The sequence below is a fragment of the Musa acuminata genome, chromosome BXJ2-4 (assembly GCF_036884655.1).
Source record: "Musa acuminata AAA Group cultivar baxijiao chromosome BXJ2-4, Cavendish_Baxijiao_AAA, whole genome shotgun sequence".
In the NCBI taxonomy this organism is placed as follows: Eukaryota; Viridiplantae; Streptophyta; class Magnoliopsida; order Zingiberales; family Musaceae; genus Musa; species Musa acuminata.
Window position 1 is genome coordinate 39,342,273 of NC_088341.1, and position 118,027 is coordinate 39,460,299.

The window sequence follows — 118,027 nt, forward strand, 5'->3', positions numbered from 1 at the left end:
ACACTGAAGAGAAGTTTGTGAAAGATATGACTTTTGGGCCAAAGAAATGTAACGATCTGAAACTGGCCTGGATCGATCTTGTGCGATCGTCTGGCCTGACAAATTCGAGACAACCAAGATGGTAAGATCTACGAGAAGAAATCTTCGGCAGATTCTTCTTCTCGCTGGCCACTCCCGTTTTCCTGCTAATGGGACGCACTTCAACTAAACGAGACAAATAAGAAAACAGTAAAAATCCCAACTTTAACACAGAAAGGGGAATCGGAGCAGAACTCGTACCTCTTCTATTGCGTTGATCCCAACTTCGTGCATCGTCGCGTGCTTGCCTGCCGTCCACCAAGACTGTGCCGCCGCCGGCTTGTTCGTGACCCCGCCGTGAGCATCCGGCCGGAGGAGACTACATCGGCGAAGGATTCGATCGAAGAGGGCGATGGAATTGGGAGGAGAGATGAAACACCAGGAGAGGAAAGCGGGCCGTGTCACGGCGGGAAGAAATCGAACTTTGGCTCGAGGCGAGTGTACTTTTTTTCTTCTACCCGTCTGTTTACCGGTTACATTTATCTCCTTGCGCTCCACGACAAACTGGCCGATGTATCCAATCATAAGGCTGGTACTCTGAGACGAAGTATAAACGAGTAACAATGCAATTTCTTTTTTTGGTACTGCGACCTATACGTTTCCAATTGGTGGCGACACCTGTGACTCGACAGATGAAGCTTCTCCAATAAGGAGGCTGATAAATCAGCGGGTAACGAGCGAGCGCTGTAATGCAATATTTCGGCATACACCGTAATTCTAAGTATGTTAGAGAAAAGGACATATATGTTATCTATGTTGCAAAAAAGTTATTGTAGCTTAATATTATGGATTCAGTTTATCGAGCTATTTAGATGAATGCAGATCACAAAAAATCCAGGCTGATGAAGCATCATCCACTTGGCAGACACTGATTGGCCGCAGAAGGATAAGGAAATCTATCCACCCCATCTTCCCCATCCAATAGCCTTTCCCTCGTTCTTGTGGTGCATGGCCGTCTTCTACTCCCTTAAACGACACCATAATACCCTCACAAGTACCACAGAGAACCTCCACCCCCGAGGGAGAAGGCGGAAATAATGGCTACCATTGGTACCACAGCACCAACCTCAGCCTTCGTCCGCACCGCCGTTCCCAGGCGGCCGACCGCCGTCTCCTCGCCAGCGATCGGTAGCGCTCTACGCAGCCTTAGATCCCGGTGCTGATACCTGCGTCGATCGTCAGCTAACAGTGGTGGTGTACTTGTGTCGAACAGGTTTGCCTCGGCTGGGAGGCAGGGGCGGGAGGGTGAAGTGCTCGACGGAGGCGAAGCCGTCGGCCGGAGCGGGGGCGTCGATGCTTGCGGCGGCGAGCGTGATGGCGGTTTCGAACCCGGTCCTGGCGCTGGTGGACGACAGGATGAGCACGGAGGGGACGGGGCTGAGCTTGGGGATCAGCAACAACCTGCTGGGATGGATATTAGTGGGTGTGTTTGCCCTCATCTGGGCTCTCTTCTTTGTGTACACTTCCACCCTGGAGGAAGATGATGACTCTGCACTCTCCCTTTAAGCTCTCACGTATATATAGGCTTTTCCATGGAAATCATTGGAAGCATGCATGCTCGGTTGAGGACCGGTGTATGATCTGAATGCTTGTATGGAAACACTTCATGCTGTTCCCTAATTTGAAGTTCTATTAATCGTATCGTATGTGGCTGATGGTAGAATTAATCGACTATCGAGAACTTGTTGTGTTTAAAGCACTCTATTACTTGCTCAACAAAATTTTCTTGCATTTCATCTTCTGAAATCAAAAGAACAAAAAGGATGTTATAAAACTGAACAAACATTCAAAAGTTTTGGAAATCTCATACATATTATGGTGTCATATTTAGTCATTTTAACAAAACTAGAGGAACAAACTCGCATATATTATCCTATCCCCTGTAATTAAAATATTTAATATTTCAATATTTATATTTTTAAAAATTATATTGAGGTCCTTATACTTACGAAAATAAAATATATAATCCATTACTTCAACAAAACCATTTATTTTCAACCTATATAGGGATGTCAATATTTCACTTTCGTAGGTATAAAGATCTCAATGTAATTTTAAAAATATTGTAATCAAGATGCTACAGATAACTAATTATAGGATCAAGATTGTTCGATCAAATCTCATCTTCACCACACTTATTTTTGTAAAAAGAAAATTATTATAAGTGTACATGATAAAATCATATATCGGTACTTAATTTTTATTCCTCATCAAGCAAATGCAAAGAACAATGAAAAAAAAGGGGTTCGTGCATGTCATAGAAAAGTGGCCGATTTAGATCATGGCTATTTTTCGAAAGAAAATTAGATTGAATTTTTCAATTGCTAGACTGTACTAAAATATGACCAGATTGGTGGCAATAATGTCATGATCGACAGTGATTAGGACATATTTTTTGTGGCAGAAATATAAATCAATACCTAATAAGATCGATTTTGATTATCAATTTGACAGGCAAAAACCGATTTATTGTGATAACAACAGCAAGAAAAGAAGTTTAATTGATCAAAGAAAATTTTGATCAAACTATATCAAGGCTAGTTGATTGATTGCGGGTATGATATGCCTATGATCACATTAAGATGTCTAAGTATGGTAGATACTTTATATAATATCAAATTTACAAGGAATACTTTTTATCTCGATTATCGTTACCTGTGTTAAAAATGAGAAGTAGTGCTTTGGCCATAGGTGAATGCATCATGTCGAAAGTGGATTATCTATTCATGTCAAGTCCATTCTATTCTACGTGGTTCTTTTTGTTTCTTGATAGATTCATCGCATAAGGGGATGCTCCGATCTGATCGAACGCATTAGCTGCCTTTTTGCCTAGGTTGGATGCATCACACTCGGGGAGACGTTTTCATTGCAATGAACACACCTTCAATGTTTTTTTTGTCCATAGTAAATAAATATATTACATGCAATGAGAATATTTTGATCACGTTGAATGTTTCGGATATCATTTTATCTTAAATGAACGCATCACCAATTATACACTCCTTCAAATACCCTTTTGTACCAAGTGAATTCATCTTGTGCAAATGAGAAGAGTCATAGATGATATTTGTTTCAATGAGTTTTTATTCATGATTAAGAATTGTATCGAATTAATTTAATGTTAGATTGTATGTCATAGATTTTTAGTAATTTAAAAGAAAAAGAAAAGTTATAGTTAAGATAAATGAATAAGATCAATCAAACTGTAGGATAATTAAGAAACAATCAATAAATAATGAAAATAGAGGGAACATATAAGATTACTCCATTTGCAAAACAATAAAATGGAAAAAGATCATTTAAGATAAATAGATACATTCACGAGAAAGCTTTAAGTAACGCGACTATATAAGATTAATATTAGAAGAAGAGACAAACTCCAAATCAACGATTATAATACGCCTAAACAAAGCTCAATGTCGAATTAGTGCGGATCTTGTAGTCACATTTGACAAGGCGTATATAATTGTGGTGTTGAACCGAAATGTCCGATCCAAATTTGAGAAATTATCGGATCCGGATCCACAATTCAAACATTCGATTCGATTCGACCCGAGTCTGGCTCGACGAAACCATATCTAGCTGTTCACTCACGTGCATACCACGTGAGAAATATTCCCACAGGCGTTCGATACGACCCTGCCGTTAAAAAGGGAAGATTCGTGCACGTGACGAGGTGCATTATGGTAAATTCGAGCCGTTTTCCCCCGTTCATCGTATCACGCACATGACAAAAATGGCGCGAAGTTGTCTCTGATCTCCCGCCCCTTTCCGACAACGCTCCCTTCCTCTCTCCTACCCTAACGCCACGCACACACACACACACACTCTCTCTCTCTCTCTCGCTTCTGAGCCACCCGAAGTCCGATCCTTGGATCAGCATGCTCCACCATCCGTCAGTCGACAGCGCCACCGCTGCGCCCAAGCGGGCGGCGCTACCCAAGAAGAGGGGCAGCTACAACTGTGGCCGCTGTGGCCTCCCCAAGAAGGGGCACACCTGCCCCTCCGCCGACGGCGGCCCCGCCCCGCTCCTCCCCCGATCCGGCCACGGCCTCCGCCGCGCTCTTTTTTCCGACGAGGACCGGGCCTCCTCCGCCCTCGTTCCGGCGCTGGGGGACGAGGAGGTGGCCGGGACGCCGGTGCCGGAGGTGGTTGAGGAGGAAGAGAAGGAGGACGACGAGGTGGACTGGACAGAGGAGGCGATGATCCTGCCGACGTCGTGCATGGTGGAGGTCCTGAAGCGGCTGTCACCCATGGAGCTGATGCGGGTGGCTGCGGTGTGTCGGGGGTGGAGGGGTTGCGTGAGGAGGATGTGGCGCTCCGCGGAGGAGCTCAGGCTTAGCGTTTCGCCTCGATCGCAGATCGGATTCGTCGGATCGCTGCTCCAAAAGTGCGCCGGATTGTCGCGGCTTACGCTGAGAATGGAAAGGTCAGGGCTTTCTCTGTGGGAAGGAAGATAATTGTGGATTCCGCCACTGCAGCAATAGAAATTAAAATAGACTAATTTATGGTGATAAAAAATTCTAACTTTTGTCCGAAGATTGCTAATAGATGAACTACATTAGGGTTTGCCTTAGGTCGTTGTTTTTTGGGTCAGATCTAAGCTTCCAGAGCTTGGATGAATGATCGATATGCGGCAAGTTATGATAAGAGTGAAAGTCCTCTACATAGATGGCTTTCTAAATGAATTTTTGATCAGAAATCATTGATCGTAGCTTTCATTTTGTTTTCTTCAGATCAATCCACGGAGGTAAGTCGGGCACTGTGTTCTAGATTGCTATTTCACATGTTATGATTAAATTTGAGGGAGCTGTGAGAAGAAAATGGTCGAGATATGGGTTTTACTTAACGAAGGAGTGGATGTATTCCTTTTATCCTGCAAGACTCACTCTCTCATTTCAATTTGTCTGTGAGATCTGCAGATCCTATGGCTTTTACGTTGATGTGTATATGTGTTTTAAATCGGGAGGGACGAACATGCATCAGCATCTGTGATAGATCAGGAAGGCCCTGTCGATATGCCTTTGCTGATCTATTAACTTGGCTGTATAATTGACCAAAGGTAGGACATTGTTGATCTGCATCGTGCTGGGAGTATGTAGACCTTAATACCATTGGCATACTACATTTTGCAACTTATGTTTCTTTCAATTATGTTTCCTCGTTTCTTTCTTTCAGTCTTTTGTTTGTGTCGGATCTGGGATCTACAGATCTGTGCTGAATGATTGATAAGTACTTAAGATAAATGTTGACTTCTTACTATCCTTCTATTCTTTTTCGTATTGGCTTTTACATTTGCCTTTTTTTATAATATGTATAAGTGAAACACAAAGAATGCTGTGATAGCTAATTGCCTATGACAAATATATATCTTTGAAGGTGCTTGATGGGGCTAGATTATAAATGATATCTAATTGTTTGCGTTGCTATTTTGTAGCAGTATACGTGTGACAGTTAAGTAGGACGTTGCCTGATGGAATACTCTTTTTTTCTCTTATTTTGCAGTGATGTTGATGCAACAATGCTAGCCTGTGTTGTGTTCTCACTGCCTAATCTAGAAGCTTTTGAGATAAACATGACCAAGAACACGGTCAACCGGATAACTGGGTAAGCCACTGACTTTTAAGCACATTCTGTCATATGATTTCTTCATCTAGCTGTGTTGGACTTTGAATATTCATTTTTTTGTAGTTTCTAACGTGTCTCATCCGTATCTTACTACTCTTACCTGTTCGATCTTTTAGATGTCTCATCACTGTGATGTTACTGATCTAATACATTGGCTTGGGGACTCAATGCCCATTTTTCTTCAGAATGACATGTTCTAATTTGATTTGGATGCATTTATCATCTTGGATCTGGATTTGTGCACAATCTGCATATAAGATTGTGCAACACTGCTATATATATTTTAATAAAGGTCATGGCATGTGTTTCACAAACACACACACACACACCTATCTGTGTACAATTTTTTGATTTGCTTTCCAATATATTTTAATAAATTCAACCAAATTGAGGTCCATTATTTGATTTACTTTCCAATTTCATATGCAATGGCGTACAATTTTTCTTCCGAATGTTTATATGCCACCTATCTGTCCTGCTGTAGGAATGAGTTGAGTCGTTTTGTTTCTGAGAAACGATGCCTCACGACTCTTAAAGTTGAAGGTTGCACCAACATTGGATTTCTCAATATCTCTTCATCAAGTCTATCGACACTTTGGCTATCAAATCTTTATTGCATTTCAAAAATGGTATGCACTTCTTTGTTTTCTGCAACAGTTAATCTGGGTTTTATTTATGTCTTTTTGCATGTGTTCACTAACGTTCATTCTTGATAGGTCTTTAAATGCCCTAATCTGAGAGAGATTTCTCTTGATTTTACTCGACAAGAAAATGATTCGACAGATCTTGTTACAATGATGGAAAATTTGGGGAGCAGCTGTCCAAGGCTAACAAATATCCATATTGCATCAATACAACTTTGCAATGAAGCTGTTCTTGCTCTTACAAGTGCAAACCTGAGGTAAGTAATATGCTCTAGAAAAGTTACTTAAGATGCTTGATACATGACACTGGTGCTAATGTCAAATGTAGCAGATGTTAAGGCTCAAGTATAAGGAAATTTAATTTATACAGATTCATTCATCTGGACCAGATGAAATGGCATTCCAACAGCATTTTTTGTTCTACTGCTCTTCAATTTCAGTAGATTGATGTGTAAGTTTTATTTTCTCAGGTGTTTGCGTATGCTATCATTGGTTCTTGGTTCCAGAATCACAGATGCTGCTGTGACTTCTATAGTTTCGTGTTACACAAGTCTAGAGTTGCTTGATTTGAGTGGGTATGCTTCATTCTGTTATCAAAGAGTGCTTAAATGTAGCTATGATCTTTAATGCGCTGGAATAAAGTTAACTGTAGAATCAATTTTTGTATGCTAATTGAACTCATGCTGCTTTAAAGCTTCATAAACTCATGTGTTGCTGTTTTCTTGCTTTTACATGTTGATCTGTAATTTTTCCAGGTCAAGCATCAGCGACAGTGGGATTCGCATGATATGCAAAGTGCTTCCTGAGACTCTATCCAGACTCCTGCTTGCACTTTGCCCAAATATTACTTCGAGTAAGCATTTGTTCTTCCATTATCACTTTGCTGCTTGTATACTCTGTACTGCGAGCATTATCCTATCATGTTAGTTGGCTATAATCGTACCTGTTGCTTTTTGTCCGTGTCCATACCTTTTCAGGTGGGATCCAGTTTGCTGCAGTTCAGTTACCTCTTCTTCAGCTTATCGACTGCGGGATGAGCATAAGTGATACTGGTTATCATTATGAAAGTTCCCAAGAAAAACTATGTCCTAATATTGAAAGGAGTGGAGAATATACCATGTGTCAGAAATTATCCACCATGAAGTCACAACGGATCTACCAAAAACTGATTATAAAACATGCAAATTTGAGGAAGCTCAGTTTATGGGGTTGCTCGGGTTTGGATGTAAGTTAAAATTCAAAATAATCTAGTAGAGGCAACTCTAGATTCTGTATATTTTTTCTTTCTTGTCATACCTTTTGAACTGTCTGCAATATCGTAGGCTCTATACTTGAATTGCCCAGAGCTTAATGATCTGAATCTTAACTCATGTACAAACTTGCATCCAGGTATTATGCTGTCATTGACCTTTTTGAAATGTTATAATGACACTTGGTTGCTAACAAGTTTTGTAAAATTTATCAGAGAGATTGTTGCTTCGATGCCCTAATTTGAAAGATATACATGCTTCTGGATGTCAGGATATGCTAATTGGAGCAATACGAAATCAGGTACCGAATTTGTAAGCTACAATTAATTCATTTGTGACTGACAAAGAGGGCATTGTATTGGGTGGATTGGAAACAAAATTTCAACTGAACTACCCTACACAGTTGGTGCAAATATAAAATGTACCAGCAGCTGAGTGTATTGTGTGTTGTCAGAAAGCCTGGAATTGCATTGGTTATAGAAATCACTGAACTACATATGACCCAATAAATAGTTAGTTGAAAAGGAAAATTCTGTTGCATAAACCTTCAAGAGATAATATTGTGAAGCCAAAAGATTTGAGTCTCAAACTGGCCGACATTCTATAACAATGTTATGATGCAGAAGAAAACTGAACAAGCCTTCCACAATAACTGAGGACCTTCTCAATTTGAGGTGTTCATTAGCAGGTGTAAACTAATGTTGTACACCTAGTACATAGATAGCTTGTCTTCATGATTGTTTTCCTGTGATGGAGTTTGATAAACTTATCAGGCTTTAACATCTTCTTTGAACTTAACTGAGAAAAACAGGGTTGTTCTGATTCTGCATGTTGTATCTTCTTTTTGTTTGTCGTGTCTGAAAAATTCAGACAAACTCCTGTTTTCTTTCTTCAGTTGTGTTTAGTAGATGTGTTTTTTTTTTTCAGTTCAAATTTTTGTATCGAAAGGGTATTGGGGATCTCACTCCTTTCTTTTACATGCATTTTATCTGAAAAACTTGCTGTGGTCACTTTGCTTTAATCCATCCCCCTGCTGCATTGTTTAGCACTTAAAATTAAAAAAAAATCCTCTGCATTTCTCTTTTCACTTATTTCCGGTACTTGTAGGTACTGAATGAGTTTGTTGCTGTTGAAAACCATTTACCATGTAAGAGACTAGCTGATGGATCAAAAAGGGTCCAGGTACCACTTTTCATTCAGCAGGTGAGTGATTAGTATTTCTAGAGCTACACTCGCTTCTCAACTGTCTGGTGTTCTTTTTAATGTATCTCCAATAGACTGTCTAATGTTTGATGCTGCTTGCAGATATCTGATGGCAAGAAGCAGAAGAGAAGACAGATGACGCAATGCATTGTTCATCATGTCTAATCAGCAACTAGTATATGTATCTGTTAGCCAATAATAGCATACAAAATCAATTAGTTTCTTTTTGTTAAGCCTTAATCCTTTTTGCTGTATCAGCCATACAATTGGGCTGCTCTAATCAGTATATGTCTGCCTTTTTAGAATAGACTCTTGGAGTTTGGGGGGGTTGAAAAGGAATAAGAATGCTTACGATATCTTACATTTCACTTGAAAATAAATGTTGATTCAATTAAACATGACAATAGCCTCCAAAGGTTTTAGCATCAGGCAAGTTTAACTTACCACTATGATTTTTCAGCTTTAGATTTGGTTTTTTGGTTTTTCATCCAGTGTAGGTAATGTATAAATGTTGAATGGAAGCTTCTACCCTTGAAAGCCAAACAAACTTACTGTACCTGTACGGTTTATAATTAATTCACTTTCTCAGTTTATCATAGATTGGCTATCTTTTATTTCAGTTGTATCAATGTCATGATTGTTCATTGTTTGATGATATCACATTGTTATGACAGAGCAGAAAACTCGATCAGCTTCTACCTTTGCAGAATCATCATCTCCACCCACTGATGGAGTAAGAGCATGATGTGTCATTTAAGATACGTTTTTCAGAACACACTATTTCTTGCCCCTTGAGTTTCACTAATGCCACTGAATCTGTACTTTCGTTCCCATCGAATCAATATGCATTGGTATATGTTCAATCTTTTCAAATAAGATAGATCTTTGGTGTTACGTTGTGCCACTTATATTCTGATGAGGCTTATGATAATGTATCTTCAACTTTATACAATCTGCATTATTGGGAAAACAATGATCCTCATTGTTGTTGCTCATTCTGATACTGATTGAAGTAATTCTTTTGGTCATCACAAAGCCAATATGTAAACTGTGAGCTCAAAGTTTGGTTTTCTAGCTGAATATGTGCTAGATTTGTTGACTTCATGAAGTCAGTCATGCTTATGAAAGCCAAATTTGGCAACTTGGTGACCAATTTTTTGAGGATTTCTTTAAGGGAATTGTTGATAAACAACAATCTTCTTTTTGTTTAGCAACTGGTCATCTTCAAGTAATTTCGATAAGTGCTTTTGGTCATTAGTTATGGCTTTGTACTTTCATTATTGACACAGTTTCCATCCCTCTTTCTCGAAACACCCACTATCAAATATCCTAATTTTTTTTTTTTTGTATTTTAAAGAATAAGCAGTGAAAAGGAGATTAGATTGAAGAATCTTAGTTAGCCCTGCATTTGTTATTCTTTTTCAATCTTTCTTGATCCAAATTGAGTTGTCTATTTATCAACATTTATATGTTTGTTATGTTAAGAGAAAAAATGATTCTGGATCTCCTTTAGCAAGCAATTAGCTAATCACATATGAGCAACTTCATGTTTCAATCTTCAACAAAATTACTTGCTTGTAAGAAGCTTTTGCAAGAGCAGAATCAACTCCAAACATGCCATACAAACTATATAAAACCAACAACAGAGCTCAGCAGTCACAGTTAATAATTCTTGCATGACTATAATCAAAGAAATAAATTTCCCATTATCACAATATTCGAAGTTGGTAGAATGTCTAAAGAACACTAGCAATTAATTCTCCAAGCACCTAATTCAAAGCCAATTACCCACAGGATTCGCTCAACCTATTTGCTTCCTAATTCAATGAATCAATAATATTTCTAACCACAACCCATCCCTGTCAGCTTTAGATCTGTTCCTCCACAGGACCACATGAAGGTGGCAGACTTCTTTCTCGTTGACCCATTCATCCCCCATAAGAGATGTTGAAATGGTAGCAAGGTTGGGGAACACTCTCCTTGCCTTGATCAAATCATCGCACTGTGCATGTTCCCCATCGACAGCTCTCAGCCTTAAATTACACCTCCATCACTGGCAACATGGCTTTGCTAACGCCAAGAACAAATCAAGGGTGGGGGGGAGGGGATTCGCTGGGAAGGTTTGCATTATAATTGCAGGAATAAAAGCACACACTGCACACCAACAGCACTAACACGTAGAAGAGTTTATTGGACCTGCACACACACCGGTAATAAACAATGCAGACAGATTGAGATCATAGCCAACAAGCTAACACCGCTTCATGTCCTTGGCACATAAGAAAACCCTCTCACACAGACAACTGCACGTAACATGTACTGCGACCACGATATAGAAAACACAGCAGACAGCATGGATATGCTCGTCCCAGATCCGGCGACCACGCCTCGTGTTGGCGTTTTGACTGTGATCAAGAACCAGCTGTTATCACGGCTTTTGATTCCTCAGCTTCTACTCTTGCACTTCTCCATTGCTCTTGGTGCTGCGGTAAGAAGAAGCACGGTCGACTCAGAAGCAATCCACAAAGAGAGAGAGAGAGAGAGAGAGAGAGAGAGAGAGAGCACTGACCGAGTCCTATGGCTTCCGATCCTTTCATTATGCGTAAACGCTTGCAGGAATCCACAAACATCCTGGATTATTGATTTGACGAGAGTAAATGATCCAGATCTATAGCAGTATCGATGGGAAGAAGATGAAGCGAGTCTTACTCCCATGGAACATCTCCGACGAGCATCCAGTCGCCATCCTTGTCTTCATAAGTTGGCACGTACTCAGAACCATTGATGAGATCCATCAGCTTCCCTTCATTCGTGAAGTCCCTCCCGTTCATTCCTTGAGAGCCACAGTTTGCTGTGATTGGAAGAAACATGCAACATAAGATGATGATTTCTCTTTACTCTCGTCTTTCCTTTTTCCAGCTTAAACAAACAGCAGATGATGAGAGCTGCAGAGACAAAACTCTATTTTGATCTACCGAGCATGAGAATTTTATTGTGGCATGGGATACAGTAATGGCCTCCATGACCGAGTGGGTCACCAACCCATGTGGGGTGCAAAGCTCTGCAACTCACATGGGCACTGTCTCTCATACACGTTATGATTCCCCGATAGACATGATCGGGACGTATCCACCGGGGTAATTTGTACGCTACGACGCATGGTGTCAAGGCTGCAGCCACACTTACCACTGGTGAAGGAGCTAAACATCTTCTCCAAGGCCATGGAGAGCTCTTGATAGCTCCTGTACATTTTGAGGTCAACCTTACGTAGGTATGGTGCCCCATCCATGCAAACCTTGACAAAGGCAGCCGTGTTGCCCGGCTTCTCTCCTTCCTCCTTGCTCGCCTTCTCGGATTGGACAGCCAGTATGTTCTTCCTGTATGATCTAACTGGTGGCCAACCCACAACCTGTGCCCTGAGAATAAATACGATTGCAACATATGATCAGTGATTAGTAGCAGATAATTCCTCATCTTGTGAAAATATCTCGAAGGTCTCAACTATTTCTATATCTTCTGTTGTCTCTTTTTTTTGGTATCTTCATATTGACAGTGAAGTTTCCTGAGATGTACCTTTTTTCTTTTTTTTTTGGTTGACAAGAAGATGATAACATTGGAACATGTTATGCATGTGTCCGGCGGCCTTAGAATCTCCAGTATATGTTTGTCACTTCATTCAAAAGCTGAATGCTTTTCTCTCGTGGCAAGCTTAAAAAGTTTGAGTAGAACTTCCAAAGCAAGACTCTCATGGAGAGAGAGAGAGAGAGAGAGAAAGAGAGAGAGAGAGAGAGAGAGAGAGAGAGAGAGAGAGAGAGAGAGAGAGAGAGAGAGAGAGAGCATATTCACAGAAAGGAGGTGCTCTCATCCTTGGTTCCACGAATGGAATATTTATCATGCTTGTCTTTGCTAAGAAAGAAATGAAGAACAGCAAGGCATGGATTCCCATCATATCATGGAAAAGACAAGACCTACACACACCATACTTCTGTTCATCCGTTCCAACAATAAAAGAAAAAAAAATCAAAACCATTAAATCTCAGAATAATTTTATGAACATGGAAATATCCTATGAACTTATATCAACAAACCCCCCACCCCCCCCAAAAAAAAACAAAAACAAAACAAAACCAAAGAGAGAATATTGAGAGACTTACTTCGGAGCACGAGGCCTCTCGGGGTCAGTGGCAGACGCAGCAACGTTCTTATGGCTCGGCGACCTCTTCATCTTCTCCGCCGCCACCTCCTCCACGTCCACCGTGGTCTGAAGCTTGAGCTTCAGATCGACAGTCTCCTCAAACGCCCTCTTGCCTGAATTCTTCGTCGCATCGCCTTCTCCTCCTCCTCCGCCGGCACCACCGCCTGGCAGTCCCAGGCGCAGCTCCGTCTCCTCCAACCCCAAGCTGTAATCTTCCATTACAGCCTCCTTCATTCTCCCAAGCTTCACCTTAGACTCCTTTCGAGACTACTCTATATTTAGAGCCCGAAACAGATAGAGAGAGAGAGAGCAGCGGAGGCAGCACTGCGGCTAATTATGTGGGAACTTTTACCATGGTCGGTCGTACGACCGAACCCGGCATGGGACCGACACGTGTCCGACGGATCCGGTTGCCGCCGGGTGACGCACGATGACGTCGCCAGCTGCTTCCCGTCGTGGAAGTGCGCGCCGCCGACTAAATCGCCGATCCCGACGGCGCGGAGAAAGGTAGTGCAGTCGGGGACCCGCATGTCACACGGCGCCGTGTCGGCTGGCGATTCGGGACCACATATCCGACGGCCGAGATGGCATCTCCCTCCGCGGGTAAAGTTCCCGGGTCCCAGACCTTGCGGGGCCGTTAAAACGGTGGCACACCCAGGGGGCATGTGCCGAGATTCGTGCAAAAAGACAGAAATAAATGAGAACCGTCCATATGAAGTTGGATTTTAATTCCTTTAATGCTCATTTAAGCTTATAAATCTTAGATCAAAATGGCCTTAATGCTGAATACTGCACGAAATGTAGAGATTTAGTTCTCAATTAACCGAGGACGGTGGATGGAATAGAGTTGCAATCAGAGTAATCATCTCTTGGAGAGGAATATTTCAAGTTGGGTACAAGGAATATGATAGCTAGATTTTAGCTCAAAAGGTGAAGGTTTGAGCTGTTTGAATTGAAGGTTCTCTAAGTCCACTCCAAAGGCACTGATTCTCCAAAATATTGATGGATAAAACTTATGTAAGATTGTATTCATTTTATAAATTTCCAGAAATCTATTTTGAACTCAATTTTGTGTTTTTCTCAAAATTAATTGGGAATCAATTGTTGTACAAATCTTTTGTTTGTTTATATCATATTGCATGTAGTACTCTACTTTGCATGCTTCATGTGGCTAATAAAGTCTAGCATTGTTGGGTTTACAAGTGTATTAATATTTTTAGATATGTGATTGGGAATGCTAGTATGAGAATGAGTCCTTGTAAGTTTTAGTACATGAGAGCAAGATGTAAAAAATAATTTGGGTGCTTTTGGGTTTCTCTTTAGGTGTTTAAAAAATGTGCTCTCTAAGATTTCTAAAGAGGATATTCTCTAGGGTTTTTAGAAAGCATGAGAAAAAGGTATAAATCCTTTAGAGTTTATGCAAAATGATATAGAAGAGGGGTTATGCTTGAGTAAAGATAACTTAACGATCTTATAATTGATCTCACATGATAAAGAATTTAATTTTCTTAGTTGAAAAGTGTCGAACTAGGTTAATCTTGTGTTGGCCTTATAGTATGTTCTTTGATTATTCATCTATACATTTTTATTTTGGTTTTGGAAGTATTCTTCCCCTCCCAACAAGTGGTATCAATATTCAAAAGTTTTGATAATTAAATATTCAATAAAATAAATGATGAAAATTGAAAAAGTGTGGATCATAAGTATTTTCTCGACAAAAAATCCTAAAGCTAATGTAGATAAAATAATTATCAAAGGAGAGATTATTGGGATTGACAAGTATTTTGAGATTCTTGGAACTAGTGTCCTAAGAGACAATGAATCATAATACAAGAAAGAGTTCTCGTGAAGGAAGAAAACCCTAACAATTAAGGTTTAATTTTTCTATAAATATCTCATGTATTCTTAGATTTTGGTTAGAGATGATAAGATGTAAGGAATACCTCTTAAGTTTTTCTTTAGGGTGTCTAGAGAAAATGCTTTATAGCGTATCTAGAGAAGGTGAGAGAAAGGTCAATTTTTTTTAAGATTTATATGAAAAAATATACAAGGAAATTAAATGGTCCTCTAATTGATCTCACATGATAAAAAATTAAATGTTTTTCATAGATATAAATTGAAAGTATCAATCCATATTAATCTTACATCGATTTATTATTATTATTATTATTATTATTATTATTATTATTATTATTATTATTATTATTATTATTATTATTATGCTTCTTCTTCTTCTTCTTCTTCTTTGATAGTTCCATATTGTTATATTTGTGTAACACATTAATTACCTTTTCAACTAAGTCTAATGCAACACAACTCTTTCATTTGACTTTATCTTTGATGCAAAGCATTTCCAAAAATAGTATGAAGAAGCGAAACTTGTGAAGAACCATATATTATACCCAAAATTAAAGACAAAAGCATGTGCACATACTTATCACAAAACCAATTAACTTCGAGACAAAGGTAAACATGTGGGTTGGACGATATATATATGAAAGCCTAAAGTCACTGACCTCATATATATATATATATATATATATATATATATATATATAATATTTTTATAATTTGACTTGAACAATGATATGGAAGATTGTTGAGTATTCACAATGCCTTACTATATTTATGATTTTCCATACAAAAAAAATTCTTTTATAGTCTAACAAGGGACCTCTCACCCAATTAGCTTATATGCTACCTAAAAACTATTAAGGTCCCGACACGATAAAAATGACCTCTCGATCGATCGGTTCATCGGCTATAATACCACTGTATATGAAAAATATTCCCTAACGATTGATGATGTCAATCTAACCTCATAAGATTGGCATTATAAGAAGAGATTGAACCTTCCAAAAGTTTGGGCCTCTACTTTTATTTTACGTATTAACTATCGCATGTTTACATTCTTTAATTGGCTGACCAAATCTTTGACTTAATGTTTGATAAGACTCACCTCGATCTGACCTCATCAGATTAGCATTAGCATTAGAAAGAGGGAGTTTGAGATGAATTCTCGCATGTTTCCGTTGGCTACGTGACCAAATCTTGGACTTGATAAGACTTTGGAATCTAATTGACAGACAAATGCTTCATCTTCTTCCGTATGTCTTACTAAATATGCTGCTCGGCCACGCTGCATATGTTAGAAGACCAAACAAACACCACGCTTTTGTCTACTTCTGGTGCCGACAGGGGAAGAAGATTATGCATGAGCTGGTCAATGAATTTACTGGCATAAGATTAACGAGACTAAACTTGATCATGGAAGGAGAAGAAATCACCGAGAGTTTAGTGTAAGAAGAGTCACAAAAGTTCGGGACTGTGGACTTCTCTCCCACTCGAAGCAATGTTCGAGGAAGAAGGTCCAAGGACAGCTCACGTGCATGTTGACACGAAGTTGCATGCCTCCGCTTAATTGCTTCTCGTCCGTCTTCCTGTCCACATTGGCTGGTCAGCGAGACAGCAGAGCGTGTTTGTAGCCCTCTTGGCTACACGTTGCATGCTTTGTTCACATCGACGTAGCCACAGAAACACGCAGCGAAGCTCACCGTCGTGGTAGCAGGCATGGATCTTGCTGCATCGTCACAAGTGACAACCCCGAGAAATATCTGGGGACCAGGAGTCGATGATTCGGTGGCATGGGCTGGTGCAGCCGTGTGAGGTGTTCCTGTGACCTACAGCAATAATGTGGAGAACAGCCTTGCTGCGGTTGTAAGGTGTGCAATTTGTAGATACGTACCAGCCGTACTCGTCTGTTCTACTCCCCATCGAATCTGAAAAGAGAGAAGATGAAGCCAAACGCATCTGTGGGGTTATTAGTTTTGAGAGTATTAATGTGGTTAGCAGATACATGAGCTTAGGGTTTTTCTCGCGGTCAGAAGACAGCGGTGCTGATGAACAGAAAGTAAACAGTTGGTTTCTGATTATGAGATTGAGAGGACGGAATAGGGTTTTCGGGTCCGCCAGCCACCCGTGTGGCTCGTCGACCTCCTGATCTCTCTCCTTGATTATGGACAGCGTGCGTGCATGTGGGTGTGTTAGCGCAGGATGACAAGGACCTTCAAGGCAGACAAGGAAAGGCATTTAACTGCTGCTGTGCCCGACGATTTGTGAAGGCAGGCAACACTTCAATGAGACGTTGCCTCTGTCTTCAGCATTATATGTGTGTGTGTGTGTGTGAGAGAGAGAGAGAGAGAGAATCATATGTCATATACATCTCTTTCGGACGAGCTGGAGGATAATTACCTATTGAAATTGCTGTAGCTTCCACGAAAGAGCATGATGTTTCCAGCATCTGGGGCAAACCTATTGGTGGTATGAGGCAATGATACCAAGGAAATCTCCGTTGGTTTCCATCTACCATGCATGCGTATCCACTCGATGCAAGAGAAACTGAGTGCAGAGATGGATCAGTGGCAATCAACAACGCTGCACACGGGGGAAATGAACACGGAGGAAGATAGCAAATGGTTGGCATTCAATGAAGGTCTCATGTCACACATTAGTGCTGTTGGTTGCACATCGCTGCCTCCCATGCTTGCCGATCCTTCCCAACATCTGCATTACTTTCGTGTTGTAGGTGCACTGTTAACTCACCCGAGTTGATTGGTGGTCCAAGTTTTGGATAAGGAAGAGATGAACGAAGATGGATTACCCACTAATCGCTTCTCTGTAGAAGATTTGTGTTGATGATAACACAGCCTTGAGAATAACTTCCGACGACCTGCAACTACTATCTCTATCAGCTTTCGGCACTAATTATGAGTCCTCACCGAGATGACATGAAATGCTTCATCTCACCTAACTTCTCTCCATGCAGGGCAGGGCTAGCGCGAGAGTTTTCGGACTTTGTGCTTGTCTGATTGATCTCCCATGCGGTTCAGTAAACAAAAAGGAAATTGATCAAGCAACAACTATTCAGAACAAAAAAAATCTTCTATCCTGATCCAAGAACAAGACCGAGCAAAAATTTACAGTGTTCTTGGTGCTGAACCAAATAGATGGTCCTCATCACGCTTGTTGTTCCTGTAAACTATGCCTATGTCGAGACAAAATCTACGGTATTTGTACAAGAATCATAATATCCTTTGTCTCTTTACTGCATGGTTTTCTCTCTCCTTTGAAACAAGCCGAGCTCCAAATGCAGAGTTTGGCATGATTCGGAGAGTAAACTACATCCTCAGTATATTTGGTAAGAGGATAGGATTTGGTGTCACTGCTCCTATTATTACTTTCAGTTTTTGACGAGTGTTGGCAGCCCCACTCCTGCAATTTTTTGGCAGCTCCTCCTAACAAGGAGAATATTATTAGGCCCCCCAAGCTCATCGGTGCTGGGGGGACTCATGAACTTCCCAATAATTGCATGTAGAGAACATGAAAACATCACCAGACTGTGATTGTCTTCGCAAGAGAACAAACTTGGATGATCTCCCCCCGTTCCATTTCAGTGAAATGAAACTTACTGTTTCTGAGAATTAGCAAGATGCTCTCAATAATCATATCTAATCATATTAATTAGCATGATTCATGGATAACCATGACTGACATGTCAAGAAGATGATATGTCATCAAGTCCTTGACTGGTAGTTGATAGATAATTCGACATCAGCATTCATTGCTACGACTTGATTGTGTCCATCATCGAGCTTCATTTGTTGCATGATATTAAAAGTGATATTATTATAGATTTTTAAGACAGGTTTAGGAAAATAAAATAAGGGTAAAAAAAAAGAAAAACACGCATAGAATCGACATTGTCTTCTCCACATATCCCACACGACTCATCAAATGTAATAATGTTTAATGTATCATGATAATTAGGTGGTGTTTGGCCTACCGACCATGCACTAACAGCTCATGTGCTCCTCCATTATGATATGGTCCAAGGAAGGCCGCGATGGTTGCCTCCACCACATGGCCACACATGGGCTGCCGGACAAATCGACGGCAGTGATCTATCCGGCACCGCCATACGGCAAATCTCGGTCGCACGATCCCGACCGGGCCGGCCTCAGTCTGCCCTAAACTCGACCGGCATCGTCCTCGTGGCTGTCCTCCTTCCAACCGACCGCCCTAGTTGTCATTGCCCTCGGTTTCCCATGCATTAAAGCCTGGGAACAGTTTGCCTTCTTCTTCTACTCTCCCTCTCATATTAGTCTATAAATCTTTATCGTTCCCAAAGACTTCCCTGTGAAGTCATCGACAAGCTCGTTTGAATCCTCTTCTTTGGGTGCAAAGACGCAGAGGTCGCACAAGTTTACGTACATGGAAGCTGCGGGAGAGAGCCTGAGAGACACCGAGCTGAGGCTCGGATTGCCAGGCACCGACGCTCCTGAGAAGCCGGCGTCGACGGTGACAAGGGGCGGCAAGCGAGCCCTCCCGGAGGACGACGAGGAGGGTTACGCCAAGAGCAACAAGTCGTCGTCGGAGGAGGAGCAGGGGGAGGGCGACCTGTGCTGCCAAGAACCCCCGGCGGCGAAGTAAGTTCGCGAGAATGAGTGCTCTCGAGGTGGAAGAGACTATGTGTGTTGTGTTGTTGTTGATGGCTGTTCATCGACGTGCATGGCAGGGCGCAGGTGGTTGGCTGGCCGCCCATCCGGTCGTACAGGAAGAACAGCCTTCACGCTAGGAAGGTGGAGGGGGAGGCCGCCGGCTTGTACGTGAAGGTTAGCATGGACGGGGCTCCCTACTTGAGGAAGATCGATCTCAAGGTCTACAAGGGTTACAAAGAGCTCAGAGAAGCCTTAGACGACATGTTCAAGTGCTTCTCTCTAGGTAAGGAAACATGCAGGCCTACATGCATGATACCACTGAGAACAGCAGCCAACATATGACCACAGCAATGATCTAAATCTTCGTTGATCTATTGCAGGAGAATTTCCAAGGAAAGAAGGGTGCAGTGGATCAGAATACGCCATCACTTATGAGGACAAAGATGGAGACTTGATGTTGGTCGGAGATGTTCCATGGGAGTAAGCATCTCATCTCCTTTCTTTGATATGCTGCTTGTTTCTCCCTTCACTTAACTGACAGGCATCTCTTCTTCCATTTGGTGTGTGCAGCATGTTCATCTCTTCTTGCAGAAGACTGAGGATAATGAAGGGATCTGAAGCCAGAGGATTAGGATCGAGACATTAACAACACATCATCTCATAAGAATGAGCTCTTTTTTGCTTGGATTGTTCCAAGTTCATGAGACTGCCCAAAGAAGGAAGAAGTGAGAGAATGTCTGGAAATAATGGATATCTGCCAAATGGATGATAATATACTTGTTCTCCATGCAATTGTACAGAAGAAGTTTGCTTGCTTTTAGTTTCATGTCGAGAGAAGATTGTGTTTTCAAGTTGTTGTTAGCAATCAAAGGCTTGTTGTTTATGAATTCCTATATTATGTATAATAACCTGAAACTGAGGAAAAGAAAAAGGAAAATTCGCCTTTCTCTCTCTCTCTCTCTCTCTCTCTCTCTCTCTCGTGTTGTTATGACATCTCCATCTTTTTTATATGAATCTTGGATCCAGAAGAAGCCATACATATATATATTTTCCTTCCAAACCAAAATGACATGCAAAATTATGTATCACTTGAGGAAATTTTTATCACCTTCAATGTTATTGCAAGTAGGATGATGGGTGAGAGAGTGATGAGGTGAAGCTAAAGAGACTTGGTGGGTGACAAGATCTGATAAGACTAGTCCGAATTCCATGAATCAAAGGCGCAAGGAATAAGATTTCCGACAACCCGCATGTGATACACATGGCTGAGATGTTGGGAGCTCCCACTTATGGCAAAATTTTCCCAATTTTAGAGGGAACAATTTTTAGAGCCAATATAAATATATGGAAACATTATGCTGGATTTATTGATTATTATGATAAAATTTGTTGATTGTCTATCATAAAGAATTCTATTAGATTTATGTCTTAAAAGCTTAAAGGCAAGTCTTATCATTTCCTCTTGATAAAAAAATTGATTGGGTTATTATAATGTCACGAACGGTCATCGCACACATGCAACAATTTCGTTTAACGAATCGTTCATCGCTCTCATCTACATGTACACTTGGTAGCATGTTTTGTCTTGGTTTTGAGTCATTTTGCTTGTAAAAATGTAAATTCGAATAAGTTATAGAGCTATAAAGTGACCGCTCACCGAACCGAACAAAATAGTCCCAAAACAACCCAAAACAGCTCCGTTTTCATGTGTCATAGGTTGTTTTCTACATTCCGCTTTCGCTCACCAAAACATCAGCCATCTCAGCCTCTTGGAACCCCCCGGGTGGCACAAGACTGGATGGGGCTATGGTATAGTATCGGGTGTTGAACAACCTTTCGCAAGTTCACACGTTATCTTGACGGGAACTTGTTGCCGCGCCCGGCACCCGATGAGTAGCTGTTTGTGGACTTGCAGCTGTTCATTCAATCTTTTAAAGTCCTTGTTTTCACTCTTTCCCTCTTTTCTCTTGTGCACACAAGGTGCTCGCTGAATTGCTTGTAAAGCTTCCCCTTTTCGCGAGACGTCGGGACTTGTTCGTCGCTCATTCTTCGAACTAATCAACTTTCTCTTTTACAGGTCCTTCGAGACCTGCGAGAGGTTACAAGTGGGCTGATCTTTGTAGACGCAAATTGCAAGGGCGAAGTGTGACTTAGACAATGTAAGTTAAGTTGGCGTCTTTGCTGCAAGGGTGCCTCGCGACTTAGGCAATGCAAGCTAAGTTCGCGTCTTGACCGCAATGGTGCCTTATGCCTTAGGCAATTCCAGCTAAAGCCGTGATAATAAGTTCCAAAATTTGAAGTTGTTAGAAAAGGGCTATATATATATATATATATGTCTTAAATTCTTCCCTTCTAGATTTGCATTCAATATGAGCATTCAATAAATATTTCTAAGCAAGCAAAACTAAAGAGAGGATTCGATTAGAATTTGTCTTAAAAACAAATTCTATCATATATATATATATATATATATATATATATATATATATATATATATATATATATATATATATATATATATATATATAGGTTGTAGCAAGTAAAATCATTTGAAAAGGCAAAGCCATCTTCTTGTGCTTGGTGAATCCTAGCATTACTTCTCCATGAACTCATAAGACTAAAAGCTCTTGTTTTATTACTCCATGATGTATCTAAATGCCCTACATGCTGACATGTTGTTCCTTTATCCAAATGTTTTATTCACTTAACATCATTGTAATTTATTTGATCAATCAAAGTAGTTTTCTGATGCTGCATTTTCACCCATGAGAACTTGGGAATATCTACAGATCTTGAAGAGGGAAGAATGGTCCCATAAAACAAGACCAGGAGTGATACAAATACAAAGCTGCCCAACCATCCATAACCATGTCTCTCTTACCACCAATTCAACATACTAGACTGGCAGCATGGGCATGTACCTAACACACAGGAAAAGTAGGCAGACCCAACTCAAACTGCATAAATAAAATAGTATCAAGTGCTTCAGACAAGAGGAAGGAAACTTCTGCTCAAGACCTCACTCATCTCTTTCCACACCATATTCATTGGTATGTGAATGAGAAGAAAACTAGGGAGATTCCAGGCAACAACCAACCATGTTGCTAAAACATGCCAGCTTTCTGACTCCCTTCTTGTCTCCAGCAGATGGAAGATTGATTGCCTTTGATCCACATTCAATGAACTTAGGAGCTTTAGCAAAAATAGAAAAGACAGTTCCATGCCTAAGATTGCTTCATATGACATCACTTTAGTTTAGAAGAAGTCAAGGAAGATGTAAATATATTGCCAGAGAAGGATGGTCTGGTAGCATTAGGCAGGTACCTACCTAATGAGAGTCCCCAATATCTTAGAAACTTCACTCATGTCTTCCTTGCTTAGACAAAAAAAGATTGCTTTGGTACTTCTTCTTTCATGCGTAGCAGTTCTTTCTAAATGTCAGAAATATGAAGTCCCAAAAATTGATCTCATTTGAGAGAACACAACTTATAAGTTGGGAAAATGAGAGTGCATTTGACCATGACTAGACACTGACCCTTTAGAGATTAATTCCATGCTTAAGAACAAGATTCACTAAGAACCTTTGTCAAGAAGCTCAAGTACAGCATCAGAACCATTGAAAGATCAGATTTTGGCACTTGGTCAGGGAAATACACAATCAAGAAAGATTAGTAATAGGCTTGCTAAGTGTTGTCTAAAAATCACAAGCAATTTGGTATATATATATATATATATATATATATATATACTAATTTGCTACTTAATGATTCTTATTCAATTGCAAATGTAATTTAGCCGAGAAGTTTCCAGCACATTTCAATAAATGGCTCAAGCAAACATAAGTTTGCTATGGTAGACAGACATATATTAAAAAAGATATATTGGGCACAGATTTAAACAAAAGCAATTACAACATCAACTAAACCAGAAAATTTGTGCTTTACAAAAATATGTGATGCATAATACCTAATATTTGTATAACAAACAACAAGTGTTAAACCAGTGTAGAATCAACTTCATAAACTCCCTGTATTTTCATAGTATATAGACAAACTACAAAGCTAGAAATTAACAGTATCCTATGCAAACCATAGGCACCAGTATAATGAGACAAGGAGCCCTTGATATCAAGAGGTAATGAAAGAAGTGATCTTATATCCTTAACATCCAAATGAATCTAATGAACCAACATATTATTCCTTTCTTAGTCGTACAAACATATCATAATGCTGGCCTAAAGTAAAATTTATCCTTATTTTACAATTTGATCATACAAAATGCATCTGCTAAAATTTAAGTTTCAACTACAATTTAAATTAGTGGCTCTGGTCCCCTGTTTTGTTGCCCGTTTTGTCAGAGTATATCTCATCACTGTGGAGTTGATGTCAGATCATTGCTTGTGGAACAAGTTGGTAAGCCATAATTTATCAGCAAAGATGCTAAATTCTCAACAATCATTCAGAAACTCATCTCAGCCGATTTCTTGTAAGAATCCTGAAAACTCAATCCTTCATCTGGTCTTCACTCGCAAAGCAAGAAACCATCTGGTGTGGAATTTGCCTAAACAAATCTCATATCAGCTGGTATCCTCAACTGGATGGGTGCCTTGATTACCATCATTTTCATCTTTATTATCTGAAAGATGAATTACTTTCAAGTCCTCACTGAGTTCCTGAGTGTTATTGCTACCATCGTCACTTCCTACTGGTTTCAAGCTTGGATTAGTAACAACAACATCATGCCTCTGAGGTTGACTAGCATCACTGCTGTAAGTATTTTCTTCATCTTCACTATATGATATGCCAAACTTCTGCCCGTGGGTCAATCCTTGACAATGTCCCTGTAGACGCAAAAAAGCTAATAACAACGATAGCAGGAAGTATAAAGCAAGGTAATCTGCACCATCTTGTAGCCATTAAATGACAATTGCTCCAAGTCATTCTGTGCAAGGATATCAGGAATAGAACATGGTTTCAATGGAGATTTAAAATGCCTGATATGATAATTGGTAGAGCTACATAATTCAAGGGCAAATAAGTGGATGCTCATGACTAGTTGAGTGAAGTAAAATGGGTTGGTTCCTAAGTGTATATGGCCTGGATGTCAGAGTCACACTTCTTTCAGCTAGTGAGGTACTTGAATGTTCTTGAACAAGGAATTCTTTGTAGATGTTAAGAGTGCCCTAGAAGTCACAATAGGTGGCCAAGTAATGTTCACCAAATCCATTGTGAAGGATTCATAGTTTTCGTTGAAATCTGTAAATGCAATCTCTCAAGCCCCATTATCTATTTCCTTGCCCCCGTACAAACCCACTCCGCTCTCCCCTCAAATGCCTCACCAAAACAATTCACCACCATTGCAGTCCCTCTCCGTCTTTGTTCCTCAGATTTGAACAATCCTTGGTCAGTCACTGAGACGGTCCCTTGCCTCACTCTTTCTTCTCTTGCCCAGGTATGTCCTCTCTCCTCCTCCCCACTTAATACTACAGCCACCAACTCCCTTGGCAGCCCCTTGTATATATCTCCCTCCTTTGCTCCTCTCCTCTTCATCTCGTCTCGCTCTTCCTACTCCATTCACCTCTCTTCCATCTATAATCAAACATGTGATAAGAATTTGATTTAAAGGGTTTCCTTTCCTGTACAGGCACTTACACTCCATCAGGTGCAATTTTAATCACAATGGAAAGAAACCAAACAAATCCTGAGAGAACCACATTGCATTGTCAGTTAATATAGTTTTTTTTGTCATTATTTTAACACACTATGTAATACAGAAAAACTCAATTTCTTAGACATGCCATTGCCATGACAGATAACATTGTGATATGTCATGTCATACCAACACAAGGCCATGCTAGAATGGGAATTTGTGGGTATGGCACCATCCCATGCCGAAGATATTGGCATGCCATATGTTATGAAACAACTGTTATTGCTATATGCCATGTAACAGTAACAAAACTTCTATGACATTAAGAATCTTAAGCTTTCACCACGGATCTACCATATATATCACTTTAAGAGGACTGGAATTAATGTGACAACTTATTTAAAGATCAAAACCCTCTTTCTACCCTAGCTTCTAGATTATAGTCTTCATACCTTGACGAAACCTGAAGCTGAAAAAGAATCCTGGATTTTGGGCTGGGCAACTGAGGAACTAAAAAATCCATGAGAATGAGTGTCATTTGTTTTCTGATGATTAAATGATGTCTCAAAGACGCCATATCTATTGTTTGCACTATCTTTGCAAAATGCTCCAAAATATGAGCAGTGTTCATTGACCAAAGATATTTCTGGAGTTGCAGGCAAGAAGTGACCTTCTGTACTAAATATGTACCTGCACTTCAGAAAACAATATTTGTTAACAAGCTAAGCTTTGATTTCAATTACAATATGAAAGCTGCAGATAATGGTCCTTACTTATATGGCCCATTCTCAACAATGTTGTCCGGACCCACAGATAAATCAAAAAGCAGCCAAAGATATTTAACCTGGAATTTATTACTGTCAGAAATGATGTAAAGGGGCAACTCTCTACATAGAGATTAAGTTGAGCAAATCAATGAAATGGCTGTAATGCACACTAAGGTTGGTTTGAAGTGTAGATCCATGAAGCAAATATTCATTGGAGATGCCGATTAAGGTTAGACAAAAAATTAAGCACAGAAGGCTATTCTTAAACCACAAGACCCAATTTGGCTTCTGCCATGATATTCCAATATTTCACCAGCACCATCATCCTTTATGCTAAAAATAATAAGTGAGCCGATCTTTACTGTTTCAGCAAGGAAAAAACTCTCCATATGATCATCCTGCTTGTGAGACTCTACATCAGCTATATGACAATATCCACAAGGACACCTGGCACCATACTGAAGACTTGCCACAATGTCCCGTCCAACATCAAGATACCTGCATTAATATCTGAAATTTTAAACATAGCTAAATTGTAGAAAATAAATCAACACTAGTTACAAGGAAATGTAATGTCAGTTTCATTTTGAGGCAATAACTGCACAGCTACCATTTAATTCACTGTGACATATGTCATGCTTTTTGTAGAAAAACTTACCATCTGGCATCTACAGAACTCTTAAATTTATTAGTGTAGGCCCCATAAGATGAAAGATATGCACCTTTAAATAACCCTTAGATTTCTTAGTTTAGGCATGAAGGATGAACAGGTTGCAAAATTAAAAAAAGGCAAAGAATGGATAGTTCTGGCTACAAGAAACAGTGTATAGTGACAAGACATATCTTAACAATGGAGATGGTTCTGCCTCCTTAGTCTATCTTCTACCTCAGTAAATGCCAGTTATCATTGTCAGTACACACAATAATTCGAGATGAATAATTTTCATAAATCTATAAGCTTGAGAGTTGAGATAACAAAAGGCATATTGAAGAAAGACATAAAAGACAACCAACAAATGATGAATTCTTTTTAATCTTCATTTATCTATTTCTAATAACTCACAAGGTTACACATTCAACTGGGTTATGTCAGGTTGCCAGGCATGGGCTTCTGAAATGTGCAGTGTTTTTGCTTTGTGGTGGATGGAATATTACTGCAACACAAACACAATCAGAACATATATTCTGTGTCTTCTCACTTTCTTCCTCTTATCTCTACAGCTATCCTTGCCTTTCTCCTTTTCTTATCTTTGTATCTTCTTTTTCAGTCCTCTTTCATCCTCCTTTTTCTTCAGTTTGGACCCTATCCATTTACTGTTCATCATGGATTATAATCATAATCACCCATGTGAAACGATGTATGAAGACTTTTCGATAACAATGCAAGATACCTTAAGCTATTTTGTTGTATTTTAAGCAAGCATTGTCCCTAACAAGATTTTTGAGTTTTAATTTTGGTCCAACAGTAGTTTTAACTTTTAACCCGTAACTACTAAATCTGCAAATTTAAAATAATCCATGCCCCATCAATTTTCATCTACGTACTTTTCATATCTTTCAATCAAAGAACCACATCAAAAACTCTGATTGGCCAAAACTATTGTAACTTGATCCAGAACAAATCTTGTCTCTAGAATAGCATTGATATTTTAACCAAAATAATGAATAAGAAACTTTCCATATAGCTGCAACACATACCTAGGATCTCTTGTAGCTTTGAAGAGCCAATATGTACTTTCAATCAATTCTGGTCGCAGAGGATAACTCTTTTGACCATGCTGAAATTTCAAACTAAGAAGGTTAACCGAACATGCTTTAACAGGAAGAAAATCAACAAAATCAATTACCTGCACACTCATGGTTGCAAGATTAAACCCCTCAGGGGTGAATCCATACTTTTTCCAGACACTGAAGAAAGCAGCATGGGTCCGAATAGCAGGATCAACATCTCCAGCTAAAACCTTATAATTAACACCATCAGCAATGGTCACAGAAATTTAAATCTATATTTTCACCATCAATGAAAATTTAAACCTGAAGCCCTGGCCAGAAAGCTTGCAGACTGTTAAATAATGGCCAAACTGTAGCAGCAGAGTTCATATTCACCTCTACATACCTATATTTTATTACAATTGGATAACAAAATTAGTCAATAGAATTCAATGCAACACTAAATAGTAAGAATGAAATAGCAGAAACATGAAAAATATAAAAAGATTACAAAATCCGTAGGAAACCATAACCAAACTTCAAATAGAACCATAAAATCATGGAAATTAAAATTACAGGTCAAAGTATATTGTTTATTCGAAAAAACTCTTAGGAAAGGGGCAACTTATAGTTCACCAAGGATCATGGTGGAGATAGCGCATAGCTGCCTTGTAAGCTTCTTGGAACATAAACAAGTATTCCTCGTCTCCAAACAACAAATATGCCTGTTAAAGGTTCCAGGGGAGTTGCAATTCAATAGTAGACCAAGAGATATTATCAAGTGAAAGAATGACTCATTTTACTACTGAGTACCGACAGTACAGAAATAATGAATTTTCAGGAGACAAAAGTAAACTCAGGTTTCCTTAAGAAAACTTGCCAGCACCTAATGGATAGTAACATGGTGAGACTACATTCTACGTTGGAATCAGAGACTTACAAAGTTATTTCATTTCAAAATCCTAAAAGAAATAAACACTCCTAACTCTTGAGGAACAAAGCTTTCTTTTCATTACAGAATTTCAGCTTTGAACATAGGCTACCGTAGAACTAGAAGTGTCCCTCCACGTAGCACTATGTTAGGCATGAAAATTATGCACCTTGGACAAGAAGGCAAACTAAGTGAGCATGATCTAGTTCTCCCGGCATGAATAGGCAACACGGACCTAACTTCAAGAAAATGAAAATGAACTGTTAAAACTATGACCTTGAATGACAAGCTTGTGCAGTTTATCTCCTTGGAAAAGGTCATCCCAACCTCACTACATCATAGTAGGATGGGATGACTGTCATAATGAGTGATAAGTCATCATTTATCTTCATTGATGTGAGCACATCGGCTCATGAGGAATTGTCCTCTTGGTGGACCCTAAAGACGCCTTTGAGGATAGAGGTGACACTAATCTTATAAGACTTTGGTTCCCATGCTTCAACTGATATATAATTATTATCAGTGCCCCACTAGGGGAGCCGAAGACTATTGGGACCCACAATAGGTGTTATAAGTCATTATTTGTGTTTATCAGTATGAGTATGAACTCATGTGAACTTGTTGGTTCTGTGTGGGCCCAATACGTCTTTGTCCTTTTAAAGTGAATCCCAAAAGACAACTATGAGGGTAGAGGGTCCTTATAAGGTTTTGCTTCCGATGTGGGACTAGATGTACTTATCAATAAGCATTTCTGACTGCGAAATGATATTCTTTATCAGAATTTATTATTTGACTTGGAAAAGTCACTATCAAGTATATTAATGTACTGAGAACAAGAAAACCAATAGTGATGGTAGCAGCACGAGAAAGCAGCTTTTGGTAACATATAATTTGTATTTTGTATAATGGATTTTGAGTTATTATTGGCCCTACTACTGCATTTACTTTGTTACCACACAAGCTTAGGTCATGGTAGTTCATAGCTGTAGTAAATTAATACCAACAACTTTTACAACTAATTTTGTGGAGGCCCTTGTTAATGAACTTCTGGTTTTCCTCACATATTGACATATTCAAGGATTTTTAAAATGAAGTTGTACAAGCATTGTCTGCTTGAAAGGAGCAATTTAAGAGAAGGGAAATTGAGAGATATAAAAACATTCTGATCTACAAATCCAAAACTTATACGAATCAAGGTTTGTCGTACGGAGACATACCGCTCGGTACGGATGGTATATACCAATCCGACAGGGGACCAGTACGGGCGATACATTGATATGCCCATTGATACCATATGTCAGTACACTTGGTACGACTCGATATGTACCATACTAACAGCTGGTCGGTAGACCGGTAAGACGAATCATGATACGAATATCATACAGATGAAAGTTGTCACTTACCTTCAGAAGGTATTCATAGAAAGAGTCGATGCTTGTTCCTATACCAGCATCCTGCAAGGGCACCACATTGTCTTCTAGAATAAATTTTAACATCATATACGGCTCACAAATGATAAATTTAAGTCCACTGTTTATTGATATTGAAAAAGTAAGAGAAATTGCCTTTTGAGTCCATTCACCAGTGAAAATATTGATATGAGCTCCAACAAGGTTAATTTTTGATCTACGAGCCCATATTCCTCGAACAGCATTCTTTGTAACTTGTTCAAAAACTGCATGGTCATAAATGAAGCAACTCCAGTGAAATAAGACACAACAGGTTAATTGAGTTAAGCAGAGACGACATCAGGAAATCCAGTATGACACAAAAGAATAAAGTTTGAATTTTTTAAAATCTAAAAAATTTAGGAACAGAGTGATGAAAAGGGAAAAACAAGTGAGTTAACCAATACAAAGCTAGAGAATGTCATCACATGAGCTTAACCAAAAGAAGTTTACAATCTGATTAAAAAAAAAATAGAAGTGAACCAGTGATGCTAATAACATGGTTTATTTGTATTGATATCAATATCAGAATAAAGAGCCATAAACTCATCGACCATCAATGGGTAATGCATTAATTGTGGTATGGGACTTTGTGTCAGTTTTATCCGGACAACACCGAAAATGAAGCAAGACCTGATTGAGTCATTTATTAATCTTCTCAAGCCTTCTTTAGATGAACATATCACCACACACATTCTCTGGAAAAATTAAAGCATGTCGTTCATTTTGATATTATCCACACAGTAGGTTGCAAGATGGCTAATCAAATTTAGCAATCAGATATATAAAAATAGGATAAACATTATTTTTATTACAGATTTAAGTCATTAACTCATAGCATCGAAATAATGAAATTTAAGAAGTCATTAAGGTTCCTGAAAGTATCATACATGTATAATTTACAAATGCAGGTTAAAGTTAAACCAGAAGTATGCAAGTGACCATCAAAACCCAGGCAGGGGTAGCATAGGTATGGAAGATCAGTGACAGTATAATATCTGCTCTATTTCTTTATTATGAAAACAGATTTTTTTCTTATTAAGGAAATAGCATAAATCCACTGACCTGGGTTATTAGTTAAACGACTCAGAACCCCGAATTCCAAGGTTAAAGTACCGCCACCAGCTGTTGATGTTATCTATAACCAGTTCCAAAATTTTAAAAACAACTTTAATGAACAACACCAAGATTAAAATGAAAATATAAAAATTATCAAATGACAACCAGATTATAGCTATGTCCTAAATTTAACTATTCCAGGATGATAACGTGTCAGTATGCCAGTACATATTGTGTGCCTGTATGCCAGTCTGTAACGGATGCATACCAGTCCAATCAGCGATTGGCATGGGCTTCAGTACCATAATTTTTCAAACCATGGCTTGACATCAGCATAGTTTCAGAGACCAAGTTTCCAAATTTTGGTGGCACCAAGAATTTAGCCAATGGCTGATATGGAAAATGCCAGTAACATAGCATGACAAACCATCGTGCTGACATATGAGTGTCATTGAGGGTAAAAAAAAGGGAACCAGTTTCATAACTCCATCCCTTGTTTGAATAAGAAGTTTTGAAGAATACAAAAGTCAACTTCCAGAACCTTGCCTGAAAAAAAACCCAAAATAAAAGAAAGCAAAAGGAGCTAACCATATATGTCTAGAAGAGACATTGGTGCAGAAACATGTCATCTACCTACCTCATCAATTTCAATCTAAATTGTACCTTCATGCTAATCATTGACATGTCATTATATCTTTTTCATATAATGCTTTTCATCAACTAAAAGAAAAACTTCATCTGAGGTAAGGCAAATGAACCTCACTAGACGCACTATGTAGCTTCCTAAAACCAGTTGTCTAGTCTCATCTACTTCTAATGTAATATTGCATATAAGAGATTATTAGATAAATAAAAGCTCTCTCTTATCAGAGGATCCCTCGGCTGATCACATACTAAAAAACTACCTTGTATAATTACGCATGAAGATTGAAGCTCACATAGTGTCATAAAATAATGATACAAACAAGATGTTCCAGTAGACAGTCGTACATGATTAGAACAAAAAAACCATGTCCATCTAGCAAAAAAGATGATGGATGCCAGTACACTTTTTCAGCTACTCACTGCTAGCCTTACCATGAATCTGAACATAATTAAGTTTGGATAATCAATCAAAATAAAATGACTTGCCTTGCTCTCATTTTCATCCACTCCATGCAACAAATTGACAGATCCAAATGGGATTCCTGCAAGAAAATTTTAAATGATCTAAAACATCAATGATCTACCCAATACAGAATGAATACTTTCAATTAAGACATTCTTTATTTTCATCAGCAGAAGAAGACAAACAATATATATAGAAGAAATAAGCAACATGCCTATGAAATGTGACACAAAAGACATGACAACCATTAATGATCAATTTTCTTTCTAGGGGATAGAGGGTCACATGGTTAGTCTAACTCTACGCATGATTTGCATGTTATAAATAAGACAGGAGCTCACTGACCAGAGAATAGGCATTTGCATCCTCAAGAACATTATGTAAATTCTAACACACTTTTGGTAGGCATCTCCATGATAGAATGATTAAGATGTCACTGCACATCAAACCATTATAGGCATGTTGTGATGTAAGCAGATAGTGTCTGTTAGGCAAACATATGTGTGGTCGATTGCACAAGACAAAAACTTGCGTATTTTATGGCTTATGCCTCAAGAATATCAGCATGCAATTACTCGAGGTCATGAATAAACTAATGCATGACAAACACAAGATTCTGTGAGAACACATGTATTGGCATGTGCTAATAAACTTGAAATTGGTCAATTCAATGGAAGTAGGACCCAAAAGAATTGAGGCAATAATCCTAGGATCACACTAGAAGAGAGCCGGTCACCATGAGACAAGGAATCCTCATGGCTTCAAGGTCAAAAAGGTGCATGAGAAACAAAGTAAAAAACAAAAACATTAAAACAGGAAAAAGGTGAGAAACCATGACAAACAAAAAAGTACAAGTAAACAAGAGAAGGGATAAAAGGGCATGCCTAATGCTCTGAGGGATCATTTAGTTAACAACTAGGGACCCCAGTAAATCTAACGCCCAAGTCTCGCTCACCTGAAGTAAGGTTCTCAGACTCTCTTTCTGGAAGGCGAAGGAAGAAAGCTTCAAGGAAGTTTTGAGGGGTCCCATCAAGCACCTTTATAGAGGTTAGACCGATACATCATGTTTCACAATGGGCATAGAACATGGATGGCACAACAGCCTAAGGATGGAATAGTCACAATTGTGATGCATGTCACACCTAGAACCGCCAATCTAGTGCTTTTTCTTCTGTAACCAGTCATTGTCTTACTCATCATAGCAACCGACACACCTTTGGACCATGTGAGGCCACATCCTCAATGTCTCTGAAAAAATATTTTACCCCTAGGCCAAAAAAAAATCTTTCAGCCCGAGTGAGGGCCACAACTGTTGAAAGACAGGTGGCACCTCAGCCCAAGATGTATTGTGAGAAGGGTGGCACCTCGGTCAAGCCCAGAGACAGCCAAGGACTTAATAGGAAGGTCTTGTTACACCAAGGTTTTAGGTAAGGCCTGAGCGCCGTTTCCCTCATGCCAAAGTCTACCACTACTCACACAAATAATCACAATCTTCCCAAATCCCATCTTAATTATGGTCTTCTATTTAATTTTTATTCCCTTCAAACTATTAGGTACATTACTTCTAGTCTCTTGTTTATATGCGATGTCCAACAGTATCATGTGATTTAGATGTATGATTTTGCTTTGAATAATTACAAGTTGAATAGGTTGAGTTAGTTCGAAGATACGTGGTTATACTTGAATTATCCTAACTCGTGGATGGTCAATCATCCCTAGTTTTTGGACATGAAAATAAACATGAACGTTCATACTCTTATTTCCCTTTTTTTCTTAATTTTGGATTATCAACATCCTCCCACAAAGTATGTGAGCAAGTGGTTTTCTTTAGCCAAATATTTTCTCCCTTTAGCATTCTATTAAAAAGAGTAGAAGTAGTTCAACATAGTATCTTTCACTAGTAATCGCAATGTGTCATGGTTGAACAAAACTGAAAGATCCTAAAAAGAATAAAGAGCCAGAATATTTAACAAACATGAATTGTCTGCTCCATGAATTTAATGCTAGTAGACATGAGCCAACGGCTAAGGAATGTGCCAAAGGTCTACCCATAGACAAGTTGTCCTACCAAGGGCATATGAGATGACACATGCTTCTGTACAACACAAGTGTGGGAGTGTACCACGAGTAAAACCATGCTTCTAACAGTGACATTCCATCTTTAAGGAACTGAAATCTAGATACCAAACACAACACAGAAGGATTTGCTACTTCCAAAAACTTCTATGAGCTTAAGTTATTTATAACACTGATGTTGTCACAAACAAACACTAAACATTTCTGGGTATAAAAGACTAAGAAGCTAATAACAAAAAAGCCTCTATGTGAAACTATCAATTGAAAGCAATCCAAAGAGAAGCACAAACAAAAGGATACCAATATTGTGAAATTCCATTTGGAAGAAAACAAATACTCATAGACAAACACTTAAAAAATTTTACAATAGTGGAATGGCAAAAGCTATGTTGAACTATCAGATAAAATCAATGTTGTTTTAAACAAGAATCCAAGCTTTCAGTAGTAGATAACTCTTCCATGGTCAAAGAGATGTAGCCATATAGCAACCATACAAGAAATTGCATAAACATAGATGGATGAGTTATAGACCTGTGGGAGTGTCAAAGGCAGGTAATAGTCTTTGGGCCAAATCCACTGATAAATGAAGCAATTGGTCATCATAGGATTGGATCTTCATCCCCTGTCAAGTAACATTTCTTACATACAGAACCATATTTCTAATAAATGGAAACCTTCTAAGCATCACATAAATGGCAACAAAAGTGAAAAACTATCTATTGTTTACTTTCAACATCCGAAACTTTTCTTTCAAGAGTTCCTATTTTAAACTTTGGAATGAGAAATGTCGAAGCAATTGGACGAACAAACAAAACAAAGTAAAGATTTACCTTTAAATATAAGTAATCAAATTCCAACCTAGCTTCTATTTATGAGTGTCCTTTCCTGGTATACTATACTGAATTGGTTTTTATCTGGAATCCTATTTTGCTGCAACAAGTCAATTCAGAAAACAAAAGGTCCATCTTCCAATATCCTGTTACTAAACCCTACAGCAATGGAACACATAAGAAGTTCAGGAGTCAAACAGATCACTGCAACAAGCAGATCCTATCTTCTGTGATGTTTTCGTCCAACTCATTCTGTTGTAATGTTTTCATCCCAACTCTCCACCATAATCCAAATTTTTTACCATATCCCAAGAGTAAATCAAAATACAGAACTTATATTGGAACTCCTATTTGCAGTTGGCACATGAGGAAAGCAGTACTGCACCCAATTTCAGATTTGCTACTGCTACAAAAAAGATATTCAGTAACTTGTGAAAATTTTTGGAAGCTATTTGACTAAAAAGATTCAAGTTTCCAGAACATATTTAACTTTAAAATCCTTCTAGATAATGATCTTCAAGTCTTAACCAATCTAAAAATGAATTGTCTAACACAGACCTATTCATGCAAATATTACATAAAGATACAAGAGCCCAGTAAGTCAAGCAGAAAAAGGAACTCTGTTAGTTCAATATTTTCTTGTTCTTGCAATATTGTGAACAAAATTAAGGATGCAAATGAATACCATATTGGAAAATAAGCATATCCATGAGAGGAAAATAAGCATATCCAGGAAAATTGAGCAAATTTCCAAATAAATTAGTAAAAAAAAGAATGAGCCTCCTACACTATGTTTGCATGTATCTTTCATATATACAGATCTTACCTACATATATATTATACTAAGATCTAAATACAAAATAAGATCGAAGGCTACACAACTTAATGATTCTATCATCTGTACTGAACCATAGTGAATCCAATCCTATGGATCCTTGGGATTTGTGGACTCTTTTAGATCTCCTAGTTTCAGGCCATAGATCAAGCCAAGGCAGGCTCCTTGTATGAATCCTAGAAAAGTTGCCAGTCTGAAAGATCTAGTACAGAAGATGCAATATGCAGATGCACAATGTATAGTTAGTTAGATAACTGGTCAATAAAAGATTTTTTTTTCAACACATAGCCATCAAGGAGACCATTGCTCATATAACACCAATAAAGTGTAACAGTGATAAACAACTTAAAAAGGCTCAGACCTTGCTGAATTTTAGAAGGGAAAGATATACCGTGGCATAGTCACTTGCAATAAGATGAGCCGAGAGCAAACCCCCAAGAATCCGGATTGTGGTCTCAAACACTGAAACTGTTTTATCCTACATTTGTAAAAGTTATTGCAGAGATTACATACTCTTAACTATCATATCTTGGAAATAAGAAGAAAACTATTTAAACACCATAATTCATAACCAAACTAATGAAATTAAGTCAAACAATATAAGGGTAACATTACACTTACAATATCAAATCGGACATTTTCAGAGACCCAATCAACAGCTGCATTAAATCTTTCACGATCCCCCAACAAAGCCAATGTATCCAAGGAGTCTATCTGCTCGATAGAACAAATAAACAAAAGAGGTGTGATGATACAATTAAAATATATTAATTACCAAATTGAACAAGATTGTCAAGGCCAATAGCTCTTACAAGTGTTAGGGCATATCCACCAAGCGAGTCTTCTCCTTTACATGTTAAGGGTCTTAGTTCGTCAAGAGGAAATGCATGTTTAATGTATCCATCAAAGGCATGATAGAACATATCACGCACCTATAAAAGAAAAATTATAATCTGATGCAATTGATAATAAACTTAAAATAAAAGGTACTTCAATAACAAGCTTCAAATTGATGCAACTTGTAGAGACCAAGTGTCACACATAGAAGTTTGTTCATGAAGAATTTTGAAGTATCTTAAAAAGAAAGTGTTTGCTCCACATTGATTGCTCACCATTAGATGTAGCACGTACTCATAATTCTTTTACTAGGATTGGAACATTATTTAAGAAAAGGGTTAATTTGTGAAAATAGTGCACATGCATCATTTAAATGCCTATGTTTCAAAGTAATCCAATATTTATTATGGTTTCAAACAGATATGGGGCCTGTTGACCTTTCCATGAGTTAACAAGCTCAGGTTTCATAACTGATGTCAAGTAATGAATTATGCTTCAATTGATTTAGTATCTAAGACTTTTGTGGAGAGCCAAGTAATACACAAGCATAACCAACTCAAGCCAAGATCCATGCACAAGCAAACTGCCGTGAACTTGATTTTTGGATCAAGATTAACCACAAGCAACCAATTCTTCCATTGTCGTCTGAGCATGAATCTTATAATTCCATCAGAAAACATTACTAAATATATATTCCACAAAGACTCAATGAGTTCCTCAATATATGACACTCTTTTATCAGGTTTAAGGCTAACACACAGTTACATTTTTAAGATACTCCAAGCCTGGCTTGGTCTTATTCTCACAAGAGATTGGTTTTGCTACAATTTTTTGCCATCCAAAGAGTGGTATCTTCAAAAAATGAGTCATGTTATTTTGTAAAATATGACAATATCCCATGCTGTTTAGTAAATTAACTATAAAGGACTCTATGTTGTTGATAAACAAAACAATAATCTCATAAAAGAGTCCAATTATCTGCTGGAGCCACTTTCTGGCCACTTCTGGCAAATTACTCTGTTTCCTTATGTACCCTTGAAACAATAATTTCTTGCTTTGAGATGTCCTGACACTAAGGCTGCAACACTTTGGAATATTAACAACCATATGCTCAATTCCACACCTCGAGACAAAAAAAAGAAAACATGCCCTTGTGAGAAATGAATAAATGAAGCATGCATGAGTCTATGCAGTTGCATCAGCAAATACAGGCAACCAAACATGCCCTAGATACATAAAATGCCATATAGCCATCTATTGTCATCCGTATATTATATTGAAACGTCCTTGTGAGAAATGACAAAGATGATGATGTTGTGAGAAAAGACAAAGATGATGATAATGCAATCTTCCTTTTATATTTAACATTCTCCATACAAGATATGCACTGAACCACTGACAATGACATGATCCAGAAAAACTGACCAGCTTCTCATGATGCAAAAACTCCTTCACTACCTTAAGACTAATTATGTGATACGGGTGCATAAATAAGATAGCCAATGTTGGATAGGAATGTTCGAGGATATCAGCACAATATTCGATAGTCCTCCACTGCAATATACTGACCAGAACTAAGTGACAATCGTCAGACAGTTCCTAACTGAACATTCGACGATCTCAATGTGGAGCCTTTAAGTGTTATTCATTTCAAGAAATTTAGTAACTCGGTATAGGCCATGCTAATAGCATGCTGTCATGAATTATGTTATGTTCCAACAGAAACAGACAGGTCAGGCATTTTGCCACCAAACATTAGGTTGGCCAATGCTCACGTTGGTGTGAAACGTATCAATCCACATTGATTGCCATGGTCAATATGCAGACATGTACGAGATAAGTATACTTAGTATAATTGTGACAATAAAGAATTAAAAAAATCAATTTAGTAGTTCTATTTGGCAATGTTCTTATTTTATCACCCATCTACTATAAAAAAAGAGATGTTGCCATTGTATTCTCAAGCAGCATTCAACCTCACATTCCCTAGTTGCAATAATCGAATCACAATCTCCATCAAAGAGAAATGATATGAATTAGCAACCGAAAGAATAAAGAAAACACATCTACTTTCACATGAACTATTCTGAATATACCTAAGTAATTTATAGTTTGGCCAAAAGAAATCTTAATTATACTTGACGGTGTAATTCCTAGCCAATTTTTATTCCTTGTTCTTCCTTTTTGTTATTAGTCAGAGAATAGAGCTTAACCTCTTATTAAATAGGGATACACTTACTGAGTTTCCTTACACTTCAATTGCCTGGTGACTAGAGAAGCATTAGGGCCAAAATGGGGCCTGTAGTTATCATAGAAGCTACGAGTTGATAGGTTTTGGATCTTTACTTAATCATTTACACAATGTGATAATTGTTATTTTCTATGAATTATCCTCTATTAAATTTCATCATTACTTTTTTTTTCATATTTGATAATTCAGCTTCATATGCTTTTATGAAATATGAAACATGAAAGAATCCTTCAGCATTATAAGAATTATATTCTATAATTTTAATCTACAGTTTCTTGTAGTAATTTGCTCTGTTCTGCAAGTTTTATATTTTTATTCTAAAAATTAGATTCTTGGTTGATTCAGATCCTGCAAATCCTTTTCAACTGATCCTGCCAATCCCAATCTTTATGTCTAGTCAATCCAAATTCTATTACAAATCCTGTGAACTATGTAATCAATAACCTAAGTTGTCTACTGCATGAGATAAGAAGTAAAAAATCCTGATTCCTTCCTGCAAATATCTACCCAAAGATATAACCTGATGACAGTCTTTCTCTTCTCTGTGATACATAAACAAGTATAACTGTCATTCTTTCCTTCCAAACCAGACGTTGATCTCAAATGGCAAACCTTAAAGTTGTTCCCCTTGCACAAAGTCGTAGATGATAATGTTATTTCCAACCGAAAGTTTTCTTCCTTTTCCTCGTCGTTGCCTCACTGCCTTACAAAAGGTTGTCTAGTTCAATTGCCCAGATAGAGACTGATGAATCTCACCACTAACCCAAAACCACATCTTTGACAGAGAAAGAACTAATGTGTTTTCCTCTTCAACTTCACATTGATCTGGGCAGCCGGATCCTCGTTCAAGACCCAAACTTACTCTACGAAGAAACGGCTACCACTTCCAGATCTAATAAAGAAGAAAAACAATATCCAGTCTTGGATCGAAACGGAAACGGCAACGACACGTACCTCGTCCCTGAGCTCTTTGGCCTCCGCAGGGGTTACACCGTCCGCAGAAACCCCAGGAGGGAAGATCGCGGAAAAGACCATCAGCTGTAGAACCCAAAGAAACAAGCTTTTCCACCTCATCCCCTCCCTATGCAAGGAGAGGCCCGAGATTTCGCCTCCTTTTGAGCGCTCTCAGCCGATTCAAACGACGACGACGAGGACAGAGCAAGGGCGAAGAGAGAGAGGGAGAGTAGATCAGGGCGAGACTAGAGCGGAGTTGTGAACCGGGGCGGAGCTGTGAACCGGATCGGGTTTTCGCTGGCATCCGCCCAAAGGATCCCCGATAAAATAAAGTGAATTTTCTGATTAAACCTTCCTTTTATATATATATATATATATATATATATATATATATATATATATATATATATATATATATATATATATATATATATATATATAATAGATAAATGTAAAATAGATTTGAGTCCGATACCTATCACATATGTAATGAATGATACATTAATCAATCGGATACCTTAACATAGATTTATGATGAAATTATACTTGCCCGAACAATCATTAATGTTTGATTGGTCATCCAAAATTATTAAATTATTAAATTTATTTCAGTGCTAGATGGAGTCGATCTATTTTTTTTTCTAAATTTAGTTATAGTGTCATAATCCAGTGATAAGGTATATGTTGGATTCCAACCACGTCACAACCCACGTCGCATCACACCCCCACCAAATCAACACGAGGGGTGTACTTCCTCGTGTTGAGCCGAAGTTCGTACCAGAGGCATCCCTCGACAAATCCCATCCCAGAAAACTTGGGACAGCACCATATGGCGTTGTTCCATGCGTCCCAAGCGACGGTCGCACAAAAGTATCGACTCGCCACTCGAGGATCGACCGTCGTGCTAAACCCGTGTACGACCGATCCTCGTGCAGCAGTATAAAAGCCCTTGACCGGCATCTAGCTAGGGGACAACAAAAAAGAGAGCGAAACAGGCAACTACTAACTTAAGCTACGATGGGCCAAAGTCAAGAATCCCCCGATGAGGGCCTTTTGTGCAGGAGCTCAATCACGCTGGGAAGACGACGTCGACATCCTGATTAAGAGACCCTCTCCCAGAAGACGGTGTCAGCGTCCCAATCGAGAGAGGCCTTCCCACTGGTGGAGTCAACATCTCGACCGAGAGACGTCTTCCTCCAACAATGTCCACATCTCGACTTCCGAATATAGTTGGCTTCAATGCTTCCTCCAACCAATCGTGAATTCCTGATATCGACCCGTGGACTAAGCCGTGCTAACTCATTGCCCACGACACATCAGTTCATTAACATCCAATATTTAGAAAAGTACTATTAAGCCCATTACAACTAAAATAAATGGGTAATTTCTTGTTTTTTGTTGTGATTTTTTTACCAATAATATTATAATATTTTCCAAAATATAGAGATATAAATTTAAGCTTAAGTAGAATAAAATAAAGATGTGTCATCTTTATTTTGATCATTTAAACTCTCATAGAAAATTAGTAAAGAACTCAAACCCGTTGACAATTAAGATAAGTATATATTTGAATCAATTAAAGCTCGATTGTAATATTTTTCAGATAGAGTTATTATGCCTTTATATGATGAAAAAGCTATTATAAATCTTTTTTAAAAACACTATCACTCGATTTGATTTTGTTTTATCATTAAATTGATTTGGTTAGAAAATCGATCGAACCTAGTTAGGTTAGAGGGAAAATTCAGCTATCAACAAGAATAATTTCATCATTATAAAAAATTCAAGCAACACGAAAAAAGGGGCTTTGTATGAGAAAAACACTAGATAAAATAAAATAAAAAAATCTCAAAATATAGAAGAGACTTTATATATTGATATAAAAAATAATATATAGTTTTAGATATAACAAAATATATTAAAAGGACAAACCATGAAATTTGATGATAAAAAATTGAAAATAATGCTAAAATTAATTATTTAGATAAAACTATTTGATTCTTTGCATTTTCATTCCGATTTAAAACCATTATCAATGATATTGGTGGAACGTTAATAAAAACGTACAAGTAAATGAAAAAACACCAGAAAATAACATGGATACGAAGGATTATAATAGAAACTACTAAGATATAATAGTTCTATCTATTTGAGGCTACACATGAAAATATTATTATCACGACGACGAGATTAAGAAGAAAAATCAAAATGCATCTACCAAAGTTTTAGGTCACAACTCACGAGTTTATGTGCAAATATTTCTAATTTCGAATTTATAATGAAATTTATTTGCACATTAACCCTCGTCTTTCCTGAAAATATCGAAACCTTGGTTTTATTTTCTCTGCGAACTCCATTATCACGCTCGCGTTTTACCTGTGCGTTGATTGGGCAGTATAGTGGGGCCCTTAAAGCGAGAGATAACTGGAAGATAAAGTTTATTTGCATACTACTCCTCGTATTTCTTAAAAATTACTTAAAAAACATATTGTTCATTAGCCCGGCTTTATACCTGTGCAATGATTGGCAGTCATGTGGGGCCTAGTAGAACTCGTCCATGGCGCCGGCCTCTCCTGACGGTAAAAACGTAAGCGGGACGTCTTTCTTCAAACCATCGAAACCATGGCGATGTTTCCGTTTTGGGAATCGATCGGCACCCTAGTCTTATACCTCTGCGTTGATTGGTGGAAGTGCGGGCAATCGTGGGACTTGCCCATGGTGCCCACGTCTGTCCCTTTGAGCGTACGAGCAGGTTGGCTTGCTGAGGTGGATAATATGTTCCTTTTTAAGACATTTCTTCGAACACCTCGCCTTTTTATCCCGTGTCTTCGTTGGGCCAATCGCTCACCTTGCCCATGTTTTCGCCGCGGCCCTGCTCGACCGAGCGTCTGCAGGAGATCGCGAAGCTTTGCCTTCGTCGCTGTCGGTAGGGGTATCTTCTTCGATTTGTTCCACATCGCGTCGTACTCCGACGATGCTGCCATCGCCAGATCCCTTTCTACGGCGCCGAAGTAGGTGAGACCTCTGAACGACCAATCTATTCGATATATAATCGCGAATATGTTTTGGATGTTTGAAGTGGTTATGTGAACGATGTACGATCAACATTGGCTAGTAGGATAGTTCGTAACGAGATGATGATTTCTGTGTGCTTTATATTTTTGCCACTGAGATAGAACAATTTTATTCAAAATGTTCTGCTTTTTTAAATTATATTTTTTATTTATTGTTTTCAATTTGTGATACCTATTCATGTGTATGAAATCGCTGCATTAAGGTATGTGAGATTATTAGTTTCTCCAAACATCCTGCCCTGCTTCAAACTGCTTGATATTTCCCTATATAACTGCAATTTAGCCATCATATTTACTTTTGCATGCTTCCTGCCTGCAGTAAAATTATTTGTGGTTCAGGTAGGCAATTATCTTCTGGTTTTGTGGAACAACACCATGATTGGTATGCTAGATTCGTGGAATTGAAAAGCCTTACTGAAGTACTTGGGAGTGAAGCACAATGGGCAGGGTTTATAATGCTACCTTTGAACTATCCTTGCTTCATAATATCTGCAAAAGTGACAAGGGGAAGAGTGTTTTCAGTTGGGAAAATGGAGTGCATAGTGATGATTCTGTTACCAGATACTTTTATATTTGATTGCTGTTGATATTCAATATCAACTGCAAGTGCTTCTGACTTGCTTCGTTTGGTAGACCACTTAAGTTGTTCTTTTAGTGATTGGCCAAGTTCATTTTTTGTTGTTTAAATCGAGAATAACCTAAACCACCATATGAAAGTTTCACAATTAATGCTCCCTTTCTCTGTCCTTGTCTATCTGATTGCAGGCTTGATTTCACCCAGGGCTGCTGTGCAAATGCTCCTATGATCTCTTTGGCTGACTGGAGCCAGCACTCAGAAGAATACTCGTAGAATTACTATGTCAGTTCTCTTTGTCCTTCCTTACCTGTAAAACTTCTAATGGATTTCTTTACTTAAAAAGAAGAATCTTGAATATATTTACAGTTTGCTGTTTGTTTTATGGTTACTGCTTAGAGCCAGCTAAGCATAAGACATAATATTATTCGTCTTCCAAAATGGTTGAGTAGCTTAGGCTACGATTTTCTTAGAGCATTTTATTCCAAATCACACAGTGAATACATGTTATAACTGACAAATTATAGTACGAACCATCTTTACTCTCATTTACAAAACACTATTAAATATCATCTACTTACAGTTGCAAATTCTCCAATTGTTTCCCATTAATGTTACTATCAGCTACCTTAGTCTCCACTGTAAACTTAGCTTTAGCGGTATGGGTAACACTATGAATAACTATCTAATCAGACTCACTCTGTTTCTGAAGATCTCAATGTTCCTTTTACCCGCGGTTAGTAGACAATACAAGCAATGACACCTCAAATCACTGATCATATATTTGCTGTTAACATTATTGTAAAACACTAAAACCAATTTATCAATTCCTCCAAGCGTGATCTTGGAATCTTGCAATAGAGCTTTACAGATATAGCTGTTGAAAGACAAGAAAATGATGGATCTGAAATATTCTTTCCATTGTATTGACACAAAACATAGCAAGCCTACTGGAGGATAGCCTCGTTTACTAACAGCTATCAAAAATTGAATGCAAGAAAACACTACCAAACACAATCTTCTTTCTTTCAGATACATTCCAATGCCTCTTTATTGTAAAACCCATTTGTTATTAGGTTATCATACATTTTTTAACTTCAGTGCTCTCACTGAAATCTACCTTAATTCTTCCCAAATAACTTCAGTTTCATGATTGATAGCTGTAGGTAAAAACCAGTGACCATTAGTGATAACGTCTGAAACGATAGCCTGCAATGGTACCTAAATATCAACATGTCACGTCAGAGCAACCTCACAGAACGATTTTTCATACACAAAACTCTTTGACCATTACCAATACATAGCCAAAGACTGTCCGAGTTTCAGCAGTTTATTCCTGGACTAATTAAGGAGATATATCACTCCGGATACTTCTATATTTAAATTTATTATTAGATTCCATTTTACCTAGAAGAAGGAGCTTCATATGAACATAACTAAAGGTTCTTCATTACAGCTGTTGTGTCCCGTGCCAGTAAAGATTTAATACATTGGCACCTTCTTTAAAAGGCTTAGACAATAAATTCCAGTCAACCACCACATGTTTTTTATCTATTCAGCACCAGAACACAAGAATTGTCTACAAACATCTTCTACTTATTTAATAATAATCTTAGGAAATATAAAGGTGCTGCATTAGTAAATCTTCATACCCAGAGGTATAAAACATAGATCACTAGTCGCAGCCTAGCTGGATAACTCAAATTATTCTGGTCCAGCATTTTGTCTTAGCTGATTTTATGAACTAAGATCTGACAATCAGTGACTCATAATCATGATGAGTGCAAGCAAGTACAGGTAAATGTCCCTTCGGTTGAAGGGCAGTTGCTGCATCTTGTGTTCTTCATCTAGGATTTCCAGTTCTTACATCTTCATTTTTGGAGTTTGTTGCCTTCATCATAAATAACACCACTATCACTCTCAAATGTAGCTTTCCTGAGACACACATCATCTGCAAAAATCAATTAACATAGTAATCGCCTCTGCCTGTGAAACTCTAAAGACATAGTGTTATTTTTTCATCTTTACCCCAGTAATGGCTCCCTTGTTGTTCCTTTCTACTACTACCCCTGTGCCTTCTTCCTCAGTTTACCTGTTTCAGGCACCATCTAGATTTAGTTTATAAAAACATTCGATGATGGAACCTTTTTAACAACCTGCAACTCTGTTGGACCAAAGTCTGTCTCTTGTTTCATATTATCCAGTTGGCCATTTTCTCCATTATACAATCTATTCTTTTCCCTCTATGCTGCCCACATTTCCAACCTCTACTTTGTGTTGTTACTCCTGTTTCAGCTTTTCTGGAACTCCTTGTATCATGGTTTGGGCTATCTCTATGGCATTGAGGCAGGATCTTAGTGCACCAATTTTCCATACTTTCTTATAGAAGTGCAAATGCAATCAAGAATTACATGCATGGTAGTATTATGATATCTGTTACACCATAAATAAGTGGATTGTATAAATCTTTCTTCACGAGATCACACCCACTAGCAAAAATTTGGTGCCAAGGGCCACAAAAGTAAAGCTTAATCTTGTTAGGCAACTAGATGTCCCAGCAATGGTACTATCTACTTCCTTTTGTAGTATTTGTAGTTTTCTTGTTATGTTTGATATGTGTGTTCATTTTTGGTAAAGGAGAGTGTATAGAAATTTTTAGTGAATGTGAGTAATGACTCCTGGGAAAGAGAAGAAAACATTATTGTCTTTATTAAAGGTCTTTGCCAATTTTGTAACTTTTAAGATCTGGTGACAATAATATTTACTTTTGGAGAATTTATTATTTACTTTCTAGGTCTGATGTATGAATTTGTTTTTGGCCTAGTGTCAAGCAATTTTGGATTATATTTGCATGAATTCTACACATCAGTCAGGAGTTTTTTTTTTTCCGAAAGATCCATGCTTACCGCTTGATAATGAATTTGTTTTCGGCATAGTGTTATGCAATAATAAACAACAGTTGGCGATAGCTATAGAGGACTACCTTGTTATAATGGTAAATTAGTCTTTTATGATCGGAGATTCAGAGAGGCCAAGGTTTTAGACGTGAAATAGTCTCTCTGCTTGTAGGACCTCGGTATATTAAGTTTGCTGCTTTGCAATATGGGTGACTACAATTTGAGTCATGAAATGACCTATTTACATAGAAGAATAAGGCTATGTATAGATCTGAATTAGCAGGGGCCTTGTGTACCGAGTTCACTCTTTTCTGACTTGTTGGAGATAACTATCCTAGGAGCTCATGTGGAAGGCCACCACCAATATGATTCCAACTATTCTTGCTATAGGAGAATGTGATCATATATTTGTGAAGCTTATATGAAATTTCCTATCTTTTTCTTCATTCTATTCCATGGAAGCATTAACAAACATGGTATATTAACGGCACTTTTCATCTTCTTGACTTTTTTTATAAACTATTGCAATTTAGGAAGTTCACTTGTATCACACAGCATTCCCAGACCTGCAAGGGATGGTATCTTGACGGTGCGGTAACTTTGGAGCATGTTTATGTTAGCAACCATAGAGAAAGTCATAAATAGGAAGATTGCTTTAAACAGAGTTACTTTAGGATGCTGAATGGTACCATTTCATCAACCTGAAATTTTCATTGAATTTAATTTGGGTACCATGAAAGTCTTTTCTGACTTTTAGCTCTTCTAGGGCTAGTAATAAGAATTCAGGTCACAGTTAAATTATGGTACTATTGATTTTTCATTGCATGCTACACAAAACTCCTTTCTTTTCTTTCCCTTTTTTTTTTTGCTTTTTTTCTTTCCTTTTTGTGTTAACTTTGCTACAGCACAATTACAAGTAGTATCAATACTGCAAATGATCTAATGATCTACATCAGATTAAGTTACAATCCCAGTGGTTTATATATTAATTTTCTGTGCATCATGTCATTGTCAGGTGAGCAAGTGAATGATATTTATGGGCGTTATTTTCACATCGTAGTTCCTGTCATGTTTCTCCAGGAAAATGTCACACCAAAATGAATTGTTGAGAGAAAGGAAGAAAAACCGCAAGTGGTCAGTGATGAAAGTAATCCTTTGCTGATCTCTGTACTTGCTTGATAATGATTTTTATTTTTATGTAGGTTGAATGCAAAATCTAAATCGGATGAGGGGACTAGCTGTGGGGAGCACTACCTTGCTCGGAGAACCCAAACCTCCCCTTTGCAAGCATCTAGATTACTGCTGAATTCCTCTGGAACTGTCATGAACATTAGGAACAATTTGGTAACTTGGCCTTGACCCAGGAGGTTCCCTGTGATCAGCGATGAGGAGTTCTGGGTATACAAGTCACTTCCATTGTTTCAAGTAAGATTTCTTGTTGCACTGCTTAGTTTTTATGCGATTGTTTCGTTTGCAGTAGCAACATTATCATCGCAAAGTGAGTTACCTTGATAGAATGAAGTGAAATTGGTGCTGACAGCTTTCCTTACACGCCTTGCCTTCTAGTTAGCTTTTTCTTACACATCATTATCAGATACAGGCTGTATTTTTTTGTGGACATTTTCTTGCCTTCTAGTTAGCTTTTTCTTACACATCATTATCAGATACAGGCTGTATTTTTTGTGGACATTTTTTCTTCAGAGGAATAAATATGATAACATTCTGACTGGAAAAAAGAAAGTTATGCTTAATTAACCGATATCAATTGCTTAGCTTGCCATGTTCACTTTCTTGTATTACATTTTGTGATTGCAAGCCAATTGTATTTATGTCTTACACTAATTACTTTGTTCGAGTAAATCATTGAGAATTTGTTATTGGTTATCTCTTTGAACTGTACATTATGGACAAATGTTTCTTCAGGAATAAGTGTTTTCCCTGGAATTTTTCTTTTCCTGGGTATCTGATCTTTCCAAGGAATTCATTTGTTTTCACTGGCATTGAGATAATTGTTCTTGGACTTCATCAAACAAACTTTGTCTCTATTTAGAAGTAGTTAGTTTAGTTGCTAGATCCTCATTTACTAGAAACTTTAATATTTTCTTAGATTCATGTTTCTAAAAGAAAGCTGTAATATAATCCTTAACAGAGAGTTCGAAAATTAGGTGAACATCACATTGGTGAAGATCTTTCTAGCTGAGTTCAATTGCCAATCTTAATTTCCTAGAAACTTTAATATGTTCCTAGATTCATGTTTTTAAGAGAAACCTGTAACAATATTTTTAATAAATAATTAGTTTTAGAAAATAAGTGAACATCAAATTGATGGTGTATTTCTTAAATGGAAGATAATCAAATACTTTTTCTCTTTTGCAAAATTGCTTCTCTACTATCTAGATGATTAATCTTTAATGTCGAGGGTTAGTGGTAATGAGTTTTAAAGTATTGGTCTAATGATGATATACTAGATCAACTTATTAAGAGTTGAAGACTCGAAATCTTATTCGATAAATTTTATACATCTAGCATTGATCTAGCGGTGTGTATTAGACCTACTTATGATGTTTTGAAACCTCATTTGATAAATTTTGAGATGTCAATCAACTTAGTTGGTAAAGTGATCAACCAATGATAGCAAATCTTAGAATTAAATTTCATCTTTATCATTTATCCTTTGAAAAAAGTATATATATATATATATATATATATATATATATATATATATATATATAAATATAATATTCTCGTAAAATCTAGAAGTAACGAAAGCCTCGTTCATCGAGCACGCGTATTGGAGGTGGTGGTCGTTCTCGAGCACCAGTAGCTGATTGGTGAACAGCCGGCAATAATTGTGAGAAGCTGCAGTTTGAGTGGTGACCGTGGAGCAATAATTGTATGCACTCACTCATCAGCTATCATGGATGGGTGGGCACCCACCACAGCAGTCACAATAGCCAGATCTGCACCTGCAGCAGTGGAGAGAAACACATCATCCATTTTGCTGGTGCAGTTGCTGAATGGAAAACACTTCGATCCACTGCGACTACTCAACGCGTTTCCGAACATTGTAATCCTATTGCCAAGAAGTCAGCAGTTTTGACACCACCAAGCACACCCAATCCTCCGCCCCCACTATTCTGTGTCAAGTGCTTGTGGGGGCCTCCAACAAGAGAAGTAAATTAGTGCGAGTGGCATCAGTGTTCACATAGCATGCCTAGCTGAGCACAGCTCAAACAAGGAATTGAATCAATGAGAGATAGAGAGATAGAGAGAGAGAGAGAGAGGTGGCAGATACCTCTGTTATCCATAATGGCAAGAGAAAATATTAGAAGTACAGGCCTAGCTGAGCTAAGCTCAAACAAGGAATTGAATCAGACAGAGAGAGAGAGAGAGAGAGTTTGGCAAAAGTCTCTGCCTTCCATAATGGCATGATCAAAACACAAAAAGTACAGGCCACTTACAGGACACACCCCCACTAGAGAGCAGATTGAGTGCATGATCATATCAGCCACCCTTTGACTAAATCTTTCTGAGTAGCACTTTGAGAGAAATAAAGCCATCACCATCACCATCACCAACATCATCAACAGACATTTCAACTTTTAATTTCTATGAGGTATCTCATAGTACCCCAAAGCTATCAATATCCCCTTTTTTATCAGTCCCACCTCCCACTACAGAAAAAGCGGTCCCCCACAACAGAGTGCATGGTCAGTGCACTACAAATATGAGCAGGAAAAGAACTTTCCCAGACTTTCTTTGATCATTCAAGAGCATATTAGTAGAAACGAGTAGAATATTTTCTGACCATAGGCTTGCAATTATACAACCCTTGACCCAAAGAGAGAGAAACGGAGGATGAAGACATCATTTGAGAGATGTGCAAACAGGGGACTTTTTGGGGTCATGATCTACATACTGTTAGGAGGATCCAAGAATGTGACTTCCTTCCTAATACAAGGATGAGACTGGTGCAGTCGATTGCTTCTGTTATGAAGGGGTGTTGGGTTCAGGCTTGACTGGTTGAGCTTCGGGCTGATGCGTGTCGTAGATTGCCATCGCGAGTGAGATCGGCATCATACAGAGCGCCTTCGACTGAAGGAACTGCATTGCTGCTCCGATATCCTCCTCCATAAGCTTTGCTACTTGCCGTTCTGTGCCATCTGTCGACCACTTCTCCCATACCTGTTGCTTGCTACCTGCCTCTCCCTGATGAAAGTTGAGCAGGAAGGCTATCAGATCAAAAAATACACCTTCATAATTACAGAAACATTAATGTACATAAACATTATGTTAACAAATGAACTGAATCAGTAAGATGTCACAGCATGCATCAACAGCATCACATAAACAAAGAAAAGAGTCACTAAGATGCACAGATGGATATATGAGAAAGAACTAAATAACATAAATAAATTACATACAAACATCATCAAGTATTCAAGATTGTTTTGTTAGCTGCTATATAAAGCAAGAGCACATACAAAACACAGAGTAACCAACTAAAAGAAGATTGCCCGTGCATGCGCAAAAGTAAAATAAGTTTTATCTTACAAGAAGTAAGGTATTGTTTCCATACCTCGACTGACAGTGGAATATCAGCTATCAGCTGTGCCACCGCACCAGCACCTCCTAGCCTGCTCATGCTTAGAACCTTTCATTAAAAAGATCAGATGAGTTTAAAAATGCACTTTGAAAAGAAAGTAGTCAATAGATCATATGGATACAACAGCATAGTTCTAATTAGCAGGTGAAGAACTATGAATTACTGGGAAATACTTCATGAATAGGACTATGACACAATTTTATCAGTGGAGCCCAGAAGCATGCCATTAGAATGAATTGCTAAAATGGTATATAAAACCCCACAGGATAATGGTGAAAAAACTCAAGTTTTGGCATACATCAAAGAGGACTAGTACCACTGGTCCATTCCATTAGAAGCCTCTTTGAGAACATCACCCATACCCTGAATGATACAAATTGAGACAACCAACCTATTTTTATTATTCAGGATTAATCCCCCGGCAACCTAAGTGGCTGCATTTGCTTTTTTTGTTGCTATTTTTTCATTAGCATTGCCTTTTGAGTATTGGCTGTATATGAGAAATATTTGACAACTTATATTCATCAATAGATTTACTATAATTACATTAATAAAGTTGGAATGAGCTGCAACTAATGCATAGTGTAATGACTCATATTGGACTTAAAGTGACATGAGAGAAAGTCAGCAAAAGTGTCAAGTCATCAGTAGATCCATTATAATTGCGTTGATAAAGTCGGTATGAGATGAGGCACCTCATGTGTACATCTTGACTCATTGGACAATGATAGGCTAATTCATATTTTATGGCAATTAAAGAGAGTTTTTTTTTTTTGCAAAGGTTAAGTGACGAGGGCAAGATTTGAACCCAGTACCTTGCGATAAATTGTCAAAATCTTTATTAGCTAAACTAGCTGATACTTTCATGAACTTCAAAAGAGAAAGTTGGTAAGGCAAAGGCTAGACAAAATATAATTCATAGAAACTAGGTGCTATCACCTATGAATATTTCAAAATTTTTCGTACCAACTTCCAAATCCACAACTTAGTAGGCCAATCATAAAGCAAGTGGAAGGAACTTCTAATGAAGAAAATTATAATTTTTGGTTCAGCTATTAGTGTCAAGGTGATGTACTTATCAGATGAACATCCAAAAGAAAGAGAGAGGAGAGTGGTAGCTATAGCTATGTGTGATAAGGATTTTTGTATATGCTAAAAAGGGAAACTCAATAAATTTTTGCATATGCAGCTAAATTGAAATAAATGGTTGCTTGAGACAACCGTGTAGGAAAGATTGCATCAAAGTATGTACAACTGATGATTATTCATTAAAACTCTTAAATTACACTAATTTAGTGAAAATAAGTTCAAGCCTCAAAGAAGCAATGACTAGTCAACTTCAATTCAAACATGAGTATCACTTTTGCTTCCAGCAAACTAAGTATTACCAAAAATATATATTTACCTTCACTTGCAGCCTCAAAAACTTAACATAGTCCAAAATCTCATCAAGCATGGCTGCTCTATCTGTCTGCAGGAAATACACAATGGACAATACTAGTTAATATCCAACAATAAAAGAGATACAGCTTTTATTTAATAATATCCCAGATTACTAAGGTAAGGAATGTTTCCAATTTATCTATATTACTAAGGTAAGGATGGTTCCAATTTTAACTTTTACTAAAGTACGGATTGTTCCAATTTTAACTATGTTACCAAACATCATCAACCATCTTTGTTTTGGAGAACAAAATCCAAGGGACACAAATGCCACAAGAAACTAGTATTTCAAACCAGAAAAGGCCCACAACCTAGAGACAAAACTTTAAGAGACAGGAATGAAAGGGAGATGTATGCTTACTTTAAGGAAGAGCATGAAATGTTATGGGGTGTATGCAAGTTGTCCAGCAATAGATAAATTGTTATATGCACTGATGATGGACCTGGAAGGAGGATTTTTAGAAGCTTAATAACTCCATAAAGTTATTCAAATATGATTTTTTAAGCATAAAAAAATCAAGTGGACTGAAGAAGAAGCTTCAGTAGTAAAAGTCACCTTTTTTGTCCTTCCCTTTGCAATATACACAAACAATAACAAAGGTCAAAATTCTTGTGTCCCATAGAAACTTAAGAATATGGAGACAGATTATGTGACCCGAATATGCAGTAACTGAACCAGATTTTGAGACTGAGAGGAACTTTAAAGAAAACAATACTTCTCAAACAATAATTTGTGAATAGGACTATAATATGGCACCAAAATAAGATGTCCATATTCTAAACTTTGTGAACAGGAAAAGTAAACAATTCTCATATTAACTACCTTGTTCGTGTTGGGTACCAATTCCTGCAATGCTCTAATTCTTTCTGCGATTCTTTCTCTACGTAGCTGCACTCAGAAAGGAAAAAATTAAATGCAGTAGGGCAGGTGTGAATATGCATATAGGAAATATCGAACAGAATAGCATCTTAAGAACAGTATTTTCCCTATGTACTGAGAAAACATTAATTCCAAACAGAGTACAAAATATAATCGACAAAAAGTTATGAACTTGATTCGGTAGTGTATAGAGAAAATAAACCAAGATTGAGTAAATTCCATAAAAAACTCAATAACTTAATGTATATAATGACCACACGAACAAACAAGTTAAACACTTAGTGTTTAGGTCTCGGTTATTCGAGTCTCACAAAGATTCATAGGATCAGATGTTGACAACGAGACATTAACGACACACTGCAGCCTTGTGTCTCAAGAATAAGGCTTCACTAGGAATGAGAACAGAAAAGTGAAACAATTTCCCACATAGGAAAGATGATTATGCTGATGGATATGGAAAAATCACATAAGTTTCAATAAATAGCAACATCTTTTCACCATCAAGTGTAAGGAAGAGTTTGGTTGATGAGATGTCAGAACTTACTCGCTCAGCAATGCTATGAGGGTCAGTGGCCTGGCCGCGCCTTGCCCGCACCTTTGGTCGTGGCGCTGGAGGTTGTGGCATCGAAGCAACTCCACCTTGCTTTGCTTGACCATGGAAAGCCTACAAGATTTGGAAATAGAACCTCAAATAAACAAAGATGACTAACATATGAATCTCCCAACGATTTCAGAAATGAAAACCACCACAGAATAAGCATCAGAGGAACAAATATCTATGCAAGCACCTGCTACAACAAGTTGCTTTCCTCAGTCCATATTCTTGCATGTTCTTTGTCACCCAAGATAACATAGGATCCAGGCTTCTTAATTATAGAAGCTTTTCTTAAGGTATCAAACATAAAGTTGACTTGCAATCAATGATTTTTCAGCTTACTGATCATTTCAAAGGTTTCAAGAGAGGGTTTTCTTTGTTTCTTGCTTAATAGAGAGCAAGAAACAAATCCAAAAAAGCTTGTAAAAGCAAAAAGGAATGCAAATTTAAAGAATTATGGGGATGAAGGGCAACTCGAACATAGTCCTGTAAAAGAACTACAGTTGGATACCTAAATAAAATAGGAGGATTACACATCAGAAAGGAAGCATTTTTGAGAATATAACGGACCTGAGGAGGAGGATTAGGTCGAATTTGATACGATTGGAGGTGCCCGAAGCCCGGAGCAAACAACCCCGCCGACGGAAACGTATCCCTCTCCTGCTTCAAATCCACGAAATTAACGAACACATGGAGCGCCAAAGCGGGAAGCGAAACAATAAGAAGAGAATCATGGGCTCACCGTCTTCCCCTCGGGGTCCTCGCGGTGGCGTTTGCCGCTGGAGGAGCCCTGCTCCAAGCTCAGCCCGAGGGAGAAGGGGCCCCCTCCGCCGGCGGCGTCGGCGGAGTTGCGGTGGAGGGGCACCCCCGCGAGGCCGCCGTCGGGTCCGGCGAGGCCCGTGTCCCCGGCCGCGACGTAGGACGAGGGCATGGAGAAGATCTGCTCGAAGAAATCGTCGACTATGCCCTCGGGCTGCTGCTGCGGCGGCGGCGGCTGGTGGTTCGCCATATGGGGGTGGGGGTGGGGGGGGGGTGTGGGGGTGTTGGCGGAATACGGCTTATGTTTGGTGACGGAGACGGAGGAATGTTGGAGATATCATTCTTATTATTATATATGGAGATAAGGAGGGGGAAAGCAAGTTTGAAAGGGAATATTATATTATATATGTATATGCATATATACACACACATATATATATATATATTGTATATATATATATATGTATGTATATGTATATATATATATATGTATATACATACATATATATATATATATATATATATATATACCCTTCCATCAAATATTATCAGGTAACTGTACGGATCTTTTGGTTATCGTTTTGTATGTAGTAAAGGTTGATATTAATTTTTATGACTCTAAATTGTGATATGAAATATCATTTTCTTAGGGGGTGCATAAATAAATCTTAGTGCTATTTCGGGGAGATAAATCACCCCTGAAAGAAATTCCAGGGGTGATTCACCCCGTCTATATATAACTTCCAATTCTGAACCAAAAAAAAAAGAAAACTATTTCCTCTCCTTTTTCTTCTTGAAAAAAAATTAAAACGTGATTAATTTTGATCTCTCAAAATGTGCAGTGTGCAATGCAGAGCATGAATCCTCCCATGGAAACAGTTAATACACATTTGATGACAAGGTCAAATGATTATCCTAATCCTACTTAACACATTTGATGTGGTCAAATCATCTTCTTAATATTCTTTAGTCAGACATTAAACCATCTATTCATCAATCAACACTTCCATCAAGGCTTTAAGCCCAATTTATGGCTTAGATATAAGAGCCTAGTAGACTACATTCCAATCTTACCTACTTGACAAGCTCATCCATGTCTCACTGCCGGCATAATTGGTCTTGCAATTTCTATCCTGGGATATGAGTCTCAGTTTTTCTCTGGAGGTCAACAGTGAGTTTTACAAGTCCAAACTTGAAATGGACAAGAACAGAAGCTAACAGAATAGCAATACATCACTAGGCACTCATAATATTGCAGGAATATAAGCAGCTAGTGAAGCACAAGAAATGCAGCAAGTAATTTTGGCTAAATCTTACTGTCCCATGTCTGTTGCATAAGAGAAGAACCCCGTTACTACTTAATGATACAGCATTGGAACAAGAATGGTCTTTGTCAACAGCTCATTATGTACTGTCCTTGGTGCCTGAGGTTTCAAGCTCCTTCTTGTCATCTTCACTGCTAACTGCTTTGGGGCTTTCCACCAAAGGCGGATTACTTGAGTCTTCAGGATCCTTCTTCAACTCGGTTTCGAATTCTTTTGCGGCCTGTACAAAAATTGAAGATAGGGTGTTTAGTATGACAGATCACAGAAGTTCAACGTCAAAAGCAATATACTCTATGCACGTGATTCTTGCATGGATAATGATCTGATGAAATCTGGCAACTGAAGAATAGCACGTGGAACATGAACAAAAGAAATGCATACCATTAATCAAGCTAGAAAAAAGAAAAAATTATGGGTAAGAAAATCACATTTTTAAATGGAAGGAATATGCTTGAGGCGTTAGCCATCGTCCCTTGTTTTAGATAGTAGGTCATCTTACTCTCCTGGTGGAATGCCTGACTTTCAATCTCCACACCGTGCAAGTTATACAGTTTCCCGCTGTTACAGTGGATGATACCCCTCCTTCATGTGTTATCAGTTTGAAAAAGTTTGATAGACTTTGAATACTACCTTCTACTAACAGGAAACTTAAGCTATTTAACCACAGAAAATGGATTTCACCTGCTTCACCTATGTTCAACAAGACTACTACTGATGAGAAGCCAGAGGTGGGCCCTCAAGGATTCATATCTTTTACCACAAAGACACAATGCTTGCGTGTAGTAACCATAGTCTCACAATAAATGGTCAGTCCATGAGCAACACACATGCTTATATTCATAGCACTCACAATAAAGATTCTCAGAAGGAAACAAACTTAAAGCCAGCTCGGATATGCTGTAATATTACAGCATCTATTATTCTATCCATGATAAATTAAAACAGACCCTAGGATTATAGTGCAAAGTTCTGCAGTTTTAGAATCCCAACCTTGTTCGAGGACCCTCTATATGCAATGTAAATAAGTCTCTGGTACAGAACCCACAAAAATTTACTATCATCATAATATATTAGTTGAAGGCAATTAAATCTAATTGGTATTTGTTTGTATTTTGTCTCTGGGTGTGACACTGATAGTCATTAAAAATTAAGAAAAAATGGATCAGAGACATTTGCGAATCAGGTCATGTTTAAATCAGAGAGAGATGGCAAAAACTGGTGGTCCATCTACCCAGTACATGCTGGGTGAATCAAGTCCTTGATCAACAAAGCCTGAGTTGCACTTACACGAATTGCATGTATACTTTCATAACTGGAACAACTGTGTTTTTGTGGAAACCAAGACAAATCACAAAAAAAAACTACACAACTTCTCCAGGAAACCAAGTAAAAACAGACTGCAGCTGAAAGGTCATGCTTCAATAATTTATAGAAAACAACACTATAAATATTGATATTGTAGACTTACGCAGCTCTGATAAGAAAGAAAGCCAAGTACTGCATTATTAGATAAGATACAACAAAATAACTCATAGTGAACCCTACACTTTTATCATCAATGTAAATTAGACAGAGGAAACATTGACAATGTTCTAAAAGGTCCATAAAGGTATTGTATTGACAAAAGTTTTAGCCTTGATGAGAGACCAACATCAATAAATTCTTAAAACCAACCCACGAAACACAATAAATTCACACTCAACTGAAATAACTAACTCATGGTCAAGATGCAGCACAAAATTAGAACTCAAGTCTAAGGTATGCACTAACTAAACCAAAAAATAAATAATTTCATTTCTGGTGCTCTTCTGGAAACAGTTGACAAGAAGTATCAAAAAAGGAATTTAAGTTTCCAAAGCAGTGATATATAGGCACTGAACTGGAGTGGTCGGGGCTCTTCTTTTAACTTTAAACTCCAGTCACCTCATTTTTTAAGACCGATTAGAACTTCACTTGGCTATGTAAAAGCCCTACTGATGCCTCTAGCACACAACCACACAGGTACCACTGAGACATCACTGAGACAGCTGCAAGGATGGGGGAGGCGGAAGAGAAGGCTGGAGAAGGGGACGAAAAATGTGTTCTTTATTTTTTTATTGTTATTGATTGTCTTTGTGCTCTTTCTTCTTCTTTGGCTTCCCTACAACCACTGTGTGACATGACAATTCTCCACCCATGCCATGAGAAGTCATGAGCCAGCCAGTGACCAAGATCCCCTGGTCTTGATAAATACTTAAATCCCTGGATGGGTGTCTCCAAGAAAAATGTTGACAAATTATTAATTATTCACCAGCCATTAAAACAAAAAAAGGAGTGTTTGACCACTTTCCCTCACGTAAACATTAAAAGTGTTGAGCTATTCTAATCCTTCAGATTCAGTTAGTTTATGTTGATGAGATTTTTGGCTACTTTGCCTCATCAAATCTTTTAATGAAAGTTCCAGATGAATTTCTTTTGCAAACTAATGAACAAACTTTGGTGCTTGATTGTTAATGTTTCTGATAAATAAAGAACTGTTTTTTACTATTTAGTCTCTTCCTATTATTAATCATAAAAGGATGTCATATCTGCATCACAATTAACCTTGATTCGAATGTTGCTGGCTCAGGCAACTCTAAAACCAGACAGATAAATACTTGCTTTCCAGGTAGAAGAAATTTTGAACAATAACATGCTTTCGCTCTGTTGGTTTCCAACTCACTTCACTTTATCCAAAAATTTTAAGCCATCGTCTGCTTCTTCTCGTGCAGTACAGTAACAACATCAGCAGTATCGAGTGTTCATTTCCAACCCACCTCACTATATTTATTTATTAAATAAGAAAATGTTCCTTCTTATACAGTACAGTTACATCATCAGCACTCATAATTAATTACAAATTCAACCAAAAGAGCAATCACCTCCAGAGAATGCTTGTTTGTTATAAGCTCATTCAAATCAATTCTGATGCCTCATATAATTTATGACCAAAAACCTGATTTCCAATCCCATATAGCTCACGAAAATTGTACCTGTGTTCTAACATTTGACAATGTTCCAACTTTGCTTCCCCTCTGATATTTTCTAAATGCTGATTCTAACAGCTGTTACCAATCTCCTTAGAGTTCCAGCTTCCAATTGGTTCCTTTATGCACAAGACGTATTTGATTGCCACGATATCATAACCACGAATAGTTTCTCTTGGCACAGGTTTGGAGTGCCAGAAAAATATCATTCTTAACCAACGTTTAGTTGTTCACATTACAACATTAGGAGTCTCTACAAAGCCCCCTTGTAAACACCTCTGATGACTTGATTACAGTCCAGGAGCCACAAGTCCAGTAGTTCATCTACACTAAAAGTAGCATTTCAGACGGTCAAGTTCAAGTAATGATCCATGACCATGTTCCAATTTCCATCAGTTTTACCAATACCATAACCACTCACTTGTAAAAGAGTACTCACAAGATTACAGTAGTGCAAAGCAATAAATTAGGTTAACCAAACAAGGTTTAAGAGATTGGCAGATATAGACTACTTTAAACTATTCCTAATTTGACTAAAAAATCAAGCTTGGTTTATGCAACTTGTATACGGGAATCGGACTCCAGTATTGATCAAGATGTCTGCTCAACTTATAAGAACAACCATATGCCCTCATCGTCAATCTTAATTGACGATTGACCATAAGGTGTGTATCGCTCATTGTAAGTCGTTCCAGCATCCCAAATCTAGTTCTAACAAATGGTCTTATCAAGATCCGGCAGATCCCAGAGTAGTTTCACTACAATATATAATGTCAGACAACATAAACTAATAAAGCTGAAATGAAGCAAATCCAGCGACCAAAATGCTCGAGAGGCGAACGAGCATAACCTGTTGAAAGCTCTTGATGGTTTTACCGAAGCTCCGCCCGATCTCGGGGAGCTTCTTCGGGCCGAAGACGAGCGCCGCGACTCCGGCGATCACGACGAGCTCGGGGACCCCGAGTCCGAACAAGCAGCGGCACCCGAGGGCGCCGCCCCCGTGCTGCCGCCGAAGAAGGGGGGCGCGGGCCGCCCTCCCTCCGCCGGAGACGAGGAACAGGGAGCTGGAGGAGGCGGGGGAGGAGGGTTTCCTCAGGACCCGAGGCGTGGATGCCATTAGAGAGGTAGAAGGAAACGCCATGGCGGCCATCTTAGGATCAGCTCGCTCGCTCCTTCCGTATCGGAGTCCACTCACGCCTTCAAGACGATTGATATTTTTCCTAGTTTTGTCTCTTACCATAGGAGTGGGTTACTGATCGAATGGACCGGCTCAACCGATTTCGTCGTAAGAAATAGATCGGACCGCTGGGTCGAACCGGAACCACCATCAACAAGACCTTGACTCGGTCCCTCGTCGTCCGGAGACTGATTGAACCGCCCATGGCCGATCTGGTTCATAGAAACCGTAAGAACCGGCCAATTCAAACCGAATAATTCTGGTTCTATCATCAAAATGACTTAAAAGCCCTCGGTTCCAAGTCATCTTATCCTTTGTCGAGGATATTATAGTCTTTTGGAAAAAGACAAAAAAAGGAGAAGATAATAGGAAAGAAAGAAGGAAATATAAAATATAAAATACTTTCATGTATAGTTCTTTAGAAATTTGTTTATCTTATCAGACACAGTTTGATCAATTTGGTCTTTATTTTCATTTTTTTTAGTTGGTCGATGCATTTCAAAAAAATTTCAAGCAAACATCATAAAATCAAAAACATGTTATGGACTGCAAATAAGAGAAAAATCTTATTTTTGCATATATAACTTCTCATCATACACATGTTTTTGCACTGCCCCTCTAACTTGATATATGCATCATAATATCAATTTATATTTAGATAAATGTCTCTCTAGTATAACACAACAATGAAAATGTTACTGTCTCAACTATTTGAAATCAAACAATAAAAACAAAAAGGGCAGACATTGACTTGGAGAAAATTATAGAAATAAACATGCAATTTCACAGATCAATATATATAAGAGAACAAACTCATAACAATTAACTTGGTTGATGTTAAAAATGCAGATTAGGTTGTCATACTGGCGATAAATAAATCCGACAAAGAAACATTTGCGCAGGTCCACCAATTGAAACAAGTTAATGTCTAAATGAAAATTAGAACTGCATTCACCAATGTACACTTTGGCATGGGTTCACATTTCCACAAAGAAAGTCGAACAATTAGAGTTGTTTCCATACAGATTGAACCTCTAACTGAAATCAGATACAGATATATGCCGAAAGAAGAGCTTCCACAGTTGACAGTTGCTGTGGACTTCCCAGGCAGCCATCGATTGGGCAGCCACCGAATGATTTAGCTAGTTTTCTTAGTCCAAATGTCAAATCATTCAGGGTTCCAGATAATGAAAATAACAATGAGAAAGATGATAGGATTTGGATACAGGGTAGCACGAAAATGGTGAATATACAGTAAACATTCATCTGTCAAGTGACCTGCAAATTGAGTAACTGAATGTTTTGAAGCTTTTCATCTGCCACCTTCTTCTGCATGCCAGAAATGATGTGAGGCCAGGCTCACCAAAAGAAAGCCTGTCTACTGTGAATGTGACACAGATTCACTAGGTTAAGAAGGCCGAGCAGTTGAGCATCATGGGGACTCAGTCTTCATTTAATCTGATCTTGGACGACTGTCACCATCTCTATGGCGGTTATTGTACAGTGGCAAGAGCCAATGAGATCCAGGCTTCCTACTACCACAACACCGCCAATACAGGAGCAGGACCAACAGCAATATACCAATTGGAATTGCCCATCTGCTCCAATAATAAAAATATTATTGAAAAAAGCTCAGTGAAAAAGGTTTGATGCACACTCGGTTGAAACAATATGAGAAAGGAATTGAGAAAATCTTGCCTGTCCAAATCAAGAAAAGGGCTGTAAACTATAGTCTCCCATGTAGATACGATTACATGCCAAGAAGGATTATAGTACATTGATTCCGATGACCAGAACATTCTTGTATATGTTTCTAAGAAAATAAACATTGCCCAGCCAGCAATCTCCAACAAAAAAAACTTGATGATAAACCGGCCCACCATAGCCACAGTAAGTGAGAAAATCACCAACCAATTTGAGAGTCTATCATTGTAGTCCTTGATGAAAAGTGATCGGGATTTCCCAAGCATCTGGAAATCAAGATCAGAAACAATTCATTAATTCACTGACAAGATTCAGAGTCATTTCAAGATTAGATTGGATGCCAGGAAGATTTATCTCATGCAAGCAAGAGAGCATGGCATTTTCTTTCCCTGACACAATCAAGTCACATTCAATATTTCGACCAAGCCTCAATGCTAGTGACACAAAATAGGAGAAAACTGATTGAAAAAACACGCAATCTAACCTTCATCATCTTCTGTTTATATAATTCTTTCGAAGGCCCAACACATTGTCTTTCAAAAGTTTCATTGCACTGAAGAAAACCAGCATTGAATTTTGCCATGGAAGGAAGTCTCATGACTTGAAGGTGATCCATTTTATCCTCACACTCTGTGTATTTGGCTTCACATAATTTTGATGACTGATATTCATTTTCCAGGAGAAACGTTCTGTAAACCTGAAAAAGTGCTCAAACAAGTAAACACAAAAACAGTATAATAAGCATGACGAACATCCAAGCCTAAAATCAAAATAAGAAAGAGATTATCCTTAAGAAACAGGTATTCATGAATATCTACAGTGGACCACTATTGAACACAGAGAAGTTCTATCTCATTTAGTACAAGTTGAAAATTTCACATGATGCAGACTAGGCAAGTCCTACTTATACCCAGATCCACTTCAGAGCATGTTCTAGCATATTTTTAGTATCACCACCAAAAGTCCAATTTCAAAACACTGATTTCTGGTCCAAGTGCTCGTCTCTTCTTTTGCTTTGAAAGATCAACTGCAGTCCCCTCAGTAAGAAAGCAGATATTAAACCTCTCAGATATAAGTTCAGTTACTTGTACCCAGTCCCTATTTAAGCAAACCATAGCATTGTCAAGAGAAATATGAAGACAACAATTACTTAAATACCTTTGACGATTTTGTTTTCAGTTTTATACTCTGTTTCCTGTCTTAAAGTTCTCTTAGTATTCTACACCTATCCATCTTCTAGAGCTTTTTATGGGATTAGAGTTGAGAACAGAGATCTAAAAAAGAGACAGGAAGACTAAAAAAAGCATAGGTTTTTTTGTGTAATAGCAGGAACTATTTTTCCAACGGAATAAAGAGAAAATTTTTGTCAATAAAGATTTCACCATGGCAAAAAAGTATTAGTATTGTGTATAGTTATGGTTATTTTAACTCAATGGACTAACATATACAATGGTTTATATATAAAAAAAGGTTTCCTATACATCAATCTAAAGTTGTTTGCACTAATATGCAGATTTCAAAGATCCTCGATATTGGCACTTCTAAATTACAGCACCTTCCAATCACATAATTTAAGGGTCAAAGATATTCCTCGCAGCTCCTCTCCTATACTGCTAAACATTAACCAGAATTCTAAAAAAATATTTGCAGTTCTAACTATTGTTTGTTGATAGATGTTTTCACCTATTTATTCTCCATGATTGTAAAGTGAAGAAGAATGCTAGTGTAGCTCTTAAAGGGTCTCAATTGGTACCACTCGTCAATGCAAAACTTTAACATCGAACACATGGTTGTACCTTTTGTATTTCATCATCAAGTTTCACAATAGATTGTTCAGCATGATGCCGACCAAAACGCTGCCGATCAAACAACTTTTTTGCTTCAGCCTTTGATTCTTCATGAACTTCTTGCAGCCTGTTTTCTTGTATTGGTAGCCGCATAATGTCCATTCGTTGACTGTATAATTTCAAGCAACGCTCAAGAATCACCTTATTGAATACTTCAACGATAGAACCTGTGGATGGAATTTCTCCTTTATTTAAGGCTTCAAGAATCTGAAAAAAAACAATGGATACAATAATCAGAATTAAGCATGATGCATATGAGCTTCTTCTGGATACTTTAAATTCAGGTTGATGTTCTCAACTTGTGCATGTAAACCATGACAAATAACCAAGGATAATGACAGTATCAAATTAATAATTTAGGGAATGAAGAGAAATTTATGCAAAAGCACCTGCTCTAGGAAAGCTACAAACTCATTTCCGTTTAGAGGTTTTCCCTGGATAATTTTTGGACGTATGATGGTTGCAACAAGTTGTTTCAACTGCTCCCTCTTTTCCACATACAATTGATCCAGCTCACTGTCCTTCATGTCACAAAGTTTTGTCCTTTGAAGATGAGGCTGTCATAAGTTCAAGGCTCTTGTAAGCACCACAAGGCAAAATTGCATGAAATGAATATCAGCACATATGTTATCTTATAAAAACTTAGAAAAATAAGTTCCAAGTGTGGGCATTGTAACACAATTATGATGCACATTACAACAATAAACTAATAGGACCTTAGCTGATATGCTACCCAGGTTATGGAGCTTTGGATCCAAATTCAGCTAACAAAATAACAACAGAAGATAAATAAAAGAGCTTGTAAGTTCCCGAATATTGAGAAAGCTAAGGCACACATGAAACATGGATAATTCAAAATGCACACCATGTCCATTGGAATAGATACTCAAATATTATATACCTCTTGACGCATGTTCAACACTTCATCAGATGCCCTTTTTAGTTAATTATTGAAAAAACACAGACATGCTTTTTGCTATCAGGGGATAGTTTCATGAAACTATTGGATTATCCCTTTTTTTAAGTGTGCTGACCTTTTAATGGTGGAACAATGGAACATACACCTTACGTAAGCATCTTGATGCGAAGAGCTGCTTTTGTAGACAAGTATTGCTGCCAGAGGCAATAAGCACTCTGCTACCTTATTTCTTGACATAAGGTACTCATCTGATTTCTTGGGCATTTACCACAGCATTGCAGTTTTATTACATTTCTATTGAGTATCAACAACCATACTGACATTTTTTCATATCTTTCCTTGCTGTTGGAGTTGTTGAGAAGATGTTTTATACAGCAGGATATTTTTCTGTGCATTAAAACATCCACATCACTGATTCCTGCTAGGATGTTCTACAGTAGAGTAATTCTTCCATTTTTAACAGCTCTGTGCAAAGTTTTATTGAACCTAAAACTCTTTAAAGCCCTCAAAGCAAACATGAAGTTCTCATGTTGTTGGGCCAAAACAAACGTTGACAAAGGCATACCAAAGAAGACTTCTCTGGAATCTCTGAATCTCCTAATATATAATTATTGACGTAAAATCAACTGTGATATTGACAAGATAAGTTAACCAAGTTTACCTGTGGTAAGCTAAAGGCAGTACTATTGTCACCCATTATTGCCAAGGAGTCTCGAATTTGGTTAACCTGATGCACCAAATGGAAAAGGATAGCAAAGGTTTTACAATAAAGATGGACGCAAAGCCCATAAACTGCTAGTCTAGAACAATATCCTAATATTGTTTATTCATGCATAAAAGTCTAACTTTACAGTTTGACCGAAGGCCGCACCTGATCAATGTTTCTGTCTCCTGAAATTGAAGAAGAATTTTCAATTTAAACTACTAGGCATTGTATAAGTTTCCTATATGTATCAAATACAGGTGAAGAGAATATCAGCTAAGACTGACCATTATTGTTAGGTACCCGCCGAAGGGCTTCATTCACCATTTCTTGAACAGACTTTCCTTCTGTGTAATCATAATAAATATATTTTGGTGAAATAGATAAATTAACGATACAGAGCATGAAAAGATTGTAAAGAAAATGCAGACATGAAAGGACAAAACAATATCACAAAGTTATGATCAACAAAAGAGTGGTGCTCAAAATTCAAGCTACATAATGTAACAAAAATGAGAAAATTAATCCCGCAGGCATTGGGAAGCAGCAACCATATTAACTGGCGTACAACCTAATGGACTGCTCCAAATAGAAAATTTGTGTCAAAACACTATATCAAGCAAAAGCTGAGATGTCAGAAAACTTGAAATAAAATCTCTTTGAGATGCCCTTTGATCTTATTATCTCAGGCTGTTTGACATGCCATTTTCTTTTCTAACTTTATGCCTTATTTTATGGCCAATACAAGTAAAACATATAATTATGATTTTACAAATGCAAACTAGTTCAGGGTGTTTCAGTTTACATAACTTGGAAGTGATTACCTACCGTGCACTGTACTCGGCAGAAGATTCCGTTGTTTCATATTCTTGGCAAAACATTTTATTGCCTCATATTCTTATTTTTTGCTGTAATTACTACTATTTCATCCTTATGGCCTATCTTTTATTGTTGCTGTTGTTGCCTACTTATTAGCCTTTTAAGACATGTTCACAATTACAAATGTGTATTATTACCGATACTTCAAACTATTTCCAAGCACATGGCAAAGAAAAACATCAGCTTACGCAGGAAATCCCGTTGGATAAGCCACAAGAGCTTAGCAGGCTCAAATGCAACATCTTGCCCCTGTATAAATACCCAACATTGTCAATAATTATAAGAAGGTCTAGTTTTCCAGAACATTAAGAACATAATATCAGTAGATTACCTTTACCCTGATCTCCAAGAAGCAGCAGATGAGCAAATACAGAAGTAGTTAGAAAGGAAAAAACCAACAAACTTATAATACAATTTTTTGTATTAACAGAACTCAAAAGACCTTCCATAAAACTCTTCTGCAATTTCAACAGCAAATGATAGCCGAGATATATCAGCCTCACGAATCTACAACATGAAGCACCAAAAACAAATCTTAGATGAATTCATAAGGGAATAAATCTAATCGAGAATATATTAAAGAAGTTACTAGTGCCAATTATAGGCTGATAAAATTTCCACCAGATAGAGAACAAACCGTCTCAGGGAGATTATAAATGAGCACAGAGCTCATAACTGTAGCCAGAGCAAATATCCTGTAGAATACGAACAGAATGAACATGAATATATCTGATGGCAAAACAAATGAATTTTAAATATTACCTATCATCGTATACATTTGATTTTCCAACGCTTTCAAATCCTTCTGTATCAAGGTACAAGATAGATACTTTTGTTCCATCAACATCTAAGTCCACTGGTGTACCCCAAACCCACATTCCTACACCAAAAGAGACTTGATTACAGAAGGATATTAAATCTTAAAAAGAATAAGAGAAATATTGTGAATTTAGTATTCATGACGACTACTATAAGGAAATAAGACAAATCTTAATAAAGACTGGAAAGACAAATATAAAAAAAATTAGTGTAATTAACCTTTGGTTTTAGTATCACGCATATGTCCAACCCCAAAACCTGCATGTAATTATTTATTTGTGTTGAAAAATTAATCTTAGCCTTCAGTCATTTATCAAAAGAGAGAAAGCAATAATAATAAGAAATGCACCTTCGTCGCATGAAAGGGAGAGAAGTTGGTTGAGAAGAAAGGATTTGCCTGAGCGATATGGTCCAATAACCTATGATAGCAATCATGGTCACGTTAACAAAAAGAAAAAGTAGATCATGATGAGACTAATTAAGATGATGACAGCTAACAATTACATGGGGAAATATTGCCGCAGCACCAAACTATTATGATGACTTCGTCTAAAAGCTTTAAGTTATATCCATCTTAATACCCATTACAAGATTACTGTCTAAGGGAGAGCATAAATTCTCCATAGGACATTTAAGGAGAAGGATCATGTGACCTTACTGAAGGAGAGTCAGCTAGCATGATATGCTAACAATAGAGAAACTTCTCGAGTTAGAAAAAACAAAGAATAAAATTAGTGTGCTAAAAAGCCATTTCTAAATAGTTATAAAAACTTTATATTATTTATTTGTTTATATAATCAATTTATGTAAACAAAAGCAAAGAATAAAATTAGTGTGCTAATAGATATCTAAACGGTAATTTTGTATATTATTTAAACAATAATTCTATCCTCTCACACATACACAGTCTTGACTCAGAAACCTCCGAACAGATGCATACTTGGTGGCAGCGGATGGTAAAAGTTGGAACATTGATAGATGATATATGATGTGATGGTGGTGGTTGATGAACACAAAGGTCCTGTTGCATAGTGATGTCAAAATCAGGCATTTTTCTGCTTTCTCTTTTGTTTGCCTCCCACTCTTAGTATTCTTCTTTCCCTCCCCAGCTTCTACAGTTATGACAAGCAGAAGGTGCCTCATCTTCCTCTAGCGGATCAACCATAGTCCAACATGTCAACCAAGATCAGATCTCTCATGGCCGACCCTGGCCTGGACCAGTCAATCTTGAACCATGGAACGAATGATCTAAATAAAGATATCACAAAGGAGTTTGCGGACACTTCAAAATTTACAAATTATTAAACACAAGTTGGTGATAGTAACTGTCAGTGTTAATCACACAACTTTTTCCACCATTAAGCTTTGCTGAATGCAATAACTAGTCAAAATAAGAACCAGCAAATCCTGTAATATTTTTCATGAAAAAATCCTTTTACATCTTGTGCCACAAATCTAAGTGCAGCTAAACAGTGCATTTAAAGGTCTTCTAGGGACATATCCAACCCATCTTAAATGGTTTTCCCCACATTTTGTCATCAGGCAAAACTAACTGTAATTGTTCACCAAAGCAAACATTTCTAACTAGCCACATCTAAAAACAATCAAGAACCGAGAATTAATTGTTCACATCTAAATGATATGAAGAAATAGATGTTTTCCGACCAAGTATTGTAGAAGTAGAGCCGAAACATTCACACAGATGAAATACATAAAGTTGGAAAATATAACCTTATCATGGCCCTTCCTACCACTCCAATAATTATAGAACATAGAGGTTAAAAAATAACAAACTCATGTAATATGAACTTGAGTGCAATAAGAATGAACATATGCAATAAGAAAAAATAAAAAGTGCATGACTCTATCTGCATACAAAGAACCATGCGACCAAGGGAAAAAACTCAAACTTCTTATAATTTGTCAGGGAGTCTAGAGATAAAGTTTCTACTTACAGCAACAACAGCTATAGGGTTTGTAATTCTTTGGATTGCCTCCAAACCCTCTCTTGCAAGACGGATTTTAGTATGTTCAGAATCTGGCTCCACAATGGGAAACCTGCAAAAACAGCTATCAAGATAGAACCAAAGGCAAAAGAAGCTTTGCAGTTTCCTTCTAACTCAACCAAAAGGGGCGTTTCAAAGTTTAACAGTATAATTTTTCTTAATGCAACAAAAATGTCTACTATTTCCCCCAAGTGTCAAGGGATATATAAAGGACCTAGCTATCAAGGTGGTCCGGCCAATGTCGCATGCTAATCAGCAGATATGACTGAAAACTGAAAGTAACCTCAAGCACCAACATTGGTACTAGAAAGATGAAAATGCATATTAGCAAAATCCGAGCTTACCTGAAAGGAAAATTCTTATGTGAATATATTGTACCATTCTGAACCATAATGGTAGTAAAGAAAGCATAAGATGGTGACTTGACTAAATATACATGTTTAAATACAGCGAATTCCAATGAAGGGAAATGGATAATAACATGGTACACAAAACTATGACATCAGTGAGTCTAAGCAAAAAATCATTCATGGATTTTAAGGGCTGCAGCATGCAACAATTTAAGCAAATTTGTTGCATTTGATATTTAATTGGACCAAGATTCACCCAAACTTAATTTCACATCCAGTGTTTGGCATACATAAGTTTGGTTATAGATGAGTTTCATGCAGAGGTTTCCATGTAACAGCAGAGTCACATGAGAATGTAATGGATCAAGAAAAGGAAAATCAACAAGATACAGTTGCACTAATCTGAAACAAATCATGTTTGTCTTGAGCTTGCACCAATTTTTAATGTTGAATTTATTTTCTAGAAAAGATCAACAGCTTCTACAGACAATATCACTGAAAAAACCCAACACTGCAACACCTGGCCATTGAAAATGTGGGGTTTAGTCCTGGTGCAGTAATATTGTTCATGAAGGGATTGAAATGTACATGGGTGGAGAAAACGAAAATGGTATATCTGAGATCATGATAGGGAGGGGTTCAGGTGGCAGAGAAGGATAGAATTCTGCTGATCACAATGTGTTCTGCGTCAAGCTAGTCTTGATAAGCTGTGACAGGAACCGCCGGAGTTCCCTCGTTTTGGCGAATTTGGTCTACAGCACGGAAACAAAAATGCGAAGAGAGATAAATTTGCAGATGGAGGCTGAGGAGGACAGTGAACACGTGCATGGTAGCATCTCTAACATTTCTCTGTCTGCGGGGCAAATAAGTAGAATGGATGAACGCCAGGCCTTGGTACTTGTTTCAAGTAGATTAGAAAAGAGAGCTAGACAATTAACAAGAGGCTTTTCTTTCCTAGTTTCATCCATTATGCATCCACTACACATATTCCTTTACCATTGTCATCAACTCACTCTCGAAAAATGCCCTTGTAGTCGAAATTACATTCGCTATAATCCACAAGCACAAACAGAAATCAGCTCCAAGATTTCATCTTTCCCCACCAAAACTATTCCTTTCCACCAAACGCACGCACACAAAGGTCAATCCTAACCAACGCAAATCGAACAACCGAGGGAGCAGATCACACTTACGCTCGGCGGAAATCGTCCGGATCAGAAGCAGCAGCGGACGCCAAGAAGAAGCCCAGGACCACCACCCAAAACGCCAAGTTTCGGAAGGACGCCCCCATCTCCTCACTTGTACCCCCCAATCTCGGGCCACGCCGACAGCGAATCCCACCGAGCTACCAGATCAGGGAAGCCGCCCCTATGAGGCGCTCCACGAGTAAAGATCTCCACCGGCTACAAGATAGGCATCGCTTTCCCTTTCCAATCCGGGAACTGCAAAGCGAGTTCGCGATCCAAGGAGAAGGAATCCTTGCGTCGGAGGGAAGAACGAGCAACGAGGACTTGGTCGAAGGGGGAGCGAGCGAGAGGTCTCGAGATTTGAACCGTTCTGATGCCACGTTAACCTTCCTCTTATTAGAACCCGGCGGCAATCCGACGGTGTTCTTGCGCTTCAAGATTCGGGTTCAAAGTGATGGACGGCTGTGGACGCACAAGGCCGAGGCTGGCTTCGTATTTAGTCCATACCTTTAATGCCTCCCAAAGCAAGCAATTATTGTACAGAAAGACTCTGTCAGAATGAAAATAACATCACATATAATTAATATTATTGTTCTGTGCATTTGATGTCATCAAGAAAAGCTGATTTGGTTTAGCCAATCGGTTTAGCAGACAAATTTGGCTAATTGTCAAACGAAACTAAATCATGTTTTAATATAATATGCATGATTTGAGTTGTTGAATGAGAATCCCACTACAGAAGACGTTATTTAGGAAAGTTGACTTTGCTCATGATTTTGATGCCACATATAACACTAAATCATTTGAGTCATAAATGGTGGGGGATCAAAAATTAGGAGTGGCAAATGATTGATTAACAAAGTAATAAACAGTCCCAAAAAAGGCATTGAAGGAAATAATGTCACAAATTTTGTACCCTTCCAATCCATGCATATTTATATAGTTTGATGCAAAATAGATGGGTATGAGCTTTATTTTACATTCATTTTGGTCTCCATAAAGATGATTATTTATGGTGAAAATATGTCACAGTATGTGGCTGCAAGATCACACAAATTAAAAATAAAAATGATGAAATTAAGAATAATAGTATGAATTACCTGAATTTTTTTGTTCTTTTTGGAGAAAAAAATCCATTAGTAAAAAAGCTTAATATGACATGTTTCCTACAAAGATGTCAAAAAGATTAAGTGCCATCAATAATATATTTAATTAGTTAGAGCATAATTTGCAAGTAGATGAGGTCTAAAGTTAGCAATTTTACTCACATGGATCAGATGATCTAAAAGAATTAGCAATAATAAAATACATGAGAGTAGCTGCAAATTATTATTTGAATATATATACATATATATATATATATATGCAAATATATATTAAATTATATATTATATTAAAAAAATAGAACGTATGAATGATAGTACAAAAACAAAATTTCAATATAACAAAAAAGATAAGCTTGAAAAAAGATATTAAGAAGATGAAAGAGTAACAAATAAAATTAAATTTTGTTTTTTTTTTCATGCCCATAATAATTTAAATAATTTTACTAAAAATAAATAAATATATAAATAAATATATTTTTAATCTTTATAAAATTCAACCACTATAATTATTGGGCTTGCCATTAGCTCATTTCTTGGTTGAGTGATTCAGAACCATTGGGATCATGACAATGCCAAAAGTCCATCTCATGCTCCAACAAAACATTTTTTTATTGTAGTCGAAGTCATAGTATAGTGATCGAGAAATCATCGATCTATCTAAATGGTTAAGCGGGTGGAAGAGACAGGATAGGATCTATTCGATTATTATCGAGATTTCTTAAGCATCTCAAGAAGTGCGATTAGTCAAGATCAAAGAATGGTCTGTTTTGATCAAGGAAAAGCTCTCGATTCATGCGAAGAAGAAGAACACAGGCCCCCAAATGCATCAAGGTTTCATGGATCTCCGAGCAACCATATTCACAGAGAAATTTGAGCGTAATAGAAACGACTGCAATGAGTTCAGACTGATTACTTACTCGTTGAAGAGAAGTTTTCTAGTAAGGCGAGATGAAAATGTTTGGATTGTGCTTGTGAAAATGAGCAGCTCCTGCCATCTTCAACATCTTGAGCTTTATGATTCAATCATGGAGCTCAGAGTCATGCATTCCACATATTCTTCGGCTAATATTGGAAGTGCAATGAATTCGGCATCTCTCATGAACACGGCATGGAAAGCTGTCATAAATTTTCTTAATCATTGATAGGAAAATTTATGGACCATCAATCTTTGTGTGTAGAAGAAGAAGAAGAAGACTTCCACAATACAACCAGCAGCTGTGATGTCAACAACAACAACAGCTGCTCGGTAAGCAACTCGAAAGAAGCCAGCAGCGTCGGTAGGAAGTTGCTTTCCGGGAAGCAAGCATGATAATTGTTGACATTATCGTGGGGCATCGGTCTCAAGAAACCACATCAGACACTTGGCAAACCGAGTGAGAGGGCCTTCCGGCAATCACCCATGCTTTCGCCTCTTCTGTCCCCAACCAAAGTGGGGATGGACCCCCACAGTTCGCCGTGCACAGAAAACCTGGAGAACTGGCACCTTTGCCACCCCAAAGTTGGGTTAGGGCAGTGGCCTCTGCTGCTGGCCACGAGTCAGTGACAGAAAAGACTCTGATCATTCATTGCTCTTCGAAGAAGAAGAAGAGCTTAGAAAGATGGTGAAACAAGAAGAAATCCCAGGTTTTTCTTCGGAGCCGGACGAAAGGTAAAGTCGAGCGAAGATTTATCTCACTTCTTCACCTTGTTGCCTGCAATCCACCTACCTCTCTGTTTCAGACAGCACCACCACCGGCCACTGCCAACTTGCACATCAAAGCGCCTACATATAATTCATATAATGAATGCTTCATATATTAAGTGTTCTTCTCGACAGTAGTAGCATAAGCTTCCTTTCCCCCAAAATCTTACAAAAAGAAAAAACCTTTAAAAGGGTTAAAGAAAAGGAGAATATATTACGCTTAGTGATGATTTGGACTCTTAAAAGACGTCATATATCACTCACTCACTCGCTCGCTTTTTTTTTTTCTTTTTTTTACTGGAAAAATAAGAAAAAAGGAACAAAAATAAGGAAGGCTTCTCAGAGGACAGCGGCTAAGCCGGCGACGACCCTGACACCTGACCTCGGCCTCGCCGGCGGTGGCTGCCACGGCTGCGCCACAGCCTCGGCCTTACCCTCCTCCCCCGCTTTGGAGTCGCCGCCGCCCGGTGCCTCCACTGCCCTCTCGAGCTCGGGAATCGGTTCCGTGGCCGAGGTCGAACGGGGATCATTTGCTGGTTCAGCCTCGGGCTTGGCGGTGGACGTGCGGTGGTAGGGGGAAAGCCACTTGGACCGCATGTACTCGGGCTTCCGCCATGGCGGCACGTGGAGGCCCTTCTTCCTCAGGCTCTGCCGCGCCGCCTCCGAGACGGCGGCGACGATCTGCTGCAGCCGCTCGCTCCGGCCCACGAAGAGCGACGGCAGGTGCTGGAGCACCGCGCGGTACGACTTGGTGGACCGGGCGATCTCGAACTCCGACCGGAAGTCGACGTCGATAAGGAGGCGCTCCCCGCCGTCGACCACCACGTCGAGGTACTCGTACTCCCCTGCCGACAACCCAACCATCAGAGGCCGTGATCGGAAGAGGGAGAGACGCAACGATGCTTAGACATTGGGCAGAGGGGAAAGCAGTGGTACCGGCGGGAAAGGAGGGATTTTTATCCCACCGAGACTTGCAGATGGCAGCGTCGTAGCCCAGCGATTGCAGTCCGTCGACCACGATCCTCCGGCATTCGCTCTTACCATTCCAATTCTTGGCCTTCTCCATGATCTTCGATGCATCGGCCAAAAGATTCCTTTCGGCGATGCTTGCGCAAAGAACCAAACCCTATGAAACCCAGGATTTTAGTTCAAATTAGAGAAAGGGGGGCCAAAGATGGAGACTTTTCGCGAGTGTTTGTCCAATTGAGCGACAACGAAGACTACCTCGATGAACTCGGCGGCGTCGCCGGCGCCTGGAGGATCGCCGCTGCCACGGAAATCGAAGTCGTCGTCGGAGCTATCATCGTAGTTAACATTAAAGCAGTTGCATCGGCTCCGCTGCGGCCGCTCATTCCCCCCATCCTCCATGAAGCTGACGACCATCTTGTCCAAGCACACGGAGCTCGGCTCCACCTCGCAGCCGTCGTCCTCCCTCTCCTTCTCCCTCCCATCCCCGGGCTTCTCTGCCGAGGAGATCCGCAGCACGCTCGGGAACTGCCGCTCGAAGAGTCGCTTCAGCCGGGACTTGGCAGCGGGCTTCGCTGCGTCGATCCTAAACGATCCTTTCGCGTCGATCGGCTGGACCTTCATCTGGAACGGCATCGCGCCGGAGATCAAAACCCCACCTTTCCTCTCCCTCCAAACCGCAAGCCAATCACCACTCATCCATCTTCCAACAACACTCAAATCCCGACCAAAAAACGCCAAATCGAGCTAGAAAAGTCCACGAAATCGAGATCAAACCCCAAAGCTACAAACCACCAAGCAAGACAACAACACAGCTGATATCGCCAAACAAAACCGACACCCAAAAATTTCCCGAATGGAAAGCAAAGGACAGTAATCGATCGCCGTCACCAAGTCATTAAAGAGTGCTGCTTTCGCTGCAATTAAAGGTGCATCAGCTCTCCCGACGGGCACAAGGGTACGCCCTTTCCCCTTTCGTTTTCCTAATTCGAAATGATCACGACGACAGCTCAAGAAAAAGGCGTCCTTGAGATCATCGCGGCGAAGAAGATCAGGTTTCCGCCGCGATTCCTGCAGCAGATGCTGCCGGTGAGGCGATTTCTGCCATCGCTCCCAGCGAGGGAGATCAGGTTCGTTGCTCTGGAGAATAGGGGAAGAAGTCGAGAAGCAGGGGACGGGGTTTAAAACGAGCGAGGAGTGTGATCGACGTGGCCCGGATAAAACCCCCCACCCAAAACCGTCACCTTTTCACGCCCAGCCGCAGTCTGTCCGGACTTCTCACCCCGTTTTTACGGATGACCTGTACGTGGGCCAAGGAGAAGTCCAATAACATTGAAGGTGAAAACCGGGTCGGGGCAGGATAAGTAGAGAAGGTTACTTTGGACCAACTGCTGCTCGGCTACGTGGCGCGGTTCATGGAGCGGTTTCTAACCCGGTCCTCGATGGCGACGCATGTGCGTCCTCCTTTGTCGTTTTGTGTGCTACATCAATGCCCATAATACCCGTATCATCAGAGATACTTTCATCTAATGCCCTGCCCTTATACGAACCGGGCATCGCATTTCGAGGACGTCGGAAGGGTAAATGTGGAAAATCAAATCCGCACGACATACGTCGCTCCCGATTCCCAAGCCACCCTCATCGAAGCCCTTATTTACAGGCACGCCACGATGGACCTGGTCGCTAAACCAAGCACTTGCATCTAAGTGGCACCATCGTAAATCAAAGACAAAATAGGAATCATACTTATATCGGGAAGCACGGGACGGAAACGCCTGTAGCGCCTTCTCCGATGCGTGCATCGGGGTTCGCCGTCCGATGAGAGGGGATCGAACCAACGAAGGAGCGGCGGTGATGGCGTGGGGCAAGGTGAGGATGAGGTGACCATGTCGACATCGCTCCGCGTCCTGATCTCGGCATCTTAATGTAATGCTACGCGGAATATTCCAACAGGGGATGATGGTGATGATGATGAGTGGGCAGGAAATGTTTGATCGACTGCCTTCTGGATTGGCTTTATCCATTAATGAATAATGTAGAACATTTTATCCATTAGAATGGTGGATCCATTCATCCCTTCATCGTTTCATCCTTGTGCAAAATTACCATCATCTGTTGGACCCAAGCTTTCGTTCTTAGCTTAACACCACATAATATTTGCCAAGTTAAACATCTAACTTAGCATAAATTAGCATATGCCTCATTCAGATCCCTACTACTACTGCATACTAAAGCCACTCTTAAAAGATGAGAGCTGTGTAGGGCCCAAGTCATATTAACATGGTCTTGACCACTCGAAGATGAGTTCCCTACCATTTGGGCCACATTACAAGCATCGATTGCAGTGGTTCAAATCACCAATGAAATTGATGTGATAGTGGACCCTCTCGCTTTAGCTATCGCTTTAGAGCACAATGGGGACACTTGACTGCCCTCGAGTAACAATATGTGGATGCAGTCTTCACTACCATCAGATTTTTAGAACTCGCATCAAAATGTGGTTTGGGAGAAAGAAGCAGTGTAGTAGTCTCCCATATTAGATCCCTCAAAGAAATTATATATATAAACATGTCATGATCTACAGTGCTTCTTAAATTAATCAATAAAGGCTAAGATGATGTTGCCACCTTATAAACTAATTTCTAAGATAAGCTTTATGCCGATCAAATAAAGGATTAGGACAGGTTACCTATATCTATTGTAGCTAAACTTAATACTTTGTCCACCGAATCCTAAACTTTATAGAAGAGATGACACAAAGGAAAATGATGCACATGTCCGACATCCAAATGAGGCTATCTGCATTCAACTTTCTCTGATGTCTATCATCTACTTTGTTTCATAGGCTTAGAGGCATATGACAACACGATCAACCCACCGTATCTGTTGTCTACTTACTTTTTTCTTGCAAGACAACTTTTGCTTGTGTAGACATCAATGGGAACAAAGTAGGCATTCCATCGATCGAGCAAAGGCTTGATAAGGACAGAGATATGATGGGATGAGGCATGATTTAATATGTTCTTGTCACCACTGATTGTGATCGTGATCTGCAGAAGATGTGTTTTCTGTAGACTAAGATTAGTGGTGCTGGTATAATGGGAAAGGAATTACACTAACATAAAATAAAATAAAAAAAATCTGTACTTCTTTTTTCATCATGTTTAAGTTGGTGGTCAGCTTTCACATACTGTTAATGTGATTTCTTTTCTATCAAGCAGTAAGTTGTCACACATGGAAAGCATCAAGCTTCCTACCCTATCCTTGTTTCTTCTGGCTTCAAAATCCCAACATGATCATGGGGCGGTGAGAGAGACGTTTTCAATATGGTGAATGCTAATTTAGAGTGTCTATCTCACTATAATGGCATTGCATGCACACTAAAGTTACCAAGTGATTCCACTCTTCAACCATGAAAAACTTTGCTATGGTTATTCATGAAGAAATCCATACATGAAAGACACAAAATTGAAGTCAGCAATTTTGATAATGTCTCTTAACTAAGCGTAAGATTTATATATACAAAACATAAGAACTCTGACTTTTGCCTATTGTTAATATTTAATTTGTCAATCAATTGATAGTCATTTGACTGTTTGTTTAACTTTGTTTGGCACTAATATATGTTGTAGTAAGAACAATAAGGATGTTTTAGATGTTTCATATTTTAAACAAGTTTTTCTCAACTGAAATCACAATTAGTAGTGATTAAGATTAAAACTTATAAGGGCATATATGCTGTTTTAAGACTATGCAAGATTAAATAAGTAAAACCCCCTGAAGATACAATATAGCTGGAAGGACCAAAATAGAATATAAATTCAAGACATGGCACTATTTTAAATTTGATATAATAAGCTTTTATGCTACAATTTTTAATGCATTAGTGGCATACTTTATAATTTGATCCCTGACAATTGAATTTCTATTTAAAACTATACATAGGAATTTTAACATTCCAAATCTTCCTATCAAATACGGTCTTAAGAGATTCTCCTAGATCAACCATATGTCATCACATAAACAGTTGTAGTCGTTTGACTTGGACTTATGTATCACTGTATTGTCCTCAACTTATTTTTTTCTTTCTCCTCACTGTTCTCAAGATTTCTGTCTTTTTCCTTGTATCATATCTAATGAATCTATTCTCAATTTGTGTTCACCCTTTTCCAAGTATCTATTCGTTTGTTCTCCCTGGATTTTCCTCTAAGAACCATGCCGGATTTATGAGAGCATCCAAAAATTGATTGCAAAAAGAAGAAAAAGAAAACATAGATCATAGGTTTAGTGTCAGATCTTACAGTGACAGCAGGTGCCAGGATGATCCTCCTTGACCACCAACAGTTCGATCCACCGCTGCCGTAGATCACTGCAGTAGCAGCTCCTTCCGACATGTAAAATTCAGAAGAAGATGTGTTACAGTCTGATTGTTGACTAAACAAGTTAAATAAAATGATTTTGAGTTCATAAACAAATAAGCTAGGATCCTAGTCCACTCACAACAGGATTAAGCAAGAAGAGTTTGACATCAACATTTGGCAAAGAAAAACACTAATTGCATACAGAAACATTAATCAGTTGCACCTCCTTACCTTACAACCAACCACCTTGGACCAGCTTGTTCTCTAGCAAGGTGACTTGCCTGTAACCTAGTGGAGCACATCATGTATTGTACACCCGGATGGGAGGAGGACCTTCCTACGGGGAAAAAGGACATGGAGGATTGATGGAGTACATGTAAGATTTAGTACAATGTAGACCATGAGCAGAAGTGGGCTTCTCTGGAGGTCTAAGCTCAATAATGAATTGACAAATAACAATAGTGCTCAATGGAATTTTGTAGAAGTGAAAAAATCCAGCTAGAACAGTAAAAAGATTAATCATGGTAAGGATGTTTACTTTGCAATGCTTGCGATGTTGGAAAAAATTTTTGATAGACATGTGATGAAAACATGGATTTGTTTAAGGTTGAATTTTAATGAAAGGTACTTTAAATTTATAACCAATCACCCTACTCCAGGAGGGTGACTTACCTACAGCAAAAATATTTTTCATGGAGTCCTTTAGGCTATGGCACACTCAAATGAACAGCATTTCATATGCTGTAGTAGACCTGCTGCATGTATCATAAGAATTAAACATGTAGTGATGCTACAGATTATGAGGAGAGGTGGGTTTGCATGGAAATAAAAGTATGCTGAAGAGTTTAGCAATAGAAGAGTGATTGCTAGAATTTTGATTTCAGACCACAATTTAGCAATACAATGAAAGTTTTGGTTGTTAGGACAGTTATGTCTGAAGCTGTATTCCAAAGAAAAAGATGAGTGGAAATGATAGATTTGGAGCCAAAAGGCTGTTGGACTGATGTGGACTTTTCCATGTGAATACAAAATAGTAATATTCCAAATATGATTCCAATGGCTTGCTGAAGAGAGCAAAAAGATAATGTATGCAGAACAAAAGATCTTTGTAGAGGTTCTACTGTCGAATAGCAAGTATTCAAAGTCAAGAAAGCATAACAATTAATTAAAAGACAAAAACAGTGCTGGTTTACTCCACTGACCTCATGCATGAAAGAGATATGTTATCACACAATACTCAATAAAGGAAGCCATATTTCACTAAGTTTTGAGAAACTTGGTTCACACTCTTTTACATCAAGAGAATTATAGCATTCATATAGGATCTACAATAGGAAAAGTGAAAAACCTATATTTTTTATGATCACAAATCATGTAAGTAATTTGAAACTTCAATTCTGGAATAATGTTCCTAATCTGACTTGCAGCAGAAGTCAAGGCTCAAAGTTCAAAATACAACTCTGGTAATGACCTTGCAAAAATTCTGTGATAGCAAGTAGAAACAAGGCTGCAAATTGATTCAAAGATTTAGAAACATAAAAGAAAAAAACATTAATCCAACTTGACTCGGAACTGTAGATAATTTAATCTAAATTCTTGAAGATGACCTCAGAGTGCATCAATCTTGGTGTCTCTTGCATCAGTTTTGAGCACAAATAATAACAAATCAGGGATATAGAAAAAAGTAATTACACAAATTGAGTAAAACATTTAGAAACAAAATCTCAGAAAAAATTGCAAGGAATTTGTTTCCCAGATCAAGGTGAAATAAAGCTCTTGATCTTCATGATATTATATTTCAACAGATCAATGTAACCAGATCATAAGCAGACGACACACAAACAGAACCTGCACAACTGACCTTATGCACTTGACGCTACTGATAAAGGCATGGTAACAGCAACTGCACAGTGGAAAGGAATAGCATGACATACAGCAAAGCAGACAACAAATCCACCAAGCTTGCCATAAGCTTAGGCAACTTTTCATAAAGCGGATACAATCAAAGGCAAACTTCCTCCTAGGGTACTTTCATCACCTGAATAGATTGCAACATATCTGACAATGCAATGACTAGATCACCAGACTTTATCATTCCTCTGGCCTTGAGCAAAGAAAAGGTGCGGTTAAGATTGCTCTCCATGTCACCAGAGAAACTAAGTCGAAAGGGTATAAGACCCCACTGAAGATTCAATCGTCTTCTCATAGATGTTGAGGATGTAAATGCAAAGATCGGACAATCAGGGCGGCAGCGTGAAAGCAGTGAGGCCATATGACCTGTCCTTGTAAAGACAAAGAGTGCATCCACTCCCAAGTTGTTAGCTGCAATTCACAATTAACTGGGTCAGGAAAAATAAACAGCAACTACTAACAAACAAGGGAAGCAAAACTAAAGCACCAAGCACTCTTGTAAAGGGCAAACTGTTGCACTTAAAATTTGGCTAAGAAAGTCAATAACATCACAATCCTTGCAAATGAGGTGTATTAACCAATTAAGGAATATCTTCCAACAAGCATCATGCCCAATAATGACTATTGAACTAAAGGAATGTCGCATGGGTTACCACAGACCAGAGTATATATAAAGGAATAACTGTCGCTGATCAAATTTCCATATGGTTTATTTCAAAAAAATAAAAAAGGTTAATATGGACTTGGACCAATGGAAAAGGGAAATAAACATGTTCTTTTTCACACAAGCTTCTTGTTTCAATTGTACTCTTTTCTAATATTTTGTTTTTCTTGATTTTTAATTATGTTCAGCCAATATGTTATTCAGGTTGTTGTGGCCTTAACTGCCCTAGATTACATCATGGCTAATCCTGAAACCTATCATGATTCTCTGAGCTGCCACGAAGAAACTAGATTCGGTACTTTCAAATATACATTTGAAATTTCTGTCATAACCATTAGTGAGGATGAACAGCTGCAAATAGGTATTTAGTAATAGGTCGCTTTTCTAAATTGTTTCCCGAAACTAAGTTCATTTTGTACTAAGATAGCAATACCAACATGATAAGATCAAATAAGACCTATAAAGCTAAAGAATTGAAGGGAAAAAAGAGGTGGTAAACCAAAAGTGAAATAGATCATTACAAATTAAGAACTAGAACTAGAAAGATCAATATAATAGCTGAAAGGAGATGTTCAGTATGAGATAGAGATCAAGGAATGATGAACAAAAAAATCATTTCATAATTTTAAAAATAGTTAGTTTCCTTCAGGTAGATATTACATCTCAAGTGGATTTATAAGTCTTATAAACGAAGACGTAGACCAAGATGTATCCATGTAGATAAGAAAAAGAATGATTTCATTTGTGAACAATTAGGTAGAGTGTCGATAAAGGATAAAATGAGAAAGAATTATTTAACATTGTTGTTTGAGAGATCATTTACAGATAGAAAAGATAAAACAATGATTGTTAATGATTCAAGGAAAGGTAGAGGTAGACCTAAAAAAGACTACTAGAAACTATAAATAAAATTTTAAATACTTTTAAGTTAAGAATATAACCTTTCATGAAGCTCAATAACACAAAAGATTCATATAGTTAATACCAAATAGTTGAAAATATTACAGCTTGTTGTTGCGGTTGTTGTGTGGAACCAAGTGCAAATAATTTTCAAAGCCAAAAAAAGTTAGCATCAATAAATTAATCCAAAATATATGCAAGATTATGTATCTAAGCACTGAAGTAAAAAGTAATAATTAGCAGCCAGAATTTTGGAAAGGTCAATAAAGCAATAACTGGATATATATTGGGGAAAAGTGAACATGAAAATGCTTACCCATTTTAGCAGCTGAATTACATATTTCCTCTGAAATTTTGTCAGAGAAAGAAGATGCAATATCTGGAAGCTCCATTGCCTCATAGCGCTTCTCCTCTCTCCACCACCTTTCAATGCGTAGGCTTACACTTCTAAGTACAGCCAATGCCTTCTCTGGATATTGACCCATAGCTGACTCACCTGAGAGCATCAGAGCATCAGCCCTCTGCCTAACTGCCTCAGAAACATCAGCAACTTCAGCTCTAGTTGGTGTAGGATACTCAATCATAGACTCCAGAAGCTGAGAAGCCACAATTACAGGCTTGTTTAGCTGCCTGCACAACTTGACAATTTTTAGCTGAGCTGAAGGCACTTCTTCCAGTGGAATTTGAGCACCCATGTCTCCTCTGGCTACCATTGCTCCATCTGATGCACGAATGATGCCTTCCAGATTTTTCAAGGAATCAACACTCTCAATCTTCGCAATCACCATAATTTCCCTGGAACATGTAGCATTAGCTATGACATAAGAATGTAACCAAGAGTGAATCTACAATCAAGTAGAAAAAGGGCGGGCCTTGGTACAATAGTAAGGTTGCTCCTTTGCAACCTGGGAAATCAGGGAAGTCATGGAAACAACCTCTTTAAATATTTAAAGGTAAGGCTGCATACATTGACTCTCCTCAGACCCGCATTGGCAGGAGCTTTGTGTACTGGGTACGCCATTTTTTTTTTATACATGTAAAATTTATTCAGAAAATGACTAGACTGCAATTTTTTTTTCATCTTTTAAAAAAAAGAAGCAACATACAACTGAACTATAGAATGTGCCAGGTTTGCTTCAGTTAAAACTGGTCTCATGCCAAGAGAGATGTTCACAAGGAGATTTTAGAAGGAAATGATAAATCTATTTTTTTAAATAAGTAAACAATATGGTTGTTGATTGTTTTCTCATAATCATTATTGTCACCTCACTATTGATGGAAAGAGGTGGGAGACAAAGTTACAGGACAGTAGCAAGGCTTGGTCGCCACTCCTATTTGGAATTTGAGGGTGCACATACGGAAAGAAAACTAAAAAAATGTAACAAAGTACTAAAAATTGTTACATTCAGTTATATCTAGTTTATATTCCTGGAAGTTGATGACAACTTAAATCAAAGTCAAGAACCCTACATAAAATCATCAACATCCAAAACATTCATAACACTTATGGTACACTATAGTTGACTTTACTAGAAAAACCAGTGATTCAAAAATTAATAATATTCTAAAATTGTCTAACAAAATATCATCAGAAGATGATGAGTTAGGAGCCCTAGTTATTCATTAGATGAGATCATCAACAAGCAGTGAAACCGACACTTTCATATTTTTCTTTTTGCAACGAGTAAGTGTCGAAGGCGATGTTTGAACCCAGGACCTTATGATAAACTTTCAAAATCTTTACTAGTTACGCTAGCTAGCACCTTCGCCTGTGATCACGACAAAGAAGAGAAGAGAAGAGAAGGAGAGCTGTCAAAGGCAAGCGATGACACAAAAAAAATCCACCACCACTTCAGTATTGTTAGAATATTTTTATCAGTGATGCTAAAGAAAAGAAGCTTATGGACCATGAAGTGGTAGGACTTGCCCATGATTTTTAACTGATCAACTTCAAAATTTGAAGACCTTAAATAGGATTTGGTTTGAGTTTAATACTAGTTTTGGTTTATCATAATAATAGTTTGATTGTGTTCAACCATTTCATATGGTCTGAGAATCTTGGATTTAAAGTTAGTCCTTAGCCCATTTCCAGAACCGACAGTCTCGGTTCAGTCAAATTTGGAGCAGGAACTGAACCGGTTCCAGTTTTGGTTTCGAAACCGATTTCGAATTGGAACCGCCTATTTTAATATTTTTATTTTTTTCGAATTTCCAATATACCCCTCTAATTTATTGAACTATTAAGAGGGTAAATTCATTTATAGGGGCAAATATAGTTTCCACAACAATGTCAATATCATTTTGCAAGAGTCAAATATAGTAGATTCAAAATAATGGATTTTATCACAATTTAAAAAGTTTAGTACAATTGTGCATATGAGCAAACAAACATGCGGAACCTGATCAAGCATGGTGTTTAAAGAATATTACTCCAATCAGCCCAAAAGTTATTAAGTATCAGATCATCTTGATAAGATAAAATGCATCTGTATATATATATTGTATCATCAGCTACACAAGTTAACTGGAAATTTCCACAGTCTGTAAAATGAAAAATATTAACCAATTTACAAAAAGGAAAAAAGAAAAGGATATTATATTACTTATCACGGCATCGTGCAGCTATATAGCTTTTGAGGTGACTAATGACTTCTGCAGACTTGACAAAGGAAACTGCTATAAAATCTACACCCTCGGAGATCCCAAAATCAATATCAAGCCAATCCTGCATATATCAAAATCATGGGCGCATTAAGTGCAGTTTAATGATAGGATTTGACAAAGCAAATTGTTCTTTCATTCCTCCGGATCAGTTGGATTATTCAGTAAACGTACACATAGCTATTCACATTCAATTAGAGTTCAATACAAATAAAAGTTCTAGCTACCCATTACCATAGATATTCCTATTTCAACATTCTAGTTGCAAGCAAGAGACTATAGACCAGCAAATCTCATCAGATATATTTTTGTGCCTAAATTAAATCGCATAATGTTCCTTGATTTAATAAATATAACTTATTATTGTATCAAAAGCAAAACTAGAAGACAACAAATACCAAGAGAACATTTATTATTAATCATTGTATATTGATATTCTATTGGAATGAGACTAGATGTTGCAATTAACATAGTATAGATCAGATACAAAACAGCATTGGGAAATAGCAATCCATCAAGGAGCATAAGGAAACTATTACTAAATTGAGATAATCTAATAATGTGCAAATTCTGCATAACAGCTGATGACATAATCATTCGAGCCCATGGCAGAGACTGGGAAATTTTCCAGAAAAAGCCTCATACAGTGAAATTTGAAAAGAAAGATTAATAAGACATTTGTCATTACAAAAAGCCCACAAAAAAAAGACATTGACTGATATAATTGACAAGAAATAGAAAAGATTTCATGTGTGCTTCCCTAGTCCCAGAAAAGGATTCGGTATCTTTAGACAAGGTTGATACCGCACATGCCTTCTAGTAATTGAGATTGTTATTCTAATTTGTACACATTACATCAAGAAGTCAAGTTTGAGTAATGACATTAACATTAAAATGAAGGAAGATAAAATTTGCAATCTGCAGCATTTGTAAAGCAAGTGATTTCAGTCAAAGTACAATTCAAAATTTAATAATAATATAAGAGAATCCTGATTATAAAGTGCATGATGGATCTACATATACTTGGATTTTGGAAGTTTTTAAAGGGTACCACATTAATTTAGTGCTTAAGGATGCACCAACCTTAGAAGAAATTGTAGGGAGCATGGCGTTCCGTTCTCGAATGAGCCTATCATTTCGCCAAAAAGTAAGATTAGCACGTGGTAACAGCAGCCCAGGATCATTGCAACGACACTTTACATCTGGCCCTATCTTCTCAATCACCTCAAATCTGACCATTCCTCCATCCACAAGAAGTTCATCACCAACTCTAACATCTACATTAGGTGAAAGAAGTCTTTAGAGAACAAATGATAACTAAAACAGTTCTTTTGCCTGACAAGAAATTTAGAGATTCCTTCAGAAAAAAAAGATATATAATGACGAGCTTTCAATCCTCAACCTTCAGCAAAGCCATCATAGTTCACACTGATGGTCCGTTCTGGAAGAGGTGAGTTGAAAGATCTCACACTAAATGTCCAAATTTCACCATCCTGGATAAGATAGTGTTAGTGAGGATACGCTTGACATGCAAGAAAGTTCAGATTGATTGCTTCATGTATCGTACAAACAGTAATCGCTCACATATTTATCAAACCTTCAAAGAGAAACAGAGGAAGAGGCGGAGTGAGGGGGAGAGTTGGTGCTCAACTATTGTGTCATTCTTCTTAAATTCATCATGCCCACAATTATCTGGAACTCTACAACTTTTAAATCATGAACTTTGCTAATTCCAAACATGCTAATCTGACTATGCAATAATGACAGAAAGAATAAAAAAGGAAAGAGAAAATATGAAAAAAGAATGACAATAGATATAAGCAACACAAGTTCTTAGTTGAATGAATAATATGAAAAAAAACTTGTGATTGACTTAACACAAACTTCTTTTAAGATTCAAGAACTTTTGCCTCATTACATAAGATAAGGAAAGGGTCAAAGTCAAAATATACAAAATGGTACTGGAAGAGTATATCATTTTTTGTATATTAAGGATTAACATTGAAATTTTATCCAATAGAGAATCACTGGTTTTAACTTTCTTATATCTATCCAAGGTCTACAAGAACCGCCCATCAAAAACCAATGCTGGAGCCCCTTCATCTTTCAGTGAACTAGCCAGACTAGGCCACAGACTCTGATAAAATCTACCAGAATTGGACATCATAACTGATCAAACTAATTCAATATGATTTTAACCATTTTTTATTGGTTCCTGCTGCTCATGATGATTTCCAACAAAACCTAGTTGATTCTTAGTGGACATTCACACAACAAAATCCAATTTGAACAATTGAAACTAATCCCATCCTTCACATAGCATTAAATCCTAATATTGCAAACTTTTTTGCTGTTTACAAGCCATCAAGAGTGAAAAAAGTTCATTTACCTTCAGCGTTAATCACTAAGGAAAATTTAGCAACAACATTTCACAATTTGGCAAGGTTGCCTATATCATTCACCATCAAAACATCCAGTTTGCAGTCACTCAAAGAGTATCTATTGGAGAACACATGCAATTACCTATATTTTGTGTATATTTTGCAGTACATATGCGCAAAAACCTGATCTTAAAGTACCCAAGAATGGTCCAACATTAGTTTCAGAGTTACACTATTTTCTTGTAAGTAGGAAAACTACAATGTAATATAAATTGCATTCAAGGTTCTAAAATGCACAACTTGTGCCGATGCTTGACTTAAGTTGGGGTATACAGAATATGATAATAAATTTGACCGTGTAGCCAAATTGCATTAATTACTTCCTCTCTACAATACTTCATCTAGTTATTTTTTGTCTTTTTAATATGAATTAAACACAAGTAAAATGCTTATTTGGAATTCATTATTAATAAATTCATACAAACATGAAGTTGGAGGAAGGTTCTCTACCAATAGGAAAGTTCAAAATTAGAAGAAAAAGAAAGAGAAAGTAAGTTATCCTATTCAGGTAAAATCAAGTGACTACATTATATTGTTTATTGCAATATTCATATAAAAGTTACACGCTAACATAAAATAAGCAAGAACTAAGAGAAGCAACGATCACTGTTGGAATATAAAATAAGCAAGAACTTAAACATAACACATTCACTCATGCTGTAGCAGAACTGCCGAGGAAACAGACGGGGAAAAGAATACGAGTTAGGTTTGCTTCAACAGAGTTCTTCACTGTCAACTTGCAAAGATGCATTTCAACTCTTTAGTTCCCAAAGCCTGCGATGCCCATAACTTAATTTCGTTCCATGCCTTGTCTAAACTCCAAAACGGGAAAAGGAAATAATCCAAATCCTATAAAAGGAAGCGGCCTCAATGTAGCTGACCCAAGAACCTCACCTCAGCCTTGGCGGAGGCGGCGCCGCCGAGGTCGCCCATGTGAATCTCGCTGCCCTGGGTGTCCATCATCACGGCCACCGCGAACCCCTTCTCCTCATTAAGCCGCCGGACCTGGCGGATGACCCCGCGGTGCCAGTCGTGGGTGCCGTGGCACATGTTGACCCGCGCCACGTTCATCCCGCTAACGGCGAGGGCCTCCAGCTGCTCCGCGGCGCAGGTGGCGGGGCCGATCGTGCACACCAGCTTCGTCCGTCTGGTGCTCCGGAACCCGTTCTCCTTGAGCTCCGCTTCGGTGACGGAGTCCACGTCGATGGAGGTGGTGGCCGGCCCGCCGGCATCGCCGTCGAAGGGGAGGAGGTCGAGATCCGGGTGAGGAGACGAGGCGGCGGCGCGGAGGGCGTAGCGGCGGGGACAGGGGAGGCAGGGAAGGGGGCGGGGTGGGAAGGGGAGAGAAGACAATTTGGTGAGAGAGGGGGAGGGCGTGGGAGGAGAGAGGAGGCGGAGAGCTTGAGCCATCTCTTCTGTCGCTTCTTCTTCTTCTTCCGTTGGGTTTACAACCTGTCCCAAGGGAGGAGGACATCGACGGAGTTCTCCAGGGGTTAGATGCAGATCAGCTGTCCAAGGTCATCTGGGGTTCGGGGTTGTTTCCGCTAGCTAACATGGCAGAAAAGCGGGTCCCACGAGAAGCGGCGGAAGCCGTGCTCACTCGAATGAAGTATAGTCGCTGTCTTGGATCGAACTCCCAAATCTTCATCGTCTCTGTGGCATCCGCCAGATATTTGGACTATCGTGTGGGCCCCTTTCCAAGCTCGACCGAATCACCCCTGAAGACCTCCGAGGGCAAACCGTGGTTACATCACTGAGGCGTGGGATCCATACACGTGTGCGTATGGAGGGGCTGACGTCATACCGAGGGTCATACAGGGGAGCAGCGCGGCCCACGTCTTCTCCACGTGGGCCCCGAACACTCAAAGGTCGAAACTAAATGCCTTTATATAATTTGGACGAATTGTCTCTTCTTTGTTTATATTTTTTCCATTTTTTTAAGGGATCGACGCTTCATTTTTATTTTGTTCTCGATCACTTTTCTTGTATATTTGATACAAACCGATCAAAAGGATTGCCATCAGTCCAATTACTCTATTCTTGAATAAAGTGATTGTACCTTTGATATCTCCACCCACAAAAAAAAAAACCTGAGGAACAAATACTCAATATAATACATATTAACATATATGTATTATGTTTATTTTGTTAATTATATATATATGTATAATAACTTTACTCAGCACATATAACTCCTAAATGATAACATGTATTGTTAATATGATTGGAATACATAACTCTATTATTAACTCATGTGGGCCAAGAGTTAAATAAAACAAACTCATTTAAATCTATCATATTTTCAAGTAATGATAATTTTTCTATATATTAATTGTTTGTAACTACATATGTATGCTATCAAATATTTATGTATTGTAATTTATGCTGTATATGTTAAGTGAAGGTAAACATGAGGCTAATTACATATGGGCCCATGTAATATCATCTTTAGCATCTTAACTCATTGGCTTAAAAAGATTACATTGACATGTAAAATATTTAATTTTATTTTCTTTACGTCATCATCGTTATCGAAAAAAAAACATATGACAGTATTATCATATGTAAAAATAACATAAAAAAGATAAATAAAAAAATAATGTTCCTAATAAAAAGGTCAAAATCGATAGATGCTTTAATAAAAAATTAAGAATGAAGGTCTTCCCTTCGACTCGACTATGACTAACCCTAGCTTTCACGATCAACCAAACTTCCTCCACCTTAAGGAGGAGGATGACGACTATTCCGGCGACACTCCAACAATCATGCATGGTCGTCACTAATGGTAAAGTTTTGATCCTTAATCTCACCCTTTTTTATCATGTCTACAACATTCACATGACCCTCGATCTCAAGGAACGCTTCCGATGGTATTACTTCAAGAATCACAAATTACAACTCATCTTTGACTTCCAAATCTCCTTCTTAACTCTATATCTCGAATTACATCATATCTTCTTCACATAGATTGTCAAATTCTTTATTTTTTAAAACATTAATCTCCATAATATTACAAACACTATCCATCTAAGTTCTTCAATAGATTCTTAGGTGTCTTGATCTATATATCTAACATAATCATGGGTCTTTTTCTTAGCGATGCTATCAAAAAATTTAATTTAAATACGATTGTGGGAATTTATATTGACTTAAAAGAGGTTTGAGACATTTGCATGTGACTATTTAGAACTTTTGACAAGAGAGGTGCAAAGTATAATTCAAATATGACTCCAAAACGATGACTAAAATTTTTTTTTTTTTTTTTGTCTTTACCTATGACAACATGTGTCGTATCTTGTATCAGTAAAGTCAACGACTTAAGAAAAAAATGAGATTAAATGTTTCAAACTATATAAATCCAATGTAATTTTTTTAAGTCTAGGGATTGAAATACTAAAGAAGACCAATTATAAGGGAAAATATATAATTAGCTCATAAATGGTATTACTTCGAGAATCTGCAACTCACCTTTGACTTCCAAGTCTTCTTGATTCTTTATCTCAAGTTGCACCATATATTTTTTCAAGACATTGATCTCTACAATATTACAAACACTACCCATCTAAGTCATTCAATGGATATTTAGGTGTCTTTATCTATATATCTAACACAATCATGGGTCTTTTCCGGTGAGAATTTATATTGACTTAGGGGGTTTGAGACATTTGCTTAATATTATTTGGATTTTTGACCGAAGTAGAGATGACTCAAAAGTGATAAGTAAAAATTATTTTTTTATCATTTTTTTTGGTGTATTTTTACCTTATGCCAACATATGTGTCATATCTTTTATCAGTATAATCAACGGCTTAAAGAAAAAAAATTGAGATTAAATGTTTCAAACTATATGGATGTCAATAGATTGAATTAATGACTAATTATAGGGAAAAATATATAATTAACCCATAAATATATAGTTTGTGATTTTTCATTTAGATTATATTTGAAAATATATTCATAGTGTTTTTAGTGCGTAGAGAATCTGAATGAACATATAGGTGTGAAATATTTTAAATATTTGATAAATAATAAATCAATATTATATTTTAAATATGTATTGATATGAGTCTTATATGATAAAACTATACTTTAAAAGATTACCAAATATTATATAATAAATTTATTTTTTTAATATTTTTAAATATTTACTGAAAAAATAAAAATAAAATAAATAGATGAATGTATACCATCTTTAAAAAGTCATAGAATCTAGATATATAATAAATTAAAAAATACAATCATATAAATATATATAATATTTTTTTAAAAAAATCATCTTATCGAAGACATAAATCATATTGATTTTTCACTAAATCATATTTATAATTTTATGATTTTAGATAATATTATAAATTATTTTAAAAATTATATTAACATTCTATAAAAATGCTGAAACACTAATGCTATCCTAAGATATCATCATAATTTAAGCATTTCTAATACAACATCATTTTTAAATTATCAAATTATCAAATTATCAAATACCAAATTATATTTGAAATATGTATGGAACCCTCAATATATATTTAAAAAATATATATTTGTAAATATATTTAATGCTCTAATATAAGATAATACGTATCATGATATCTTAGTAATATCGAGCTTGCGACTAACATTCTGGTGCATTTACAACCTCATCAATTTAATTTAATTTAATTTTAGATGAAGATAATTAGCCATTTCATATTTCATATTTTCTCTATTAGTTAGTTCCACCGATCTCACAGTTAGATAGAGTAGGGGGCCGTCCTCTTGCATCTATCGGGAGACTTCATAAAGCATAATACATCATAATTCTCTTTCTTGAAATCTCTAGTACCCACCATTCTATCCTCCACTCCATTCAACTGACAGATTACCTATGTTTGATGAAGTAACCAAATAGAGATATTTTGGTGTTTATTCATCAAAATTTAATTTTTAAATACATATCATTATAAAATATACATGTATTTCATTATCGTTCATCACATTTAAGTAATCATTTAAATGCAACTCGAAACTGTAAATGAATTATTATGATTATCACAATATTTATTTTTTTAGAAAATTTAAATAAATGTTTCATATTTCCATAATTTAAATTTAAATAGCTTTTTAAGTATGGGCTTGGCTCGATCTATGGGCCTTCACTCAAGTCTCCGCTTGCGTTCTCATCTCAAAGTATCACTCACCGATCAAAACCCAACGGACGGTCATGATTACTCGAACCCTAATACACCGCTCACGCCTTATATAATGCCAACCCGTCCCGCCGCTGGTCACCTTGAACCCTAAGTCGGGCATTCTCCAGCGCCGCATCCCGCCGCCACCGCTCTCCTCCTCCCATGGCCTCCGCCGCCGTCCGTCCCCTCGTTACCGTGCAGCCCCTCGAGGGCGACATGGCCACCGATGCGCCGGCCGCCGTCCCCTTGCCCGACGCCTTCAAGGCCCCGATCCGCCCCGACGTCGTCCGCTTCGCCCACGCAAATCTGTCCAAGAACAGCCGCCAGCCCTACGCCGTCTCCAAGCGCGCCGGCCACCAGACCTCTGCCGAGTCCTGGGGAACCGGCCGCGCCGTCTCCCGTATCCCCCGTGTACCTGGCGGCGGCACTCACCGCGCCGGCCAGGGTGCCTTCGGCAACATGTGTCGTGGTGGTCGTATGTTCGCCCCCACCAAGACCTGGCGCCGCTGGCACCGCCGCGTCAACATCAACATGCGCCGCTACGCCGTCGCCTCTGCCATCGCCGCCTCCGCTGTCCCGTCCCTCGTCCTCGCCCGCGGCCACCGGATCGAATCAGTCCCCGAGATCCCCCTCGTGGTCTCCGACTCCGCCGAGGGCGTGGAGAAGACCGCCTCCGCCATCAAGATCCTCAAGCAGATCGGCGCCCTCCCCGACGCCGAGAAGGCCAAGGACACCCAGGGAATCCGCCCCGGCAAGGGTAAGATGCGAAACCGCCGCTACATCTCGCGCAAGGGTCCCCTGATCGTGTACGGCACCGAAGGTTCCAAGATCGTCAAAGCATTCCGTAACATACCCGGCGTCGATGTGGCCAATGTCGAGCGTCTCAACCTTCTGAAGCTAGCCCCAGGAGGCCACATCGGCAGGTTCATCATCTGGACCAAGTCAGCCTTCGAGAAGCTGGACTCGATCTATGGAACCTTCGATAAGCCGTCCGAGAAGAAGAAGGGGTACGTGCTTCCGAGGCCGAAGATGCTGAATGCTGATCTCTCGAGGATCATCAACTCGGATGAGGTGCAGTCGGTTGTGCGACCCATCAAGAAGGAGGTGAAGAGGCACACGCTGAAGAAGAACCCACTGAAGAATCTCTACACGCTTCTGAAGTTGAACCCCTACGCCAAGACCGCCAGGAGGATGTCTCTACTTGCCGAGGCGCAGCGCGTCAAGGCCAAGAAGGAGAAGCTCGACAAGAAGAGGACCCAACTCCCCAAGGTATTGCATTTGTTATACCGTCGTCATCATGTATAGTTCTGTATGTGAGAATTAATCTATTTGGCAATGCTTAGATAGAATTATATTGGAGCTAATTACATGTCAATTCCTGCCTATGTTGTTTGCAGTTATTTCCACTGTTCTGATGTGCTTAGGTTGATTAAAGAAAACATATAAGCAATATATCAACATATAAACTAATATTTGACATTGATGTTTAATATGAATTTGACATGTGTTAGAATGTGATTAGATACATGTTTAAACCTGTGGTGGTATTTATTTCACCAATTATTAGTTTATTCCTTTGGAACTATCCCTTGGTTTATTCAAATTCTTTCTCTTATAGAATTGAAGCATGATATTTTGGCGCCAAATTTGGATATAGTTCTTTCCCATCCATCTGGTTTTATATCTCTCTTATTTTTAATAAATTTAAGACATGTCTATTAGTGGGTTAAATTGCTTCGGGGAGTCCAATTTGTTTTTCTGTTGTTGTTTATACTGTAGTGGTTTGGAAATAACTAGAATTTATTGCTATATTATATACTGTTACATACATGCCGTACTTCAAATGCAGTCATACTTACCACTTGATTTTTGCCAAAATCAGTCATACAATCATGTGATCTTAAATAATATGTAGATTGTAAATCCATTCAAGTCCGTTGAATATTTCTGATACGTCGAAAAGAAGCTTCTGTTTATGATATTGAGGCTTTCAAGGATGCCTTCTACTTGAACAGGGGAAGGCTCGTCTTAGGAATACCAACTACAGCTTGGAATTCTAAGCTGAAAAGCATCCAAGAATTGTGTACATAATTAGCCATGTTTTCTTGGTGATGCTTTTGCACTGAGCTCGGTTGTTTTTTCTTCTTTCTCAGGAAGAAGCTGCTGCAATCAAGTCTGCTGGGCGGGCATGGTACAAGACGATGATCTCCGACAGTGATTACGCTGAGTTCGAGAATTTTTCCAAGTGGCTTGGTGAGACACAGTGAGACTTGGGTGGTCGGCACTTGGTGATTTTATTACAAGTATTACTATAGAATTTTGCATCAAATTAGGTGATTTGATCGATTTGGTCATGGCAAAGGGTAGGAACGCCATATGTGGAACGTCATTTTGAACTCGGTTTACTTTTGTTTTGCTCGTTCTTGTCTGAGTTCGTTTTTGATAAAGCTTTTATGTTGGATCTTAGCAATGCCAGGAATTGAACTGTTTCCATTTCTATCAAGTTCTTCATTTGTCATCTATTGTTGTTGAAGGTTCGGTGAAATCATTAGACGTGGGTGTCCATGCGTTCTTCATGCATGCATTTTCCAATCTTTACCACGTGTACTCTCATTGTTTGTGTTCATACGCGTGTCAATCAACATGCACTGCACCACGCAAAACATTGCCTAGAAAAAGCTACCGCCCCAGGGCGTGCAAAGGCAGCCATGGCGTCAACCGTCAGCCTTCTCAAGGCCACCGTTTACGTCCGTCTCTGCTGCTACTCGGTGAGAGCAGGAAGCAGCAGCAGAAACTTGCGGCTTCTACAGCCCTCTCTTTCCCGTCTCAAACGGCTGACACCTAAACCACTCTCTTGCTCTGCGACGCACGGCCCGTTCTCGCCTGAGGTGCCGCGGGAGCGGCCTCTGCCCCCGCCCGATGACATGCCAGGTATCGACATCCCGCCGGAGATCGTACCGCCTCCTCAGGTCGACCCGCCACAGCCGAGGACTCCGGTACCAACACCTGGGCCGGACTTTCCACGGCCGCCCATCCCTTCCCCGCCTGAGCCTGAGATACCGGTGCCGCCCCCGGATATCTTGCCACGCCAACCTCCTCCCGAGGTCCTTCCGCCGAACCCTTCGGAGATCGAGCCGCCACTGTCGTCGTCGGAGGTCGAGACTCCCGGCACGGTCATGGCTTCTTTGTTCTGATGCGTTGAATGGTGACTCCCGAACACTTGCTAGCTGCATGGCTCTTAACGAAAGCTTGAGAATTCACACCTTTACCAGTTGATAAGATTGTGTGGCTCGTCAGAATAGAATTCTCGTAATGACAGATATATGAATTATCGTGTGGTTATGCTACTAAAGAATTTTAATAGATCAAAAATAAATGTTGGGTATCTTTTGATGTTATTTAAAAAAAATTATTTAATGCGTAGGTGTAATATCATTAGATTTGAATTCGAGTCAAATCAGAAAGCATCCGAAAGTTATCTTGCTAGTATTTTCTAACGAATTATACTATAATTATATTTTATAATTTTTCTTAGAATATATAATAAAAATATTCATTTTTTAAATAGTATAGCTATCAAAAGGATATAAATTAGAATTAAAAGAATATAAATTAAAATTAAAAAGGTTTATAAGGGTAAAATTATAATATAAATTTTTTTCTAATTCTCTTTCTTTCTTTTTTACGGTTGCTATACGAGCGTTGCAATTGTTGTCTGTCAATCACCTACGATTATCCTTATACTATCGATCAATAATCTCATCGATCATCTTGCTATGCGAGCTTTGCAATTGTTGTCTGTCCATCACCTACGATTATCCTTATCCTATCGATCAATAATCTCATCGATCATCGTATCGTATTGTGTCATCGTGCCTATGCATGTTTATGTACACATGAGACAATAACTATCCTTATACTAGTAATTGACAACCACTGTAGTGGCACTATTGCAATCGCTTGTGATCAAAGCAGGTTTATTGGTGTGATAGTGATAGCAAGAAATGACACTATTGTAGTCGCTTGTGGTCTTCTTCGACTGTCGCATCCCACGATGCTTTTGCTACATATAGTAGCATCTGTACGTCGTTACTGCCTATGATTAAGCTAGCGACTATTGGAAGTCGTCGCTCTCAACAATACTATTACCAACAACAAGCTGTTGATGGTGGTCTATCGTTCAAATACGTGGAATCTCATATCGTCCGTAAATAAGTGATATGATAGATTAAATAGAAAGGATATCAACAACACAGACGAATCGTTTAAGCATCGTAAATCAAAACTAAATAACATATTTTTACAAGCGAAGGGTGTTAATAAGAAATGATACTATTGTAGTCATTTGTGGTCTACTTGGACCGTGACATCCCATGATATTTTTGCTACATATAATAATACACTTGTACGTAGTTACTGTCTATGATTAAGCTAGTGACTATTAGAAGTCATTGTTCTCAACAATACTATTACCAACAACAAGCTGCTGATGGTGGTCCATCGTTCAAATATGTGAAACCTCATATCATCCGTAAGTAAATAATATGATAGATTAAATAGAAAGGATATCAACAACACAGACGAATCGTTTAAGAATCGTAAATCAAAACTAAATAACATATTTTCAAAAGCGAATGGTGCTAATAAATATAGTATTTAATTTAAAAATATGGCTATGATAATAATTGTAAGAATAAATATCATGATTATGCTACTGTTATGTAAAAAAAATTATTATAAGAAATTAAAATTAAATAACAATAGATCAAATATACAATGCATACCTTTCCATGTCATTCAAAAGGTCTTTATTTGATCTGTAGGTATATCATTGTCGGATCTAAAAGCTATAGCGATGTTGATCTATAAAGAGAATTAGACCCATCTTCTCATCTTTTCCTATCCTTCATAAGAGCACTATGAGCGATGAATTAAGGACTAAGGGAGATTAAAAATAGACTATAATCTCAATGATTAATATTTCATCTCTAGAAGTTTCTATCAAGATCAGAATTAGGAGAGTCTCTCTCATCAAGAGAATCTCTTACGGAATCTTGTTATAATTGAATTTTCTTTCTATCTATAATATATCTTACCTAATTGACATGATCTAATAATATGATGGTAACCCTTACGGAGAAGATATCTAATGAAGAGGTGGGTCAGATGATTATGGCCAAGTAAGTCAATTATGTGGTGATGATGCTAATCTTCCAAATTACGAAGAACTCATAACAAAAAAGAGTTGAAAAATAATAGGGTATGAAGAACTCATAATATCAGTTGAAGGATTGTTGCTGAAAACTTTTAGCTGAGAGATAACCTATGCCGACCTTTTCGCTAAAAGCTCCCACAGGGATTTGATCTAAACGGTATATTGGTTTTTTTTTTTTCTTCTCATTTTATCAGCAAAAGCATGCCATGAGGCTGTAGGAAACCCATCGAGAACTTACTTGCCACTGTAGGATTTCAATCTAAAACTAAAAGGAAAACGACATTGACCGCTTAAACTGCATCTCATACTTTTGTTGAGCGGTCAAGCATGCTTAATTCGAGCATGTGCAAGTGACGCAGAAGATAATGAGGCTTTAATGGTTATGTGATGATGATGGTCCCAATCCATTCGATCAAAGCAGTCTTAGCATGATATCGAAGCCTGATCTATCGACCGGCAATGCTTGTGCTTGTCGTGTCACCACTTCAATGATGGTGACAAGAAAAGCAGAAGAAGACTACTACTGCATGGACCATGAATTCAGGTTTTCTTGTTCTAGGGTTTACAAGGACTCAACAGCGAGTTGCTTCACTGCCTGCAAGTATTGCATGTGAGAAATGTTAATGTCATGTAAATTGTTCACATAGGATTTGGATGCCACACAGTTTCATTGAGATAGTTGAAACATGATCAATCAATCAATCAATCATCATCCATAAAATGATAATTTGATTAATTTTATGCGTTTTTAGCGTCAGAGAGAACTGCTACTGACGATGTAAAGAATTCTAAAGGATGTTAAGCTGGTTGGCTTCTCAAAATATGCATCTTGTGTACCTGATGGAATTAATCTGGCCTTGTTGAAGTACTACTGCTTCGAGAGAATATTTATGAGGAAGTGCCCATGCTTGCCATTGACAAGACTTTGATTAATAGTAAACATGAGAATATGGAAGACAGATACAAAGTTATTTTAAGTATGCCAACTCTAATTTGAGGTGCTTTGTGAACTAATTACCAAGCAAGTCTTTTTAAGGTCTTCTTGGTTTAAATTACTTTCACCTTCCATCATAAAACCTATTATCGAACTCGGAAAATTAGCGGAGAATAGGACATTAATATTGACAAATATTTGTCAAAAATGATTTAGGAATTACTAATTATTTAAGATGCTTAATGGACAAAGACTTTGTGACAGCAGATAAGATTTATCCAACTATACGAGGAAATCTCTCTACTCTGTTGAGGGAGATCCTTCTTCTTAATCTATATAAATAGAAGAGGGATGTTAATGTATTCAAGCTTCTTCAATAATTCTTCTTATCTTCTATTCTCTTCAACACTTTGTTCAACAATGTAAACTTTGCATTTGCAGTTTGTTCCTTTCATAATTCGGAATTAGGAATTTAGTTATTTGGATGAAAATTTTCACTCATTTCGGATATAAATTGAGTTCAGGATTTCTGAAAGTTTGAACTTAAATTAATGGGGATTCACTTGGTGAACTAAGCTGATAGGATGGGTGACATTCCAGTAGATTAGAGTGCTGAATACTTGAATAATGTTTTCATACCGCAGAAAACAATAATTTTAATTATGCTTAGTTATGATCTACGAGAATAAGACATACACAAATTCATTAGCTGAAGCTTTTAGATGAGATAACAGTGGCTGAAGATTTGACAACCTATGCTTGAAGGAGCTGAATAGGTTATAGATCTTTCGACTTCTTCTTGTGTCTGTCTACGCAACACATATCTGCTCAATCACATCCGGAATTCTTCTTCGGGCGAATTCCCAACATCAATTTATTGCGACATCTATTGCATATCATCACTCCTTTTAAGCAGTGATTCTTCTACCGACATCCATGCCTCTCGGAACTCGCTTGCACTGCTTCAGCTCCAGTTTGACAAGCTTAGAGACCACCCTTTCTTCCATCCAACAACATGCTGTCACACACCATAAGCTCAGTTTTGTTCTCATCCGCAGAGCCCTTCTTTGTTTTTTTTGTTCTCTTGGCCGATGTGACTTGTTGTGGGTAGATTAATCTGGACGTGTACTATATATATGCACACCACAAAAGACACATATATAGCTTCGTCTTCGCCATGGCCAAAGCTTTGAAAAGGGGTTCACGAGGAGCACACAAGCTCCATCTGATCCCCCTTGGAAGACATAAACTATATTAGCCTTAACATAAGTTGGTATCTTGTGATGCATGCCATGGCTGCAGTAGTGGTTACCCATGTACGTTATATAGCAAGGCTTTGAGAGCCAGTAATCGCTCTTCTGAATCCGCATGGGAGTACGGTCCCAAACATATGGCTGTCTTCAACCCTTTGGTGGTGCTGGATTCCACCCTGCAACCTGCAGGCTGCAACCCTAAACCTCCCCTATATATACATGTAGCACTGGTGATACTGTAACCCTAAACCTCCCTAGCTAACACACAAACCCTGGTGCTAGCTGTTCTCCTTGTCTCTCACTCTCTCTCTCGGATCTTCTCTCTATTTTATGAGTCTCAACCACCTTTAGTTTTGTCTTTGGATCATATAATATAGTTTTTGTGTGATGGTCTTCACTTTTGCACCACCACCCTACCACTCCATTCTTCCCTCTATAAATCCAGTTGGTGGGGCTTATGAGTGTGATATACTTGGAGTTGATGCTTCTTTACCCTCGTCTCTTCTCTTCTTCTCATCATTGTGCTTTACATGCTTGTTCCATGTTGTGTGTGTCTCTTCTTTCTTGGCTTCTCTTCCTGTCTTCTCCATCACTAGGATCTTTCCTTTTCCTTCATGATCTTTTTTAGCTGTTATTTTCATCTTCCTGGTGTGACATTGTTCCATCAAGATTCTTTTCCATGCGTGATGTGTTGTTTATCTTTCCAGAGAAATGGTTCAGTGAGGCCTACCGAGAAGTGCTCAGGGGAATGAGTGAAGCTGCCAGCATGATCTAACACTGAATGACCAGAACACTTGCAATAACAATGTTTGTGTTCATCGAGGTTAGTCTTTGCTAGGTCATGCTGTGACAGCCTCACTTCTTCCCATTGTTGGGCACAGAAATCTCTCTCGCTCTCTCTCTCTCTCTACCAGAAACAAAGAACAAGAGATAGACAATGTAAGTATGCTCTCTCTCTCTCTCTCTCTCTCTTTCTCCTGGTGTTTCATATCACCATGCTTACTGAGCCTTTTTTTGTGCTTTCCAATGTTTTCACCTACAAATGAAGAACAACTTCACCTGCTGCCTCCACTTCATGAGAGCAATAGATATGTGACTAAAGAAGGGCTTCGTGTTTCTCTCTCAGAGACGAAACATGTCGACTTGTTTTGATGTCATATACAATCTGAATGAACCTTCAGGAGTGTAGAAAAATGCTAGTCATCTGTGGATCAGAACATTTGACATCACTCGGTGACCAAAAACCCATGATAGATTTATGCAAAGGTTTTGGAAGAAGATGCTGTCAAGGTATCATTTGTTGATGCATGGAAGGTCGTGGTTGCTGCATGCCGAGGACACACGTAATGTTGAACAGTTCCCGTCTCACTTATCACAGCTTGATTTGATGTTTAGAGTTTAAAGACTTCTCTGCAACAAATCTCACATGATTTTTCTTGTGATATTTGTATGCTTTTCAGATATTCATTAATTAAGCACATCTGATCTTACTGGCCGTGCAAGAAGGATAATCATTTACAGGCGGTGCTGCTCGTGACGGCCGTCGGACAGGCCCGCTACCTCACCCACATGGGTCCTCCATGTCTCGGCAACCCCCGTCGACGCCACCGTGGTCATGCTCGTGGCGCCCACCGTCGTCATCGCCTTCTTCACCTGCTTCGGCATTCTCTCCTGTCGCCTGTCCATCTTCATGCTGGTTGCGTGCGGCACGCCCCACGTCTGCCATGGCTGCCGTCAGCGCCCATTTCTATCACCATCTTCCTGCTCGGCTCGAACGACGGGCCGTCGTTTCAAAGCATATGGACTGTGATGCTGCTCCTCTACTGCTGCTTCTTCGGGCTCCATGCAGCCAGCCTAGGGTTCTCTGCCACGGCGGCTTCCACCAGCAAATTGCTGCTCTTTATGCTGATAAGACAAGAGAGTGAGATAGATATTGGAAACTTCAATTTAATTTAGTATCTTTGTCTTAATAGTAAAAGAGGCCACAAAAAAAGTATTAAAAGATTATATTGAATAATATTATATTAATGTCAGAGTCGACTTCTTTCCACACTCTTCAACCGATATGGATTATCAATTTCGAGTCCTGTCGATTTTTAATATTTAATTATATTACGCCAGACATATTAATATAGTAAACATTGACAAGTTTAAATTATTAAGAATTTACTCAATTTATTTGGATTGTCCCCACTAATCGTATCACATGCCAATATATTCAATAAATATTTAGTTGAAATTAATTGTAAGCTTGAGTTTTGAATATAATGGTAACTGAATATATATATATATATATATATATATATATATATATATATATCAAGAAATAGAAAATAACAAAGTGTGTAATTAAAATGATCGAATAAAAAAACCTTGTAAGTAAAAGCATTAATATCTTGAATATATTATTGGATAGAAAGAAGAGATTAATGAAATCCTTTGAGTAGAAATAATTTTATATCATGCAAACCTAAAAAAACGTTCTTCATGGATCATAATGTTAAATGATTAAAAAGTAACATATGTGAAAACAAATTAATGTAACTAAAATGAGAATATTAAAATGGATTTGTGAAGTTACTATTAAAACATATAATAAGAAAGACATGTGGCCCTCAGAATATTTTGAATGTAATTAAAGATATCATAAATAATGTTTTAGCCCCTTTTCGATGGAAGAAGAACACTGACACTTGGGGGTTCTCAATTGCTTAGAGGAAATTAACACCCTTCATGAAACACTTCCTCTCATATGATTTCATTTTTTTTCTATATCGTTTGAGGCACATCACTGAGAATTCTGTGTTGGTAAAATCATGTTCAGTCTGCCTGAACTGAATAGATACGATTTACACCATCAAAGTACAATTGATTTGATAATCAAGTAGACCCATCTACTAAAGTTTGCCTCTCAGCTTTCACCATCTCGTTGGACACACCAAAATTTGTAGACAAGCAACACACAATAACTTAATCTAAACAACACGGATTATACAGACCTAGAAGGGAAAATAAATGAGGGAAGAGTACAGATCAACCCTGGCTGGAATCAGGTGCAGCAGCATGGATCTGGTGTAGTATACAGTAAGTATGTTGCGACGTCGGGTCATGGTTCTTGGCTGTTGACGCGCTTGTGGAGCTCGAGCATCTCCTGGTGGTTGGGGTCTAAAGAGAGGGCAGCACGGCAGTCTCGAAGTGCACTGGATATGTCCCCGATATGTTCGTGAAATGCGGCTCGGAGGTGTAGGAGGTGAAGGTCAGCCTTGAAAGCAATAGCCCTTGTCAACTCTGCTATTGCTTCTTTTTCCTTGTGGTTATCCATCAACACTGGAAAACAATTCAGAGAAAAGAATTTAGTCTTGCACGTCAGCAGAGTGAGTTGGCACTGCTACAGACATGAAACAAAACCCACAGGACCACCTAGCTGAACTGTTAATATAACACTGAAGATTTAATGAGCAGAGCTCTCCGAAGCAAACAACAGGAATGACAAAAGGCTGTGATAGGAATCGGTTTAGATGGGCTGAAGGCTTTCAAGATAGCCAACCTGATTTTGATAGAGCATGGCTTTCACAAATGGAGAATTTAGTCGAATAAATAGAATGAATGAAAAACATGAAAACCGTTCTTAGGTCTTCCCCATTATGTTGAATCTGTAGACAACAAATATAATAACACAAAAACAAGGAAACAAATGTTCTCTTTCCTGCATCTTACAGCTTTTGAAGTTTCAAGTAAGATTGCTTTTAGGTAAAATGTCTGAGAAGGAAGGGAATTTAGGTTCTGGCTTTGAAAGATCTTCACTATAGTGTCTGAGCCGGAATCAGCTAGCAATGCCACCAAGGGCTGCAGCTTGCAGTGATCCCTTAAGGTTGGCATGGCCACTAAAATGCTGCTGCCAACAACCCTTTTTTAATAATTCATAACAGAAATCATTAGTAGATACAATAAAATATATTTTACAGTAATATGTAAAAGAATTTGTCCACTTACATTAGACAAAGTAAGTTTGGAAAGATCTAGACTCTGGGTTGCATCATCTGTGGTTTGGGTCAGACTACCCTAGTGAACACAATTTTCAAGGCCTCACAAATTAGGGAAAATGTTGGTATTAGGCTTTGAGTTCTTCCCCCAAGTAACATAACCTGTGCATCCTTGGCAAGATACTGTAAAGGACTATTTTAGCTCAGTATCATTTGGAATGTGTTCCTCTTCTATGATGTGTTTCAATTTTGGCAGTTAAGAATGAAAATATTATGACATATAGACCCAAATGATTCCAGAGATGCAAGAAGAGCATCATACTTTCTGAACCATTTTGTTGAAAACTGTTATGTTTCTCTTTGTTTGTTTAAATTTTAAAAAACGTTGGTAAGGATCCTTTTTACAAACATCTTATAAAAGCAAAATCTACTGGGAAAGAAAGTGAATGAATCTGACCTGCTGCACGATATCTATATGGATAAACCCGCAAGGGGTCCAACTTTGTCACCATCTGCAAATCTTCCTTGGTATGTTCCCGCTCGCAGTACTCGGACCTCTTTTCATATGCTGATGCATTGTTCCTAGCCTTCTCTATTAACTTAGTCATTTCCTCATATGCAGCCTTTCTGTCATTCTTAAGAAAATGGACTCGAGCAAGGCCCTGATGGGCCCGGGTGTGTTGGATTTTTAGGGCACTGATGTAACAATCAGCTGCCAGATCTAACTTCCCACAGTCAACGTATACACTTCCAAGGTTGTTCAGTGCCTGTGAGAAAAACAATAAAAATGCAACCTTAGAAGGGCAATTAGATTATACATAAAAAAACCAGCATTTGAACATTTAATTTATTCAGTTTTGGAAAAATAATAAAAATGCAACCTTTAGAAATGCAAGTAGATTATACATAAACAACCAGGATTTTAACATTTAATTTTTTCAGTTTTGTTATCTCTCTTTGTGGTATTTGCAAGTATTGGTCCATCTGGATACCAGAAAAGAAATATAGAGAATTGTCAGTTAGTTGCTTCAAGAGCTTGTTCTAGCTAGTAGCAACTAGATACTCAAATTATGCAACTTGGAGGACCTCAATTTCTAGAAACCATGGATTTGTACAGAATCATACCACAATCTAACATCAAAAAGGTAAATGCATCAAAAACATGGTTTCACATAGCATGGTATACTGTGATCATACCTCACCACCATTCTACTAACAGCACTAGACAGAAGTGACTTATTATACAATTTTCTATTACTTTTCTTGGTCTACCAAGGGAAATCATACCAAACCAGTCAACACTTACAAGTATGATAAGATTTTGGTTCAGATAGCAAAATCAGTTTGTAAAAGCTTGACCAATATACCAGCATATGAGAAATATATACATTACCACCTGAAGGATGAAATCAGAAAATAATAAAAACCTATGATGGATGTCAAGTAATCAGTGTTGACTATTCCGTTTAACTAAATCTTTCAGTAAAAAAACAAGTCCTCTAGCTATAGGGCTTATTTGTGGCTAATCAAGGACATAAGGAAAATAGCACACATCAGCAACCAGATGTACAGTTCTTTAGAATTATTTGAAAGCAGAAATCTATAATATAATGCTTTCACTGTAAATTTAGTGACCTTGCTGGTCATGAAGGTCCTGCATTCCTGTTTCATTTTTTCTGGCTCAGATGATATCCCATATTTCTCCATTTACCATGACCTCCAGTTTCAGGTATTGAAGGAGTTTGATAGCAATATATAGTGACAAAATCACACAACCAATCATGAAAATACCAAAGAAACTAATGACATAACATCAAGGATGAACATGTAACCTATATAATTGTTGTGTCATATTGTATGTGAAAAAAATGATATTTTTATATACTCCATTACAAATCTATTCTTACGACTTTTAAAATTAGTTATATACCAAAAGTTCTACAGATATAGATGAATGGTCATATGAGCTACTGGGAAAAGGAGGCTTCAATAAGGCCACATATATCTCAAAGCTGGCTTACATTGCTAGCTACGGGTATCCACCATATTAAATGTCAATAGATGCAGCCAGAAATCATACGAAGAATAGCTGATACCAACTTAGAATATGTAGCTTAGCTACTTATCAAGATGTCTCACAACCTACTTATGACTGGCAGCTCACCTGCATTTTCAACTGTGCCAAGCCATCTCATTAAAGTGACCAAAGTAAGCCCGAGACGAAGTGCTTATCTTCTGTAGCTTTTACCAACTTGACACTTTAGTCCACTGATGAACTTATTTTTTCAATCTGCTTTACAATTTTCAAGGTATTCTTTGTGGAAATATATTGACCGCATGTGTACCTTTGTGGAGATATATTAACTGAATGTAGTGCTTCTTTCTTGAGGTAATATGTACTACTTGCTATATGTCCACTGATATGTTTCTATTAATTTTTACAAGTTATTTGGACTTTTCATAGTATCAGCAAACCAAACAAATAAGAAGTTAAGGTTAAAAGTTTACTTGTTATTTAATCAAAAAAGACTATCAGACAACTAAGCTTCTAACTTGGCCACATGGGCTTATAACCAACTAATATCTATAGATTCTGTACCATCTGAAGATTGAATAGATAGAACATTATTTAACATCCAGGTATCCGCTTAGGTAACTAAAAGTTGATCAACATGCAATGCAAATCTGCAGGTATACAAATGTCTATTATTGCATATTTAACTTCAAGATCCCACCCCTTGCTATGATTTAACTTCAAGATCTTCCAGCAAAACATGTCTATTTCCTGGCACCTAAGTTTCTGAATTCATTCCCAAAACCTACATCACATGCACTCATATCCGCTTTGACACACTCATAATATTCCAAGTTTAACTTGCCATGTTTTTCTTCCACCCAGGTAACGTTATCTGATTTAACAAAATAATTAAATATACAATTATAAAAGAAGTCCCTATAGAACTGCTCATTGACATGATATTTATATCAAATTTCAAATAAGATTCAAGAGTAGAAGTTCTGGATTTTTGGGGGTCTATTAATGAAACAAGACCTTTCCAATGACTGAAAGGCAATTTCCTCATACATTTTTTTCTGTCAGAAGAGCGTATTAAGTTGCTTTGTAGTTGTCCACAAAACAACATCTCAGCAGACTACTCTTGGCCTTAATAAAAGATTTTGGATTTATCGGAGATTTTATGAATCCACTTCTAATTATTTGTCTACAAATAAATGGACAAGTGACAGTTGACAGTGGTGTCTGCAATACTGCAGTGAGCAGAAATCTGTCTATATACCATACATGTTTTTTGTCATAGCCTTTCTGTCAAATCCTAATTGCTATTTTTTGTGTGATAAGTTGGTTTTTAGGATTATCCTACTTTCTATATTACAAGATGCTTGGATGATTTACAACAGAAGTCATCAGTGCCAGGTCAACCTGCCTAGGGGTTCAGAAGTGAAGTCTGTATTACTAATTCTATGAATCAATGTTTGTCACAATAAAAGCTTTCTTTATCTGGGTTCACCAATCATGCAGAAAAAATGAAGGTACTATCATCCATTTGTTCACGGAGCAATCTCAAACCAGTGAAATTTTAAACTATCTATTAAGGACAAAACAATAGAAGAAAATCTAGATATACACGACAATAATGAAACTATCATGTCCCAGCTGTTTGAGGTCGGCCACCAACTAAGATATACCAGTAACCAGCTACTTCAAAATTCAAAAAACATTCATTTGTCTCCAAACCAAACCAAGCTGATGCACTGTTACTAAATGGTCCTGCTATCAGATTATTCAATGATTGGTTTGATCATGTTGCAACCTGATCTAAAGATTTAATAGTCAATTCATATTTATTTTTCAGAGAAACAACCACATAGAACTGCCCCAAAAACTGCTGAGTTCGTCTAAACCAACGAATATTACCATTAAACAAAATATAGCACCCTCTTGTGTATGCATAAGGTTACATCATCAGAACTAATAACTGCACTTGACACTTGATCTTATTTAAGGCCAACACCTGGAGCTGAGACCTGAAAGGGCCTTGATGGGGACCAACCTCCCATTTGGTTGGGCATGAGTGCAAGATGGGACCCATTTAGAATTCTCAGGCCTAGGTTCAGAAGTCTTGGTAAATTTACACAGAACCCAACCCAATATAGACCACATATTTTACAAATCATCAAATAGATTTTTCCATGCCTATCACATGTATATTATAGACCTTTTTAGAATCTATTTGTTATTAATATGATTGCATTTAGAATACCATCTTCTGGGACTTTAATGGTGCACATAACTTGTTTCCTTCTATTCCCCGTCCACCACCCAATGAAAAAACAATATTCTTGCTTCCTTGTTTCCTGCCATACTCTCTCCTTCTCTCCTTAATACTTTTCCAAAGTATTGAAAAAATATATACATGAACAAACTATTTACCAACTAATTTATTCTATATCCACTTATTGTCTAGCTCGTTTAAGTAATTGTACCATAAAGAGTAGAGGTCCCATTCTCAACACCTAAATGCTACCCTGAAAGGATATCAATCTGGAGTCAAAGGTCCCTGGCCCTGCCCCAACCCCTTTGATGGCACCTCAGTGCCAGTGATTAAGGGTGGAATGCATCTGGCCCTGATCCAACCCCATTTAATGGCACCCCAGCCCCAACCATTAGTAGCTTATCCACCTAGCACGCACATTCATAAATTTTACCAAAAAAACGTAATGAATATATAAGCTGGAAGACTCCACACAATTATTTGTCCTCCTAGATTAATCCTACAATTTTTGTGAATCACATCAGCCAGGTTTTGCACCTCAACATGGAAACAGAATCCGAATAACATTTAATGGTAGAATCACACTTGTAAGACGCATAACATATTTTAAGAGTTAGATAAATGAATTGTTGCCTTTTAAATGAATATGTTTAGGAGACAACTGCTGGATAGAAAAAGGGCAAGCCCCAGTGCTCAAGTCCCTTGCCAATGTAAAGTATGGGAAAGATTATATATGCAGCCTTACCCTTGCAAGTAGAGAGGCTGCATCCATGATGTGAACCTTGTTACCAACTTACCAGTTAAGGTAGATAATTAATAAAAGAAAAATAAAAACGATATAGCAAAGTGCAACTTAGAGGATCTGGTTTGAGCAATTTATATAGTTAGGCTTTGGCGATGGATGGAGTTATGTTATCTTAGATGGTATAAACAAAGATCTATTCAAAGAAAACTGTCAAGTGTTCTGAAAGCAAGCGTACAGTAAATCTTTTTAGCTGAAGACAGTGTTCGTTCTCTGAACTAGATGGACCTCATCGAGAGGCTTTGGCCTACCAGACAATAATCTTTATCAAAAACTCAATGGGTGAACCCAACACAAGGCTAGCTCTCTTGTTAAAAACGTCAAAGATGACTCTTTGCAGTAAATTTTAATTATCTTCCAAACATTCCACAAGAATAATAATGTATAATCTAACTGTGCCCTGACAGAATAAAAGGTTAAAAGTCTCAAACTAAAATTATTTAGTCAACGAAGTAAAAGGAAAATTCAAAGAATAAACAATGAATTAAATGTTGGATAATGCAAAAGGCAAGATAATGCTACCTGCCCCTTTCGGAGCCTATCTGATGGGCACTTTAGTGCATCTTCAAGAAGTGAAACAACAGTGGCAGAACATGAAGGATCGAGACTTGAATCTGCCAAAGCATACGCTTTCAAAAAGAAAGCCTCAAATGACCTCTGAATAGAGATAGACTCCTCAGCTTTACGAAGTCCTTCTTCACAATGACCAGTATCATATAATATCCAACCCTCGTAAACCAAACGTTCATGCTCAGTTGCAGTATATTGGCGTGCTAGCTGTAGGCTACGCATTGCAGCCTCAGGGCAGTTCAACCTGATCAACCAAAACCACAAGTTGATTATATTTTAAAAAATTCCATTCTTTGAAAGAAATAATCATAATAAAGAACCAAAGACTCAAGTAGAAAAATAACAAGAACAAGAATAATCATAATAAAGAATCTACCTTAGGAGAAGCAAAGACTGCCTAAAGTACAACACCCCTTTTGCAGCATCAGACTCGAGCATCTGATAAATAACTGAAAGGGAGCCTATATCATCAACTGATGACCACCGATCATACAGTTGAAGCCAACAATCAGCAGTCGTCCATTGGTCCACATGTTCTCTAACTAGTGTCCGCAATTGGGAAGCAAATACACGTCCTTCAAACATTCGGTACTCAGGGGACAGTGTAAGAATTGCTTGGACATCACAAAGTGCAGCTTTATAATCCTCCAGCGCCAGATAGAAAATAAATCGCAGTTCTAGACATTCTAAAGACAGCTTGAAACCCAGAACTCGGTTAATTTCTGCCAATGCAAGCTTGGCATCTTGTTTTCTCATCAAAGATGCTGCTCGATACATGTAGGGGTAAGTAAGAGTAGGGTCAAACTCTGTTGCCTTATCAAGGTCTTCCCACTTCCTATCACCTTCAGAATACAAAGATCTCTCCTGATACATCCACCCAAGTGGCTGATAGGACGATATCACGGAGCTAAGCTTCTCATAGGAAGAAAGCTTGTCCCCCTTGATGCAAGCCAATCTAGCCAATCCAGCTGCGGAATAGACGTGTCCAGCAGCAAAAGCAGCATTAAAATGCTGTTCTGCTTCACTGTACTCCTTTCTCAGCAGCCTGACACATCCAAGCTGGTGAAAGGCGACTTGCTTCTGCCTAGTACTGAAGGCCGACTCCACCAGCTTCTCTAGAAAACCTGCTGTGACATCCGACCTTGGATCAATGTTCATCGCGACTTCACTTAGCAAACAGTACAATGAAAATGAAGCATGTCCAACCATGGTTGCCCTCTGTTGCCTGTTGGCATTCAAGAAGATCTTAATAACTTGTTCATCGTTCAAACACTCGGGAAGTTCATGTAAGAGAACTTGCAAGCATGAAGCAGCAAGTACAGGGGTATTTTCTTCCATGGCACACTCCATAAGTTCTACAGCATCTTGGCGTGAAGAAACTACTGATGCCAATTTCCTATCACAAGCATCTTTAAGCTTCTCACAGCAGAATGTATTTGCAAAAACCAAGATCTCCAACGAAACTTCAACTGATAAATCTTCTAAATGCCCTGAGCTACTGAACTTAGAGACTGCTCTCATGCCAGCTGGTGAGATGCCATTCTCAGACAAGTCAATGATTTCAAGATGTGACTCTGTGAAGGACCCATTGAGCATGGTATTGAACGGAGTAGACAATGCTGCAATCTTTTGTCTCTCACAGGAAATCATCTCATCCCTTATGCGGAAGAATACAGTACTAGAAACTTGTGAAATATCATAGCATTCACCGTTCGTCTCAACATTCTCAATAGGAATCTGAGAAGCAACATCCAGAAGCCCAAATTCTTGTGAGCACTTCCCGCACGAAGCAAGGAGGTCCGAAATAACCTCTTCCCCTTGTTTCTCGTACCTTAGCCATGAACCATACACGAGCTTCTCGTGAACGGTGATAGCATTCTTCCAAGCAGCATGAAGGCTCCTTTGGAGCAATTTAACCTCCCCAAGCCCTCGAAATACCAGAAACTGAAGCAAGTACAGGTTTGACCTTTTCTTGGGTGCGCATGACTCGAGCTCTTCATGGATCTGAGCTAAGACATCCACATAATCTACAGGCTTAAATAAGGCAAGAATCGGCGGTTCGGCAACCTTGACAAGAGATTCACTATGCATCAAACATACAACCAGGTAGCTCATTGTTATTTAAGGGAACAGAAAGGTGAATAAAATTAAACTAAACATCAAAAAGAAATAGAAGAAACGGAGAGCGATAAGCTTACATGGAAGATGGGGAATATGAAGAGGATTTGGAGAGCTTGCCCCTCTCCACCTGAAGCCATGACTGGGGATTAAGGGCATGGAGTTGTGTCTCTTTGAACGAGTCTGAGAGGAAGAGATTCCTCATGCTGCATAAGAGAGAGAAAATTTCCCAAATCTCCACACTCTCCAAATAGTATTCCCCAAAAAGGATTAGGAAATGGAGGAAATCAGATTTAAAATAGGTAAAAGAGACACCTTTGTGCCACAAATCACAACCCCTACAAATGGAACCTTATTCCAACACTCACAAGATGGGGATATCGAAGACCTTCAAATCGGGTTCCTACGAAATAGAAGCTGAGGCCGAGAAAAGAAAAACGAAGAGAAACTATCCACAATTAACAACCAGAAAAGGAAAAAAAAACCCTAAGATTAGAGACCCAAAAGAGAAAACCCTAAGATCTAACGAAGAAAATGGAGCAAACACACCAACTTCTCCCAAATCCCACCTCGAATCCGCTATACGAAATGAAAAAACACCTCCCAACACAAGAAAACAAAGAAAGGCGCCTCCTGTCGATCTAATTCCCAACCAAAACAGATAGAAACGAGACCTCGAACGGAAAGGATCGAATCAAATGGACGGAGAGGGGCCCCCCTACCGCCGACCGCCAGAAAAAACCAACCCCGGACTAAGATTTCACTAGATCAAGATCCCAAATGAAGCAGCTTTGCAGTGAAAGAGGAGGCGAACGACGGAGGCGAACCCCACAGGCCTTGTTTGGTTCTGACTCCTTCGCGGACACGACCACGCGCGCTGAGACCCACACTCTACGATTACAGACGAAGCCGCCGAGGTTGTGCGGTCACAGAAGGGATCCAAAGCCCGGCTATTGCATTGAAATCCCTGATCTGAGCTGAGATTTTGTTGGTTCCAATGGAAATAAAGGAAAGGAGACAGCTTTAACAGAGAAAGAGAGCGAGAGAGAGAGAGAGAGAGAGGAGAGAGAGAGAGAAGTAAAATAAAATGGATCAATTAAAAAAGAGAATTTTATAGCTTTGCGATTTACAAAATGACCTATTTACCCTTACGGAAATATTCTATGACATGTATGTTCTTCCCTAATATTTAAACGTCTATCCCCACCCAAATCCCAAGTCACCAATAACTAGTTTCTGTTTTCTCAAAAATACAATGCTTAAAATATTTTTAATATTTTTTACCATAATAATTATATAGTAAAAAATCTTTTAAAGCATATTGATATTAATTACATTTTCAATTATCAGTTAGATTTATTACGAGGTCTTATAGAAATATATATATATGTAAAAATTAAATATATATATATATATAAACAAAAAAATATTGACTTGGAATATATATATGTAATTTTGCATTAAAAATTAATTTATGGTATTTTTTTTGTGAGTTTAGGCAGTATACAGTATGCAGAACACATTCCATTCTTGTTTTTCTTTTTTACTTGTACAACATTTATACAAGTACCATTAGAATAAATAATCTTACTAATATATATATATATATATATATATATAATAGAGTTGTTGTTATCTTACTATAAGAACTCAAAGACAAAAAAAAAAAAAGGAGCACAGTACAACAAATTCAATAGAATGAAAAGACTTGCACCATTAAGTTCAAAAAGCCTCTCTTCTTGGTATAGTAATTTGAATAAAGAATGATTCCAGATCCCATTAATACCAAAGATATGGAGAGAGAGAGAGAGAGAGAGAGAGAGAGAGAGAGAGAGAGAGAGAATGCATATAAACTTAATTTAAAGAAGTTCAATGATTTAGGAAGAATTAATGTATACAGACAGACCTAATACAAAGAAATTATGTGAATTTAAAGAACCTCTTCCTAAATATTATCAGAGTCAAAACAACTGCTGTATCTATCAAATTTGAATCTCAACAACAGTATGCATGTCATGCGCTTGAGTTGAGAACTTCCAAATGGAACCTAAATGGAGAAGGCTGCTGCTATTGGAATTTGAAACAGAGGATTATATATATCCCAAGTGCATCCAATCCCCCCAGCTTTGTTTGCAAGTCAAATCAGCTGCTGGCTCTGCATGTTCCTCTTTCTCTTTGAGTTGACAATATGAAACCCATAGCTGCCATAGCTTAGGTTCTGACACAGTAAAACATAAATTATTCATGGGACCTACACTTTTGTGTGTCAAATAGCCAAGTTTGCCATCTTGCTATGACTCAAAACATGGATGGGTCATTTGCAACCCTCTTTGACAAGGTGTTTAGTGTGCACATCTTACAACACTAACTAAACTCACTCTTGAAAGTTTCACATAGTATTTTCTAATAAAAATTTAATTTTATCCCCCCTTTTTTTAACTGTTTGTTAGATTGTATAGGATCAGCAAGTTTGCTATGATAACTCAAGGAATGATGAAAATAAATTTAAAAAAAAAAAGATGAAATAAAAATAGTAGATGTTCAATATAAATTGAAGATCGGAGAACGTAAATTCCAGATGAATAAATTCAAACACACAAAAAAAAAAGATTGTTCTTGATTGAGAAAGATTTATTATTACGATGATTTGGGTCCTATATGTTTAGTAAAAAGAATAATTTTTTTTTTCGTAAATGAAAAATATTCAATTGTAACTTGACCTCTTTGATATGAATTATTATGAGATTTCATGAAAGTATGAGTGCTTGAATAATGATGTCCTTTGTGGTGACACACAAATCAAGTTTTTAAATTTAAATTTATAATTAATTTTATCAAACCATGTAAGGCAAAGTAATCAAACTCTATGTTCAATTTTTTCTATCATCACAATGTATATACACACATATAACATTATATAGGTCACTAAAGTCAATTCCAAGAGCAGTATAAACAATTGTTCCATTTTCACATACAAATAAAGAAATATGTGAAAATATTTAGCATTTGCATTGGAGTAGGTCTGAGTTGGCCAATTAATTGCACCTAAAACATGACATGACTTGTCATTGGCAGAGTAGGTTTCTTTTTTAGTCTATTTAACAAACTATGCAATCTAAGGTTGTCACATTCTAAACTCTATTTCATTGAAATTAGGTAGTTAAAAACCTTTTTAGTTTGACTGAGTTAGGTGTCTTTATATCTAAAATAAATTAGGTAAACCAAAACCCTAACTAATATGCAAAACCTTCCAAGCCTTGTGGCCCATCAGATTAGAAAAAGAGATTTGCATCATCTAATTATGTAAAGTGTTTTCATAGTAATTTAATCAGAATGATCTTTAAAATAATTGGATGAAGAAGGAAATTAGATTAAGAGATAAAAGTAGCTCCAATCATTTTCTTTATATTAAATTATATTTTACATATATATATATATATATATATCATAAAAATGACTTTTTCTAAGGCTGGAATTTTCACCTTAGAATTGCAAGATTTTAAGGGGATTTGTTGATTTTGAGGCTAAGAATCATTTTTTTGTAGTAAATGCTGAGTTTTGAAAACATTGTTTGTATTTTTTTAGTTCACATTGTTCACAAGTAAAATTTCTAATTCCCAGAAACTCACTTATGTATTGAAGAAAATCTTCTCTTATAATGCTTACTCAATAAATTGTTTTCTTACAAAAATTAAATGTTCTCCATTACTAAACTTGTCCTTTATAATAAACAATCCAATTTTTCGCTCACTGATCATCATTTTGGATTAAGATTTATATTCAAACTTTTCAATCAATTTTGACTTAGGCATTCAAGGTTTTTTTTGGGTTTATTGATGAAGATAATGGAAAATTATATATGAGAAATATAATATTGTGCATGAATAAAAAAATATTGATTTAAAAAATCTTTTCTTAGGAGGAAAACAAACAAACAAACAATGTTTTCCTTCTAATTCATCATTTTGCTATCAAACTAAATCTTGATTTATCATAAATGATGTTAAATTACCCAATTATAAAAAAAATTCATGTTAACAGAGAAAAAAAATGATAAGATGAATTTGAGGGTTATAATAGATTATTATCCCTCTAATTTATATGGATTTCTATCCTAATCAGGTTTAGTATCTCTATTGATATATCTATACAATTACAAACAATTCTAATCAAAATTTTCTTTCAAATTTCAAGTGATAATTAAGAATTATGTTGAGTTTAAGACCTCAATAATCAAATATATATTATAAATTTTGGGATTTAAAGATTCAAGCTTAATGGTTTGAAGATAAATTAAAAATTTTGGATGATAAGTGAATAAAAACTAAATTCAATTCTAAGACCATTCTGTCCGCAATCAATTGACATTCTATATAAAAATACAAAATAAGAATTTTTTTTCAAAGAGTAAGCGGGGAAAGCAATATGATAATTCAAATTGTGAGTCAGATACATTATTATTAGATTAATTATTTAGGTTCTGAACTCTAATTCAGATATAAAATCATGGAACTAACTATTTAGGTGTATCATATAATCCTCATTTTACTTGGAGCAACAACAGATTTGAGCAAATAGTACTTTGTTTCTTTTACGATGTTGTAATATTTCATCTATTCTATGTTATCTTTGATTATTCTCCCTTATTAATTAAGATTTCTGTTTAGTTTGTTGAGAAGATGGGTAGAAAACTATTCCCATTTGAACCTCACTAATTTGATTACATCAGCCTAAACTTTGTTGTCAAGAAAACTTGTTCTTGGACTTCTAACTCTACTTTCATAACAATCTCTACGATTTTAGCTCTAAACTCATCAAATAAGATAAAAATCGATGCATAGAAAAAAATTTTAATTATGTTTCCAAACAATCAATAAAATTGATATCTTCCTAGGATCCCTGAAGACACTAAAAGATAGTTTAAAGGTTATATAATAAACATAATTTTAAATAGATAGATCTATATTAAATGGTGGTCGAAAGATAAAGTCTAATAAATTGAGGGAGCCAATGATACTAAATGCTTTCATAACATTGTCCAATATAGAAAATATCTCAATAATATTAAAGTTTTCTTTTTTAGAGAATGTTTATAGGACCCAACTAATTTTTACCAGATAACAATGAGGTCTGGTTCAATACTCTCTTCTCTCTCAAATCAGCAGAGATCCTCAAAACTATGAGATTGTGCAAAACGGCCAAGGTCGGATAGTTTTATGGTAAAGTTTTTTTCTCATTTTTGAAATTCCTTAAGCTCTTAATTATGTCAAGTTTTAGTAAATTTCACATATATATTATTCTTTTATCTAAAAACAAGAGTCTCTTTAATTTTTTTTTATTAATGAGTTTTACTTTATAACAATTAATAATGTCATTATAAACTCTGGGTGCTATCTAATTTGTTAAATCTATCCTCGACAATATTATTAATCAAGAATAACCTATTTTTATCCATGATAAATGTATTCATGATAATACACTGTTGCAAAAAAAAGACCCGCTTGATATATAATTCTTATAGGAAAAACTTTTATTTTAATTAAAATAGATATTCAAAAAATATTTGATTATTTATCTTAGTCTATCTTATCTCATTTCTTGCTAAAATAAAATTTTCTCATATTTATATGATTAGGTCATAGCTTATGTTGCTTTTACTATGTTTAAGTGTTTTGTTAATAATAATAAGTTTATTTAGTTAAAAAGGTTTTGAGGTATCTCTCGAAGAGACTCGATATAATTATTAAGAAGAGTATTAAGAAGAACAAAATTAAACCTTTCACTTATAAAAAAATCAAAAATTTCTCTTATTTTCATGGATAATATTTTAATTACTATTAGAGCTATTCCTAACTGTTGTATACAGCTCTTTAATGTCTTGAACGTGTAATTCACCTTAACTAGCCTTAATATTAATAAGAACAAGGTAATAATTTATTTTTTCAAAAACTATTTGATTGATATCAAAATATGATCTACGATGTCATAAATTTTATTAAGGGTACCTGACCTATTTTAATCCACAATAGAATCTCATCTAATATTTAAATTTAAATAATTAATAAATCACTTAATATGATCAACAATGGATGACAAAAAAAATCATGAGTCTCTAAGGTTATTTTGATAAACTTTATCTTAAATTTCATCATACTTCGTTCTATTGTTAATTGTTTTACTAATAGTATCTCTAGCACACTCACTTTTCTTTTAAGATACCCTCCCTTTCTAAGTTAGGACCTTGACACTACCCCCTGAAGAGTTTGGGTGGGTTGGGGTGAGGAAAATCAACTTGCTTGGAT

The 118,027-nt window shown here is 37.7% G+C and overlaps 12 protein-coding genes and 1 long non-coding RNA gene across 15 annotated transcripts; 5 read left to right on the forward strand and 8 right to left on the reverse strand.

Annotated features, from left to right (window-relative positions):
* The first annotated feature begins 1,046 nt into the window (after nucleotides 1-1,046).
* LOC135610807 (photosystem II reaction center W protein, chloroplastic-like) lies at nucleotides 1,047-1,719 on the forward strand. The gene is made up of 2 exons (XM_065105768.1): nucleotides 1,047-1,206; nucleotides 1,292-1,719. Exons 1-2 carry the CDS (start codon nucleotides 1,116-1,118, stop codon nucleotides 1,582-1,584), a joined length of 384 nt encoding a protein of 127 aa, XP_064961840.1. The 5' UTR covers nucleotides 1,047-1,115; the 3' UTR covers nucleotides 1,585-1,719.
* Nucleotides 1,720-3,830: 2,111 nt separating this feature from the next.
* LOC135610808 (F-box/LRR-repeat protein 17-like) lies at nucleotides 3,831-9,289 on the forward strand. 2 transcript variants are annotated; one of them, XM_065105769.1, is made up of 11 exons: nucleotides 3,832-4,507; nucleotides 5,584-5,685; nucleotides 6,191-6,335; nucleotides 6,423-6,607; nucleotides 6,821-6,925; nucleotides 7,106-7,203; nucleotides 7,328-7,575; nucleotides 7,673-7,739; nucleotides 7,816-7,901; nucleotides 8,708-8,803; nucleotides 8,906-9,289. In XM_065105769.1, the coding sequence occupies exons 1-11, from the start codon at nucleotides 3,960-3,962 to the stop codon at nucleotides 8,966-8,968; spliced, it is 1,743 nt and encodes a 580-aa protein (XP_064961841.1). In that variant the 5' UTR covers nucleotides 3,832-3,959; the 3' UTR covers nucleotides 8,969-9,289. The 2 variants fall into 2 exon arrangements, with proteins under 2 accessions (XP_064961843.1, XP_064961841.1); XM_065105771.1 differs by lacking the exons at nucleotides 7,673-7,739; nucleotides 7,816-7,901 and having other exon boundaries at nucleotides 3,831-4,507; nucleotides 8,906-9,113.
* Nucleotides 9,290-10,970: 1,681 nt separating this feature from the next.
* On the reverse strand, nucleotides 10,971-13,304 carry LOC103983124 (auxin-responsive protein IAA30). The gene is made up of 5 exons (XM_009400293.3): nucleotides 12,958-13,304; nucleotides 11,990-12,219; nucleotides 11,513-11,654; nucleotides 11,373-11,434; nucleotides 10,971-11,286 (listed from the first exon to the last, which is right to left on the reverse strand). The coding sequence occupies exons 1-5, from the start codon at nucleotides 13,230-13,232 to the stop codon at nucleotides 11,249-11,251; spliced, it is 747 nt and encodes a 248-aa protein (XP_009398568.1). The 5' UTR covers nucleotides 13,233-13,304; the 3' UTR covers nucleotides 10,971-11,248.
* A 5,847-nt stretch (nucleotides 13,305-19,151) lies between these two features.
* Nucleotides 19,152-20,442, forward strand: LOC103983123 (auxin-induced protein 22D). Its single transcript, XM_009400292.3, has 4 exons — nucleotides 19,152-19,483; nucleotides 19,573-19,778; nucleotides 19,876-19,975; nucleotides 20,066-20,442. The coding sequence occupies exons 1-4, from the start codon at nucleotides 19,269-19,271 to the stop codon at nucleotides 20,139-20,141; spliced, it is 597 nt and encodes a 198-aa protein (XP_009398567.2). The 5' UTR covers nucleotides 19,152-19,268; the 3' UTR covers nucleotides 20,142-20,442.
* A 3,182-nt stretch (nucleotides 20,443-23,624) lies between these two features.
* LOC135610809 (alpha-mannosidase I MNS4-like) lies at nucleotides 23,625-40,226 on the reverse strand. Its single transcript, XM_065105772.1, has 17 exons — nucleotides 39,951-40,226; nucleotides 36,721-36,840; nucleotides 36,530-36,622; nucleotides 36,300-36,386; nucleotides 34,775-34,865; nucleotides 32,191-32,246; nucleotides 31,066-31,138; nucleotides 30,118-30,227; nucleotides 29,956-30,006; nucleotides 28,258-28,346; nucleotides 27,946-28,027; nucleotides 27,759-27,872; nucleotides 27,610-27,689; nucleotides 26,274-26,409; nucleotides 25,918-25,988; nucleotides 25,597-25,834; nucleotides 23,625-24,335 (listed from the first exon to the last, which is right to left on the reverse strand). Exons 1-17 carry the CDS (start codon nucleotides 40,068-40,070, stop codon nucleotides 24,072-24,074), a joined length of 1,875 nt encoding a protein of 624 aa, XP_064961844.1. The 5' UTR covers nucleotides 40,071-40,226; the 3' UTR covers nucleotides 23,625-24,071.
* Nucleotides 40,227-42,757: 2,531 nt separating this feature from the next.
* Nucleotides 42,758-48,232, forward strand: LOC135610811 (uncharacterized). 2 transcript variants are annotated; one of them, XR_010486326.1, is made up of 5 exons: nucleotides 42,758-42,965; nucleotides 43,790-43,883; nucleotides 47,511-47,629; nucleotides 47,698-47,893; nucleotides 47,973-48,232. It is a non-coding gene; the product is annotated as an uncharacterized LOC135610811 (long non-coding RNA). The 2 variants fall into 2 exon arrangements; XR_010486325.1 differs by having other exon boundaries at nucleotides 47,698-48,232.
* Nucleotides 48,233-50,223: 1,991 nt separating this feature from the next.
* On the reverse strand, nucleotides 50,224-55,058 carry LOC135610812 (transcription factor UNE12-like). The gene is made up of 7 exons (XM_065105773.1): nucleotides 54,762-55,058; nucleotides 54,590-54,679; nucleotides 53,969-54,088; nucleotides 53,368-53,433; nucleotides 52,507-52,572; nucleotides 51,075-51,149; nucleotides 50,224-50,704 (listed from the first exon to the last, which is right to left on the reverse strand). Exons 1-7 carry the CDS (start codon nucleotides 55,026-55,028, stop codon nucleotides 50,486-50,488), a joined length of 903 nt encoding a protein of 300 aa, XP_064961845.1. The 5' UTR covers nucleotides 55,029-55,058; the 3' UTR covers nucleotides 50,224-50,485.
* A 935-nt stretch (nucleotides 55,059-55,993) lies between these two features.
* Nucleotides 55,994-60,323, reverse strand: LOC103983119 (sec-independent protein translocase protein TATA, chloroplastic). Its single transcript, XM_009400287.3, has 2 exons — nucleotides 59,959-60,323; nucleotides 55,994-56,323 (listed from the first exon to the last, which is right to left on the reverse strand). Exons 1-2 carry the CDS (start codon nucleotides 60,256-60,258, stop codon nucleotides 56,183-56,185), a joined length of 441 nt encoding a protein of 146 aa, XP_009398562.2. The 5' UTR covers nucleotides 60,259-60,323; the 3' UTR covers nucleotides 55,994-56,182.
* Nucleotides 60,324-61,196: 873 nt separating this feature from the next.
* LOC135610814 (uncharacterized) lies at nucleotides 61,197-73,435 on the reverse strand. Its single transcript, XM_065105774.1, has 18 exons — nucleotides 72,723-73,435; nucleotides 70,706-71,249; nucleotides 69,112-69,214; nucleotides 67,506-67,575; nucleotides 67,376-67,414; nucleotides 67,100-67,217; nucleotides 66,975-67,032; nucleotides 66,780-66,844; nucleotides 66,669-66,675; nucleotides 66,526-66,586; nucleotides 65,746-65,805; nucleotides 65,627-65,646; nucleotides 65,417-65,482; nucleotides 64,226-64,393; nucleotides 63,786-64,043; nucleotides 62,474-62,686; nucleotides 61,984-62,255; nucleotides 61,197-61,883 (listed from the first exon to the last, which is right to left on the reverse strand). Exons 2-18 carry the CDS (start codon nucleotides 70,801-70,803, stop codon nucleotides 61,739-61,741), a joined length of 1,821 nt encoding a protein of 606 aa, XP_064961846.1. The 5' UTR covers nucleotides 70,804-71,249; nucleotides 72,723-73,435; the 3' UTR covers nucleotides 61,197-61,738.
* Nucleotides 73,436-73,574: 139 nt separating this feature from the next.
* On the reverse strand, nucleotides 73,575-75,640 carry LOC103983117 (uncharacterized). Its single transcript, XM_009400285.3, has 3 exons — nucleotides 74,711-75,640; nucleotides 74,423-74,612; nucleotides 73,575-74,331 (listed from the first exon to the last, which is right to left on the reverse strand). Exons 1-3 carry the CDS (start codon nucleotides 75,149-75,151, stop codon nucleotides 73,826-73,828), a joined length of 1,137 nt encoding a protein of 378 aa, XP_009398560.2. The 5' UTR covers nucleotides 75,152-75,640; the 3' UTR covers nucleotides 73,575-73,825.
* Nucleotides 75,641-80,576: 4,936 nt separating this feature from the next.
* On the reverse strand, nucleotides 80,577-88,898 carry LOC135610815 (pyruvate kinase isozyme A, chloroplastic-like). Its single transcript, XM_065105775.1, has 6 exons — nucleotides 88,285-88,898; nucleotides 86,352-86,442; nucleotides 86,033-86,226; nucleotides 84,892-85,013; nucleotides 82,605-83,083; nucleotides 80,577-81,135 (listed from the first exon to the last, which is right to left on the reverse strand). The coding sequence occupies exons 1-6, from the start codon at nucleotides 88,798-88,800 to the stop codon at nucleotides 80,834-80,836; spliced, it is 1,704 nt and encodes a 567-aa protein (XP_064961847.1). The 5' UTR covers nucleotides 88,801-88,898; the 3' UTR covers nucleotides 80,577-80,833.
* A 3,755-nt stretch (nucleotides 88,899-92,653) lies between these two features.
* Nucleotides 92,654-95,061, forward strand: LOC103983114 (large ribosomal subunit protein uL4z). Its single transcript, XM_009400283.3, has 2 exons — nucleotides 92,654-93,827; nucleotides 94,712-95,061. Exons 1-2 carry the CDS (start codon nucleotides 92,721-92,723, stop codon nucleotides 94,823-94,825), a joined length of 1,221 nt encoding a protein of 406 aa, XP_009398558.1. The 5' UTR covers nucleotides 92,654-92,720; the 3' UTR covers nucleotides 94,826-95,061.
* Nucleotides 95,062-102,765: 7,704 nt separating this feature from the next.
* LOC135610816 (ETO1-like protein 1) lies at nucleotides 102,766-112,783 on the reverse strand. The gene is made up of 5 exons (XM_065105777.1): nucleotides 111,806-112,783; nucleotides 109,984-111,690; nucleotides 109,560-109,851; nucleotides 104,401-104,710; nucleotides 102,766-103,287 (listed from the first exon to the last, which is right to left on the reverse strand). Exons 1-5 carry the CDS (start codon nucleotides 111,928-111,930, stop codon nucleotides 103,067-103,069), a joined length of 2,655 nt encoding a protein of 884 aa, XP_064961849.1. The 5' UTR covers nucleotides 111,931-112,783; the 3' UTR covers nucleotides 102,766-103,066.
* Between the last annotated feature and the right edge of the window lie 5,244 nt (nucleotides 112,784-118,027).

What these genes read in the sequence shown, in the direction of transcription:
- LOC135610807 (XM_065105768.1), top strand. Translation starts at nt 1,116, where the DNA reads ATGGCTACCATTGGTACCACAGCACCAACCTCAGCCTTCGTCCGCACC. An exon ending in CGTCTCCTCGCCAGCGATCG is followed by an intron (nt 1,207 to 1,291) that starts GTAGCGCTCTAC and finishes TGTGTCGAACAG; the next exon opens with GTTTGCCTCGGCTGGGAGGC.
- LOC135610808 (XM_065105769.1), top strand. Translation starts at nt 3,960, where the DNA reads ATGCTCCACCATCCGTCAGTCGACAGCGCCACCGCTGCGCCCAAGCGG. An exon ending in ACGGTCAACCGGATAACTGG is followed by an intron (nt 5,686 to 6,190) that starts GTAAGCCACTGA and finishes GTCCTGCTGTAG; the next exon opens with GAATGAGTTGAGTCGTTTTG. An exon ending in ATGTACAAACTTGCATCCAG is followed by an intron (nt 7,740 to 7,815) that starts GTATTATGCTGT and finishes AAAATTTATCAG; the next exon opens with AGAGATTGTTGCTTCGATGC.
- LOC103983124 (XM_009400293.3), bottom strand. Translation starts at nt 13,232, where the DNA reads ATGAAGGAGGCTGTAATGGAAGATTACAGCTTGGGGTTGGAGGAGACG. An exon ending in GTTTAGCTCCTTCACCAGTG is followed by an intron (nt 11,655 to 11,989) that starts GTAAGTGTGGCT and finishes TTCCAATCACAG; the next exon opens with CAAACTGTGGCTCTCAAGGA. An exon ending in GTCGGAGATGTTCCATGGGA is followed by an intron (nt 11,435 to 11,512) that starts GTAAGACTCGCT and finishes TCAATAATCCAG; the next exon opens with GATGTTTGTGGATTCCTGCA.
- LOC103983123 (XM_009400292.3), top strand. Translation starts at nt 19,269, where the DNA reads ATGGAAGCTGCGGGAGAGAGCCTGAGAGACACCGAGCTGAGGCTCGGA. An exon ending in CAAGAACCCCCGGCGGCGAA is followed by an intron (nt 19,484 to 19,572) that starts GTAAGTTCGCGA and finishes CGTGCATGGCAG; the next exon opens with GGCGCAGGTGGTTGGCTGGC. An exon ending in GTCGGAGATGTTCCATGGGA is followed by an intron (nt 19,976 to 20,065) that starts GTAAGCATCTCA and finishes TGGTGTGTGCAG; the next exon opens with CATGTTCATCTCTTCTTGCA.
- LOC135610809 (XM_065105772.1), bottom strand. Translation starts at nt 40,070, where the DNA reads ATGAGGTGGAAAAGCTTGTTTCTTTGGGTTCTACAGCTGATGGTCTTT. An exon ending in TATCTCCACCATGATCCTTG is followed by an intron (nt 28,028 to 28,257) that starts GTGAACTATAAG and finishes AATAAAATATAG; the next exon opens with GTATGTAGAGGTGAATATGA. An exon ending in GTTGAGAATGGGCCATATAA is followed by an intron (nt 25,835 to 25,917) that starts GTAAGGACCATT and finishes TCTGAAGTGCAG; the next exon opens with GTACATATTTAGTACAGAAG.
- LOC135610812 (XM_065105773.1), bottom strand. Translation starts at nt 55,028, where the DNA reads ATGGCGAACCACCAGCCGCCGCCGCCGCAGCAGCAGCCCGAGGGCATA. An exon ending in GACCTAATCCTCCTCCTCAG is followed by an intron (nt 54,089 to 54,589) that starts GTCCGTTATATT and finishes CAAATCTTGTAG; the next exon opens with GCTTTCCATGGTCAAGCAAA. An exon ending in TGGTACCCAACACGAACAAG is followed by an intron (nt 52,573 to 53,367) that starts GTAGTTAATATG and finishes TATTTCCTGCAG; the next exon opens with ACAGATAGAGCAGCCATGCT.
- LOC103983119 (XM_009400287.3), bottom strand. Translation starts at nt 60,258, where the DNA reads ATGGCCGCCATGGCGTTTCCTTCTACCTCTCTAATGGCATCCACGCCT. An exon ending in CCATCAAGAGCTTTCAACAG is followed by an intron (nt 56,324 to 59,958) that starts GTTATGCTCGTT and finishes ATTTTTGTACAG; the next exon opens with GCCGCAAAAGAATTCGAAAC.
- LOC135610814 (XM_065105774.1), bottom strand. Translation starts at nt 70,803, where the DNA reads ATGGGGGCGTCCTTCCGAAACTTGGCGTTTTGGGTGGTGGTCCTGGGC. An exon ending in ACCCTATAGCTGTTGTTGCT is followed by an intron (nt 67,576 to 69,111) that starts GTAAGTAGAAAC and finishes TTGCTATCATAG; the next exon opens with GTTATTGGACCATATCGCTC. An exon ending in GCGGGTACCTAACAATAATG is followed by an intron (nt 65,647 to 65,745) that starts GTCAGTCTTAGC and finishes CTTCAATTTCAG; the next exon opens with GAGACAGAAACATTGATCAG.
- LOC103983117 (XM_009400285.3), bottom strand. Translation starts at nt 75,151, where the DNA reads ATGAGTGGTGATTGGCTTGCGGTTTGGAGGGAGAGGAAAGGTGGGGTT. An exon ending in ACGCCGCCGAGTTCATCGAG is followed by an intron (nt 74,613 to 74,710) that starts GTAGTCTTCGTT and finishes TGGGTTTCATAG; the next exon opens with GGTTTGGTTCTTTGCGCAAG. An exon ending in AAATCCCTCCTTTCCCGCCG is followed by an intron (nt 74,332 to 74,422) that starts GTACCACTGCTT and finishes GGTTGTCGGCAG; the next exon opens with GGGAGTACGAGTACCTCGAC.
- LOC135610815 (XM_065105775.1), bottom strand. Translation starts at nt 88,800, where the DNA reads ATGGCTCAAGCTCTCCGCCTCCTCTCTCCTCCCACGCCCTCCCCCTCT. An exon ending in CTATGATGGCTTTGCTGAAG is followed by an intron (nt 86,227 to 86,351) that starts GTTGAGGATTGA and finishes CACCTAATGTAG; the next exon opens with ATGTTAGAGTTGGTGATGAA. An exon ending in TCCCTACAATTTCTTCTAAG is followed by an intron (nt 85,014 to 86,032) that starts GTTGGTGCATCC and finishes TGATATATGCAG; the next exon opens with GATTGGCTTGATATTGATTT.
- LOC103983114 (XM_009400283.3), top strand. Translation starts at nt 92,721, where the DNA reads ATGGCCTCCGCCGCCGTCCGTCCCCTCGTTACCGTGCAGCCCCTCGAG. An exon ending in AGAGGACCCAACTCCCCAAG is followed by an intron (nt 93,828 to 94,711) that starts GTATTGCATTTG and finishes CTTCTTTCTCAG; the next exon opens with GAAGAAGCTGCTGCAATCAA.
- LOC135610816 (XM_065105777.1), bottom strand. Translation starts at nt 111,930, where the DNA reads ATGAGGAATCTCTTCCTCTCAGACTCGTTCAAAGAGACACAACTCCAT. An exon ending in CAGTCTTTGCTTCTCCTAAG is followed by an intron (nt 109,852 to 109,983) that starts GTAGATTCTTTA and finishes TTGGTTGATCAG; the next exon opens with GTTGAACTGCCCTGAGGCTG. An exon ending in ATAGGCTCCGAAAGGGGCAG is followed by an intron (nt 104,711 to 109,559) that starts GTAGCATTATCT and finishes TTTTTCTCACAG; the next exon opens with GCACTGAACAACCTTGGAAG.